The sequence below is a fragment of the Rana temporaria genome, chromosome 11 (genome assembly GCF_905171775.1).
Source record: "Rana temporaria chromosome 11, aRanTem1.1, whole genome shotgun sequence".
NCBI lineage: Eukaryota > Metazoa > Chordata > Amphibia > Anura > Ranidae > Rana > Rana temporaria.
This window is the reverse complement of record NC_053499.1, coordinates 117,115,803-117,259,981: the sequence shown is the minus strand read 5'-3', so window position 1 is coordinate 117,259,981 and position 144,179 is coordinate 117,115,803. Positions and strand designations below refer to the sequence as shown.

Genomic DNA, 144,179 nt, shown 5'->3' with positions numbered 1-144,179 from the left:
GCGCCCATCAAATGCAGCCTCACCAGCGCCCATCAAATGCAGCCTCCTTAACAACCCCTCAAATGCAGCCTCACCAGCGCCCATCAAATGCAGCCTCACCAGCGCCCATCAAATGCAGCCTCACCAGCGTCCATCAAATGCAGCCTCACCAGCGCCCATCAAATGCAGCCTCACCAGCGCCCATCAAATGCAGCCTCACCAGCGCCCATCAAATGCAGCCTCACCAGCGCCCATCAAATGCAGCCTCACCAGCGCCCATCAAATGCAGCCTCACCAGCGCCCATCAAATGCAGCCTCACCAGCGCCCATCAAATGCAGCCTCACCAGCGCCCATCAAATGCAGCCTCACCAGCGTCCATCAAATGCAGCCTCACCAGCGTCCATCAAATGCAGCCTCACCAGCGTCCATCAAATGCAGCCTCACCAGCGTCCATCAATTGCAGCCTCACCAGCGCCCATCAAATGCAGCCTCACCAGTGCCCATCAAATGCAGCCTCACCAGCGCCCATCAAATGCAGCCTCACCAGCGCCCATCAATGAATTTTTCCTTGCTTCCATTTATTCGGGAGTGGAGACACAGACACAGTCCTCCGCCACCGCTGCGCCTCTGACACTATGTGGGAATGGAGCGGCGGCTGCCTGCTCAGACTTTCTTGCTTGCTGCAGAGAGAAGAGAGTAGGAAAACCAATGGCCGGGCACCCTAGGTAGCAGAGCGCCCTAGGCGGCTGCCTAGTTTGCCTAGTGGTAGCACCGGCCCTGGGTCAAGGTACATAAAAACAACTGTCCACATTTTTCCTCACTGCCCGACATGGCCCCACAGAGTGCTGCAGTACAGTGACCTGAATGGAGTTCTACTATGTAACACTTTAAATAAAGGTGAAAAAAAAGCAAGCAGTGTGCTGAAACTGTTGCACAAGCGAGCGCAATGAACCTGGCACAACATTGCAGGATTTTAGGGGTTAAAGCAGGCAGCGAGGAGACGACATAATGCCTCCACACCGCCTGCCAAACTCCCCCTGAAAAGTAATTCACAGTGGATCACTCTTCAGAGGACTAATGTAAATTTAAACCCGCCCATAAAGTTTTTCTAGATCTCAGAATTTGCTCTTTTTGTTTCAAAATAAATCAGAAAGAAGCAAAATGCCACTTCCTTCTGGCCACACAGTCCTTTTTTTTTTTTTAAATTTTTTATTTATACGTAGCAGGAAACTGGTCCACATGAACCACAACACATACATTACAGTAATTGCATCTTCAATATAAAGGACAAGGGTTACATATATACGTACATAGGAGGACGGTATATCGGGGGCATTATCTGGTACCAAAAGAGGTGTAGGCCACGCCATATAAATTCCAAACCCCTGTATCACCCCTGCGGCCTCTGGAGTATGTGCCTCACTCGCCCTCTTTCAAGGGGTCAAGTCTGGTAAAGAGTCGACCGTATGTAAGGAACAGTGGGCTCAGTTCCCCCTTTTTCCGTTTTCTAAGCGGTAGAGAAAAGAGCGTTAAATAGAGAGTAAGTGCCGCCATATTGGCGACTAAAGAGGGATTGAGAGAGGTTGTGTGGGAGGGGGGTAGTGGGATAAAAGAGAAGTAGGATAAGGATGGGGTGGGGGGAGTAAGGGGGGGAAGAATAAAAATAAAAAAGGAGGGGGGGGGAGAGTCGCGAGTACGGAGTAAACCCGTTCCGGGGGTCATCGGGTCTCAGTGGTCCCATCCAGGAGTTCCGCCTGTCCGTTAGTCTCCCGGTCAAGTGAGCAGCGTTCACTTTCCATCACCAGCTCGGACTCCACTCTAAGAGCTTGTCCTTCCTCCGAGTATCTAAAAGCGTTCCACAGCCTCCATGTCTGGGTGTATCGTTCGGTCCTGTCTTGTTTCGTCAGTGTCAGATCCTCCATTGTATTAATGTCGTCCACTTTCCGCAGCCACATGGCCACTGTCGGTGGGTTTGGAGACCGCCAGCATAGCGGTATACATGCTTTTGCCGCGTCTAGGAGGTGTCTGACAACTGACTTCTTGTATATTCGCGTCGGAGTTTCGTTTACGTGGAGGAGAAAGTATGCTGGGTCATTTGGGACTGCACGGTCCGAAAACATCTGCGTTATCCGCCGAATTTCCCCCCAGTACGTCTGCAGTCGTGGACAAGACCAGAAGACATGGAGCATTGTGCCCTTACCTGCCTGACATCTCCAGCAGAGGTCTGGTAATGATGGGAACAGTCTATGTAGCAGGTCCGGTGTTCGGTACCATCTCGTCAGTATCTTAAAATTTGTTTCCTGTATCTTTGTACAGATCGATGATTTGTGTGTAAATCTAAGTATGTGACTGACCTGAGTGGGCGTAAATTGGCAGTCTAGATCCCTCTCCCACTTACCTAGGCTCGGAATCCGGTGTTCTGCCGGCAGTGTGATCAAAATTTCGTGCATTAGTGACAGGGCATGTGGGAGCGGTTCCGGCTCACCGCACACCTCCTCCAAGGCCGTAAGGGCGTGTCCAGTCCCATGGGGCGGGGCCAGCGTGCGCAGAAAATGGCTCAGCTGCCCTGCTCTCAGAAAATCCAGCCGGTAGGAGCCCGACGGATCCATGAGTTCTGCCGTCGTCCTCCAACGGCCAGCGTCGCTAAAGTGTGAGGCCTGGTAAAGACCCGAGTCTCGGAGAGCGCGAAATTTGCCATCTGTAAGGCCCGCCACACAGTCCTTTTATTAATGTTCAAATTTCACCTTGAAAATAATCATCTGATTCAGATTTTTATTTTAGTGTCATATATTTCAAATGAGAAGAGAAAATATCCTGGTTTGTTTTAAGCAAATGTGTCTGATGGTCTCTGAGCTTCCCCAGCCATTGCTGTGTATATACTGAACTTCTGGAAGTTATTTCCTCAAACTTCTGAGTTAATAAAAAAAAAAAAAAAAAGTCTTTCCTTCCTGTCCTGTGAGTCTGCCACACATAAGACTTTCCATGCTGCACAGAGGACTGAGTGAGTAATGTCTACAGATCAGAGGGCACTGCACACAATCAGATGGGCAGGGAAGACCCATACAGGGGAAATCTTCCATTTCCGCTTTGTGTTGGAGGGAGGGGGGCAGAAATCAGAAACGAGGTGGAAGTGGAAGAAAGCAGAGCCAGCCCGGGACAGTCCCATATACTATAACACAGACAAGAGTGACAGCTACACTCAACATAGAAAATTGCAGAGATTAGGAACACTGGCCTGGATTCAAGAAGCAATTGCGCCTGTGTAACCATAAGTTACACAGCGCAATTGCTTACTTGCCCCGGCGTAACGAATGCTCCTGATTCAGGAACCTCGTTACGCCGACTGCAGCCTAAGATATGCGCGGCATAAGGCTCTTATGCCCGCATATCTTAGGCTGCATTCTTGCGATGGCCGCTAGGTGGCGTTCCCGTTGTGCTCAGCGTATAGTATGCAAATTGCATACTAACACCGATTCACAACGTTGCGCGAGCCCTGCGTACGCAATTTACGTTGTTTCCGTACGGCGGTTTTTGCGTAAGGCTGCCCCTGCTATTAGCAGGGGCAGCCAATGTTACGTATACCCGTCGTTCCCGCGTCGCGGAATTAGAAATTTACGTAGTTTGCGTAAGTGAATCGTGAATGGCGCTGGACGCCATTCACGTTCACTTTGAAGCAAATGACGTCCTTACGACGTCATTTGCCGCAATGTTTCCCGACGGAGCATGCGCTCTACGATCGGTGCGGTAACGCGCCTAATTTAAATGATTCCCGCCCCCTACGGGATCATTTAAATTGCGCGCGCTTACGCCGGGCATTTTGCCGGCGCGCCCGCGCAATTTACAAAGCTTCTGCTCCGTGAATCGAGGGCAGCGCAAAAAAATTGCGGGGGCGCAGGGCAAAAACGTTGCCCTGCGCCTCCGTAAAAAAAGCGCAATTCTTACTAAATCCAGGCCACTGTGGTGCTGGAGCAGGTGCCTATAGGACCTATTAGATTTATTCTATCATTCAAAACCCAAAATGTGATTGTTTGTCCATATTATTGAAGGATTATGTGACAGATGCCTGCCTTCTTCCCATTCTTTAACCACTTCAGCCCCAGAAGATGTTACCCCCTTCCTGACCAGCGCACTTTTTCCAATTTGCCACTGCTTTGTTTTACCTGACAATTGCCCAGTCATGCAATGCTGCGCCCAAATGAAATTTGCGTCCTTTTCCCCACACCAATAGAGCTTTCTTTTGGTGATATTTGATCACCTCTGCAGTTTTTTTATTTTTTGTGCTCTAAACAGAAAAATAGAAATAAAACAATATTTTTTACTTTTAAACCAAAAAGACATGGATGATTTATTTTGGGGCACAGAGTACTGACCTTCACTCGATAGAACACCTTTGGGATGAATTAGAGGGGAGACTGCAAGCCAGGCCTTCTTGTCCACATCAGTGCCTGACCTCACAAATGCACTTCTGGGAGAATGGTCAAACATTCCCATAGACACACTCCTAAACCTTGTGGACAGCCTTCCCAGAAGAGTCAAAGCTGTTATAGCTGCAAAGAGTGGACCAACGTAATATTGGACCCTGCGGACTAATGCTGGCCATACACTATATGAAAAATCGGCCGAACCCTTTTTCGAAAACGAACCGTGAGCGCAAACGATGGTGCCATCATGTAATGACCGATAAATCGGACCTAAATAAAAACAATTTGGTTAGTTTTTTTTACATATACCTAGTGCAGACAGTTTGGACAAGAAAGGCATTAAACTGGATGTTACCCAAATTTTTTTTTTTTATGTCATAATGTACAGTATAAGATTTCCTATCATCTGTGCCCAGTCTTGTCACACAGAGTTAATCCAGCTCTGAGCAATCCTCTTTTATTGTTGAGTGAAATAAAACGGACTTGCAGAGAAAAACCTTAGTCAGTTCCTCCCCCTTGCTGTGAGTGACAGGTTATTTACATATCTCATGCACTAGCTCAGTGATGGCGAACCTTGGCACCCCAGATGTTTTGGAACTACAATTCCCATGATGCTCTTGCACTCTGCAGTGTAGTTGAGCATCATGGGAAATTTAGTTCCAAAACATCTGGGGTGTCAAGGTTCGCCATCACTGCACTAGCTTCAGACAGGCATTATTTTTTAATTCCCACCCCCACTCCTTTTCTGAAGTCATGTGGTTACTTTTCTGGATTTTGACTGGATGTTAGTGATCATAGCAGAATTCAGTGTAAGAAATGCATAGGAAAAAATGCATGTTGACAAGGGGAGTGTAGAGGTGGGCGGAGAGTCTACTGACATCACGACTCCACCCACCGAGCTCCAGACAACAGATCCACCCACAGAATCTGCAGTTTTTCAGTTCTTATAACATACAGAGGAGAAACATTTGACAGGTAAGGATACATGCAGGAGGCATCTATATCCTTATAGATCAGCACTATGGCAGCAGTTTAGAAAGGATGAGAGTGGGTTTACATCCACTTTAACCTTTCAATTTATCGTTTGTTCGGCAGAAGTTTTCCAAACTTGCCGTTCATTTTTTCCCCCCACAAAAACGTCACCAACGATTAACGATTTGTGCCCATTAACTTGCCAAAAAACAAACAAAGTGTCTACATGATCGATTTTCTGCCAATTTTCCGTATAGTGTATGGCCAGCATTAGACTGGGATGCCATTAAAGTTCATGTGTGTGTACTCCATAGAGTTTACTCCTCAACTACTGACCGCTGCTGGCGTTGCCAGAAAGTCAGGGGCACCCTTTTCCATATTTATTGGACCTGCCCGGTGATAATTCCATTCTGGACATCGACGCAGAGCCTCCTGGCTCGCCTCTTTGACATACCCATACCCATGACCCCAAAGCTCTTCCTCTTAGGCCTCTCCCAGCCAAAACTAGCCAAACCCTATAAAAAACTAGTCCGCCATATCCTAACAGCGGCACGGTGCCTCCATTGGAAAAAAAACGCGCCCCCATCCCAAGAGGCTCTTTATACTAGAGTCAGACGTAGAATTAATGGAGAAAATGATGGCCAGGATATGGGACAAACTAGAGGATCACAACGAGGTTTGGTAGCGCTGGCATTCTCGGGAAGACCCGCCGTGACCCGATAGCGAAGCCATTGAGGTACCTTGGTATTCTACCCTGTCCAACCTAACCTTTCTCTTTTCCCCCTTCTCTCTTTATTTCTAGTTCATCCTTGGTTATTCTGTATGCACACTGGATGAAGATGTGTATGTCATATTGATGCATGATACAGGGGCTTTTTGATATATTTTTACTGCCGCCGGGCGGCACGGCCCCGGCGACCGGGGGTGGTTGTCACCCCCTACGCCTGCGCCGGGCATGCTTTGGATACGTTCTTTCAATTGATTACATTTAATGTCTTTTTATTACGACTGTACGTCTGTACCACTGCTTTGTTTTAATTGGCGAACAAAATAAAAAATTGTTCATGCGTGTGTAAAGGCAGGTGTCCCAATACTTTTGATAATGTAGTGTATGTTTCCTTTATTGGTCTGATTTCTGGCAGGGCAAGTAGCCTGATCCAGTGTAGAAGTTCTGGCAGTGCAGGTAGGCTTTTTTTTCAGGGGGAACTTGGTGGAACTCGGTTCCACCACCTCTGGCTCAGACCCTTGGGGGGGCCTGCTCACCACAATCACTTGTAAACACAGAAGTCTGGTTTCTGTGTTTACAAGGGGACAGCTCTGCACTGTGTAACCCCCCTGAACTCTGCACTTTGTATGTAATGCAATCCTGGTATTTAATGCCCCTTTAAGACTCTTCTACTGTTCGTGAAATTCGACTGACCACACCCACTATTTGTGGGTGGAGGGTTTTGGGGGGGTCGTGGTTGAGTTCCAGCACCTATTGTTTAAGGAAAAAAAGCCCTGGAAGTACCATACAACAGTTTTTGGAGTGCAGACATGATGCTACAGACAGCACTTTCTCTGACCTCGTCATTATAACAGGGCCCAGCACAGATCAAGGTGAGGTGTTCTCAGGCTTCCCCTTTTGCAAAATTCTGGTCCAAGCACCCCTGAAGTTTGAGACCGGGCAATGGAAAGTGTGCAGGTGCCAGGAAGCTGATACTGCAGATTTGAACTTGGTGCTGAATGGGTAAGCAGAAAGTGATGAGGAGACCCCCGAGTTCACCCTCACCAGTATAGAGAAGACCTGGGTCACAAGCCAAGTTTGGTAACAGCCGGGTAGGAAGACACCAAATCACGAGCAGGATATAGGTCAGAGACTTGAAGAAGTTATCAACATGCAAGCAGCGAGTTTAGGTAGAATCTATTTAAAAGTCCAGGCCGAGGTCAGTAACACAGATATAGGTGGATTCAGGTAGGCGGGCGCATAGTTGCGGCGGCGTAGCGTATGGCATTTACACTACGCCGCCGTAAGTTAGCGAGGCAAGTACATGATTCACAAAGTACTTGCCTGCTAAGTTACGGCGGCGTAGCGTAAATCGGGCGGGCGTAAGCGCGCATAATTCAAATTCGGCTGAGGGGCGTGTTTTATGCTAATGGTGGGTGACCTTACGTGATTGACGTATTTTATGAACGGCACATGCGCCGTCCGCCTACATATCCCAGTGTGCATTGCGGCAAAGTACGCCGCATGGTCCTATTGGTTTCGACGTGGACGTAAATGACGTAAATCCCTATTCACGGACGACTTACGCAAACAACGTAAAATTTTCGAATTTCGACGCAGGAGCAACGGCCATACTTAACATTACTATTCCAGCTATTTGATGGTTTAACTTTTAGGCCTGATAATGCATTACGTAAACGGCGTATCTGTACTGCGTCGGCCGGGCGTACGTTCGTGAATAGGCGTATCTAGTGATTTACGTATTCTAGGCCGACCGCAATGGAAGCGCCACCTAGCGGTCAGCCTAAAAATTACACTTTAGGATAAGACGGTGTAAGACACTTACGCCGCTCGTATCTGAGCCTAATTTAAGCGTATCTGGTTACCAGAATACGCTTAAATTTGCGTCAGCGCAGATTCAGACTTAGGCTGGCGTATCTACTGATACGCCAGCCTAAGTCTTTCTGAATCTAGCTAATAGAGAGCAGACATAACAGGCAGGGGTATTCCAAAGGCAGATCAGATGAAAACGCCTGAATTGGATGGTAAATCACCCTTCTTATAGCCAAATATACAGTATGGCAAATATTTTCTGTCTGAAAGTTCCACCCTATTTTACAACTTCTTTGCATTCGTTTTTACACGGCCCCCTTAAATACATTTGGGATGTTTTTTTTTTGTCTTTTAAAAACTCACATTTTTATCCGTGAGTCTCTTATTCCCCCGCCGCGGCGGAATGCCCCCCCCCCCCCGCCCACCGGGAGGGGAGGAGAGGAGAGGAGAGGAGAGGAGAGGAGAGGAGAGGAGAGGAGGAGAGGTTTGCAAAGATAAGAGGCGGTAACTTTCTCTGACACTCCCGTTGCTATTGAAACCTGATCTGAAACCATTACACTGCTTGTACAGCACTGAGCATGTGCGAGGCTGAAATCCAGGAAGTCATACAGTCTGGCTTCATGATGCCCACACTTAAGATGGCCCCAGTCAATTTCTGTTTTATAAAGTGTCTAAATGCTGTAACAACCTAACAAAACGGACCTTAGTTTACAGACTAACTGTAGTAGAATACATTAAGCTTGTGTATTACAGGGGTTTTCATATTTAAAAAGTTTTTATTTTTAAACTTGTGGCCGGAACTCCGCTTTAAGCTATTGATATTTAAAGCTGTTTAAGAAATATATTGTTTGACTGTTATAATAAATGGGTACCATTTTTTTTTTCTTTTATATTTTCCGAGTCGACTAACAAGATAACGTTACTAAACATGGAAGAAGGTCCCTGGATATTCTCTACCAAATCATTACCTTCAGACTCTCGTCTTATGGCAACTATGACTAATGGATATCTAGGAACAAGGGTCTATGGAGATGTCCTGCATGTGAATGGAGTGTACAATGGGTCAGTAGGTGACTGTCACAGAGCAAACGTCCCCAGCCCTCTCAACATCCAGCTTGCCATAAGTAAAGAAGAAATTATGGATGAGAGCTTTTCTCTAAATATTAGAACTGGTAATGTATGTTTCAGCTTTTCCATGTAGACAAGATGTCTATATCTGTATATGTCCTGTTGGTGGTATTACCAGTTTAGTCTATATCACTGTTTCTTATGTGTGTATATGCCTTATTTATCCTTCTGATGGAATATACAGCATATACACCTTTTCTTTGTATTAAATTTTTTTTTTGCTGAAGCATGACTTAGGCCGGGTTCACACTTGTCCGACAAACGCTCCGACATTGGGAGCTCATGTAGCATGACGTGTGAAAATCAATGTTTCCCTACGAGAGCCATCTTAACTGGTCCGACACATGTCGGTCCGACTTTGAAAATGCTCCCTGTACTACTTTGGTCTGACATTGATCCTACTTCAGCCCATTGAATATCATTGAAGTCGGACCAAAGTAGGAGCCTTGTCCTTACCATCCCACTTTTGACATCCGACATGGTGATTACAGCAGCAGTAAAAGGAATTTATCTCACTCTGGGATTGTTTTGGTTGGTCAAAGAACAAGTTGGACTATTACAAAGTCGGATCAAAGTAGTATCCTGGAAAGTCGGATGGATGTAGGACCGATGTTGCAGAGCAAAGTAGGATAAAAGTAGTACTACTGTCCTGTAGTATAGTGTGAACCCAGCCTGTTACATATATACAGGGATTGTTTTACTAAAACTGGAGAGAGCAAAATCTGGTGCAGCTGTACACAGAAACCAATCAGCTTCCAGTTTTTTTTTTTTTTTTTTTTTGTCAAAGCTTAATTGAACAAGCTGAAGGCTGGGTTCACACTTGTCCGACAAACGGTCCTACATTGGGAGCCTCATGTAGCATGACGTGTGAAAATCAATGTTTCCCTATGCAAGCTGTCTTAACTGGTCCTACACAAGTCGGTCCGACGTTGAAAATGCTCCCTGTACTACTTTTGGTCCTACATTGATCCTACTTCAGCCCATTGAATATCATTGAAGTCGGACCAAAGTAGTATCCTGTTCATGAAAGTAGGATGGATGTAGGACCAATGTAGGATAAATGTAGGACCAATGTCGCAGAGCAAAGTAGGATGAAAGTAGTGTAGTATACTACACTACTTTCATCCTACTTTGCTCTGCAACATTGGTCCTACATTGGTCCTACATTGATCCTACATTGGTCCTACATCCATCTGACTTTCATGAACAGGATACTACTTTGATCCGACTTTGCCCTGCGACTTGATGTCTGACTTTCAATGAGTGGGGATCCGACTTGGATCCCTGTCAATATCAGGCACTGTGTTTGATATGAATCTTGAGGGGAACTCCACGCCAAATTTTAACAAAAAAAACAGCATGGGTTCCCCTCCAAGAGCATACCAGGCCCATGGGTCTGGTGCGGATTTAAAGGGGAACCCCCTATGCCGAAAAAAACGGCGTGGGGGGTACCCCCAAAATCCATACCAGACCCGTATCCGAGCAGTAGTCCGGCCAGTCAGGAAAGGGGGTGGGGACGAGCGAGCGCCCCCCTCCTTAACCGTGCCACGCCGCATGCCCTCAACATGGGGAGGTAGGTGCTCTGGGGCAGGGGGGCGCCTGAGGCACCCTGCCCCCATGTTGATGAGGACCGGCCTCTTCCCGTCAACCCTGGCCGTTTAACAAGGGGGCCCCCAGATACCGGCCCCCCACCCTAGGTGAATGAGTATGGGGTACATCGTACCCCTACCCATTCACCTGGAGGAAAAGTGTAAAAAAAAATACACTACACAGGTTTTTAAAATATTTTATTAGTCAGCTCCAGGGGTCTTCTTCCGACTTCTCCGCTCTCCGGTGGTCTTCTTCTGATTTCAGTGGTCTTCTTCCGTCTTCTCCGCTCTCTTCTTCCGATCTCCGGTGCCTTCTGCTGGGCTGCGCCACCGCTATCTTCTTTGTAGCTCTCTTACTAGCGACGGCCAGTCCATGCTTCCTCCGTCATCTTCTTCCGTCGCCTTCTTCTTCCCTCTTCTTTTCTTCCGGTGTTGACTCGACGCTGCCTCCCGCTGTAATGCCGGGTGCGTGTCGATTTATATAGGCCTCTTATGGCGTCACAGTCCCAGAATGCTCTGGGTGGTGATGTCAGCACCCGGAGCATGCTGGGACTGTGACGTCATAAGAGGCCTATATAAATTGGTGCAAGCCGTGCAACCGCCATTACAGCGGAAAAGAGTGTCAAGTCAACACCGGAAGAAAAGAAGAGGGAGGAAGAAGGCGACAAGGAAGACCGGGCTGGTCTCCGCCGCTAGTAAAAGAGCTACAAAGAAGATAGCGGCGGCGCAGCCCGGCGGAAGGCACCGGAGAGCGGGAGAAAAACCGGGGAGTGTGGAGAGCAGAAGAAGAGAACGGAAGAAGACTCCCAAAGTCAGAAGAAGACCTCGGAGAGCGGAGAAGTCGGAAGAAGACCCCCGGAGCTGACTAATAAAATATTTTAAAAACCTGTGTAGTGTATTTTTTTTTTTTTTACACTTTTCCTCCAGGTGAATGGGTAGGGGTACGATGTACCCCTTACTCATTCACCTAGCGTGGGGGGCCGGTATCTGGGGGCCCCCTTGTTAAAGGGGGCTTCCAGATTCCGATCATACCCCGACAACCCCCGACAACCCCGCATAATCCGCATACCCCGACAACCCCCGACAACCCCGCATAATCCGCATACCCCGACAACCAACAGCCAGGGTTGTTGAGAGGAGGCCCTGTCCTCATCAACAGGGGGGCAGGGTGCCTCCCCTGCCCCAGAGCACCTACCTCCCCATGTTGAGGGCATGCGGCACGGTTAAGGAGTGGGGGGGCCGCTTGCTCATCCTCGCCCCCTTTCCTGACCGGCCGGGCTGCTGCTCGGATATGGGTCTGGGATGGATTTTGGGGGTACCCCCACACCGTTTTTTTGGCGTGGGGGTTCCCCTTTAAATCCGCACCAGACCCATGGGCCTGGTATGCTCTTGGAGGAACCCATGCCGTTTTTGTTTGTTAAAATTTGGCGTGGAGTTCCCCCTCAAGATCAGCAGAGTACAAGTCGCATTCCAAAGTCGGAGCGTGCAAGACTGCATTCCGACTTTGATCCGACTTTAATGATATTCAATGAAGTGAAGTAGGATCAAAGTCGGAACAAAGTAGTACAGGGAGCATTTGCAAAGTCGCTCCGACATGTGTCGGACCAGTTAAGACCGGTCTCATAGGGAAACATTGATTTTCACACGTCATGCGACATGAGCTCCCAATGTCGGAGCGTTTGTCGGACTAGTGTGAACCCGGCCGAAGTTAGAAACTGGCTACCATGCACAGCTGCAACTGATTTTGCACTCTGCAGTTTTAGTAAATCAACCCTACAGTATGCATTTTATTATTTCTGTACCCATTGGTAAATATTTCCCTATGTTACTTTTGTGGTCACAGAAATTAGAAGTGAGCAGAATCTTCAAAGCTGAATTTGTATGGTGTATTGTGTAGCAGAGGTGGCGGAGACACATTTCATGTAATCCTGCATGCCAATTAAAGGCTTTAAAGAAATGTCTGAAACCAGTGTTCATAAGTAGTATCCTGTAATTGTGACCAGTTACCTTTAGCAGCCTACCTATGCACTATTTGACTGGCTACCTACCTAGCCCATGCAGATCTCTGTAGACAGCAGTGACGTTGCTACATAGACACTACCTGCTGTGAACATGCTTCCTTGCTATGTTTGGACATTCATAGTTTTACATCTCCCCCGATTGGTTGGCCTTCAGCATGGCCTGAACTACTCCTAAAAGCCAACTCACATAATATACTCCTGCAGTGGGCTCTATGGAGATGTCATATATAAGGGCTTGAGTACATGTAAAGCAGGGGTGCCCAACCAGTGGCCCTCTGATGTGGCCTGCAACCTCCTGCTCTGGGATGGCAGTTTGGCAAGCCCAGATCGAAGGTTGTCGACCCGCCATCCCAGAGCATCAGTGATGTGAATGAAGCCGGTGGTAAAGAAAGCAAGCAGCTGCAGAGCAAAGCCACATAAGTCGATGCTTCCTGTAAAGCGCCAGCTCCTGTCACACACTCTGCCTGGGACAGCAACAGCCGGGGAAATACTGTTATTAAAGGCAAGTCTATTACTGAAATCAGTGTATATATGGGCATATCTGTTTTGCAGTGGTTACTAGGCTGTAAGGATGAGCTCTGGCGTGTTCGCACAGTACACGTGCAGAGCCCACCAGGAAGTCAGCACCACGCTGCGCTAATCACAGCCAGGGAGACATTTCCCGTTCTCTGCAGCCGAACATCGGGAAAATGTCTCCCTGCCTGTGATTAGCGCAGCGCGGGTGCTGACTTCCTGGCGGGATCTGCATGTGTACTGTGTGAACATGTAGGAGCTCATCCTTATTAGGCTGCTTTCAAACGAATCCGCAGGTGCAGTGCACCTGCAGGTTTACTTGCACTGAGCCATAGACTTATTTTATTACCTGTGGGTTTTATGCGCTTTCAGAAATTCCACCACACCTGCAGGATATAATAGCAGTCTATGGCAAAGTGCAGCTAACCTGCAGGAAAGCCACAGGTGCATGTGGTGCATCAGTGTGAAAGCAGCCTTAGGACCCAATCGGACCCTCCGTTCACCTCTATGTCCATTTACCCCCGCTTACATCCGACCCGCTAAAAAAACAAAAAACAAAACAGAAGGGGATCCGTCCCCTTCCGTCTAGACGGATTGAATTTGAGGGCCCATAGAGTAGCATGGGCTGTGTCTGTTCAGCATATGCAGCGTGGACACAGACCTGTCATCCGCCCATTCCACTCATTTTGGCCTGCGACCATTTACCAAGTCACTTCAGTGGCCCTCGCTCTTTAAAAGGTTAGGCACCCCTGATGTAAAGGAACCCATAGAGGGGACCCTGCAGAAACCTTTGCTTACCAGAGGACTACAACCAACATTTTATAAAAGAAATATGGAGGATGTCATAACTGACCTCCTTCTGAAAATATTAGTTCCCTGTCCTGGAAAAGGTATGCGGTTTAGGAAGGTCAGAAATCGTAATCTCCATACTTATACTAAGTAAACCATTTGTAGCGCTACCCCCGAAGGAGCCGCTAGTTGTTTGTGGGATCGGCGTATTGAGTTATCTTGTAGAGTGTCTAGGGGTGATATTAGTGAGTTAAGGCAATGAGCGAAGGTCCAGTCATCAATTGGGTTTTCTTCAATGCTTTATTCCAAGGCCCAACATGGCCAACATCAACATAAGATAAGATAGGAAAGGTTTATAAAGCATAAGGACAACTTTAGTATCAGGCCTTGGATATGAAGAGAGCAGTCCTGCTCTTAGTAATAATGAGATCAATTTTGTCGCCACTCTAGTCAGAGTGGGTGAAGTGTCCCCGGACAGACTCCTCTCTCAAGCCTGGCAGCCGAGGTGTCACTTTGGATTGCTGGGAGGAACAGGCCTCTCTCACAGACCTCTGTCAGCGTTCCAGTCACCAGATCCCTGATTGGTTTCGTTCAAGCCCTGTTGGACAACCTGCCTCCGGGTTCTCCTCAAGCCGACCCCCCAATCGAACGGCACCCAGCATGGGATCCTCTCAATAGAACTGGGGACCCAGAAAGTCACTGGAGTCCCTTTTTCGCCTCCGGATGAGGCTCTGTGTAGCCTGCAGCTTTGGCCAGGTGGACCACGCCGGCGGGGTCCATGGATGCGCGCACCCTGAAGGTGGATGCTGCACCTGGAACCTCGAAGATTTTTGAGCACATGACACCTGTCACAGATATACTCTCCCCCAGCATGCCCCGCGAGGGAAAAACACCTCTGATTGGCTGCTGGGGAAAACTTGCTCTGCCAGAACCCCTCTGGTGCCAACTGCTGGCCAGGGATGGTAACGCATCCCTGGAGCACAGACTGACCCAGTGGACCATTTCTGGAATGACAGAAGTCCAAATTTAGTAATCTGCGAATGGGAGCAAAATAACTCTCCCATTCCCCACTAACTTTAGCGTAGTGCCCATACTGAAAGTAAGGGGGCGCTACACATTTAAAATAATGGCAGCCTCCAGCTTTCTTTTGAATAGTAAATTTTAGTAGATTGGAAACTAAGAATAAACATGTAAATACTGTATATTGCAGCTTACCAGTTCTTGGATGTGGTGGCTGCATTTGTTGTGATGTCAGGCTTCCTTGAAATTCTCTTTATGACCACTCAGATAATTTAAAGCAGTCCAACATGATGTTTCAGTTAACAAGAGAACTTCTTACAAGGTGTGAGCTATGATTGTGTTGGAAACAAAGACTTGAACACCGATGAGGCCTTCCGTACCCTTCAGTCGAGGAAAAGTAAAGACACTGAAACCAATTATATGTTAAATTTCATTTTTGCTCCAACTTGGATGTCTGTGTTTTTTTTTGCACTAGCTTGTTTAACTGATTCCCAGTGCTTTTAAACGATGCTTAGTGCTTTGATAAGAAGGATGGCTTATCACCATTGCTTTTGCTGTATCTCCACTACTGCTCTGCATTCCATCACACATTATGTTCTTGGTCATTTTTAGGTACATTCAGCCATACCATCCAGTGCTCTTCGTTTACAGCTACCCAGCAGATCTTTGCTCATCGTTCCCACAGACATCTCTTGGTCAATATTATATCATTAAAGATCACAAGGGGTTCCAGTCCTGTTAATGTCATTCTTCAAACACACTTTAAGGCAGTAAGTGAAGATCTAGATCTTCAGAGAGGTCCTGACTACTGCAATGCTCAGTGAGTATAATGAAGTACTTGATCAGGTAACTGTTTAATGCATATATGAGCTTGTCCATCTAACTATTAATTTCATTTAATCATTTGAGATTAGTAGAATATGAAGCCATACGCCAAGAGTTTTAAATGTGCCTAGCTGGCCCTTTGTACAATGTATCCCTTCCACGTCTTTTTTCAGCAATGCCAGCTAAAATCAACCAATAAAATACACATTTTATGAATGGTAATACATTTAAAGTGCGACTAAAGGGCATCTAGAATGCATTGTACCCTAAATGTAGAGGTGTGTGTGTGTGTGTATAGTTTTAGTTAATGCTTCCAGACAGATGTCCAGGTATCCCAATCAACTTGGCCTAGGGAACAGGGCATAACCAGACTGTGCAGGTCAGTGACGTTTTATTAAGTCATGCACTTGTTTAGAGAGAATCACTAATCAACTGATTGATGAGATCAAATTATGAAGGTGACTGGGTGCCGGATAGAGCAGAGGAGGAAAGTGAGGGGTAGAAACAACCCCAACATGGTAGGATGTCCTCCAGAGTCGGCCATCATGGAAGAGTGGAGTGTAGCCACCCTATTCCATCAGATTGTGGAGCTGTTATCTTCCGGCCCACTTCCAGCTCAGTTGTGTGGGCTTTTTTTTAGCACATGTGCAGTCGATTGCACATGTGCACTGTTGCAATGTGCAATCTCTTCTGCAAGCAGGTCAAACGTTGCATAAAAACAGCCATTTGGGTGCCACATGCTTCACAAGGCATTTAACCTCTCACTACATTGGGAAAAGCACCTGAAAGCCACACACTAGGGACACGATTCTTCTCTTCCTCACCATTCATGTGTATCCCCGCTATATCTCATGACCGCTCAGCAGCCTCCACTGTCAGGGATAATGGTATAGCAAAGGGTGTCACAGGTCCTTGCAACACCTCTGCCAGCAGCACACCACCAGCTGTAGATTATAGCAGGCAAAATTCTCTGCCCTAGCTGCAGCATCTAAAAAAAAATACACTCCCTGCCACCCACATGCCCAGCATCTAAATTCCAGCTTGTCCAAATTGCTGGCTTTACAACTCCTGCCTTTCCTTCGGATGTCCCCTTCCATGAATTGTCTTTGCTGTAAAACAATGGCAGGTTCCCAGTTGCAATTTTCTTGCACGTAAGGTCGTTAAAGTGCTGTACCATCACGTGGAAGGCAATGTTTTGGCATCATTGGGCAAGGCAGTCAGCCGCAAGGTCTACATTAATGCTGACACGTGGCCCAGCAAGCATGGTCAGGGACAATATATTTTGTTCACAGCACACTGGGTAACTCTGTTTGCAACTAGGAAGGATGCAGGGGGCTCAGTGCTAGAGCTTATTTTGCTGCCACTTCCATATAGCTGATCGTTATGATGCGAGATCTGTCAGCTCCACCCTCCTCCTCATCCATGCCCTCCTCTGCTGGATTGTTCTATGAACCACCAATTCCTCGAAGTGGTCAAGGGGCCATTCAACAAGTCAGGCTAAAAGATGCCATGCAGTGCTTCAGCTGGTCTGTCTAAAGCAATGTTTCTCAACTCCAGTCCTCAAAAACAGGTCATGTTTTTAGGCTTTCCATTATTTTGCACAGGTGATTTGATCAGTTTCACGGTCTTAGTAATTACCACAGATGTTACATCTGAGGAAAAATCCTGAAAACCTTTTGAGGGTACTTGGGTACTGGAATTAAGAAACATTGGTCTAGGAAACAAGATAACAGTCTAGTAGACAGGAGCCACACCAGAGTAGAGATTCTTTCACCTCTGTAGGGGTAGGCCCAGAGATGGTTCACGCCACAGAAGCTTGAGCCAGGAATGGTGGTATGCAATAATGACACCAACCTCCTATCTGCCCTTCATCAGGGAAAGTTGTCACATGCCTGGCACATGTCCTCAATTTGGTGATGCAGCATTTCTTAAACAGGTACCCAGGGTTTCAAGATCTTCTAAAGCAGGCCAGAAGAGTTTGTAGCCATTTTAAGCGCTCATACACAGCCAGTGTTTGGTTGGCTGAAATTCAGTGGGAATTCCTGGCTGTAAACCACCTGATTTGTGACATGCCCACCAGGTGGAACTCAACTTTGGCAATGCTGTAGCGGCTGCACATGCAGAAGAGGGCCCTCAATGAGTACCTGTGTGAGTATGGCACAAGAACAGGCTCAGGGAACCTCAGCTTTTTTTTCCCCATGCCAATGGCTGCTGATAAAGGATGGTGAGTCCTGACAATGCATGCATTAGTGACACAGGTGTTCTTGTTGGAGCATACTCTGCGTGGCATTATGAACAGGGCACTTGAAGCACAGCAGTGGGAGGACGAGGACCTCCTTTCCTCTCAAGGCCTGCTTTTTGCAGACACCATTCTTGCAATGCCACAGAACACACAAGGAAAGGGAGCAGGAGGATTGTGGCAGTTTTCTAGGCATAGAAGCAGAGGAGGACATACGTCAAACCTTAAGGGATGGTTTTCAGTCCGTCAGAAACCTTGGGAGTAGTACGTGACTGGGAGGAGGCAGTTCCAGATACTGTAATCCTCCGTGCCCCCGAGGACTCTGCTTTTCTTGCCTACATGGGCTTCCTTGTACTTTAAAGCCTGCAAAAGGACCCACGAATTTGTGGCATCAAGGACAAGGCTCATTATTGGTTGGTAACCCTTCTTGACCACCGTTACAAGGGAAAAGTCTCAGAACTAATTTTTCCCTCGCACAGGGAGCACTGGATGAAATATCTTGAGGACACCTTAAAGAGGAGTTTATGTAATGCCTTTCCAGACCCTGGTAGTTACAGGCTCAAGGAAAAGCTAGTTTTGAGGCTTCTGTTGGTCAAAGGAGAAAAGGTGGATAAGAAGACAGTGATGCATTTAAAAAAAAAATTGTCCTCCGCGCCCAGGGCTGTCAGCTTCAAGATGTCATCGGCTGTGTCTGCATCAGATGGTGGAAGATGATCTAGGGGCACAAACAGACATAGAGAGCTTTCCAGTAGACGGGCCACTGGGTTTCTGGTTAATGAGAATAGACCACTGGCCAGAACTTGCCCAGTATGCAATTGAGCTGCATGCATCCAGCATGCTTTCCAAACAGGTATTCAGTCCTGCCTGAGGTTTTATGACCGATTAAAAGAGTGCGTCTCTCCACAGACTCCATTGACTGGCTGCCATTTGTCAAAATTAATCAGCCCTGGATTAGCAACAGCTATCAAGCTCTTGATGTCAATGCCGCTGATTAAGCATTATTGGGATCCCAAATCTCTGCAAGACTGTTTAAGCTGCCTAGATTTGTGGATCTTGATTTTATCTTAAAGTAATTTTTTGGTATAGATTTTATGGGTACAATTAACATCCAAAGACCTATTTATTCTGCACCTGTTTGACTGGTGCATCAAATTTCAATATTTTACATGAAGGCCAATTCTTTCTTTCATCAAGAAGGTTATGAGGTGAAGGCACCACCAACAACCCAAAGACCAATTTTTTCTCAACTGTGTGACAAATGCATCAGATTTCTACATCAAGGCCAATTCTTGCTTTCAACAAGAGTATCTCTACAGTAGAAGGTTACTAGGTGAAGGAACCACCAAAACCCAAAGCCCATTTTTTCTGCACCTGTTACTTCTATCCAAAGTCTGTGAAACCAGACTTTATCTAAAAGTCACATATGGCTTGCACCCTGTGGTGCATTCCCATCCAAAGTCTGCCAGAGACAAATAAGCTTTATGTGACATAATTTTCAATTGGCAAATGATCAGTTCGCCATAATTTGCACACATTTGCTCATTAAATAATTTGTTTTAGTTCTAACGTAAAGTCACTTGATTAAGTCCCAGCTTCAAGTAAAAGACTTGGGTCTCAGTAACATTTGCTGTATAATAAAAATATCCACCTGAGCTGTCTTTTGACCTTTAATGCCATGAGAGAGCCAATTTGTTAATTTAATCTACACATATTCATGGTGGTTTACTGTTTTAGATAAAAAAAATAAGTGTTTCAAAGTAGTTATGTAAAGAAAATCAAATTAATTTAAATTGAAAAGTTCTATATTTTATTTAGGTATGTCTATGGAAGCACAAAAGTCCCAGAGGTTAAATCTTGTCCTTTAAAGTCTGTCCATATGATCTACACTCCGGTCCCAGAGTCTCTAGTCATGCCTTCTGAGCAGGAGAAGTCTTGGGCGTTCCTGACAGCGGTAGCCGAGACAGAAGAGAAGGTGAAGGAGAAATATTCAGAGGGTCTTACTCTGGTTGAAGAGAATTGTCTGTACCCCTCACATGAAGATGCATGGACACAATTATGGGAGGGATGCTGGATAGAAATGGAAGCATCTCTGGCTCACAGACAGGCTGTCTATGGCTGTCTTTATTATCTTCTGAGCGCCTTACCCTCATTGGGCTGTGATGAAAAGTTCAATGGAATTAGCCCTGGAGGTCTTTCTAATGGTCAGAGAGATGAAGATTATTGGGGACATGTTTTCTGGGATCAGGTATGTCTAGTAATGTAGTGACCAGGCATGGTTTACTTCCTTCAAAAAGCTCTGTAATTAGGGAGTTGTGGCAAGCTTTGGAAATAATTTTCCCCTGACTCTTGATCAGATGCTGAACAGCTTTAGGACAGTTAAAAGGTTGACAGCAGACTAATGCCTCGTACACACAGCCGGTTCTCCCGACGGGAAAACTGCGAGGAGAGCTTTTGGCTGGGAATCCCGGCCGTGTGTATGCTCCCTCACAGTTTTTCAGATGGGAGAACTGCCAAAAAACGCCAGACAAAAAGAGAACAAGCTCTCTTTTTTCCGGTAGACTTTTTCCCGGCGTTTTTTGGCAGTTTTCCTGTCAGGAAAACCTCTAGTGTGTAGGGGGAAAGACTGACTGAGCAGGTTCTCGGCTTTCCCCTCTGGATTTTATCAGAATTGCTCGGCTTTTTGGTGCTACGCAAACGGAACCTCTGTAATCTATTTATTTTAGATGTTTTTTTTACCTTTCTAGACCACTTTCATTCATTAAAGTATAAGCCAAAACTTTTTTTTGTTTTTTGTTTTGGATAGCATGGAGAAGGTTTAGAACACCTGTCAATTTGTATTGCTGTCTGTGCCCCCGTTAAGGAAATTCACCCTCTCTATTTGTCCTATTTACCATTGATATTGAAATATCATTGAAAGTGAAAGTTAAAGAAAATCACAAATTTTAGGTTGTCCCCAGAAAAGAGGGGAAATCTTCCAATGGGGACACTGGCTCTGACTTGGGGGTTCCCAAGGAAATCCCTAATTTGCAAGGAATTGTTCTCCCTTTCTGTTTGGTTATGGGACAGAAAGTGAAGAGAAATCTCCTCAATGGGACACAGATGGCAAAAACAAATCTGACAGGGGTTATAATCCTCCCTTGCTCTATCCAAAATAAAAAAGTTTTGCCTATAGTTCCACAATATTATTCATGTAGCACACTCCCCAACCTCCAAAGGCCTTGTTGGTACTCCCAGAGTCTGTGAGGGCTGACATTCCTCCTCGGGGTGCAGGCTGCTAGGCAAGGTGGGTGTAGTGCAAGGTGGAAAGATGGGTGCCAGTCACTTTTAAAAAGATTTAATTTCTCTTAACAGGAATTGTGGGAGGGAGGGTCCAATAGGATTGTCTGTCCTTTCAGGCAATCAAGTGACCGGTGTCAAAACCAGCTTCCTGATTGGCCTGGAGGAGGATCAGTGTTACAACAGAGAATATTGATTTGCTGTTGTAATACACCTGGGTGGGCTCGGAGCAACCCAAGCCCACCCAATATTGAAGCCTACTAGAGCCTCTGGCTCTAATCGGTGCTTAAAAAAAAAATAGTCCCTCTGCATTGGAATCCATGCATCAGTGTCCTGAAAGGGGCCCGGACGCATGGATAGGGAGGCAGCGATGGACAGGGGGAGGAGGCAAACTTGATGAATTAGGGTTAATAGGGTAACAGTTAAACAGGCACGAACAGAAAAAGGTCAAACTTCAGGAGCGCTGCATTGCTTACTCCGCAAATCAATGAGATATGATATAGAGTATATATTCTGAATTGTAATTCAGGACTAGTAAATAAATTACCTTCATAGACTGTATAATTACTTTTAAATTATACATTACACTAATGATGATTATGCCAAGCATTGATCTGTGCTGTTTATTGTTAAAATCCTTGTTTCATTGACACCGGAAAATACAGGCAGTGCTCTTTTTCTGGCACTGTGCTTGAGCTGTGTAGGTACAGTGTAGGTGATAAGGATTGACCCCTGACACAACCTCAGGGCTTAACCCATTCTGCCGTTGACCCAAATCATGAAAGCCTACAGAAAACTGAGAGAGAGAGATCTGGTTCTTTCGGTGTCCCAGCATCAGAGAAAGGTCGAACCCATTTATTGGCTTTTTTAAAGACAACATGACATTATACACATGAGCACAGCTGATAGGTCAGTCCATATATAGTGGCTTCTCTTTGCAAGTCAATTTATGGCATGGAGCCCTCATGGCACATTCTTTCCTTCCACAATCGCCATATTTGTTTTAGTCGATGGAAGGGGCCATGGGAGGAGCTGTTTTGGAGGGGTTTGAAGACATCTGTTTTCTATTATTAGTTCTCTTCAAGCTGAGATATACTGAAACTTTTTATAATCTGTTTCTTCATTTAAAGTGTAAGTAAACCCACCTATCATTTTCAGCCAAGGAAGCTGCCATCTTGGCCTATGTTTAATCTTCAACTGCCATGGTGCTGCACATGTGATCAGTTATGACACCAGCCATTGGATGGTTTGACAGTTTGGTTGAGAGCACAACCAATGTGACAGTTAGCATACCGGCATGCCAGAAATGTAACTGCTTTTTGAAACTGTTAAATCTGTTATTATCCTTCCGCTTTAAGCCCCCATTCACACCTAGGCGTTTTTACGCCTGTAGTGCTACGCCGCTGCCGCCAGAGGGACGAAAACACATGTCCCTCTATGGAGATGGTTCACATCTCCACGCTGAACGCCGGCCGCCTGCCGCCTGAAAAAAGGTCCCGGACCTTTTTTTCAGGCGGCTTTCGGCGTTCGGCTAGGAGATGGGAAGCATCTCCATAGAGGGGGTCAATCTGGGGCACATCTAGGCGGACAATACCGGCGTTTTTTCGCCGCAAATCGCGGTACAAAACGCTGCTATTTGTACCGCGATTTGCGGCGCCAAAACGCCGCGAATTTGTCTGCCTAGGTGTGAATGGAGCCTAAGGATAATAACAGTATTGTAACATATACCCATACATACATATGTATTATAACTCTACACATATAGATAAAGAAATAAAAGAATATAATGAAAGAAAAACAACATTTGAGTAGCTCAGGAGAAAAGTAATCATAACACAAAAATATTCATTTTAGTAACTTCCATCACATAGGGATCCTGCCATTCACCCATCCTTTTCTCTCACTTATCTATTCACAAAATGCCTTGTATTCAGCTCACAGAATACAAGGCACTATGTGAATCAATGAGGGAAGAGGAGGGACGAGCAAACACAAAAAATCTCCCCTTGTCCATTGGTATTTTGTGAAAAAATTAGAGGAGCGGCAAGGGCGGGTGAACGACATAATCCGTTTACTGTATGTAGCACCTGGTTACTTCAAAGTGCTGGTGCTATTTAAATTTAGAAAGAGATCAGAGTGTAGTTAAACTCTGATCTGGTTAAATTGTTCAAATTGGGTCTCTGTCTCAGCTTGCCTGTGGGCTCATTCTGTTGTGCTGGGGTGTTCTTCCCACCCCAGGGCAGTAGGTGGCAGCAGTGGAGTCAAGATTTGGGTGCTCTTCCCCAGCAGCCAATCAGAAGGGTTGAGCCTCGCTATGCATGCTAGGGGAGGGTATTTATGGGGCAGACGCCATTGGCACTGGGTCTTCTTCAAGTGCAGCATCCACCTTTAGGGTGTCTGCACCACGGCGCGCTGGCGTTATGACCTACCGGGGCGTGCCTGCCACGCAGAGTTCCTGGCTCCAGGACCATTTAGTCTCCAGTGAAGGCGTGGGAGATGGAGGATCCTTTCAGCTGACCTGCAGGATAACCTCATCTTATAAGCTTGTTTGACCCCCCTGAGAAGGGTGGTCACAGGCTTTTTGGTAAGCCTTTCATTTGACTACTAGGTGATGGGCTGACTTCACGTTTATCATTTAACCTACACTGGATGCACAGTTTTCCTCTGAATCCTTTTCTTTGGACTTTCATCTGCTGATTCATTGGACTTATTATTGTTTGTTCTTTTCACTGAACATTCACCATTATATTTAATATATGCCCTCAGCATATATCTTACGATCCTCACATTATTGCTTTTGATTGTCGGGACTTTAAATGAGATGCGTTTTTAAACAAACAAAAAAAAGGTATCCAATAGGGATGGAGGCGTGTGTTTTTCATACGCCTCTAAATGTGCTCTTCACCACAATACCAAGCATAGGTGGAGGCGGAGACTTCAAAAGTTTAGTTAGGACTGCAGATCGCAGAGAGCCTTGTCGCTGGATCTGCAGCTTACTCATGTACTTGCAAATGCGTGCAAACAATCCTCTGCTTTTAACATATACAGTTAGACAGTTGAATTTGGTAAGTATGAGCCTGGTTATAATTGTTTACTATTTTACTAATACTACTGTTTGTTTAAAAACGCATCTCATTTAAAGTCCCAAAAACCCCCTTTTTTTTGCTTTTGATTGTCATAATGTATGACTATTGATTTATTCACTTTGATTTATTTCCAGTGCTACACTGTTTGCATATGTATACAGTGGGCCGGATTCAGGTAGAGTGGCGCATAGTTATGCTGGCGTAGCGCATCTCTTATGTGCTACGCCGACGTAAATCAGTGAGGCAAGAACAGTATTCACAAAGCACTCGCTCCCAACGTTGCGCCGGCGTAACGTAAATTGGCTGGCGTAAGCCCGCCTAATTCAAAGTAGGAAGGAAGTGGGCGTGATCCATTTAAATGAACCGTGACCCCATGCAAATAAATGGCCGAACGAACGGCACATGCGCCGTCCCGTGGGCGCTTCCCAGTGCGCATGCTCAGAATAACGTCGGACCTAACGCCTAAGATACGTAGAATCACTGAACGTAACCTACGCCCAGCCCCATTCACGTACGACTTACGTAAACAACGTAAAATACGACGGCTGTTCCCGACGTCCATACCTTTGCATGGAATGCGCCTCCTTATATGTGGAATAACTTTACGTCGGACGTACGCCTTATGTAAACGGCATAGATTACTGCGACGGGCGCAAGTACGTTCATGAATCGGCGTATCTGCGTCATTTACATATTCAACGCGTAAATCAATGGAAGCGCCCCTTGCGGCCAGCGTAAATATGCGCCCAAGATACGAAGGCATAGGAAACTTACGTTGGTCGTATGAAGCCAAAATTCAGGCGTATCTTACTTGCAGAATAAGGCGCATAGATACGACGGCGCATCCGTGCACTTACGCGGCGTATCAGTAGATACGTCGGTGTAAGTCTTTCTGAATCCGGGCCAGTGTGTTTAAAAAGAAAAAAACTCAAAATGCATAAAAACTGCATGCAAAAACGCATAGCATAACATACCTAAAAACCTCATCACCTGCATAGATGTGAACCTAGACTAAGTGTGTTACAAGGAAATTAATGTAAAATATAAGAACTTTCTGATCCTGGCAGTTAGTTTGGGTGTCCTGACATTTTTACACCATGTAATGGAAATCACATATATTGTTCAATTCAGTGGCAGAAAAAAAATGTACGTGTCTGAGTACTGTAAGTCACATTTTGCAATATGTCTATTGTAAAGTGTTTTTCAATTAACAATTATGTCATGTACAAAATAATACTTTTCTACATTTTTTAATAAAATAATGATTTTGTCTTCATTGCAAAAGGACACTTGGATGTATCCGAACATTCTGCTGTTTTACCCAGAGATGGCTCGTCATATACTTAAATACAGGATTCGGACACTGGAGGGAGCAAGGCAGAATGCTGAACAGCAAGGATACAAAGTGAGTACCATATACATTACATGGCATTTTTACATTGTATATATCAGGATAAAATTATCTTGAGCTTGCTCTGCTTTTTCACACAGTACAGCCCTGCCTGGCAGAGCCGCCATCTGATTTTTTGCTAATAGAGTTAAAGTATAACTAAACTCAAGAACAAATATGCCATAAATTATGGCTTGTCAGTCCTTAGCCGTGGTGGCTGCATTAATTTTGTTTATTTTTCAGGCTTAGAACATTTTCAGCAAGTCCAGAAAATATCTGTTGATCATGCCAAACATGCAATGTCCCTTCCCGTAAAATGCATTGGAAGCAAAAATGTGTTATCTTTCTTGTGTAAGCTACTAATACAACGCTCCCATGTAATGCTGGCCATTACACTAGTAGAATGTTTTGTTTAATTTTCTAATAATTAGTGGGGTCAACTCAACATTTGTTTTCCACCACATGCGAAAATTGGAAGGAGCAGGATGGAATTTTATTTTCAAACAAGTTTTAGTGTATGTGGCTTTTGTTCAGGAAATTACATTCATTCCAAAGGCAAGTGGTAAAAGCCAACACAATTTTAAAACCCACTTTTCCTTTTTATCATTGAATGTACAAAGATTTTTTGTGTGAATATTTGTACGAACCTTTGCTTGAAAAAATACTAGTGTATGGCCAGCTTAATAAAGATGGGCAAAGGTAGACATATTGAAAGTGCCAACCATGGCTCTTTCAATAAATACCTTGGAGAGGTAAGTGTAGCCACAAAGGGATGAGAAGAGTGTTATTTGCAGCATTAACAGGTAAGAATAAAGGGGGAAAAAAGACCACCAATGCGGCCCCCACATTTAAGGACTGGTAAGCTGCAATATATAATGTTTTTGTTTTGATAGACTTTAGGTAACAGTTCTTTTCCTTCTCCCATCCTAACTGTACAGTGAACAGAGAAGCATCAGACTGATGAGCTTACTTATGTCACTCTGCTGAGTACCCCTATCACAACTAATGAAAAAGGCAGAAGGTTTTTTATATTAATGCATTCTATGCATTAAAGTAGATGTAAACCCGATTCATGAAATTTGAGCTGGGCACATATATCTGCACTATTTTCTTATCTCTCTTCAATGAGTGAAGTCCCTTAGCTCTCTCCTGAACCGTTCCTCTTTTATCGGCCTGATAACTCCTGACAAATTCTCTGACACGTTAGACAGAAGCAGCCTGAATCATCTGTCAAGGGAGGTTGCTAAAATAGATTAGCAGGGAGCGGGCCCTATTACAAAACACCTCTGAGAGTCTCTGCCTATGATGAGAAGGGATGTGTGCCTTTCCTCCAATCAGCAATTTTGGTTATCTTGGCTGTATGCACAGACATCACACTATGTGTTAAACAGGAAGAGAAAATCTTCTAACACGATCTGAACTTTCTAAACAGTATATAAATGTTAAGACAACAGATATACATATAAAACCTATGTAGGAAGATTTGGTTCATCCATGTGTATCTACTGAGGCTGTTCACTTCACTGGGTGTATGGGGGGTTTTCCATCCACTTTAAGATAAAAAACCCTATGTGTGTAGGAGTCTCTCCAGCACCCCCCAACTACCTACCTGAGCTCCTTCTCTCTCCAGCGATGTCCACGATCCCCTCATCCATCTAGTACATGCCTCCTAAATGGCTGAGACAGAGCAGCGGCGCCGTTGGCTCCCAATCAAAGTCAGTGAGCCAATCAGGGGAGAGAGGGGGTGGGGCCAGGTCGGGGCCCAGTATCTGAATGGATACACAGAGCTCTGACTCGTCTTGGATGCCCCCTGTAGCAAGCTGCTGGCTGAGGGGCACTCAAAGGAGGGAGCAGCAAAGAGGCACCCCGAGAAGAAGAGGATCCGAGCTGCTCTGTGCAAAAACAACTGCAAGGGGAGATACGTATAACATGTTTGTTATTTAAAAGAAAACTAAAAACTAGCCCTTACAATCACTTTAAAAGGGAAGTATCCTTTTTTTTTTTTTTTGCTAAACAGACTTAGTTCGGTGGATGGAGCATCAGACCGATGCTGCAGCTGTCCCCTGGCATCTCTGCACTGAGAACCGAGCCACCGAACACCGCCGATGGCTCGGTTCTCTCTCCTCCCCAAGCAAAGCGATGCTGACTGCTCCTTCTCTGCATCTCCATGCTTATTGGAGCGATGAGCTGTGGAGGGTTGGTGAAAGGCTGCCTCAGCGGCTCGCTCTCCGCTGAAAACGGGTCACAGGAGTGTAAAACGAATTGCACTCCTGTGACCCTTAGGAGAAGCTAAGGCTGGACTTCTCCTTTAAGTGTGAGCCTTGCGCTATGATAAATTAAAGGGGCTGTAAAGGTTCATGTTTTTTCCCCTTAATGCAGTCTATGCATTTAGGTAAAAAAACATCTGATGTTTGCCGGCCCCCCAGCCCCCCGGTTTACTTACCTGAGCCCTTGAATGTCCCACATCTAAAAACAAACGCGCTTGATCTCGGCCCGGTCTTCTCAGCTCCTTCATTGGATAGATTGATGGCAGCGCAGCCATTGGCTCGCGCTGCTGTCAATCCACTCCAATGACACGAGGGCCGGGGCCAAGTCCTGTAGTTTGTGGCTATGGACACCGAATACAGGACTCGGGAACATGCTCGCAAGGTAACCCCCTTGGGAGAGTGCTTTCCAGGGGGGTTACCAGAAGCGAGGAGGAGCCGAGACAGCCGCTGAGGGACCCCAGAAGACGTGGATCGGGGCCACTCTGTGCAAAACGAGCTGCACAGTGGAGGCAAGTATAACATGTTTGTTATTTTAAAAAAAATTGTGTTTGGACCCTTGATATTTCACCAAAGCTCCTAAAAAAATAAATAATAAAAAAGTAAAAATAAAAAACTATTGTAAAAAATAATAAAATAATAAAATTGTAAAATATTTACAAATTATAAACTACTGACACCAACCTCTGCCCTACTTGCACCATCCAGTGCTCTACTGACACAAACCTCTGCCCTACCTACACCATTCAGTGCTCTACTGACACCAACCTCTGCCCTACTGACACTGTCCATTGCCCTACTGCTATTTATTTATATGTGTAGCGCCTGTGTACTTTTCAGTACAGGTGCTATGTCAAATTTAGTGGGGATTAGAGAGTTACCTTGCTCTCATCCGTGCTGTTTACTAAATTGGGTTTCTGTCGGTTCTGGACTGTCCGGTGGGTCATTCTGTGCTCCAGAGATGTAGTTCCAAACTGTCAGTCGGTGACCCCAAACTATCAAGTCTACCTGGGGAAGATTCAGGCAAGATTGTGTTACTGGGAGGATTCGCTCTACTATCCATGCTTTCAAGTACTAGGCCTGTGGCCGAGGTCTCATCACTAAATCCTGATCCTATTAGAGCCAAGTCTGTGGCAGAGACTTGTTCCTTCCCAGAAGGACTAGTGACGCTCTGGCTGCCAGGCCTGTGAGAGGGACCTGTCCGGAGGCACTATACCCACTTCGGCTGAAGTGGCGACGAAGTAAAAGCTGCTACTAGAAGCAGGACTGCTTCAATCTATCCATGGGCCTGAATCTGCATGTTTCTTCTTTCACCAACCTACTTCTATCTACATCAGTTGGATTGTTGGTCATGTTGGACCAGTAATAAAGCATTGAAAACGTCACTCTACTATCTGGACATTCCGTCATTGCTTCACACCACCTTCATCATCCCTAGACACATCGTAGAGGTAACATAATTACGCCGATCCAAAATCTAACCAGCGGCTCCTGAGGGGGTAGCGCTACATATATATACATATATATACTGTACACACGCGCATTCAAGTTTGATTCTTTGGGGTGCACACCCTAATAGGCTACGCACACATATGACAATAACCAAACTATGATTCATCTGCACTGTTCATTGCCCTACTGCTATTTATTTATATATATATACATATATATACTGTACACACGCGCATTCAAGTTTGATTCTTTGGGGTGCACACCCTAATAGGCTATGCACACCTATGACAATAACCAAACTATGATTCATCTGAATAGATCTATAAGAAGGCAGGTGAAATAATTTTAATAGATAGTGGGGCAGATCCACAGAGATCTGCACCCGCGCAGCGTATCGGAGATACGCTACGCCGCCGTACCTTACCTGGCTTTAAATCGAATCCTTAAAGATTTTGCGCTGTAAGTTACGGCGGCGTAGTCCATCTCTGGCGGCGTAAGGGCGCGGAATTCAAATCAGCGATTAGGGGGCGGGTTTCCTTTAAATGAAGCGCGTCCCCGCGCCGAATGAACTGCGCATGCGCCGTCCCTAAATTTCCCGCCGTGCATTGCGCTAAATGACGTCGCAAGGATGTCATTTTTTTTAACATAGACGTGAATTACGTCCATCCCGATTCATGAACGACTTGCGCAAAAAAAATAAAAAAATTCAAAATAAATGCGGGAACGACAGCCATACTTAACATGGCAAGTCTAACTATACGCAACGAAATACCAGCTTTAACTATACGCCGGAAAAAGCCGACTAGAAACGCCGTAAAAAAATGCGACGGCCGCTCGTACGTTCGTGGATCGTCGGAAATAGCTAATTTGCATACCCGACACGGAAAACTACGTGAACGCCACCCAGCGGACGCCGAAGAATTGCATCTTAGATCCGAAGGCGTACGAAGACGTACACCTGTCGGATCTAACCCAGATTCCGTCGTATCTTGGTTTGAGGATTCAAAACAACGATACGACGCGGGTAATTTGAAAGTACGCCGGCGTATCAGTAGATACACCGATGTACTCGCTCTGTGGATCTGCCCCAGTATATTTATCCTGTATTCTTGTGTTCCTCTAGATTGCTATTCACCAATCCCTGCACCTTCAGTTATTTGCTGCACTAGCTTGTCTATGCTTTGGTGCCAGAGAATTTCCATACACCTCTCTGTGCCCAACAGGCAGAATTGATGTAGGGGGATAAGGAATATTATTGTCCAGAGCAGGAAATAAGTTTGCATAAAGGTGGCACAGTGTTGATATACATTTACATACATGGGTCATATAAATGGAAAGCGCTCATTTAGCCAAAAGTAAAGGTATAGCTGCATACTGTCAAAATCAAACCATGGTGCTTTACTCTGTTTTGCTGGCTTCAAAAACACAGTCCCTGCCAAGGCCAGGCCCTCTGATGCATTTCACTCCGATTGGGCTTAATCGTACAGCTTAAAAGCTGGCTCCTGATGCAACAGTGCAGAGCTTTGAGTGGTGTATCTTTACAGAATTTTTACTGAAAGTTCTCACTTGGTCAATGCTCACATGTTAAAAAAATTTATGTAGTTATTTTTTTCTTTAAAATGTAGGGTGCTAAGTTCCCTTGGGAAAGTGCTGTAACGGGATGTGAAGTTTGTCCTGAGGAAATCTATGGTGACCAAGAAATTCACATCAATGGAGATGTCATGATGGCGTTTAAGCAATACTATGAAATGACAAAGGTATTTGATTAGAAATCTCAATTTAGATATTCATGAAACTTTAAAAGTTAAATGGCATGTTGATAAAACACATTGCAAAATAGTGTGAATCAAGGCTTGACAAGCATCTCAATCGTATTTTATTGCAAGAGGGATACAGGAGGCATTATTAAATTTTAGAAAGATCAAAGATCTCCCTGTGTCTAATATATTCACTACATGTTCAAACCATATAAATATTTTCCGCTGATATGAGCAACTTTTTCTTGGCAGGTTATACATTACTACTTTTTTCCCCCAGTATTCCCGTAACCTGCTCTAGCTGGAGTCTTTTATGCAACATGATCTTTATTGGTTCAAATTTTGTAAATTTTACACTGCTCAACCATTGGTAATGATGCTAATATGCTGTATTTTTCAGTCAGCATTACTGGGTTGTAGTTAAAGAGAACCTATACTGGGGAAGTCGTGTCCACAAAAGGCAGGTGAACGGTAAAGGACTAGTCGTCGGTTTTACCTGTGGACTTTCTGCAGCTAATGTAACCCCTTTACTCACTTACCATGCCTTGTTCTGCACAGTGTCTCCAACTAGAGGTTGCACAGACAACGTTGACAGGGGCATCCCTTCGGCCAAGCCATTGTGATCTCTACTGTCGGGGGGGGGGGGGCCAGGGGAAGTCGTCCCCGATGGAATAACACAGTGATTATTGCTAGCAGCCACTAGCGACAATCGCATGTAAAACCCAACGGGTTGGTTGTACCCAAGTTAATCGGTAGATCAACTTGGGTAAATTCAACCTGCCCACACATGGTTTGAATCTTTTTTTCAATACTTTTTTTTATTATTTCCATACAGACTTACAGAAAAATTTTACAAATCCAATTTTTTATATACTTAGTGCATTTTATGTGCATACAAAGGATTAATTGCAAAAAATTAAGAATGTCTTTTCATCCCCTTCCCGCCCCTCCCTCTTATCTTACTTTTAAAGTGCATACACGTTTTTTAGTTCTATTCTTTCCCTTAGGTTGTTTTTTTTCCCATCTTTACTTAATTTAAAGTGAGCGGCCTATTTTACATAACCAGTGCTCCCATATTACCTTAAATTTTTTGAGGTTTCCCCTTCTGATCCATGTTCCCCTTTCCTTCCCAATTGTGCTATTCATTACATTTAACCATTCCTCTACTGTGGGTGGATTTTGTGCTTGCCATTTTAGTGCTATTAATTTCCTCGCCTGGAACAGGCATCTTATAACTGCTTCTACTGTGTCCCTCTGTCCCATTCCCTCCTCAATGCATCCTAATAGACAAACTCTGGCTTCAAGTTCCAGAGTTGTACTAAAAGTTGCATTTATAATGTCCACAATTTTAACCCAATATCTATGCAGTTTTGGACATTTCCACATCATGTGGATGAGGTCCCCTGTATTTTGACATCTGGGACATTTATCATCCTGCTTCCATCCAAATCCATATAGTTTCTTTGGGGTATAATAGACCCGGTGTAGGAGGAATAAGTGGGAGACCTGTTGTGACGGGGCTAATGAGACCCTTGTCCATAGTTCCAATATCCTGTCCCATTGGTCATTCGTTAACAGTCCAATATCCTCCTCCCATCTCTGCTTGTTTCTGCTCAATTTCTCTTTTCCTATTAATTGATCACTGATCTGTTCATATAGTTCAGAAATAAGACCTTTCAGGACCCCCCCCTTAATTAGAGTTGCGTGAGCTTTTGCCATCTTATCGGCTGTAATTTAAATTGGGCTTGTAGTGCATGTCTAACCTGTAAATAAGTAAAAAACATGGAGTTTGGGATGCTATATTCCCTGCTTAACTCTGAAAAGGGTTTTAATACGCAGCCTGTATACAATTGTACCACTCTGGTTATCCCCCGTTTATCCTATTCCTTTAGTTTCCCCATGGCCAAAATTTCTTTCAGATTATTATTATCCCATAATGGGGAATATTCTGTTAATCCTTTATAGCCCAAAGCTAATTTTGCTGCTTGCCATATTCTTACCACCATCTTCACTGTTGGGTTTTTCACCGAGAAGGAGTTGGCCTCTAAGGTCTCTATTACCGATCTGTGGGGAGATCCTCTTAGTATCATTTTCCCACTTGCGTTTCCTCCCCCCTCTTCACTACACCCCCCCAAATGCTGCAGCTGTGCCGCCAAATAGTAACTATAAGGGTGTGGGACCGCTAGCCCTCCTCTATTTGTTGGTAATTGCAGCAATCGGAGACTGATCCTTGATTTTCCCTTTTTCCAAATTAGGGTCCTAAAGAGGGTCTCTATCTTTTTAAACCATCGATTATCAATCCACACTGGGGAGTTGTGGAGTATATAGAGCAATTGTGGCATCCATATCATTTTAATTAAATTACTACGGCCGGCCACTGATAGTGGCAAATGTCCCCATATCTCCGCTTTGCGTTTAAATTTACCCAGGAGTGGCACTAGGTTGTTATTTATAAATTGTTCTGGGTTACATGTTACCACAATACCTAGATACTCCATCTTCTCCCTAGTTTTTAATTGAGGAATTCCTATTCCATCCATATTGCTTACTGGGTCTACTAATAAGAGTGTTGACTTTTCCCGGTTTATTACAAGGCCCGAAAATCTACCGAACGCTTCTACTATTTGGACTGCCATTTTAAGGGAGGTTGTAGAATTGCCCAAAAAAAGAAGGATATCGTCCGCATAAAGTGCGACTTTTTCCTCCTCTGATCCTCTCTGAAACCCCTGTATTTCCTGTCTTGTTCTAATAGCAATCGCCAAAGGCTCGATTGCAAGAGCAAAGAGAAGGGGGGACAATGGACATCCCTGTCTCGTTCCCCTTTCCAATTCAAACGCCTGTGAAACTTCATTATTTATTCTTATTTTGGCCCTTGGGGAATTATACAATAGCTTTATCCATTTAATAAAAGATGGGCCAAACCCAAACTTCTCCAGAGCCTGCCAGAGATAGTCCCACTCCAGACTATCAAAGGCCTTGGTAGCATCCAATGATAGGATAGATCTATCTCCCATATTCTCCGTTGGAGTCTGTAAGTTTAGGTACAGCCTTCTTATGTTTATACTCGTTGACCGATTTGGAATAAATCCAGATTGGTCTGGATGTATTAATTTCTGAATATATTTGTTTATTCTCGTTGCCAGTACCTTAGACAGTATTTTTACATCTGAACAAAGCAGAGATATGGGTCTGTAAGATGATACATCTAGTTGATCCTTCCCTTCCTTCTGGAGCACTATAATAATTGCTTCCATCATTGAGGGGGGTAGCCTTCCTCCTTCTATCGCCCAATTCAGCGTTTTTAGTAATTCCGGGAGCAGCACCTCACCATATTGCTTGTAAATCTCCGCTGGCAGGCCATCTGGCCCTGGGGATTTTTGATTGGAGAGTCCTTTGACTGCCTGTTGTAGTTCCACTAATGTAATTGAGGATTCCATAGCATTTCTGTCTTCCTCTGACAGAACTGGGGTTCCTATTCCTCTAAAGAATTCTTCCATCTGCACTTTAGCTTCCCCCTTTTTTGATCTATATAAGTCTTTATAGTAAGCCGCAAACGTGTCCACAATTACAGGTGTTTCAAATGAAATCCCACCCCCTACCGTCCTAACTGCTGGTACTTTAGAGGGTGCCATATTAGTTTTTGCTAGGAGGGCCAAAGTATGGCCCACACTTTCCCCCTCCGAGTAAGCGCTCTGCTCCTGGAATAGACGCTTATTTTCAACTTTCTTATTAACCACTAACTTGTATTCCTGTTGCTTCTCCAGCCATAGTTGTTGTTTAGACGGTGTTGGATTTTCCACATATTGCTTTTCAGCCTCTAGGACCTCCTCCCTTATTTTCTCCTCCCATTCCCTCGAGTTTCTCTTAATCTTAGCTACCTGCTGTATCAATATACCCCTAAGGAATGCCTTTAGGGCGTCCCAGACCACTCCCTCTGGCGCCGTCCCTGTATTAAAGTCCAGGAATTCCCTTAATTTGATACTAATTTCTTCTGGCTTCCCCATTACTTCTAGCCAGAAGGGACTTATTTTCCAATTACTTTGGGGACATTTTTTCCCTGTATTCAGTGACGGCACCAGAGGGGAATGATCAGAGACCCCTCTTGGGTAGTAAGATATTTTACTAACTGCTTGTAAACATACCCCGTTTCCCAGGGCCCATATCTATTCTTGATAATGTAGAATGTGTGCCTGAGAAACAAGAGTACTGCCGTAGGTCTGGATATTTCACCCTCCAAATGTCCCACCACCCAACCTCTTTCAGAAATTGACTTAGATGCCCCTCTCCTTCCCCTAGGCTCCGTGTTCCCGGTGGAAATCTATCCATCGTTTTGTTTAGCACATTATTTAGGTCTCCAACCACTAATACCGGAATATTTACCTTATTTACCACAAATTCCATCAATTTATATAAAACCTCCATCTTAAAGGGAGGGGGTATATAAATATTCGCTAATATATATGGTGCATTTTCTATCAAACAGTGCAAAAAGATATAGCGGCCCAATTCATCTATTCTTGACTCCATACATACAAATGATACACCAGTTTTTACCACTATGCTCACTCCTCTAGAGTAGGAAGAGTGGACAGAATGATACTGGTTTTGATATTTTCTTTTATTAACCAGTTTTAACTTTGTTTCTTTAGTCAAATGGGTCTCTTGAATACAAATCACCTCCACCCCATACCACTCCAAGGTAGTAAAAACTGCCGCTTTTTTCACTGGGTCCCCCATCCCCCGGACATTCCAGGAGCCTATATTTATCATTTTAGGTCTCATACCCAACCAGAGATATCAAACCAAAACAGACCCTTAACATCAAAAGTTAAAAAAAAAATAAAAAAAATTGTATACCATTTTTAAATCTACCCAGGAAGAAGAGAAAAAAACATTTAAATGTATATACAAATCTAATCCCTTCCCTTGTACTTAATAGGTAAAACGTGATACTTGTGCTATGATATAATTTTACCCTCCCTCCCCCCCCCTCCCACCTCCCCCCTTCCACCCCCCCTCCCACCTTGCCTATCCAGGCCTACCCTTAGGGCTATACATGTGACCTCTCCCTTCCATCCTTCCCTTACATTACCATCCATATCTATCGTGATCCCGTTTAGATCTTCCCTTATCCTCGCCCCAAAAAAAAAAGAAAAAAAAGAAAAAAGGAAGGGGCCAAGAGAAGGGGGAGGAAAAAATCCCCCCTCCACCCCCCAAAGGGGGAGTGGTGGGTTTCTAACGTGTGTGTATAAATGTGTACTCCTTTCTTCCCTCCCCTCCCCCCCCATGTCTATCTATTTATTTACATTTTCTCTCTCTTTCTTTTTCCTCTTTCCTTTTCCTCCCCTTTTTCTTCTTTCCCCCCTCTTTCCCCTCCCCCTCCCCTCTCCCCTTTAATGTGTGTTCAAAGTGAATTGATTCTTCTATTTTTTTTTTCTTTTTTCCCTCTTTCCCCCTTTCCCCCCTTCCTTGGGTTTTCAAAAAAAAAAAAAAATACTTCCCAATTATTCAAAAAAAAAAAAAAAAAAAAAAAGGGAAAGGAAACCCCCCCCCCCTCCCCCAGTATGTAACCCTTATTCGGTCTTCTCGATATTATCCAACCAATCGGCTCATAGTTTATTCCTGTGCTTTGTTCTGTTCCAGCCACTGTGCTGCTTTTCCTGGTGTATCAAAAAACTGAGGGCCTTCTGCTGTCATTATTCTTAGACGTGCTGGGTATAGCAATGCATATTTCATTTTACTCTTTAATAGGTTACGTTTTATAGGTGTAAACTCCGCCCTACGTTTACTGAGTTCTGGAGAAAAATCTGGAAATAATGAGATCCTTGAACCATTATGAAAAATGTCCCCTTTCTCTCTTGCTCTTTGCAGCGCTGCTGCCTTATCAGTGAAATTGAGAAACTTCAGAAGTAGGGGCCGGGGGTATCCATCCTTGAGATGCGCTCTATACGGAATTCTATGGGCCCTTTCTATTGCAAAGAGCGGTGAAAAGGCATCTTCCCCGAGAGTGTCTCTGAACCACTTTTCACAGAACTTTATGGGGTCAGTACCCTCACTATGTTCCGGGAGGCCCACCACACGAATGTTATTTCTACGTAGCCTATTTTCAATTTCATCAAGTTTAGATGCCTGCCATCCATTTTGTTCCTTTAATTCTTGCATCTGTTGTTTTAAAATATACACCTCATCCTCTACTTGACTCACTCTCTCTTCTGCTGATGTTAACCTTTGTACAGTCTTTTGTAGTTCCTGGCCCATTATCGCTAATTCTTCCTTTATTTCTTTTATCTGGTTAGTCAGATTATTCAGTGACCCCCTGCATGCATTTATGGCGCTTAGTATCTCCTTCAATGTTGGCTCTTCCTCTCGCCTGGGTTCATCGGCTATATTTGCAGAGGGAACTTCTACAGTAGCTTTTGCTAATGCTATTGCACCCCCTCCTTGGGGCTCCACCACAGGGTTTTTTTTTGCTTTGGGAGCTGATGAACCTTGTCCACCACTTTTCCTGTCCATTGCTGCCCCTGTTTGATTTTTAACCTGTGTTTGCGAGTGCTGTGCCACTTTTCCAGGTGATTTTGCTAAAGTGTGTGAAAACTGTTCCAGTTTAGCTGCTGCTGCCGCTGCTGCTGCTGCCTGAGCGGTCTTCTCTTTATCTTTTGCAGCTCGTGTTATTTGGGGACACCCGCTCTCCTGATTGGACTGTCCTTTTTTAATAGCTGCTGCCATTTTTCAAAAAGGATAAGACAAAAACAAAAACAAACAACAAAAAAAAAAGGGGAGTGTTTTTTAATAGTGTGCCTGCCGTTTCTACTACTACTCCTGTATTTGCGCACATTCCCTCAAATCCTGTGTTGCTGTTACCTGCTACTTCATGTAGCCTTACGAGCCATCAACGGGAGAGCAGGAGAGAGAAGAGGGAGAGAAAAAAAAGGTAGCACCAGAGAAGCAAAAAAAAAAAAAAAACCAACAGTTCAGCAATGGCATTAGCACTTCCATTCATTCCATTAATCTTCCAATTCCAATTAACCTTTATTTACAGTCCGTTACTCACGTGACCTGTCCAGAGGGAGGTACGGGTCTTTAGGTCCTGGGATATTTGTTGGTCACGGGCGCACAGCAATGCGGTAATCCACTCAAAATCCGTGTGCACCCTGCTTCTGCTGCTGTATTTCACTGGCCCAGCTCCTCAGTTACTCTGCAAGCCTCCATATCTCACTCGTGAATTGACCCCTTGCCGTCTTTCAATATTTCTGAGGATCTGGCGCGGTGCAGCAACCCACTCCTCCTCCTGTAACCAGGTAGTGTGAAACTGATAGTAACAGAGCGGGGCGAAGAAGAGGTCTAAACCTTGACTGCCTTTAACTGTCTTTATGGGCTGTGGCTAGCGGACATCAGAGCGTCAGGCCCATTTAAATATAGCCGCAGCAGCTGTTTTTTTTCCCCTTTTTTTTCTTTTTCCCCCTTTCCCCTTCCTTCTCCGTCAGGGGGACCCAAAACACCCGACCAGCACAGTAAACCAATAATGGAGGACCAGGGCACAGAGAGGGGACATATTCAGCTGCTCACCAGTGCTTCACTCACTCCTCTGACATGCCATGCTGAGCCGTGCAGCAAACGAGCGCTGCTTCCGTCTGTATGCGAGAGAGAATCCCTGTCCCTGTGTAGAGGGGGAAAGGCTGGAGCAAAACAGCTGGAGGTCACCTGATCTCCCTGCCAGCGACACGATCCAATCCCCTCACGCGTCCACACGAGAGGGGGGAGGGAACCCGGCCGGGTCCCGGCGGCTCGACGATGACAGCTGCGGTGAGGTAAGGTAAGCCTCTCACTTTGCCGTCCTGCACGGCGTTGAGGAGAAAATTCCCCGGCAGGGAGGAGGGGGGTTGGAGCGAGGCAGCTCCACGATGTCAGCTGCCGCTGCGGTGAGGTAGGGTAAGCCGCTCACTGTGTCATCCTGCGCGGCGTTGAGGAGAGGATTCCCCGGCAGGGAGGAGGGGGGTTGGAGCGAGGCAGCTCGAGATCACACCGGCATCTCGCTCCTCACACGCTCACACGCTCACACCTTCCACATCCGGTCACGCCCCGGTTCACAGTCCACATGGTTTGAATCTTGATTGGGTTCCTGCTGTTTGAACCATCTATGTCTGGCTTTATTGGAAGAGCAGGGTTTTTCTTTCTCATCTCAGAGCTGTTTCTCTAATGACTTGATCTGATGACTAACTAGGGAATATCCAAAAAGCAGCATGAAAAGTGGATAAAGCACAGATCCAGAGAATAAATAAGCAGAAGCAGGATCTTTGGGTGCAGCTTATTCTCCAGTAGGCCCTAAGAAACCCACTGAACAGCACAGTAGTGATATCCTCAGATCTCACTCCAAAGCATATGAGACCGGCGGTCAGAGGCAGCTGTGCCTTAGATTTCACACTGCAGATATAAGGCTACAGAACAGGAATGCCTGGACACAATCACATGTGAGGAAGTGCAGAGAAATCCAATTTTTTAAGAAGGGTACTGCTTAGAGATAATTACCATTTTTACATGTATAAAATGGAAAGTCTCCACTTTTTGAGTTCAGGTCCACTGTAACAGCTCTCTTTTTTGTCTATTTCAGGATTTTGACTTTTTTGTTTCAAGTGGAGGCTGGGATGTGGTGAGTTCAATTGCAGACTATTGGTGCAGTAGAGTGGTATGGAGCAAAGAGGAACAAAACTACCATATAAAAGGTAGGTCCTTAAAAACAAGCATGCATGTCTACATAAGTCACTGGGTGCTAATACTACATTAACTGTAAATGCAAAAAAGACAAAGTGACATTCTCTTCAATGAAAGTATTGTAAACTTGTCTGAGCTTACAAATGAACAGATTGCTCTGTGATCCAACAGTCTGCACCGAGGGTTAATGAAAAACTGTAAAGCAAGCCAGTTTAAATAATGTGCTGCCACCCACTTCATTTTTGAGTTCAGTTTATCTGAACTTCGAACATGCTTGCTATTTTGGTAAATATGCTGTATGATGATTATTAACTACACACAAATAATACTGGTCCCAACTACGGATCACTGAGCTTGTACTGAGAGAAATATAAAGACTGTTCTGCTGACCTCTCCTTTTGAAAATTTAGTTCACTGACAGCCATGTTCTTCCAAACTTTCTGTACCATGGACTAAAACAAAATATGCAGATCAGGAATTTTTAGTTCTCTCTGACTTTGTGCTGTATGTTTGTTACTGGTCTGTGATTTCGATTATTAACCACTTGCTTACTGGGCACTTAAACCCCCCTCCTGCCCAGACCAATTTTCAGCGCTGATGCACTTTGAATGACAATTGCGCGGTCATACAACACTGTACTTAAATGACATTTTAATAATTTTTTCCCCACAAATAGAGCTTTCTGTGGTTTTTATTTTTTGTTACAGTTTTTTAAAAAGACCAATTTTTTTTTTTTTTTATATTTTGTTATAAAATTTTGCAAACAGGTAATCTTTCTCCTTAATTGATGTAAGCTGATGGGCTGCACTGGTGGGCACTGATGGGCTGCACTGGTGGGCACTGATGGGCTGCACTGATGGGCGGCACTGAGAAGTGGCACTGAAGAGCATTGATAGGTGGCACTGGTGTGCACTGAGAAGTTGCATTGATGGGTGGAATTGATAGGTGGCACTTATGGGTGGCAATAATGGGCACTGATCGGCACTGGTAGGTTACACTAATAGGCCGTATTGCTAGGTGGCACTGATGAGACACTGATTGGCACCACTTGTGGGCATTGATAGGTGGCACTTGTGGACATTGAAAGGTGGCACTGGTGGGCACTGACAGGTGGCAATGGCAGGTGGCACTGGCAGGGGGTACGTATTGCAGAGATGAGGCAGATGTGCCTCCTTCCTCCTTCCTCTTTGGGACTGATGTCCCTTGCACACAAAACCATCAACAAGCTTTTGTTTACATCACGTGATCAGAGAGAGTTATTTGCTCTCATCTATGTTGATTTGTTTAAATTTGGCTGTCGCCAGCCCTGGACTGTCTTGTGGGTCATTCTGTGCTCCAGAGATGAAGTTCCATCTCTGGATGGCAGGTGGCGCCAGAGGGGTCCAGGCGGAGGCGCCCTTTCTCCAGCAGCCAATCAGAGGAGTGTTTCCCTCGCGGGGCATGCTGGGTGAGGGTATTTCTGGGGCGGACGCCATTCTGTGGGGTTCTTCGCGGGTTCCTGGTTCCAGGTGCGGCACCCACCTTTAGGGTGTGCGCACATCATGGGCCCCGGCGATATGGCCTACCAGGCTGGGGCGTACGTGCTACGTGGAGTTCCTGACTCTGGGACCTCATGGCCCAGAGCAACCAAAGCTGAAAGGGGGGCCCCAGTGACTTACTGGGTCCCCACACTTCAAAAGGAAGATCCCAAGCTGATTGTGCTGTTCGGTGGGGAGTCGGTCTGAGGTGAGCCCGGAGGCAGGTGATCCGATAGGACTCAGAAAAAAACATCAGGGATCTGGGTGACCGAACACTGGCAGGTTGTATGCTGCAAACTGTCAGTCGGTGGCCCCAACTGTAGGTAATCTACCTGAGGGAGATTCAGGCAAACTATTGACTGAGAGGATTCGCTCTACTATCCATGTTCCTGAGTACTGGGCCGGTGGCAGAGGCTCTTTACTAATCTTAATTCTAATAGAGCCAAGTCGGTGGCAGAGACTTGTTCCTTCTCAGTGGTTTCCGAGTGACACCCTGGCTGCCAGGCCTGTGAGAGGGACCTGTCCGGGGGCACTATACCCACTCCGGCTGGAGTGGCGACGAAGCAAGAATAATCATTGGAGGCAGGACTGCTTCTTTTATCCATAGCCTGAATCTGCAAAGTTTCTCCTTTTCACCAACCTTTCTCTATCTACCTCACATTGACTGTTGGTCATGTTGGACCCAAAATAAAGGCACAGAAAACGTCAACTAACTGTCTGGACATTCTGTCAATCCTCTCAACGTCGTCATCACCTCTAGACACATCACAGAGGTAACATAATTATGCCGTCCCAATCTAACCAGCGGCTCCTCCGGCTTGTTCTTGTAACAAAATAGTGGAAATAGAAGTGCTGCAACTCCCACCAGTTAGCAACAGGGAGGCATGCACATGGGTACCGCCCTCTGTAGGTGTAAGTGTAAGTGACTAGTCATCAGCTTTACAGTGACATTTATCTCCTTCTTGACACAGGTGTGATGCCTCCAGATGAATATCATGCGGGTGTTGATAACTCTGCCTATACAAACGCTATTGCTCAGATCAGGTACTTCTTTCTAAAGGCATTGCCTTGACATTCGTTCAGTATTATGCCTTATTAAATAAACCTTTTATTCTAGAAACTCTTTAAATTATTCTCTAATTAAGTAATTATTTTATAATTTAACTAGGGATGAGAAAATGTGCCTTTGGTTTGGTTCAAAGAAAGTTCATTGAATCCTGAATCCAAACATTTTGAACCATGATAATCCATTCTGGTCATTTAAAAAGGCTAGTAGTCAAGGGATGTGTAATATTTCAAAAAACAATAGCCACACATTGTATAGTGGCTGGACAGTATGTAAGCACCTTGTTCAGATCCAGATTACAATGTAAGAGGGAGAGTGAGGTAAGTGAAGGAGGACTGCACGAAGGTAAAGGAAGTTATTTAGGGGAAAAAATAAATTCCTTTACAACCCCTTTAAGTTTAGATGAGCAGAAGTTTGCTTTATCTCATTAATTTATTTTGTTGGATGCTTGTCTGTATTTTGTAATGCTGAAAAAAAACAGCCTGTTTTAATTGTAGAAAATGCCTCTACTATGAGTCTAATCCCCACACCAAAAATGTAAATTAGAGTGTATTATTTCAGAGACAATAGCCACACAAATTGTACAGTGGCTGGGCAACATGGAAGCAGCTTATTTAGGCTTCATGGTAAGAAGGAAAGATGAGGCAGATTGTATCTTGAAATAGAGCAGACAATAGCCATACATAGGCCCCATACACACGAGAGGATTTATCCGCAGATACGGTCCAGCGGACCGTATCCGCGGATAAATCCTCTCGAGGATTTCAGAAGATTTCTATGCGATGGCGTGTACACACCATCGTATTGAAATCCGTGCTGAAATCCTCTGGCGATGACGTGTCGCGCCGTCGCCGCTATTATGACGCGGCGACGGGCGCGACGCTGTCATATAAGGAATTCCACGCATGCGTCAAATCATTACGACGCGTGGACGGATGGATCCGGTAAGTCTGTACAGACGAGCGGATCCATCCGTTGGAATGGATTCCAGCAGATGGATTTGTTGTGCATGTCAGCAAATATCCGATCTGCTGGAATCCATCCCAGAGGAGATTTCTCCGCGGAAACAGATACACATGGTATCACATGTACACACCATAGGATCTATCCGCAGAAACCCATTTGCTGGGATTTATCTGCGGATGGATTCTATCGTGTGTATGGGGCCATACAGTATTTTACAATGGTTGGACAGTAGGTAAGCACCTTGGTTGGCCCACAATGTAAGATGGAGAGACAAGGCAGGTGTTATTCTAAAATAAGAGACAGTAAACCCAACGCTGGTTGTATCCTCAATAAAAAATTAGAGTATATTATTTTACAATAGCCACACATCTTGTACAGTCACTGGACAGTATGTAAACACCTTGGTTAGGCAGCAATATATTAGTGAGATTGGAGGTAGGTTTTTTTTTCCCTAAAATAAACTTAAAGTGTAATATCTGAAAGACATTATCCACAAATTTTTTTGAGCATTGAAATCCGATACAAACTTGGAGACAAAAAGCAGGATTTGCTCCCAGCAGCCAACATTAGTTATTTGACAGCTGCTATTCAGCTGTGGAAACCTTTTGTGGCCATTTTACTGCACTGGAACACCAGAATAGGCCATGACTTTGAGGCACAATACAGGATTTCCTGTGCAGGGAAGAACACATGAATGGCAGCTGAAGCCCAGCTGCAGAAACAGTGTGTGCACCTTTACAGTGGAATGTGTAACCTTTGCAATTGAATAGACTGCAAACTTTGAAGCACATTGCACAATTTACCCAGAAGTAAACAACAAAAATGTTGATGGGCTGAAGCCCATCTGCAGAGATGTATAACACATTTCCGGTACCTGAGCACAACCAGAGACCAAGAGAGGAGTCAGGATTTGGTAATTGTGATAAACATTAACTGGAAGAGATGTCAGGCTACATGGCAGGAGCTGGTATTGGTAGTGGGCCTGTTGAAAGTGATAGAAGCTGGTAGTGGTGGCAGGCCAGAAGAGATGACAAGAGCTTGTGATGGTTGCAAGCCAAGAGATGTGGTATTAGCAGATAATGGTGGCAGGGCAAGAGAGGTTGCAGGGACTGGTAATGGTGGCGGTCCAGAAAATGTGGCAAATGCTGGTAATGATGCAAAGTACCGAATGCCAATGAAAAATTCAGTTGGTAACATCAGCAGCAGAGCAGGGGTTATATGCAAATAAGTCCACAGAATCAGAGGACAGATGGATTTAACTCTCAGTAACAAAACCTCCTACTTTGCTGAAGTCCATGGCACAGCAGGCCAGAAGCTCCACTGTGCCCACGCAAGTTCTGTTCACTGGTCAAGCCTTGATAGACACCCAATAGTCCATGGGGATCTCACTTTGAAGAGTATCAACATCAGTACTACATCCCAAGTGCTCTGCAATCATGTGATTGAGGCACTACCTGTAAGTGTAGTCTGCAGTTGGCCTTGTCCCCTATGGTTAGAAAAAGTCTTATAAGCATTGCTTAGCAGCCATTGTTTAGTAGCCACTGCTACTACACCTTTTACAAATGCGAGGGTTGAAGGCACATTGGGAATGAGAGGGGATCCTGTCACTATCAGAAAATGCAGCCAACAGGTTTCTCCACAGCACTTCCACTAAGTGATGCATTTTGTTCAATTTATGGGAATTCAAACGTGGCCACCTAAAAATGTCCTTTCTCCTTCATGTGGTCCATGTACAGGCATTTTAGCCTGAAAGAGCCCATTCACAACCTTGATTGTATAGGGGACACAGTATCCTCAGTGATCTTTCTACACTTACATACATTCTGGGGATTAGAAGAGGCACAACGACCCCCACTGCTAGCACCACAGACCACCTCCTTTATGCTCCTTCTCTGCCTCCTGCCACACAGGAAAGGAGGAGTAGACAAAAGGTGCCGGTAAGTCTGAGACAGCTGAAAGTCCTCTTCTTCCTAGTGCTGGGCCTCCAGTGCTTGGTCTCTAACACCATGCATTCTGTTCCAGGAGAAACATTAGAGGGATCTTGTAGTTAATCCCTCACTTGCAAGGTAAGTGGATGCTCACTCTTTTGGCCTAATGCAGGACCTCCTGGAATACAGAATGATAAATAGGAACCACTGCACCACTAGTTTGAGAACATGCTCCAGGCATGGTATGTGTGTGAAATTTCCCTGCTGAAGAGTGGCCAGCAGGTTGGTGCTGTTGTTGCACATATTCTTACCTGGCATAAGATGGCAAGTGGGTCAGCCAGCTCTTGTCCTGGCCCCAGAGAGCTTCCATAATCTCTGACCCAATGTGGCTTCTGCCCCCCAGGCATACCAGCTGCTAAACAGTATGGTGTTTTGCCTGGGTCATTGCATGGGGGAAAATGGCGGTCAGAGGATAAGACCAACGAGGGGGAGGAAGTGGAGGGTTTAGTGCAGTCACCAACACCATGTTTTTTGAAGGATATATTGCGCCCATGATCATGTTAACACTGCCTAGAAACACAGACACATTACCTTCCCCATGCCAATGGAGTGCAGTAATGGCAGCCAGGGCAAAATAATGTTTGCTGTACACTGTTGTGTAGCACAGGCCATAAACTCTTGGAAGGGGACCAACTCCATGGGAGCAGCTGCAAAGTCAGAAGTTTTGGCAAGCTGGCATTGAGATGCTAAGTATAGGAGTGATTAGGGGACATTTGATTTTCTTCCGCTTCAGCAGTTGAGACACCTTCCTGCTCAAGGATGCTTCTGAAGATGATGTGGGTGGGTGTTGAAAGACTTATGGAGAGGTTCAAGTCTTCACTTGACCCTAATCAGCATGGTCCAATGCTGACCCTCTTCCTCCCTTAATGTGGTATAAGGTAAGCCTCTAAAAACCACTTGTGAGAATTCACTCCCTATCGCTAGAGGCTGTAGATTTTGGAGCGGATGCATATAGCGAATCTTGTGGAGGTGGGAGAGGTGGGAGGTGAGGAACAGGTGGGAGGAGTGTGGGCCTTCTGTTGCCTATCAATATCATTTGGATATTGCGCCCACTGAAATTTGTGGTGCATATTTATGTGCCTCCTCCACATGTGCTTCTCAAGTGGCTGGTGATTTTTCCATGGATGATAAACTGCAGGCAGGGCTGCATAATGCAACAGAGCTGTCAGCAGCAGATATGTTAAAAAGGTCAAGGTTGCAGAGTCTATGGACTGGCCCTGGAATTAGCAGTGGCCTGTACCTGGAGACAGTGTCATCCAGTTGAATTGGAAGGCTGCTCCCTCCAATCCTCTGCAAGCTTCCCCTAATGTCCCGAAGGACAAACCCCCCACCTCCCCATCATTGCTGTCAGCCCTGGAGCCAACTTGGCAGTAAGCTGCAGCTGCAGAAACATCACTGCATCTTACAGATTTCTGCCTGATGGCTCCTTTCTCTATAGTCCTGGTGCTCTCTTCCTCATTCTCATCATCTGAAATGATGAATTTTTACCTGACTATGATCCACCTCCTGCACCATGCACCTGGGAGGAGGAAGGCTTTGTCAACAACTTAGCTGCCTCCTGTGCGCGCTGTGGCTGTAAAGCATGCAATTGTCAGAAGAAGCCTTTCAATATTGTAGTCCGACCACTACTTTTTTCCTGCAGAACCTGATCACCGCCCTAATACTTCCACATGTATAACATTTGCCTTTCCCTTTAGAGGATTGGATTGCCTAACTTTTAATGGCAATAGAGAGAATAAGGTTGTGGTGCGTTGCTGCACAAAGTATGCCGTAACAGGCTGCTAAGGGCGGGTTTGCCTGAGCCTGAAAAAAAAATTGCGTGGGGGCCCCCCGAAAAAAATTATACCAGACCGTTATCCGAGCACTCAACCTGGCAGCCCCCCTCCTGATCCATAACAGGCCTCATGCCCTCAACATAGAGAGGGTGCTTTGGTGTCCCCCCAAAGCATCTTGTCCCCATGTTGATGGGGACAAGAGCCTCATCCCCACAACCCTTGCCCGGTGGTTGTGGGGGTCTGTGGGTGGGGGGCTTATTAGAATCTGGCCCCCAGATACCAGCCGTGATGTAATCAGGTGGCCCAGCCCCTTTGCCTATATAAGAGCTGTCAGCGCGAAAAGGCTGCAGTCGCAGGGACACCTCCCATTGAGGCAGAGTTTTTCATTTTTTTTTTTTGGTCTGTCAGCATTGTAATTGACGATGGATTTACATAATCTTTTTAATAAAGGAATTGTCAAAAACTGTCTCCTTTTTTGGTAAATGAGTAGGGGTATGAATCTGGGGGCACTTGTTAAAGGGGCTTGGAGATTCCGATAAGCCCCCTGCTCGCAGACCCCCACAACCACTGGACAAAGGGTTGTTGGGATGAGGACCTTGTCCCCATCAACATGGGGACAAGGTGCTTTGGGATGGGAGCCAAAAGCACCCTCCCAATGTTGAGGTCATGTGGCCTGGTACGGTTTTGCGGCCTGCCATGTTGCGTACTTGGATAAGGGTCTGGTATGGATTTTGGAGGGACCCCCACGACATTTTTATTTTATTTTGGCACGGGGTTCCCCTTAAAATTCATACCAGACCTAAAGGGCCTGGTATGGATTTTGAGGGGGAACCTCACACCATTTTTTTTTATTATTTTGGTGTGGGATTCCCCTTAATATTAATACCAGACCCAAAGGGCCTGGTAATGGACTGGGGGGGGGACCCACTCCTTCTTTTTTTTTCAATGATTTTTATCTATATTGCCGGGATCCGACAATACATTACAGCCGCGATCAGTTTTAAATTACATTTTTTCCTTTTAGAAATGCCATTTTACTGTGGTACTGTTATGAACACGGGAAAGATGTGCTACTTTACAGGCAGAATAAGGAGACCCCCCCCCGGCACAATATTTAAAGGAATATTTCATTTTTATTGTTTCACTTTATCCATTATTAAAATCACTGTTCCTGAAAAAAACATTTGCATTGATACATATCCCCTGGGGCAGTACCGGGTCCCATATAAGCCTTTAAAATGAGCACTTTTGGTTTTTCATGTTCATGTCCCATAGACTTTAACGATGTTTGCGTTTCTGCCTGTTCGCATGTTCTGCTGCGAACCGAACCGGGGGGGGGGAGTGTTTGGCTCATCCCTAGTCATTAAAGCGGGGGTTCCGCAGGAAAACGTTTTTTTTTTAATAGGTTTATGTAACGCTGATAGTACAAAGAAACTTGTACTCACCAGTCCCATAGTCGCAGCCGCTAGGATGACGATTTCCCCAAAAAGGATATTTTATAAAAATGTATGATGGACATTGCCATCTTTATTGCGGGCACTCTGAAGCCCTCCTGTATATACACCGCTCTATCCCGCGCATGCGCAGTGTGACGGCGAGCCGCGCCGTCAACACTGCATAGTTGCTAAGACAACGGCCGGCAGCGTCCTGAAAAGGACACTCCCCGCTGTGACCAGCAGACAAGTCATGAGGACTAGACCCTCGTGATCAATCCCACAAGACATTGCGGCGATGGTGACACACCCAGTCCCGCACACCTAGAACCAGGAAGTGCCTGCTTCAGGACAGGAAAACAAGGTATCTAGATTTTTTATAATTTTTTCAACTGCGGACTAGTAGTAGACATCCAGGCCACTATTATTTAAGGCAAAGTTGTAGTTGTCCTAGTTAGGCCCCATGCACATTTGAGGTATAAAATGCTGCTTTTACAGGCGTTTGAGCTTTTTTTCATATTTGCCTATGTGTCCATGCACACTATAGGCATTTTCAGGAGTTTAGAGGCAGAAAAAACCCCCATTAAAGTCCCATTCAGGAGAAGAGCTTTTGATCATTAAAACCGCTTGATGCACCTAAACATGGACAAATGCACGTAAACACATCTAAAGATGCTCTAGGCATCTTTTATTTTCTGGCCAATGAAATAAATAAATGCCCAAGCGCTTTCTGTGTTTAAATGCGTTTGCAAAAACATGGCCTAGGTGTATTTTTGAAGCTACATTTCTCTTGCCACGAGCAAAGTGGTTTAAAATCCCCAGTGTGCTTTAAGCATTAGATTGATGTCTTTCTATTGCTCTAGTTTACCTTGTTAATCAGTTTGGACTATTTTCATAAAAATGCAGTAGATTTTGCACACATCTACTTAATTCTTTGTAACTTTGATAACGAATCTGTATTGCTCAAACCTTCCTGTAGTGACACACAAATGAAAAATGAAAGCAACACAGGAATACTGGAGGTTTGAGCTTTTCTGCATCTTAGATCTCCGTTGGCAAGTGTTTCCAAAGATGGGTTTTTCCAGCAAAAGGTTATGGTAGAGGATACAAATTATATATATATATATATATATATATAATATAATTTTATGTAAAATTATAACCAATTTAAATGTTTTTTTTTTGTTTGTTTTTTTAACAGTTTGAACTTTTCCATAGACCTTGCTACTGATTTACAATATCAGATCCCAGAAATGTGGAAGGATGTGGCAAGTAAACTCAAACTGCCTTTTGATACCGAAATCAACTATCACCCTGAATATGACAAATATTTTGTAGGTAATTGATGCCGTATCACATAGACTGTTCCAAAGCATGTGCAGTCATGTGAATGTGGTTTGTGTAACTGCATAAAGCTTGCAGAGAATTTTAAAGGGGATGACGTTTTTACAAATAAGACTATTGTTGTTAATCTCCTTAAGCCTAGTACACACGATCAGAAAATTGGATGAAAAATACCACTTTTGAAGCAATTGTATGATAAGCTGACAGTTCACCTGAAATTATCCGAAAGCCTCGTACACACGCACGGTTTTCTCGGCAAGAAAACTGCTGGCAGAGCTTTTTGCTGAGAAAACCGTTCATGTATATGGTTTCTTGTCAAGAAAACTGTCATGAATCTCGACGAGAAAAATAGAGAACCTGCTTTTATGGATAACAAAAATAGGATTCTTCAGGAATAAAACTGGAGCTGTCTCTAAAATAAATTAAAACTTACATAAATTATACATATGATTAATTATGTTGTATTGTCTGGTTCATTACAAAAACATCTAGTCGTGAACTCAATTAGATAGGTGGGGGCTTTAAGGGAATATTATTCTAACATATTATTTATAATGAATAAGTGAATGATGAGCGCAAAGATAAATGGAATATTGCATATAACACATCAATTATGTGAACGATTAAAGAATAATATATCAGATCCTCTAAATGAGGAAATAACGCAAAAAACCCCAATCACCACTAATAACTTGTGGCAACTGAGGGGGTATTGAATACAATAAAGTGTCCCAAATGTGATAAATAAACAAAGTGTCCCAAGTGGCAACAATAAAATAATCCGTGTATGGGAGCTGGCAGCGATGAAATATATCCAGTTATATGTGCTGTAAAAATTTCACACGACAGCTGGGCTCACAGAGCGCTTACCTCCCTCACGTGGGAAAACAGCATAGAAATCCTCAGATGGAATGTATACAAACTTCTCCCTTCTCGGATGGGCGACTGCAGTCCAGTGGACTCTCTCCAGAAGCGTGTCCTTCTCTCTGTGTGCAGTTCCAGGCTTCACCAAAATGGCCGCTCCGTATCCAAACAATCACAGGTGGTTGAAAGAAAAGAAGGGCTCCAATAGTGAAGTATTTCCAAACGGAGTTTTAATAGACTTCCAAAATGAATAAAAATGCTAAGCATGAAAACTTAAAAATAAAATAAAACAACACAAAGTGGCAAACAGCGGTGGTGCGGACGGGATGCCGCGTCACTTTCGGTTACGTCTAGATGCGCCTTACGCGTTACGTCACGACACGTGACTTCATCAGAGGCAGAACCGGAAGTGACGCGGCATCCCGTCCGCACCACCGCTGTTTGCCACTTTGTGTTGTTTTATTTTATTTTTAAGTTTTCATGCTTAGCATTTTTATTCATTTTGGAAGTCTATTAAAACTCCGTTTGGAAATACTTCACTATTGGAGCCCTTCTTTTCTTTCAACCACCTGTAATTGTTTGGATACGGAGCGGCCATTTTGGTGAAGCCTGGAACTGAACAGCTGTCGTGTGAAATTTTTACAGCACATATAACTGGATATATTTCATCGCTGCCAGCTCCCATACACGGATTATTTTATTGTTGCCACTTGGGACACTTTGTTTATTTATCACATTTGGGACACTTTATTGTATTCAATACCCCTGATTGCACACCTCAGTTGCCACAAGTTATTAGTGGTGATTGTTTTTTTTTGCGTTATTTCCTCATTTAGAGGATCTGATATATTATTCTTTAATCGTTCACATAATTGATGTGTTATATGCAATATTCCATTTATCTTTGCGCTCATCATTCACTTTATTCATCCATTTTTTTTGTTGTTAGCACAATTTAGATTTGAGCTGCATTGATTTTTTCATTTATATTTTGTCAGCACATTTTTCACCCTCACTTTGTTAGTATTGGCTAGCGCTTTAGTCACCCCCCTTTTTTTATATTATTTATAATGCAGTATTTTTATATCCTGTGCATATGTTTTTGCAGGTGAGAAAGTGAAACAGGCCGATGTGGTCCTGCTTGGTTACCCTCTGATGTTTCAAATGACTCCTGAACAACGCAGAAATGACCTTTTAATCTATGAGTTAGTAACAGACCCTAATGGCCCTGCTATGACATGGGTAATAATAGTTTGCTTTACATTGGTGATTTGTGCTTTTCTACACTGATCTCTGCTTTAATAATTGTAGGTAAAAGATAACCATCATAAAAAAAATGATATTCTCATAACTGTATGAGATTATTACAAAGTCATAGGGGTTGATTACTAAAACTGGAGAGTGCAACATCTGGTAGAGCTGTGCATGGTAGCCAATCAGCTTCTAACTTCAGCTTGTTCAATTAAGCGTTGACAAAAAAACTACAAGCTGGGGGCTTTCTATGCAGAGTTGCACCAGATATGGCACTCTTCACTTTTAATACATCAACCCCATAGTATTTGAAACACAAATACATTTTTTATTATTTTTTTTATATCTACATTTAAAGTGGTTGTAAAGGCACAAGTTTTTTTTACCTTCATGCATTCTATATTTGAAGGTAAAAAAACCTTCTGCAGCCCCCCCCCCCTCCAATACTTACGTGAGCCCCCTCTTGATCTAGTGATGTCCACGAAAACATTACCTGATTGGCAGCAGCAGGAGCAATTGGCTCCCACTGCTGTCAATCACAGCCAGTGAGCCAACCATGAGATGTAGGGGGTGGGGAGGGGCTAAGCCGTGGCTCTGTGTAGTTTGGGTGCCCCCATAGCAAGCTGCTTGCTGTGGGGGTAGAAGGGAGGAGCCATGAGTGCCGAGGGACCCAAGAAGAGGAGGATCTGGGCTGCTCTGTTCAAAACCACTGCACAGAGCAGATGAGTATAAGTTGCCCCCCTAATATAATCAGAGTTTTTGTTTGTTTTTCTTAGAAGCACTTGATTAGAGCCTGGGGCTCTATTTGGCTTAAAAAAATGTATGTTCTACGCCCTGAACCCACCCAGTTGCGTGACAATAGTGAATTAATATTTTCTATTGCCTTCCTGATTCTCCTCCTGGCAAATTCCAGCTCAGAAAGCGGGTCCTGAGACCCGATTTTCCGAGAGGAGAAGCAATCCTAATGGCCGCCAAGGAGGAGGAGGCGGCACAGAGGCCTGCTGCCCGGAGGAAGTCCGCTACCTAAATGGGGTAAGTGCAGGAGCAGATCGACTGCCAGGGGGGTAGCGGCATTGCACCCAAAAAAATATAACACCAGCTGCCACTGGTCTGTGCCATGAAGTTTTTGATAATATTATGTTGGCAGGATCTCAGACTAATTGGATACCCCTCAGACACAAATGCATTCAATCTCCTGCCAGACTGCCCAATCAGGCATTCAATGACTTTACCTATTGATATTGGGCACACAAACATCCACCGTGGCTCTGTTTTAATGCAGGAGTCAGTGGGATCCTGGAACAGCTGATAGATGAGTATCTGAATATTTCTGCTCAGAAACAAGACAACAGGAACAGTGGGAGCTTAGAAAGAGTCCAGATCTGCTTTCAGTGTGCGTCAGTAAAAATGTATATTTAATGACTAATTTTAGGGGTATTGCATTTCATTTCCTTTTTTGTCGGAACCCATATAAGCGATACTGTGTTTTATATACCACATGCTTACTCTACATAGTGATTGGCCTAATTTAAAGCCACCCTGACCAAACTTTCTCTTTTGCATTTCAAATAATAACATATTTTCTTTTTCAGAGTATGTTTTCAATTGGTTTGATGGAATTAAAGCAGATTGAAGCTGCTCAAACACAATTAAAGAAATGCTTTGCAAACATAACGGAACCTTTTAAGGTGAGATATTGTTGGGTGAATGTCATGCTGCAACATACTGTAATAGTAGCTTTGGGTCATTGAAGTCATATCATTACTGCAAGTGACATTACTGACCCAGGTCTAGATTTCCGCCTGCCTGACCTCTCTTTAACAAACGAAAATCTGAATGCTTACCCAATGCTTGACTTTGTATCACATTTATTGTTTTTAGATTTGGACAGAATGTTCTGATGGGTCTGGAGCTGTTAATTTCCTCACAGGAATGGGAGGATTTCTGCAAGCTATACTTTTTGGTTATGCAGGTTTCAGGTTTGTGATAACAAATGCTAATATGAGGCTCTGTTTTGGTGTTTTTTAAATTTTTTAATGCTTAAGTGCCGGTTCACATAGGGGCAACCCGACTTACAGCGTGACTTTGCAAGGCAACTTCAGCACGACTTCAGCATGAATTGGAGCAACTTACAACACAACTTAAAGTTGCCTCCAGGACAGGCGACTTTGGCTGTGGCCAATCACAGAATAATCAGCTCTGTGGGAGGGAGGTGAAGTTGCTTCAGTTAAGACAGTGATCCGACTTTGGAGGCAACTTCCATTGAAATCAGTGGGTAAAAGTTGCCTACAAGTTGCCTAGAAGTCGGCTTGAAGTAGTACAGGAACTTTTTCTGAAGTCAGAGCAAATTCAGTAGTGTGCATTAAGACGGCTCTTATTCACTTCAATGGAATTACTCATGTCGCGCAACTTGGGGCGACACAAGTCGGGCCCAAGTCGCAGTAGTGTGAAACGGCACTTATGGTTTAAATAAGATGACAAATTACACAACTCACATGTTTATGTGTAGAGCAAAATCATTACAAGCAATCATTTTTCCTTTGCAACAAGTCAGATAGTATATTGTAGCATGTCCACTCACAGAAGAATCAGAAATAACATCTCATATTCAATAACATGTTGTGTGTGTGTTTTTTTTTTTTTTACTAATGATGCCCTGTTCCATTCAGAATCAACAAACAAAGCCTGGACCTGGACCCGGTTGTCACTGATGAAATCAAAAATTTGCAGATTACTGGGGTTTCTTATCTTGGGAATAAACTTAATTTTACTTTCACAAAATCTGTTACAACTGTGGAGTTGACATCGGCACACGGAAATCCAAAGGACTCACTGGTTATCTCATTTGACCAATTAACACCAGATTTACCACTATATATTGGTACGTTAGTACACCTATCCTGTTGTTGTCATATACTGTGATTTTTGTTATTTAGTTGGCAATTTAAAAAAAAATTATGGCGGAAACACACTCTTAAAAATACTTGTTTTGCTAATAATTCTTTATTACCAATTATATTATTATTGTACTTTATTTCTTTTTTGCAGGGCAACCAGTTTCCTTTCCAACGAAAGCAGCCCATGTTCAACCAAAGAGTACCTGTATTTGACTCAACGTTGCCCGGATAAAGTAACCTGGATCCTGGATGTTTTGCTGTTGAGACTGACTGATTTTTGGTTAAAGTTTAATAGAAGGTCTTCCTGGGTGTGTCAGAGACAAATCAGTCTATAAATACAGACGTGAACACAAATATAGATGCAGATATTGAAATTTATGCATTCCATTAACTTAAAGCCGGGGTTGACCTAAAAATAAATTTTTAACATTACATTCAGCCGAGTTGTCCTACTGACAATCGGCTGTTTTTTTTTTTTTTTCCGTACATGCCGACTTTCACCGCCGCTTCCGGGTATGTCTTGTGCGGGACTGGGCGTTCCTATCTGATTGACAGGCTTCCGACCGTCGCATTCTACGCGTCACGAGTTGCCGAAAGAAGCTGAACGGCGGTGCGGCTCTATACGGCGCCTGCGCACCGACGTTCGGCTTCTTTCGGCAACTCGTGACGCGTAGTATGCGACGGTCGGAAGCCTGTCAATCAGATAGGAACGCCCAGTCCCGCACAAGACATACCCGGAAGCGGCGGTGAAAATAAGGTATGTACGGAAAAAAAAATAAAAAAAAACAGCCGATTGTCATTAGGACAACTCGGCTGAATGTAATGTTAAAAATAGATTTTTTGGGTGAACCTCCACTTTAACTCTTGTAATGTTTTAATGTTATTTGTGTAAGGTCTTTACAAAACAGAAACAGATATATTTCTGTATACCCATCGCAGCTAGGACACTGCAGACTCATAAAAATGTTATTATAATATCAGTTCACATTTCTGTCTTTAGTCCTTTTTTTTTTTTGCAGAAAGGCTGTCATGAGTTATGGTACATCCGCATCCCTGACTAGCCTTATTTTTTGCAGCATAGTAAAAAAAATTATACTTTAATGCTACATCTTTTGTTGAAAAAACTACCATGTTTATACGGTACACTAGTGCTGTGCTTTGATTATTAAACTCCTGTTTATCACATTTTTCTTGTCTCCAATGTTTTCATTGCTAGTTCCAGAGGCAAATATATTTTCATACGGCAGTTTAACAGCAAAGGGTTGACAGTTAAGTGCTAAAGCTAAATGGCCACTACTGTTATTAAAGAGCATGAAAAACTCAACATAAGCTCTACGCCCAGGGAAGGGCTGCCAGAGTTAGTCCTGGGGGGCAAGTCCAGTCCAGTGGCCCAATAAACCACCGAATCAGCTCACCATCACCAGTGTGTGTCTATCATAGGAGCTGGTCCATAAGGCAGGACTTCGTATGACAGCGGCCACCAGGTAAGCGCGAGATCCCTGCTGTGTAATCGGGTGGTGCTTGCCCCTCTGAGGCAGCCCAATGGGCCCAGTGGGACACATTGTAGAGCCGGCCCTAGGCTCTCTCCCTCTGCCCCAGCTTACATTTCACCCACCCAGGATTGGCCCTGAAAAGTGGGGACAAAATCGGGCACAGACTTGGTCCAAAGACAGTTTCCTCAGTCTGGGGACTGTCCCTGGGGACGTCTGGTCACTCTAAGCTAGTGGCCAGCAGGCCCAACAGGCCATGGTCAGCTCCCAGGGGCCAGCAGGACCTACAGGCCAGTGACCAGCAGGACCCACAGGTCTGCGGGCAGCTTCCAGCATGACCCATAGCCTGTGTGTCCTGCTGGGAGCTGGGTGCTGGCCACTGACCCGAGGGTCCCGCTGGCCGCTGACCTGTGAGTTCTGCTGGGAGCTCCCAGCAGGACCTACAGGCCAGCAGGACCCATAGGCTATTGCCATTTCCCAGCAGCACCCAAAGTGATGAGAGCTATTTTGAGATTACTGGGTGGACACTGAGGCAGGGTAAATAGTGTATGGGGGGTGAATATATGGGATGTGGGGTTCAGCTGGGAGTGTCGGGGTCGCTCACCTCAGCAGGTCCTTGCACAGCCTACTCCAGTCCTGGGGAGGGGGGATGATGCTGCTGTCCTGGGGTCAAGTAAATTTGCAGCCCGAGCTAGTCAGACGTCCTGACTCCCTGACGCACCTTGCTGCAGCCACTGTGTCCATAAAAAGGCAGTCTCTTTGCCCATCATATCCAGCCTCTCTGCCCATCATATGCAGCCTCTGTGACCCCCCCCCGCCCGCTGTCTGACCGCCACTTGCCAAATCCTGGTGGCAGGTCAGGCAGCGGGTGAGGCCGACGAGCTGTGGGACATGCAGCGGGTCAGACGATGGCTCCTGCGTCATCCATGGTTCCTGTGTGTCTCTTCTTTTGATCCGCTAGGCGTCCAATAGAAATGCCTGTGCCTTCAGCCAATCAGGTGATGGGTATTAGATCCGCACTTCCTGATTGGTGGAGAGGAGGTTCAGTGTTAGAAAAGCAAATATTAATTTGCTTGTCTAACACACGTGGGTTAACTTTTTAAGCCTGTTAGAGCTTCTGGCTCTAATTGGGTGCTTCAAAAATACCCCCGCAGTTGTAATTCAGGCGCCCGGCATCCAAAAGGGGTCTGGATGCCTTAATAGGGGAATCTATCCATTCTACACAGAGAGGGGTGGCTGGAGAGAGAGGAGGGGTGCCTGTGCGCCCTTAATGGACGCACCGCCACTGAGTTTAGGCATGAAAGGGTTAGGGGTTAATATCAGCTCCCAGCATGAAACAATGAGGAAGACAAACAAGAAGTAAACAAGAAGGAAGAGGGAAATCCTTAGTGTAAGACCTTTCTTTTCAATAAAAAACAAACACATTAACCAAAAAACTTGCATTATCTCTGCCCTGTCCTCTCACCTTAATGGAGTGACAGTGCGCTCCCCCTGCTGCCTCTCGTCCGTCCTCCTCCTGTGGGCTAAGGAGTTTCTCCACCCGAGTATTGCTAATGAGACTGCTGGTGTTAGTGACTATATGTCCCACGATGCTTTGCAGCTACTAGAGGCCTGGCTGATGGGCTCCTCCCCCTACCAATGAGGAAGCAGGGGAGGGAACAGAGTGGGCGTCTGGGCTCTGAGAGCGGAGCTCACACATGCTGCATTTTCCAGAGGAAGGGGGAATCCCCCGCAGGAGTAGACGGAATGGCTCTTTCACTCCACTGTCAGTGGATTTGTGTGTGAGCGTGACCAGCGGGGCCGCGGGTGACAGAGCGGCCCCCGCTACATAAGTTATTGGCACTGGAGCCTCACCTCTGCCCTGACATGTGTGGACAGCCACCGGCTGTTATGCACATAGGTTAGAGCAGCCTAGGGGGAAATTTCCACCCTGCCCCCCGGCCCAGCCTGCCCCTGTCTACACCTTCCACACTCTGTACAAAACTAAGAAAATATTTTGCCCTTTAGATACACTTAAGGGCTCGTTCACACCATATGTGCATGAAAACTGATGGGAAAACCGACATAACTTTCACATGGGTTTCTATCAGTTTTTATACACGTCAGTTATGTGCTCTATTCGCACCACTATTCCCCCTTTTTCCCTCCCCGCCTTCCTTTCCCTCCCCCCCCCCTTTTCCTCCACACACATTCCCCTCACTTCTCTCCTGATATCATGGTCCTTCATATCCATTCCTCACGTAATGGTTTGCTGATATCACACTGGCACCGATCACTGGCACTGCCCTTTTATTCCTTTATTTATCTTTCAGCCCAGTTTACCTATATATTTAGTTGAACAGGTCCATCTCCACATCCGTCCCCCTCGGCCGCCACAGGAGACCCTCCCTATGGTGGCCTTGGCGCCTGAGCTGATGGGATTTCTGCTTTTAGGTAAGCCACACAGTGCTTGTTCCCCAATCTCTACACTGTATGTAATTGTTCATAATCGTAATTTGTATTTAATAACTGTCTTTTGTATTTGGCTGATTTGTATATGTGCTTGCATATTCTATTCAACCTTTTTTACTGCTAATGACTGTATATTAATTTTGGAACTCTCCTGACGAAGCGACTTAGTCGCAAAACTAGTTAATCTCTGTGATCTGCATGGCTGGTCACGTGAAATGTTTACTGTGATGTATTGTTTATGTTTTGATGTTTTTTATCATCGCTTTTTTTGATATTATGTTAATAAATTTATACTTTTTTATATAATTGCTCCTTTGAGTCTACCTGCTCACCTTGTACCGCTATAGTCCTATTGCCCCCCTCTTTCTAGCTTTTGCTACTGGACTTTTGGGTCTTTGGGGTCACTTAAGCCCTATTTCTATTCCAATTGATCTTTAGGATGATGGTACTACTAACTTTATATGTTGTTAATTAAGAGGTTAATATTTAAATCCTATTCACACCAATGTTGATATTATGTCAGTTTTTTCCCATGCAGAAATAAACCGCACGTGATACCAGTGTTGTAATCAGAGACACTGATGGGTTTTACTTCCTCTTTGTTCCCTGCAAAGAAAAAAATAATGGGCTAGTATGCATCGCGGCGTCCATCTTCACCCTGTTCCTTCCGGGGCCGTGGATTCTGGCTCTGTTACTGGCCGGAGTCGCGTGATGTCACTCCCACGCATGCACGCGGGACAAGACGCTCATGGCATGGGCACTATAGAAACGGCATGATCGTGCCCTTTCTTCATTGCGCATGCACCAACGAGGTCAGCGCTAGCGTATATGGCAAATATCTCCTAAACTATACACGTTTAGGAGATATTTCCAGTACCTACAGGTAAGCCTTATTATAGGCTTACCTGTAGGGAAAAGTGGTTGTACAGTGTTTACCGCCACTTTGAGCTGACAACACAGCCTCCTGTGCATGCCCCCCCCCCCTCCAGCACATAGCAGGTGACTCAAACCCTCTGCTCTATGTTATTCAGAGCCTCTGGAGGGGTGAGGGTGGGGGATCACTTTCCTTCAATCAGCTCTCAGATTACACTTTTCTGTGCTGTAGCATGTGTGACCTCAGATCTCTTCCCTATGCTTTCTGCTACAGAGAAACATCTTTTCATCTGTAAATTGTAGACAGCTGTACATGGGAAATGGCTGTAGATAAACAGATATAAATTATGTAGGAGGATTTGTTTCATCTCTGTCTATCATCAGAGGCTAGTCACATCTCTGGGTATATATAAGGGGTTACAACCACTTAAAATCAATGGGCTTAGTTCTGCTTAACTTTATCATTTTAAGAAGCTCTTGGTCCTCACACAGATATAGTAGAGAAGCCATAAAAGAGATTTGTGGCCAATCAAATCCTGCTTAAAGGTAGACCCTCTTTTAAACACCAGGCACCATACCATATAAAACCCTTTTTATTAGCTTACTTTATTTTTGCCTTATATTTTGCCCTATATTGACATGTTTTTTACTGCAACAAAAGTAGTTATGTAAAAAAAATATATATATAGGAATAAAGCGCCTAGTTCCTATGTGAACAAGCGCTCATGGATAAGGTGAAAACCACACAGAAGAATAAATATATTCTATATATTTTAGCCAATTAATGCAAACAGCTGCTAACCTTATAGCCTACCAAGGCTCTAACAGGTAGTAAAAAGACACATACAAAATGTAGGAAGCGCTATTATGAACACCTTGGATGGTGTAAGATAATTGACTCTATATATTCAGCATAAATATTCATGCAATATAAAGGTACAATATAAAACAATCAATAAAGTGCATGAGTGATAAAGTTCATAATAAGCTGATGAACAGTCCACAGGATAATCCGAAGTAAAGTGTCTTAACGTAGAAGATGAATAAACTTTCACCATCACCACCACACATGCAAGATAAGGGGCGTACTCACATCCCCCTCTGGATAAAACTCTTACCAGAACTTGTAAGGTAGTAAGCAGATAAATTAACATTCACTCGTGAAATAATAAATTTCCATGCATCAACTTTATCATGGGGACTTAATCAACCATAAGATATCCACGTCCAATCATATGAGGAAAAACAGAAATAGGACCATAGTGTTATTCTATATAAAAAGTTTTATTTCCTCATAAAAGTTCCCCCTTTTAGGAAATGCACTTACAGCAGATAAACATGCAATGAGCATTGAACAAAAGCAGTTATAACAGCCGAGTACGTATCGAGAATGTCAGGATTAGGGTTGAGCGAACCTGAACTGTAAAGTTCGGGTTCGTACCGGACTTTTGGATTTTTGGTACCCGAACCCGAACAATTTGCTGTAAGTTCGGGTTCGGTGTTCGGTAATGGCGCGCTGCAGGGCAGCCAATCAACATTTGTTTAACTTGTTGTGTGACCTAGAAGCCATCACAGCCATGCCTACTAATGACATGGCTGTGATTGGCCAGTGCAGCATGTGACCCGCCTCTATATAAGCTAGAGGCACACAGCACAGCACGTCACTCTACTTTAGATAGGGTATGGAAAGGCTGGCGCTGCTGCTGCTCTGAGGGAATGATTTAGATAGGAGTCAGACTGTCCTGCTTCAGAAATCAAATTACTCAGCGATCTACATATGTGCAAGTCACTCTGCTTTAGATACTTTAGGGAAAGGTTCCTGCCTGGTTTTGCTTTTAGGGAGAGAAATATATAGGAGTCAGTCCTGCTTCAGAAATCAAATTAGACCAGCACTGCATATGTTACTGTGTGATACACCCTTTAGATACTTTTCTTTTATTGCGCTATTGAAAAAACATCCATTTAGGGGAAAAAATATATTTTGCTGTGTTTTCTCCAGTGTTTGCAGTGTTTCCTCCATATCTGTACGTGTGAGATAAACACTTTAGCTACTGTTCTTCTATTTTGCTATTCAAAAAACACCCATTTAGGGCAAAAAAATATATATTTTGCAGTGTTTCCTCCAGTGTTTGCAGTGTTTCCTTCAGTGTTTCCTCCATATCTGTACGTGTGAGATATACCGGCCTTACCCAGACATTCTTTTATTTCTGCACCTCTATGCCGACGACACCCAGATCTATGTCTCCACTCCTCAACTCACCCCTCGATCTCCTCACTGATCTCAAACTTACTAAATGACATATCGGTATGGATGTCGCACCACTTCCTCAAACTCAATCTTTCTAAAACTGAGCTTGTTATATTTTCTTCTTCCCGGTCCCCCCCCTGTGACTTCACCATTAATATAAACAAGTGAGAGATGATACCGCTCTAAAAACTGCTGATCCCTTGGCTTTGCTTCCGTCCCACTAAACCAAAAGGGTGCTGGCTATGCACAGGTGCATTGGATAGAAGAAGATCATGGACTGCCGCACTCTTTAAAACAATGTCTTTATTGTACAAATTAAATCCAAAAAACATCCAAAATGATGCATAGCTATGAGTAAGCATCACATGTGAAACATGTCAGCCACCTTTTTCCTGTTGTTCACTTCATTTTGACTGCATCGTTTTGATTGTTTTTTGGATTTCATTTGTACAATAAAGACATCGTTTTAAGGAGTGCTGCAATCCAGGATCTTCTTCTATCCAATTAATATAAACAACACAACCATTGGTCCCTCCACACATGCCAAGGTCCTGGGTGTAATCCTTGACTCCGACCTTTCCTTCAGCCCCCATATTAAATCACTGGCTAAATCCTGCTACCTTAACCTCCGCAACATCTCCAGAATTCGACCCTTCCTGACTAATGACACCACAAAGCAACTTTTTTACTCCTTGATTATTTCCCGCCTTGACTACTGCAACTCTCTCCTTAATGGCCTACCCTTAAGCAGGCTATCCCCCCTTCAGTCTATTATGAATTCTGCTGCTAGACTAATACACCTCACTAACCGATCTGTGACTGCTGCTCTTCTCTTCCAATCCCTTCACTGGCTTCCCCTACCCCACCGTGTAAAATTCAAAATGCTTACTATAACATACAAGGCCATTCACAACATCGCCCCCATCTACACCACCAACCTCATCTTCAGATATCGGCCAAATCATCCCCTCCACTCCTCCCAAGACCTCCTACACTCTAGGTCCCTAGTTACCTCCTCCCATGCTCGCCTTCAGGACTTCTCCAGAGCCTCTCCCATCCTCTGGAACTCCCTGCCCCAGTATGCCTGATCGGCCCCTACCCTGTCCACCTTTAGGAGATCCCTGAAAACTCATTTATTCAGGGAAGCCTATCCCACACCCACCTAATAACTATCCCAGAGCCACCCCCATCAAATTCTCTGCAGCTAATTACCTTTTGTACCACCACCCCTCCCTTTAGAATGTAAGCTCTATGTACCTCCTGTACCTTTTGTATTGAACTGTACTGTAATTGTGTTGTCCCCCCCCAGGGGCGTAACTAGAAATCACAGGGCCCCATAGCAAAATGTTGTATGGGGCCCCCCCTCCAAAAAAAAAATGAACTAATGCCATTGAACAACACATTACTACACTCATGTGGCACAGTACCCAAGCAACAGCTTATATTAATCTTGAACAGCAAAACAAAAATTTAAAAAACCATATAATAAATAAAATGCAAAATTCAAAGTATTGTGTGCACTACTTTTACTCATTTATACTCACGATTTGTAAAGGGCAAACAAGGCAAACAGGGGGGGGGGGATTCTTCTGGGGCTGAAGTGGTTAAAATGACTAGGCTAGCATACTTCAGTAAATCCTGACAAATACCGTACATATGATTCACATAGTGGGAATGACACAGTATTTGAAATCTTCAATACGTTTGTAGAGAGATAAATGTATGACGTTTACCATTGCCACTATTGCTATTACTGCTGATTTTTTATTTTTTTTTGCCATTTTTTCTACAAGGACAAAAATAAAAATTCTCACTCGAATACAGGGTTTTTCTCCCCCGACAGGACACCTTACGGATAAATCAAACTGGCAATGTTAGCAATCTAATCACAAACCTGTAATTCTGTGAACAACAATTTTATTGTGAACAGTATTGCAGCTTTTATGTTCATTTAGGTCAACTGAAGATCAGTAAGGGCTCCACAGCACACTGAGTCACCTATCTTAGCAGCCTCAGCCTTAAGTTGGTGTGCGGTCACAGCAGGGCAGGCACTGGCAGTCAGAGGAGCCAAGGAGAGCCGTGCGGCGGCCGAATTGTAATTCCCGCCGTGGAGCCTGCAGTGCCTATGATGGACGTCCCGCCATTGGCACTGCAGACTCCAGAAGGCAGGGCAGCATCCGAGCACATTTTTAGCCCCGAGCGTCTGGGAGTCAGGACCATCTGATGCCGAAAGTGGCCGAGTGCCGCCAGAGCCGAGTACGGCACTCGGCCGTACTTGGCAACCTTCGGCATCAGATGGTCCTGACTCGGATGCGGCGGCAAACACTCGGGGCCGGCTTACATTCTTCACTCTCACCGGGCCCCACTCGGCTGCGGGCCCCATAGCGCCTGCGTGGGTCGCTATGGCGGTAGTTCCGCCACTGGTCCCCCCTATACATTGTAAAGCGCTGCGTAAACTGTTGGCGCTAAATAAATCATGTATAATATAATATTTATCAGACAACATGGTTTCCAGCTGGTTATCATAGAAACTCTTATCTAAAATTACCATCCCACACCCCTTATCTGCTGGGCGGACTATGATATTCTTTCTTTCCTCAAGATTATTTTTAGGGACAACTTGTTCTAGGTCTTTTAAGACTAGATTTTTGAACACGTCAATACATTGATTAGCAGTGTTTGCAGGGTTGAAGAGCGATTTATTCTTCAATCTATACCAATTTCCTTACAGTTTCTAAAATTCACAGTCCTGGGTCCTGCATTTAAAAAGTTTTTTTTTAAGATCAATTTTTCTTATGTATTTGTGTATATCTGTATACACTTCGAACTTATTAATAGCCTTTTTTGGGGCACATTTAAGTTCCAAATTAAGGATATTAGGGCCAAATCCACAGCCAGCGGCGCAAATTAAGTTACTCAAAACTTATGTCATTTAAGTTACGGCGCCCTAAGTTGGTGTCGTAAGTGCCGTATCCACAGCGCATTTGCGCACAAAATTGCGCCAGCGTAACTTAAATTCCGAGGCGTAAGGCGGGGTTATTGCAAGTGGGAAGGAAGTGGGCGTGCTTCATTGTAATGAGCCGTGACCCCATGCAAATGAAGGGCCGGCCGTACTGCGCATGCGCGCACGAATCTGCTGCTCACTGCGCATGTGCAGAACTTTGCTCGGCGCAATCAGTGAGATAGGTAAAAGGCCAAGTGTTTCCCTTCCATGAGCAATTTGCTTCTGCTCTTAACGTTTGTTGGTGTGTTGTTAAGTTGTGTTTGTGAGAAAAGTGTTTGAGGAGTTGGAGAGTCTAGTTGGTGTTTGTTTTTGATAAGTGTATTTTGTTAATTTGTTTGTTATTTTTTTTGCTGATTGTTTTTTTGTGCTTGTATTTTGTTCGTGTTTTATTTTGAATTTATAGTAGCTGTCTGCTTGTGTGTTTAGATTTTTGTTTGTTTTTTGGGTGTATTTTTTTGTCTGTTTTTTGGGTGTGTATTTTTGTCTGTTTGTTGGGTGTGTATTGGTGATTGTTTTTTGGGTGAGTTTCTTGGTGCTGGGTGGTGTCTGTGATGGCCCCCAAGAGCAGGAAGCTTAATTTCACCCTGGGAGAGAAGCGAATTCTTGCTCGGGGCATCGTGCGATATGGGCGATATCTGCATGGCCCTGAGAGCCGGAACACCACCCCGGCCAGGAGGAAGGAGCTCCTTAAACGGATAACGGATCAGGTCAATGCGGCGGGGGGGGGACCAGGACCCCCGCTGGCATACAGAAAAAGATTAACGACCTTAGGAGCATCGTCCGCAATTAGATGGCAAAGATGGACGCCCATACCAGGGGCACTGGAGGAGGGGGACCCTGCCCAGTCAGACTGACAGAGGAGGAATGGGCAGTGGCCCAGTGTTTCCACCCACAGTAGGTGGTGGGCCTGCCTGGCTATCAGTCAGATGTTCCTGTGAGGACAGGTAAGTTTTTGTTTTTTCTCTCTGGTGATTAGCATGTGTGGGTGGGGAAAGGGAAGATGTGCCAAGTGTGTGGATCCTCAAACCTGTGATTTTTTTGTGTCCTCCACAGATGGCCAGGAGGTTGCAGGCCCATCAGGCCAGGCTGCTGCACCACCCCCAAGACAGGCTGCTGATGACTCCCAAGAAGGGCAGGATTCCCCAGGGGAGGGGAGTGGCCAAACCTCCCCTCATGAGGAGGTTGAGTGGGAGGAGGTTGAGGGGGAGGAGGATGAGGGGGAGGAGGAAGAAAATATTCAGATTGGCCGGGAAGTCCTGTTGGCCTCTGATATGATGACCTTTGAGTCTTCCCCTGAGGCTACCCCAGAGGCTGGCACCAGTCAGGCCACCATCAGGGGTAGCCCCTCCCACTTCTCCCCCAAAAGGCCTCCACCCACAAGGGTCACTCTATCCCCTCCTCCCAGGCCACAAGCCTCAGGGGCAGGCAGGATGGCGACCCAGGACACCATGGGGGTGGCCGAGCATCTGCCGGTCAGTCTGCTGAGGGACAATGCCCGGCAGACCCGCACTCTGGCTAAAATGCTACAAAAAATGACCCAGATGGAGCACAGCCTGGGTGTAATGATGGAGGCAGTCGGTGATGTGGCCACCAACTCAGTGGCGGTCATTACATGCATGAACGACCTACAGACTGCCACAACAGGCGTGGCCCAGGAGGTGACTGCCCTGACCCAGGCTGTGCAGGACAATACTAGGTCTGGCCAGGCCAATGCGGCTGCCCTCACTGCCTGTCTCAGTAGAATTGCAGTGGCCTTGGAGGGCAGGCCAGCAGGGGAGGCTCCTCCTTCCCCTGCTCACCCCCCCAGGAGGCTCCTCCTTCCCCTGCTCACCCCCCCAGGAGGCTCCTCCTTCCCCTCCCCCCCAGGAGGATCCTCCTTCCCCAGCTCACACCCCCCCCAATGGACATCCTCCGCGAGGGCGTGGCCATGCCCGTGGCCAGCCAAGGCGTAGCAATCGCCGCCGATAATTAATTAGCAGGGATACTTTTTGTTTTTTTAGTTTTATGGGTTTTTTTTTGTTTTTTTTTATTATTTCATTTGGTATTCTGTACTTATGATTTGATTTATGTGTGTGAATGATGTGTGAATGTGGGGGGGGTGGCATTCCTGATAAAATAAGGGTGTCACCCTCAGTTTTGGTGGAGTAGGGATCCCCAGGACCAGGGAGAAGTGATCCCAGGTTCCTGAATGGTGTATGAATGCACAGTGACATAATTGGAGCCGTGGCGTGGCGTTGCTGCTCCCAAGTACCAAAGGGGGGGGGGACTTGGATCTAATCCAATTCGATGTGCATGTGATGTGTCTGTGCTAGGGACCACAGTGGCGTGCATTCATGCATTCTCATTGTGACATCATTAATGTGCGTTTACTGTGCAAATATGCATTCTGCGAGGCGTCTCCTGACTGCTGTTCCCTCAGAAGAGGGGGTACCCTGGGGTACTAAAGTCACTATTATAGATAGGGGCATGGATGCCCCTGGCATGGTGGCATACAGATTGTAGTCCAGCAAGTGTGTGTGGTCAGCTCTTCCTTCATGGTATTGCTTTAGCTGACCTTTACACGGCATGTGTAAAATTAGGGCTGCTTTTATAAAGTGTAAAATTGCTCCGGGAAACTAACAGAAGCGCACAGGTCGTAATCTACGCCGCACACACTTAATTTTGTGGATCGCCCTATCTCCCTCATTTGCATCTTTGCCTATCAAATACAGCGGCGTGTCTAGCGTAATTTGCGCACAAAGAAGCGCCGGTGTAATTATTTTAGGTAGGACGGAAATACCGGAATTTCATGCGTATCTCGTTTTGAGGATCAGGCGCAAAGATACGCGCCGTGTAAAATGAGAAATCTCGAGTTAAGTCGGCGCATCTGCTTAGTGGATTTGGCCCTTAGTTTCCTTATGGGTCAGTACAATATTACTCAAGTTGTATATGCCTTCTACTCCATTTCCCTCCTTCTTTTTTTATTTATGTTTGTATCTCTGACCTGCCCTACACCCTCTTCTTCCTTTCCTGTGTTGTTGTTTGGGTGCTGATATTCCATTCCATCGTGTGGGGGTTTCCACCATCCCTGTTGACTGGGAGGGGGGTCTGGGTGACCTTGAGGTCTCCTTTCTGAATGGTCTGCCACCTCTGTGGCCCTGATTGCCCCTCCTCCCCTGCCCTAAAAAAGGCCTGGGTGATCTTGTATTACCCCATTCAACATATTGCACCAGGGAATCATATCTATTGTGAGTGGGCACCGGATACTGTTGTTCATTATAATTATAATTATAGTTATAATTAGGTGGTCCTCTAGATTGTTGTCCTCCCCTCTGACCATTTGCACCCAAAGGTCTTCTTCCTCTGTGGCTTCTACCTCTATTAGGAGGTTGTGGTTCCTTCTCCCCCCTTCCTTCTCCCCCTCCCCTTCCTTCTCCACCTTCTTCCTTTTCTTCCCTCCTTCTCCCCCCTCCCCTTCCTTCTCCCCCCTCCCCTTCCTTCTCCCCCCCTTCCTTCTCCCTCGCCTTCCTTCTCCCTCGCCTTCCTTCTCCCTCGCCTTCCTTCTTTCCCCCACCTCCCCCCCTTCTCTCCCCCCTTCCTTCTCCCCCTTCCTTCTCCCCCTTCCTTCTCCCCCCTTCCTTCTCCCTCACCTCCCTTCTCTCTTCCCCTTTCTTCTCCCTCCCTTCCTTCTCTCCCCTCTTCCTTCTCCCTCGCCTTCCTTCTCCCCCTTCCCCCCCCTCCTCCTCTCTCTCCTCCCTCCTCCTCGCTCCTCCTTTTTTTTCCCGCTTTCCTTCTCTTCCCCTCCTCCCCCTTCCTTCTACCTCCCCCTTTCTTCTTCCTCCCCCCATCCTTCTTCCTCCCCCCTCCTTCTCCCCCCCTTCCAGACAGACTAAATCTGGTGGCAAGGGGCGGGTTGCAAGTGACACTCTGAATCTGTTGACAGGTGACTATGGCAAGTAACACACTGAATCTGGTGACAGTGGCAAGTGACACGCTAAATTTTGTGGCAGGTGACAGTGGCAAGTGACACACCGAATCTGGTGGCAGGTGAAAATGGCAAGTGACATGCTGAATTTGGTGGCAAGTGACACGCTGAATCTGGTGGCAGGGGATGGGTGGCAATTGACATGCTGAATCTGGTGACAGGTGACGGTAGCGAGTGACACACTGAATTTGGTGGCAAGTGACACGCTGAATCTAGTGACAGGTGGCGGTGGCAAGTGACATGCTGAATTTGGTGGCAAGTGACACGCTGAATTTGTTGACATGGGACGGTGGCAAGTGACGCACTGAATTTGGTGGCAAGTGACACGCTGAATTTGGTGACAGGGGACGGTGGCAAGTGACACACTGTAAAGTAGAAATATTGCACTTCCATTCTTGAGTAGGTGCGTAAATTGGGGCAACCTTGTAGGGGCCCCATAGCATTACTTTGCCCAGGGGTCCATGATGCTAGATGGCCCTGATGCTATGCATACTAGCTCATTATGTCTTTGTCTTGCAGGGTATTTTTTTTTTTCAATTCACTACAGAGGGTTTATATCCTCTTTAAATGTTCAGGTTTGTTTTAGTAAATATTTTATACTGTTCAATATTAGTTTAAAGCATTTAAACATGTAATGGAAACGTTGCTTCATATAGATTTGTTTTTGCAACGATCTACATCACATCCCAGTACGCTGTCCGGAGATACGGCTCTCACTACCACTGCTGATTGAACTGATTGCGGTAGGAGATATCCTGACATTCTCCATACGTACTTTTGTTCAATGCTCATTGCATGTTTATCTGCTGTAAGTACATTTCCTAAAAGGGGGACCTTTTATGAGGAAATAAAACTTTTTAGATAGAATTACACTATGGTCCTATTTCTGTTTTTCCTCATATGATTGGACGCGGATATCTTGTGGTTGATTAAGTCCCCATGATAAAGTTGATCCATGGAAATTGATTATTTCACGAGTGTCAATAAGTGTATGTTAATTTACCTGCTCACTACCTTACAAGTTCTGGTAAGGCTTCTTTCACACTATGGATTGTATGTCCGTTTTATAATATCCGTATTACACCTATTAACGGACGTTTATTAACGGATTTAATAACGGATACATACGGATAAATATTTTACCATTCCTCCTTTATTGAAAACGGATAATGTTTATCCGTATATATCCGTATACATCCGTTATATCATTCCTTTCTAACGTCCGTTAATAAAAAGCATTTTACGAAGGAAGTAAAAAAAGTAAAAAAACAAACTCCAGCGCTGAAAAATCCACTCGTTCCCGGCTTCCTGCTTTGTCCTGATCCAGCGACGGGTGCGGGTGATCTCCCGCGATGAGAAGATCCAGCGTCGGGTGATCTCCGCTCCGGCGATGAGAAGATCCATCCATCCGTCGCAGCAGCATCCCGGACCTCCTCTCACCGCTGGGCACAGCCCAGCGAATGAGCGGCTGAAGCTGTGACATTTCTTATATAGAGGAGGCAGAGCCACCCGTCACGTGACCCCGCCCCCTCTGACATACCTCTGCTACGTCACTGGGGAAGCCCGAGAAGAGGAAAGACCTTTCCTCTTCTCGGGCTTACCCAGTGACGTAGCAGAGGTAGCAGGGTCACGTGACGGTGGCTCTGCCTCCTCTATATAAGAAATGTCACAGCTTCAGCCGCTCATTCGCTGGGCTGTGCCCAGCGGTGAGAGGAGGTCCGGGATGCTGCTGCGCCGGATGGATGGATCTTCTCATCGCCGGAGCGGAGATCACCCGACGCTGGATCTTCTCATTGCGGGAGATCACCCGCACCCGTCGCTGGATCAGGACAACGCAGGAAGCCGGGAACGAGTGGATTTTTCAGCGCTGGAGTTTTTTTTTTTTAATAAAGGACTTTATTCTTTGGTGTCAGTGTGTTTTTTTTACAATACTTTTTACTTCCTTCGTGAAATGGTAGAGGTACAGTGTACCCCATTACCATTTCACACAGGGGGGGGGGGTCAGGATCTGGGGGTCCCCTTTGTTAAAGGGGTCTTCCAGATTCTGATAAACCTCCCGCCCGCAGACCCCCACAACCACCGGGCAAGGGTTGTGGGGATGAGACCCTTGTCCCCATCAACATGGGGACATCCTCCCCATGTTGAGGGCATGTCGCCTGGTGCGGTTCAGGAGAGAGGGGGGGCCGCACTCTGTCCCCCCCTCTTTTCTGCGGCCGGCCAGGTCAACGTGCTCGGATAATGGGTCTGGTTATGGATATTTAGGGGGAACCGCACGTCATTTTTGTTTTAAATTGACGGCGGGGTTCCCCTGAATATCCATACCAGACCTGAAGGGTCTGGTTATGGATATTTAGGGGGAACCGCACGTCATTTTTGTTTTGACGGCGGGGTTCTCCTAAATATCCAAACGACTTCTGGAGCTGGACTTCAAGAAAGGGTGAAATGGTTTTTATTAACGGACGTTAGAAAGGAATGATATAACGGATGTATACGGATATATACGGATAAACATTATCCGTTTTCAATAAAGGAAGAATGGTAAAATATTTATCCGTATGTATCCGTTATTAAATCCGTTAATAAACGTCCGTTAATAGGTGTAATACGGATATTATAAAACGGACATACAATCCATAGTGTGAAAGAAGCCTATGCTAAGACACTTTACTCCGGATTATCCTGTGGACTGTTCAGCTTATTATAGACTTCATCACTCATGCACTTTATTGATTGTTTTATATTGTACCTTTATATCGCATTAATATTTATGCTGAATATATAGAGTCAATTAGCTTACACCATCCCAGGTGTTCTTAATAGCGCTGCCTACATTTTGTATGTGTCTTTTTACTAATAGTAGAGTTATACAAAGAAAATGGTGCTTTTTTTTTTATGGAATACGTTTAATCTATTTAAAAAATAGTACAAAATATTCACTGACACGTCACAATTAGTAGTTTATTTATAATGCAAGAAATGGAATAAATGCTTTTTAAGAACCAAAACAATTATATAAAATACAGTTACCAAGCTAAAAAATATTGCGAGCAATAAGAGAGTAGAGCATTTTCCAGTTCATACACTGGTGACACATTCAGCAACACAAACCCCACAGCCAGTGATATCACATTATTGAAGAGAAAGCATGTAAAACCCTATTGTACATTGGCTTATACAGTATTCTTATGTTTTGGGGGTAAAGTAAATTGAGATTTGGGGTCCAAAATGACATGCTTGCACTATGAGCCTTAACATGAAAAGGAAAACATGTCTAATCTAGACTAATAAGAAGTGCTGTGGGCTGCTATGAACTGGGGCAAAATACTGACCACTATGGCCCGGATTCACGTAGCACTTACGCCGACGTATCTCGAGATACGCCGCGTAAGTCTATCTATGCGCCGTCGTATCTGTGCGCCGTGCCCACAGAACTAGATACGCCTGAAAATAGGCTTCCTACGACCGACGTAACTTTCCTACGCCGTCGTATCGTAGGCGCATATTTACGCTGGCCACAAGGAGCGCTCCCATTGATTTACGATTTGAATATGCAAATGAGTGAGATACGCCGATTCACGAACGTACTTGCGCCTGGCGCATTAAGATACGCGGTTTACGTAAGGCTTACGTCCGGCGTATAGTTATTCCCCATCTATGAGGCGCAACTCATGCAAAGGTATGGACCAGGGAACAGCCGTCGTATTTTACGCCGTTTACGTAGTAGTACGTGAATAGGGATGGGCGTAGGTTACGTTCACGTCGTAGGCAGTGATTCGACGTATCTTAGGGAGTATTTCCGACGTGATTCTGAGCATGCACACTGGGATGCGTCCACGGGACGGCGCATGCGCCGTTCGTTCGGCCCATTATTTGCATGGGGTCACGCTTCATTTAAATGGATCACGCCCACTTCCACCTACTTTGAATTAGGCCGGCTTACGCCTACGAATTTATGTTACGCCGGCGCAACGTTGGGAGCATTTGCTTTGTGAATTCCATGCTTGCCTCTCTGCGTTGCGTCGGCGTAAAAGAGATATGCTACGGCAGCATATATATGCGCCAGCGGCTGTGAATCCGGGCCTATGTATTTATTTTAGTACACTTGCTATAGTGTGTACTTACAGAGCAAAAGCAAAATATATAGAAGCAATACTACAGTCAAAAAGTATATAGAGCATACAAAAGACTTAGTGGTATTAAACCCCAAATTAAACATTATTTTGCAGCCTACTAATTCTTAAATGTGGTGGCTGCATTAGTTTTCTATTTTCTTTACCTTATTTTTACCTGTTGATCTGCCCAGTATGTCTGTTATTTTTTAAAAGAACGAGCTCTCTTGTAGGTGTTGCAGTTACGACGAACCATTTATCACTGACAGAGGTGCTTACAATGATCAGCGTTTATCTGATGTAAAACCTTGATCTTGAATAGAAAAAAACTGTTGCTGTAACTGCTTATAGGGTGTGAGCTGGAATTCCGCTTCAGTTTGTTAGTGTATCTAAATCTGCTAGTCAAAATAACACAATCCCCCGCCAGACTGAAACAGCTGCTGTCCAAAGGCACCCCTATGCTCCTTCATCCAAAGTGGAAGCACTCTAACACAGGAGGTGCGTTACTGACCAGGTCACCAGGTGAAAACAGAAGGAAAAAAGCCCCAAAAAATAAAACAAATGCAGCCACCATATCTAATGACTCATAAGAAGCAATATATCACGTTTTTGGTTTAACCATTTGCAGTAATTATACTGTAGCAGGGCGGCATGTGCAGGCACAATCATGTACATGTGCATGATTGTGTCTGTGGGTGTGCAGCGCGCAAACCCCCCCACACGACCTCTCTGTTCACCGGACACATTATACATTAATCTCATTATGACAGCTCTGCTTCCTATACTAATGAGCTGTGATTGGCCAACCGGTATCACATGGTACCTTGATCAGTCACAGCACCCTGCACCATGTGATTAGCTGTAGTGAATCACGGGTTGCTAGTAGCTGTCAAGAATTTATCCCATTTATAGCTGTCTCGAATGTAACCCATTCATAACAGTTGAACACATTACTGTTATGCCGCGTACACACGATCATTTTTCGGGTTGTAAAAAATTACGTTTTTTTTAATGTCATTAAAAACGATCATGTGTGGGCTTCAGAGCATTTTTCGGGTTCTGAAAACGGGAAAAAAAATCGAACATGCTCTATTTTTTCATGACGTTTTTCGGGTTGTAAAAAATGGTCGTGTGTGGGCTTTAACGACGTGAAAAATCCGCGCATGCTCAGAAGCAAGTTATGAGACGGGAGCGCTCGTTCTGGTAAAACTACCGTTCGTAATGGAGTAAGCACATTCATCACGCTGTAACAGACAGAAAAGCGCAAATTATCTTTTACTAACACAAAATCAGCTAAGGGTGGCGTCATCTGAATGGAACTTCCCCTTTATAGTGCCGTCGTACGTGTTGTACGTCACCGCGCTTTGCTAGAGCATTTTTTTTTTCACGATCGTGTGTAGGCAAGGCCGTTTTAATGATCAAGTTGAAAAAAAACGTAGTTCTTTCTATAGCCTGAAAAACTTTGTTTTTTACAACCCGAAAAATGATCGTGTGTACGTGGCATCACAATTATCATCATAGTAACAACAAGAAAGGTGTAAAAAAAAAATCCCTAATCACCTCTCCAGAGTGGTACAGTGTTACTATGGTATGTAAAAAAATATGTTTTTTATATACTGTCACCAGTCATTGTCCTTGATCGTTGCCACACCAGTCATATGATGATGCTGTACTGAGCTGGTAAAAGTATGTAAGATAACAAATTAATTTCTTACATTTTCCAAAAAATTGTGACAAAAAATTACAACTTCAAAAAAATTGCCATGCCCATGCCTCTTACTAAATGCCTTATGCCTAGTACACACGAGAGGATTTATCCGCGGATACGGTCCTCCGGACCGTTTCCGCGGATAAATCCTCTGAGGATTTTGATCCGATGGAGTGTACATACCATCGGATCGAAATCCGCGCCGAATTACCATCGCGATGACGTGTCGCGCCGTCGCCGCGATGATGACGCGGCGACGTGCGCGACGCTGTAATATAAGGAATTCCACGCATGCGTCGAATCATTACGACGCATGCGAGGGATGGGTTCGGACGGATCGATCCGGTGAGTCTGTACAGACCACCGGATCGATCTGCTGGAGCCGATTCCAGCGGATAGATTTCTTAGCATGCTAAGAAATTTTTATCCGCTGGAAAGCGGTCGGCCCGTACACACCAGCGGATCTATCCGCTGAAACCGATCCGCGGATCAATTTCAGCAGATCGCTCCTCTCGTGTGTACGGGGCCTTAGACTGTGTACTTTTCAAAAGGGGTCATTTGGGGGGGGGGGGGGGTTGGGGTATCTTTTTGTGTTTCTATCACCATATCGGTTATGGATTACAGATTACAGTATGTTTTTTCTAAAGCCACTTTCACACTGAGGTGCTTTACAGGCGTTTTAGCGCTAAAAATAGCGCCTGCAAAGTGCCTGTCACTCCAGTGTGAAAGCCCGAGAGCTTTTACATTGGAGCTGTGCGCTTGCAGGACGGGAAAAAAAGTCCTGCAAGCAGCATCTTTGGGGTGGAATACACCGCTCCCAAAACGCCCCTGTCATTGAAATCAATGGCCAGCGCTGCCAAAACACCTGTAAAGCGATTTGGCAGCGGCGCTTTGCGGGCGCTTATAACCCTTTTCGGCCACTAGCAGGGGTTAAAAGTGTCCTGCTAGTGGCCGAAAAGTGCCGCTAAGACGCGGCCGCTGCTTCAGTGTGAAAGTGGCCTAAATGTTTTGATTGTTATAATGTAATGAAATATTTTAGTGTGTATTCCCAATCACATTATTCATTTTAAAATAACAATTTTTTTTTGAAAAGTAAATCCATAGTGTGACTGTTATTGCAGGTTTTGTATGTTCGGGTTTCCTTCAAATACGAAGTATTAGCTACCACAAGATCATGGAGGACAAGGAATTTTTCTTCTGTTCGGATCGGTAATGACAGCGCTTACTGGATATTTTGCGATACCACAGACATTTTTACCACGGTAAATTCTGAAAAAGCCCTGAGGAATTGAAAACACAATTATTATTACTGCTGTGCCCTAAATGCAGAAAGAAGAGATTTATTCACCCTATTGACCTATAGGATTCCGATCACTGGCAAGAGAACAGACAGTTTTCCTACAGATGTTTCTGTGGCAGTCTTTCATTAGTACTTTTATAACTATTACCTTAACAGCCCATGTAACTACTATGCTTGAGACAAGAAGGGGGTGGGAGAAAGCTTCTAAACACATTTACCCCAAAAAATACAAAAATCAGACAACCTCTGTTTATCTGTCAGACTTGCTGCCTCTAGGCCTAGGGTTGCAAAATGTTCCACATATTGATTAAACCCCCCAAAACAACTTCTGACTGTCTAACAGGCTCTGCCTGATCCATTGTCTCCTCAGCTATACTGAACTGCACTAATTGGTCTACCCATTATCCTTGCAATGACTCTAACATTAACCTAACGTGAGTCTAAAGCCTCGTACATACGGTGGTATTTTGTCCGAAGAGCGTTGGCCATGAACTTGTCTTGCATAGAAACAGCAAAGAAGTGTCGGCCAACAAACACAAAACTATGTTGTTTTTCAGCTCTTCAGCGCCACCCTTTGGGCAACTTCTGCTAATGTTGTGTTATGGTTAGCATTGCTTCTGAGTTTTTCCGAAGGACTTCTGTACACACGATCGGATAAATGTTGTCGGAAAAATTTAAAGCATGCTACCCAAAATTTGTTGGCGGAAAATCCGACAACAATTGTTCGATGGAGCGTACAAACGGACGTATTTTCCGACAACAGCCTGCCATCACACAATTCCGATTGGAGAATCCGATCTTGTGTACGGGCCTCTGAAATACTGAACTTTGGTCAACTTTATTAAAACCCCTTTTTAGATTTTAGATTTTTTTTTTTTTAAACGGTTTTATTGCTTTTGTTGTTTTATCTATTTTTTAACCATATGTTAACAGTGTTTGCTTAAATTGATGACATTTTGTAAAGAAAAGGATTTTTTTTCATCAAAGAGGCTAAGGGAGCCAGTAAATATGTTGACTAAAAAATACAACATGTTAAAATGCATAAATTTCATATTTACCTTACTAAAGATATTTTAACATTTTTTATTTTACAGTTCTGACCACTTTACTGGAAAAATATGTACAGAACTACTTCACATTCCCTTTAACCCTTAACCCCTATCAAATGAATTAACATGATCACTTAACCCTTATCTTAATCCCTAAGGTCAGTTTTCACTCATCTGCTTGCCCAGCGGGGATTGCTCAGTTGATCCTCCGCTGAGCCGGCAGATGACAAGTTCGTCTCCGCTCACTGTGCAGAGACGGACCTGTCAGATCTCCGCTTTCCTCTATGGGGATTGGATGAAAACGGACCACTTGTCTGTTTTCATCTGATCCGATCCGCCAGATGGACATGACAGACATAGAAAAAGAAAAAATTGCGCAAATTAAAGTCCAAAAGTATAAATTAAAAATTAAACTAAAAAAATGTGTTGATATGGAGTCCCAAAAATGTGCGTAGATGGAATTGATGCAATACATCACAAATATTGGTTATGGAAGTTGGGTTAAAACCTGATGAAAGGCATGCTTACCAGATTACATGCCACTAAGGCAGGTGGCTATAACCCAGCCCAGGCCTTTGGTTAGTAAGATAACACTAACTAATCCAATGGTGATAAATTCTCCAGATGGGTAGAAAGTAAGCTCCACACATGTTATTCAGTGATTAACCCAAAAGAGAAAAGAATATACCATAGCATAATCCTGTCTAGTCTATTAACTTTAAATACCGTAGGTCTAATACACTTACAATGCGCAATGATACCCAGTGATCGTATCTTACACCACACGAAAAGCCTCCTTACCAGACGGCAGATATTAAGTGCAGACTGATCCTGATAAATGATCACCAGAAAGCACCCAGTATTCCACCGCAGTGTATACCACCACCGTAAAAGATGTCTCCTTACCAGACAGCAAGCATTGAGAGCAAAACAAACGCTTGTAAGTAACTTCTAATTGAACACAGGTTAAGGGCTGAGAAAGAACGATAAAAAGTTGCATGTAGTATCAAAAAAGCTGTCCGGCTGCAATGCAAAGCTCCCGTCCTCAACGAGATGGCGTGGTGACGTCAACACATACCTCCTCAGACATGTCCGCTGACATCCAATCCACTAAATCCAGACGGATGAAAACCCGTCGGATCCGATCAGATGAAAACAGACAAGCGGTCCGTTTTCATCCGATCCCCCATTGAGGAAAGCGGAGATCTGACAGGTCCGTCTCTGCACAGTGAGCAGAGACGGACTTGTAGCAAGAAGAAAACTCACCCGAGCTCTACCGCTATATAGTATAGTTGGTGTGTAGAGTAGTCGGTGCGCTGGCTAATTAAGCTCACAAGTGATCCATAGAAAGTACAGACCGGCAAATCAACAGCTTCTCCATAGAAAATATTTATTGAAGCATTATAGCAGTAACGTCATCCAAACCAACTGATGCGTTTCGGCCATAGGCCTTCATCAAATGATTTAGATGAACGCCTAAGGCCAAAACGCGTCAGTTGGTTTGGATGATGTTACTGCTGTAATGCTTTAATAAATATTTTCCATGCACACATAGGCTGTTATCAGCAGTTTTTGGCAGGGGCGTTTTGTGCTGGAAAAAAAAAACTAGAATTAGTGGGTTTTTTAGAGGAGTTTTTCAGCTGTAAAACCACTCTAACTCTGAGAAAAGCTTAAAAACTTTTTTGCGCCATAGGCTTTTGTGGGAGTATAGTTTTGCTAAAAAACGAAAAGAAAAAAAAAATGCTACAGCTGAAAAACGCTAAAAAACGCTACTGCAAAAATGCTGAAAAACTCATTCTACAGCTACAGCTTTCTCAGCATTTTATCACGCTCCTGGAAATTCTAAAGTTCATGGTCTTGTGAACATAACATGTCCTCTGCTCAATAAACAGAGCAGGAGGGTTGGAGCATTATGTGATGAGCGTGGGAGAGATTATAAGCAACAGTGCAGCAGAGTTACAATTTGCCTACTATAACCACACTTTTAACTTTGAACAAAATACAGTGCTTTCTAATATTCTGTATTTTAGTTCACTTTCAGGTGTGCTTTTTACCAAAGTATGCTGTGGTGACAGGCTCAGACCCCCAACTTCAGGGGATTAAAAAAAACCACCACTATATTTGTGTGTCATTGAAAAACATTGTATGCGGTTTTTTTAAAGCAATGGATAAAAATTCATAAGTAATGTCAATATCCATCTCCTGTAAAATTAAGGATGTCACATGATGAGACAGGGCCCTCCCATAATGCACTGCCCCATGACTGAGCTATTTACCAGCAGCCTGGGCATTGCAATGTGGGAGACTTAAAGTGGATGTAAACCCAAACATTTTTTTTTTTATGTCATAATGTAGAGTATAAGATTCCCTATCATCTGTGCCCAGTCTTGCCACACAGAGTTAATCCAGCGCTGAGAAATCCTCTTTTAATGTTCAGTGAAAATTAACAGAATTCCAGATAAAAACTTGCCAAATTATAAAGTCCGTTTCTCTGTTCTTGCTTTGTGTTACAGGTTATTTACATATCCTGGTAATATACAATGAACTTTGGATCACCTCATATTATGATAAACATAACATAGCATATAATAAACATGTCCAAGCTAGATATGTAAATAACCTGTAACACAAAGCAAGAACAGAGAAACTGACTTTATAATTTTGGCAAGTTTTTATCTGGAATTCTGTTAATTTTCACTGAACATTAAAAGAGGATTGCTCAGCGCTGGATTAACTCTGTGTGGCAAGACTGGGCACAGATGATAGGAAATCTTATACTCTACATTGTGACATAAAAAAAAAAAAATTGGGGTTTACATCCACTTTAAAGTGACTCCTCAAGCCTTATGCAAATAGCACATCTTCTAAGTCACTATTTTCATGATGTCCTGGTATTGCTAAGATTAGAATCTGCAGCAATAGTTATGTGTTGACAATTCATACTGTCACTTACCTTCTGCTGCTAGTTTTGTTATTTTGTTTCAGCCATAGGTGCAATTAGTGTTCAGTTTAATGAGTCTCAAGCAAGATTTGTATGATTAATGGGCACCATACATTACAGTTTTTAGAGAATGTGTTCATGCACACTATCACATAAAAAGGTGAAAAGTGAAAATAATTAAAGGGTCACTAAAGGAAAACATTTTTTTTGCTGAAATGACTGTTTACAGGGTATAGAGACATAAAAGTTAACTGATTCCTTTTAAAAATGATTAAAAATAGATTAAGTTCAATCGTATAATGTGCCTACAGTTTCACTTTAGTTTTTAAACTGGTTTCATGTTTCTGTGAAGTAAAGAGACCCACAGAACAAAAACAAACAAATCCAGGGCAGTGTTTTGTTTTTAAAATGAATCTGATTGGTTCTGTTAAGTTTTAGACACACAGTAATGACAGCTTAGACCATCGTGAAAAGCTCCCAGTATGATGGTTATGAGGAAACCGACAACCAGGAAGTGTGGAGATCACAGCAGAATTACAGAAACATCAAAGCAAAAATGAACAATGAGGACATGAAACCAGTACTGCAGTAAGGTAAAGGAAGCTATTTAGCTAAAAAAAAAAATCTTTAGTGATCCTTTAAGCTACTAATGCAATAACAGTACTTACATTTTCTCCCCAGTTCTTTCCCCAGCTGTTTTTTGCAATCCAGTATGGGTTATTGTTACCTGGTCAATAAAGAAACAAATTAAGACGTGCAGAAATTTATTTTACATAATATATTGTAAAACACCTACCAAAGTTAGTGACTACTACAGAATAGTATCAAAATGAGTTAAAGCGGGGGTTCCGCGGGAAAACGTTATTTTTTTTCATATGCTTCTGGCGCTCTTATGCCACGTACACACGATCGTTCCATCCGATGAGAACGGAACGATTTCATCGGTTAACCGATGAAGGTGACTGATGGTCTGTCGCGCCTACACACCATCCCTTAAAAAAACGATTGTGTCAGAACGCAGTGACGTAAAACACAACGACGTGCTGAAAAAAAACGAAGTTCAATGCTTCCAAGCATGCGTTGACTTGATTCTGAGCATGCGTGGATTTTTAACCAATGATTGTGCCTACTAACGATCGTTTTTTTCCCATCGGTTAGGAATCCATCGGTTAAATTTAAAGCAAGTTGGCTTTTTTTTAACCGATGGTTAAATAACCTATGGGGCCCACACGATGGGTTTTGACTAGGGATGCACCGATATATCGGTGCCGAAACATATCGGCCAAAAACAGCTGTTTTGGGCACATGCCGAAACAGCTTTAAAACTGCCGATATGACTAGTGGCTGCAGAGCGGTAAAACACACTGTACCTGTCTTCACACACTGCTCGCACACAGCCCCGCCTGCTCCTTACCCCACGCTATGATAAACAGAAAGCCGTTCTAATGCTGAGATGTGCTCTGTCTATCATAGCGTGGGGTTAGGAGGAGGCGGGGCTGTATGCTAGAAGCGTGTGTGGAAACAGTTTCAGCATACAGGCGACGGTGAGCTGCTTTTCCTTCTAGCAGCCTTCCGTCCCCCCCCCCCCCCCCCCACATACCTCCGTCCTGCTGGATATATCTTCGGGACTCTGTCCCCCCTCCTCCTCCTCCCTCCGGTTGGCTATATGTTCGGGACTCTGTCCCCCCTCCTCCCCCCCCCTCGCTGTCTAGCCTGGCTTCTGTGTCCTGTCCCTGATGCCAATCCACTCCTGAGGTGACAGGGTTAATAAAGAGAACCTGTCACCTCCAATTGTGTAAAATAAAAAGTTTCAGCATACAGCCTGAATGGCTTTGGCAGTTTGAGGAGGGGGAAGATGTCCACAATGATGCAAGGAGTGAGCAACTAAAAAGCAAAGAATGGATGCAAATGTTCACTATGAGTCCATATAACATGATACAAGGGCCAGCCAACATTGTTACTTGGAAATCCTGAAGAAATTACAGTAATCTGTTTGGAGGAACCTGAATAATAATTCAATGAATAAAATAAGTAATTAAAGAATAAGAAAAATAATATTAAAAATAAGAATTATACAAAAAAAAAAAAAGGAAAATGACAAGCTTACAAAAAAAGTGATAAAGTAATAATAAAAAAAAAAAAAAGAAACAAAAGGCAGGCAATTGGGGGCACAGTGAGTGTATTATAAAAAAAAAAAAAAAGAAAAGTCATTTTCGGTTTCGGTTTCGGCCTGACATTTTTTTTTATTTCGGTTTCGTTTCGGTTCTGAAATTTCCATTTCGGTGCACCTCTAGTTTTGACTGATGAAAACGGTCCATCAGACCGTTGTCCTCTGTTTAACCTATCGTGTGTACAAGGCCTTACCTTATATAATAGGGTACTCGCCTGTCCTAATATTATAGCCGCCACCATTCTGATTCAGCCGCAAAAGATGAGTTTTAAAAATCTTGGATGGACGCTTCCATCTTGCTTGTGGGCACTCTGAAGCCCACAAGCAAATCCTTCCGGGATGCGGTATATGCTGATGTCCTGCAAGAGTCATGTGACATAGGAAATCACGCAAGACTTCCTCTCTTCATCTAAGGAATCGTCTCCTGGGCAGCGTCACACTGTGCTCCCAGGAGACATTGCAAACTCGCCCCAGAAATAAATGGGCCGATCACAGCTAAAGCGACACGCCCACTCCCGCGGGAGCCGAACCAGGAAGTGCCTTGTTCACAAAGGAGAAAACAAGGTATGGACTTCATTTAAAACATTTTGGACAGCGAACTGGAAATGTACACACTGATCCCCTGTGATTAAGGTGGACTTTAATTTAGGGTGAACCTCCGCTTTAAGTAAACACAAGTTAAAAATTTAAGGTGGCATTTCCAAACATACTGTATATCTATTACGCCATGTACAAATGCACCACAATGCTAATATACAATAATGAAGGGAGAGCTAAGCATTCTTGTCAATATTTACATGAATTTTAAATGAACAGACCATTGACTAAAACAAGTCAACCTATTTTGTTGTAAATAAGTATCAAGTACTACTGTGAAATCCATATGAAACTTGTATTTTATTAACAGATAGTATGTAGCTCCCAAATGTCACAATAGCATGGCAGAGAATCTGCCAATTCCCATACATGGAATGACAAACATTCTTGCAACTACAGAGAACAATTGCTAAGAAAACTGTACATGCATGACCATCCAGCATATTGAGCCTGTCAAAAGTAACGATATAGCATCATCTGAAATATTTTAAAAATATATCCACTAGCTATCTGCTCACCCGAAATCCCCCCAGTTTCGGTTTTCTATGAGAGTAGAATGACATAAGTCAGGGGTATGGTTGAGCTTGGCTTTAAGGCTTGGCTGCTCTGTCTTCTCCCACCTGGGAACCTGCATTGTTATTACTTTTGATGTATGTACTTTTCATGTGTAACTGGAAAATCTGTCTTTCTCTGTGTTATAAAATTTGGAAAATTCTAAACAAAATAATAAAAAAAGATATCAAAATACATATTGTAACCTTTTTTAAGAAGGTTCCGTTTGTTCATAGGGCTAAAAAGGCTCTGATGATGCTTCCTGGGTGGAGCGAAATGCATAACGTTTTAACGTTAGATCTCATATAATTAGAGACTTATTAAGTGATTAATGAGGGTGGGCTGGCTCCCCCTTATCATTTTTTTTGGCCAAAAATCATTCAGGCTAATAGATATTCGTTAGATCCGGTAAGATCAAGTGGTTTTAACGTTAGATCTCACATAATTTCCAAGATATTCCACATAAAAAAATTGATTTTACATGGTACATATGGATGGACATATGGATGGGTTGGCCCCCCCTTATCAAATTTTCTGGGCAAAAATCATTCAGGCTAATAGATATTCGTTAGATCCGGTAAGATCAAGTAGTTTTAACGTTAGATCTCTCATAATTTCCGAGATATTCCACATACAAATACAGATATTGGGTGTACATATGGACGGGTTAGCCCCCCCTTATCAATTTTTTTGGCCAAAAATCATTCAGGTTAATAGATATTTGTTAGATCCGGTAAGATCAAGTGGTTTTAACGTTAGATCTCATATAATTTCTGAGATATTCCACATACAAATAGAGATTTTAGGTGGTACATATGGACGGGTTGGCCCCCCCTTATCAATTTTTTTGGCCAAAAATCATTCAGGCTAATAGATATTCGTTAGATCCGGTAAGATCAAGTGGTTTTAACGTTAGATCTCACATAATTTCCAAGACATTCCACATAAAAAAAAAATTGATTTTAGGTGGTACATATGGACGGGTTGGCCCCCCCTTATCAAATTTTCTGGCCAAAAATCATTCAGGCTAATAGATATTCGGCTAGAATTAGGCTTACCTATAGGTAGTGGAAATATCTCCTAAATGTGCGCCGTTTAGGAGTTATTTCACTTGTAGTCAAATGTTAACGGTGCATGCGTGGGGAAGAAACTAAACTTAAGCCTCGTACACACGCATGGTTTTCTCAGCAAGAACCAGCAAGAAAACTGCTGGTAGAGCTTTTTTGCCGAGTAAACCTTTGCGTGTGTACGAGGCTTTGAGGTTTCTCGTCAAGAAAACTGCCCAGAATCTAGACGAGAAAAATAGAGAACCTGCTCTCTCGTCGTGAGATTCTCTGCAGTGTTTTCCTGCTGAGAAACCCAAGCGTGTCTATACTTACCTCTCCATGGAAACCCGCCCATGCTCGAAATGACTTTGACGCATTTGCGCTAGCTTCCAAGGCATAGGCAGGGTGAAGCAAGATGGTGGCGACGGCATCGAATGTGACGAGCGCATGCTCGTCGTAGTCGATGACGTCACCGCGTTCGTGCCATTTTAAAAGAACGGCGGTTCTTTTGAATGATGTCTGTACACTCGGCCGGCAAGAGATTCTTGCCAGGAATCTCTTTAGGAAAAACAATGTTTTTTTCCTGGCGAGAATCTGGGCCATGTGTACAGGACTTAAGTGCCGTTTCTTCCCCAGCCTGTGCTGTGAATTGCAGCTCTCGTGCGAATGTGTGGGAGTGACATCATGCAGCTCCGGCGAATCACAGCGCCGGAGTCCGCAGCCCGGAAGTAAGAGGAGACAGAAGATGGACACTTCCTGCAGTGGGGACATCGCTGGATTCTTTTGCAAGTAAGTGTCACATAATGGGCTAATATGCTTTACATTTGCAGGCTGTTCATGCAGCAAAAGAGGAAGTAAAACCCATCAGGGTTTACTTCCTCTTTAAGTGACCCTTCTCTACAGAGACTTCTATGACAGGCACCTCAAGCACCTGCCATTGCAGAAGTTGCAAGAGCTGGAGATATGGAGCATTGTGACTCAGAACTCCCCCTATGATGGCTATCTACTGGACAAGCTGACCTTCGATCCCTCCTTGGCTGGGAAAGCCAAGACTTTTGACACTCTGGCAGTGGTCTGTCCTCGCCCACCAGGGGCCAGTAAGAGTTCTCTTGTCATAGGGACCAATACTGATCTTCTCAGAAGGCTGTTGACACCTCTTTGTCTGGAGCCGAGCACTTCAACTACAAGTGTGCACCTCATGCTGAGACAAGCCTACCAGCGCCTGGTACAAGAACAGAAGGCCCCAGCTAAAGGAGTGGGAAAGATCTGGCGCTTGGATCGGTGTGAGAAAGTGTTACAGCCTGGTAAAGTGGCCTGTTTACTAACATCTGTCAAGCTAAATTGGAAACAACCAGGCCCTTTCATTGTCCTTGAAGTGGACAGACAGAGAGAAAACATGGGAGTGGAGATAATTCCGAGGTGGTTTCAACCAAAGGGTTGCAAAGAAGTCTCTCCAGTGAAGATGCCGGCTCAGATGTTGCTGGGACAAGTGAATTCGGACACCCCAGCCCTGCCGTCTGATTTGGTGGGGGGAGCAAAGGATGGGATCTCTGTGGAAGAGTTCTATCCAAAGAATGCTCCTCTTTTGCCTGAATGGAAAGAAAGACCCAAGACTCAGCTCCTGAGATGGCAGGCTGCATTCTCCAAGAGTGAATTTGATGTGGGGTGTGCAAAAAGTGCCCAATACCGGATCCATCTCTTCAAGTGCAATTAGCTGTTCAGAGAAAGAGTTTGATGTATTCCTTTAGGGGACTTGGAGGATCTGCGTGAACAACTGTCAGAGTTGCAGGTATCGTCCGAGAGTCCCAGAGTCCATACGCTTCCCCAATAGTGGTGGTACGGAGGAAGAATGGGTCACTGAGGCTGTGTATTGACTACCGGACGCTAAACTAAAGGCCCATTCATGACCAATATACCACCCCAAGGATAGAAGATGCCTTGCAGAGCCTGTCAGGAGCGATATGGTTCAGCATGCTGGATTTAAAGAGTCGGTATTACCAAATTCCCATGCACCCTGAGGAGACCATTTTCATTACCCCAGAGGGAATCTTTAAATTCTACCGTATGCATCAAGGCCTGTTTGGTGCCCCAGCCACCTTCCAAAGGCTAATGGAGAAGACCGTGGGTGACATGAAACTGATCAAGGTGTTGGTGTACTTAGACGACATCATCGTTTTCGGCAAGACCCTGGAAGAGCACGAAGAGCATCTGGAGAAGGTCCTGAAGAGACTGCATGATGAGGGGGTTGAAGCTGTCTCTGGAAAAGTCCCAGTTTTATCTTCACACCAACATATGTGGAATATCTTGGAAATTATGTGAGATCTAACGTTAAAACCACTTGATCTAACAAATATCTATTAGCCTGAATGATTTTTGGCCAAACATTTTGATAAGGGGGGGCCAGCCCGTCCATATGTACAGCCAATATCTGTATTTGTATGTGGAATATCTCAGAAATTATGTGAGATCAAACGTTAAAACCACTTGATCTTACCGGATCTAACGAATATCTATTAGCCTGAATGATTTTTGCCCAGACAATTTGATAAGGGGGGGGCAACCCATCCATATGTCCATCCATATGTACCACCTAAAATCAATTTTTTTATGAGGAATATCTCGGAAATGATGTGAGATCTAACGTTAAAACCACTTGATCTTGCAGGATCTAACGAATATCTATTAGCCTGAATGATTTTTGGCCAAAAATGTTGATAAGGGGGGGCAGCCCGTCCATATGTACACCCAATATCTGTATTTGTATGTGGAATATCTCGGCAATTATGTGAGATCTAACGTTAAAACCACTTGATCTAACGAATATCTATTAGCCTGAATGATTTTTGGCCAAAAATGTTGATAAGGGGGGGCCAGCCCGTCCATATGTACACCCAATATCTGTATTTGTATGTGGAATATCTCAGAAATTATGTTAAAACCACTTGATCTTACCGGATCTAACGAATATCTATTAGCCTGAAAGATTTTTGCCCAGAAAATTTGATAAGGGGGGGCCAACCCATCCATATGTCCATCCATATGTACCACCTAAAATCTATTTTTTTATGTGGAATATCTTGGAAATTATGTGAGATCTAATGTTAAAACCACTTGATCTTAGCGGATCTAACGAATATCTATTAGCCTGAATGATTTTTGGACACAACAATTGATAAGGGGGGGCCAGCCCCCCCTCATTAATCACTTAATAAGTCTCTAATTTTGTGAGATCTTGCCGGATCTAACGAATATCTATTAGCCTGAATGATTTTTGGCCAAAAATGTTGATAAGGGGGGGGCCAGCCTGTCCATATGTACACCCAATATCTGTATTTGTATGTGGAATATCTCAGAAATAACGTTAAAACCACTTGATCAACCACGGATCTAACGAATATCTATTAGCCTGAATGATTTTTGGACACAACAATTGATAAGGGGGGGCCAGCCCCCCCTCATTAATCACTTAATAAGTCTCTAATTATGTGAGATCTAACGTTAAAACCACTTGATCTTACCGGATCTAACGAATATCTATTAGCCTGAATGATTTTTGGCCAACAAAATGATAAGGGGGGGCAGCCCCCCTCATTAATCACTTAATAAGTCTCTAATTATGTGAGATCTAACGTTAAAACCACTTGATCTTACCGGATCTAATGAATATCTATTAGCCTGAATGATTTTTGGCCAAAAAAATTGATAAGGGGGGGCCAACCCGTCCATATGTACACCCAATATCTGTATTTGTATGTGGAATATCTCGGAAATTATGTGAGATCTAATGTTAAAATCACTTGATCTTACCGGATCTAACGAATATCTATTAGCCTGAATGATTTTTGGCCAAAAAAATTGATAAGGGGGGGCTGATGACGGGTTAGCCCCCCCAGCAAATAACTGTTAATATTGCTTCTTCTGTGTGAGATCTAACGCAAACAATGATTGATCTAACCTGATCTAACAAAGATCTAACAAACTGCATAAAAAAAGTCAATTTTTTTTATATGGGGGGGGGCTAACCCGGCAGAGGTCTTTATTCTCACTATTGGCACCAACATATAAAGACAAGAACAGCGCTTTGAAGGACTTATTTATTGATTCACTTATTAGCATTGCATATAAGTTGCACTTTAAAAAATGTCAAACAGTTTTTTTTACAAGATTGATTTTGTTTTACTTATTTATATTGCATTTGCGGAAAAGGTCACAACCCCAAGGTATTAGGACTTTATACGTTTTTTTAGTTTTTGACAGTGCTGGATTTACACATCACAATAAAGAATGGTGTCTGCATAAAGTGGGCCTCAAGAGGAAATTAAGTTCTCCTCTTACTCCCGCTGCTCTGCCTCAAGTGCCCTGTTCATAATGCCACGCAGAGTATGCTTCAGCAGGAATACAACAGGGATTGTGTCAATGATGCATGCATTGTCAAGGCTGATCATCCTTGTCGCCTTCTCAAATGGTGACAGTACACTGCATGCATCCTTTATCAGCAGCTATTGGCGTGGGGGGGAAAAGCAGAGCCACCCTGAGCCTTCGTTGTGCCATACTCACAAAGTTGCAGCATTGCCAATGTTGAGTTCCACCTGGTGGGCATGTCACAAATCAGGCGGTTCACGGGCAGGTGTAATTCCTGTTAAATGTGTATGACCATCTGAAATGACTACAGACTCATCTGGCCTTATTTAGAAGATTCTGCAACCCTTGGTACCTGTTAAAGAAATGCTGCACCACAAAATTGAGGACATGTGCCAGGCATGGCACATGTGTCAACTTTCCCTGTCGAAGGGCTGATAGAAGGTTAGTGCCATTGTCGCACACCACCATTCCTGGCTCAAACTGGGGTGGCGTGAACCACCTCTGGGCCTGCCTCTGCAGAGCTGAAAGAATCTCTGCTCCAGTGTGGCTCATGTCCCCTAGACAGGTCAGCTGAAACACTGCATGGTATCTTTTAGCCTGACTCGTTGAATAGCCCTTGAACGCTTAGGGGGTACTGGTGGCTTATAGGTCAATTCAGCAGAGGAGGGTGAGGAGGAGGAGGAGGAGGAGGAGGCGGTGGAGCTGACAAATCTTGCACCATCACCACCAGCTGTATGGAGACATGGCGGAAAAATAGGATTTTATGCTCACCGTAAAATCTCTTTCTCTGAGTTCATGGACGGACACAGCCGTAATCTTGACATAGTGGGATTAGCCTATCTATCTTTAGGAGTGACTAGGCAGAAGTCTTAACTTCAAAGCAGAACCGCCCCGCCCAGGGTGCAGTACCACTGACTATATCCCCTCAGCCTGAACCAAGCAATTCAGTTCGTAGCAAGCAGTACAGACAAAGAGGGGTGGGTGCTGTGTACATCCATGAACACAGAGAAAGAGATTTTACGGTGAGCATAAAATCCTATTTTCTCTTTCGTTCATGGATGGACACAGCCTTAATCTTGACATATTGGGACATCCCAAAGCAGTGTCAAAATGAGGGGTGGGAAGCATAAAAATAAATAAACTTCACCCCAAAACAGAGCTCCTCAACTGAGGAGCTGTAACTCTAAACAGCCTCCTGCAAAACTTTGCAGCCGAAGAAGCATTCGAAGATGCACTCACATCAACTTGTCAAGTTTAGTGAAAGTGTGACTGGGTGACCAGGTCGCCGCCTTACACACCTGGGAAACAGACACTTGATGTCAGAAATCCCAAGAGGCACCATTGCCCTGGTCGAATGCATCGTGATAGGGAGGCGCCTGACCCTTTATGGTGTAAGCCTGATCAGGATCTGTCGGGTCCATCTCGAAATGGTGGCCGATGAGACCACTGGGCCCTTCTTGGGACCAGCCACCGAAACAAACAGTGAGTCTGAACTCTGGAACGGAGCAGTAACAGACAAGTATCTTCTCGGAACTCGGACAGCGTCCGAGAAATGCCACGTCGTCTCCTTAGGATTCGACGGATGAGGACACAAGTATGGCAGTACAATGTCTTCCTTGAGATGGAAGGTCGAAATGACCTTAGGAAGAAAAAAGGCTGCGGATGCAGCACCACCTTATTCTTGTGGAAGATCAATAGGAAGCCTTTCATGACAAGGCTGCCAGCTCAGAACCCATCTTAACTGACATAACAGCCACCAAAGGGACCACTTTCTGAGAAAGTGTCAACAAGGGAACCTCCCTAATGTTCTCAAACAGTGGTTCTGAGGCACCTAAAGGTCATGGCGTTAAAGCCATTGACTGTAAAGCAGGATGACCTATGGGACCTTGCGACAGCAGGTCCTCTCGTATTGGTAGACGCCAAGGGACGCAAGCTCTTTGGTCCACCCAAGTGCGATAATAAATCCTCCTAGAGGATAACTTCCTAGCCTTCCTCAAGGTAGGAATCACAGAATCCGACAGGCCCCGGTCTCTTAGTACCTGGCTTTCAATAGCCATGCCGTTAAGCCAGCGACTGTAAAGCAGGATGCAGTATGGGACCTTGTGACAGCAGGTCCTCTCTCAGTGGTAAACGCCAAGGGACGTCTGCTACTAGCCGCACTAGATCAGCGTACCAAGGACGCCAAGGCCAATCCGGAGCAATTAGGATCATAGGAATCCCCTCTGCCTCCACTCTGCGAAGCAGAAGAGGCAGGAGCTTTAGAGGAGGGAAGGCATAGATTAGCCAGTACTGACTCCACGGCGCCACTAATGCATTTGTCGCGTCCGCCCATGGGTCTCTTGACCTGGCCACAAACCTCAATACTTTCCGATTGAGTCGAGACGCCAGGAGATCTACGTCTGGTGTGCCCCATCTTGGGCAAAGGAGCTGAAACACCTCTGGGTACAGAGACCATTCTCCTTGGTCCACCATCTGGCGACACAGGTAGTCCGCCTGCCAGTTTTCCACACCCGGAATGTATATGGCCGACAGTGCCGGTATGCTCCTTTCTGCCCACCTTAGAATGTGAGCGACTTCTGACGCTGCAGCCGAGCTACTTGTTCCTCCTTGATGGTTGACATAGGCTACTGCCGTGGCGTTGTCCGACTGGATCCTAACTGGATGCCCTTGTAGCCTCTGAGACCATGTGGAGAGGCACAGCCTAATCACCCGAAGTTCCAGGACCTTGATCGGCAAATGGGAATCCTCTGGAGACCAGCGACCCTGGGTCGACTGAACCCCCCAGACTCCCCCACCGGTAAGGCTGGCGTCCGTTGTGATGACTATCCAGTGAAAGGAAGGAACGACTTCCTGGACAGAAGTGCCGGTGAGGTCAGCTACCAACAAGGAAGGACCTGAGCAAGTGGCTCACCCTGATTAGATAATCCAGGGATGATGGGCGCTTGTCCCATCTGGACATAATTTCCTTCTGTAGCACTCGCGTGTGAGATTGCGCCTATGGTACTGCCTCGAAGGAGGCCACCATGAGGCCCGGGACTCACATGCAAAGCGGAGTGACGACCCTTCTGGGATGTCAACTACCGCACCGCAGCCTGAAGGGTCTGCAACTTTTCCACAGGGAAGCAAACCTTTACCTCTGAGGAGTCCAGAATCAATCCCAGATATACTAGGCATTGAGTCGTTACCATTACTGACTTATGAATGTTCAGTAGCCACCCAAGTGTCTGAGGGTCTGATGTTATAGACACGCTCACCTCTAATTCTGAGGCTGAAGCGGCCCTCAGAAGCAGGTCGTCCAAGTAGCCCACGACAGCGATGCCACGTTGTCTTAGAAGGGCGAGAATTGGGGCAATCACCTTGGTGAACACCCTTGGTGCCGATGCCAGGCCAAAAGAGAGAGCCACAACTTTATAGTGGTCTTCCCCGACCGCAAAGCGCAGAGTCTCTGATGCTTTGTGCATATGGGGACATGTAAATAGGCATCCCTGATGTCCAAGGATGCCAGAAAGTCCCCCGGCTGGAGGGCAGTGACGACAGAGCGAACCAATTCTATCCAGAATCTTGTACCTACATGAAGCATTTGAGGGCCCTGAGGTCCAGAATTGGGAGAACGCCCTCCTTCTTTGGTACTATGCACAGATTGGAGTAAAACCCCTGAAACTGATCCTGTACTGGGACAGGAATAACCACCCCGCGTTTCAGCAGGTCTTGAACTGCCCCAAATAGGGCTTCCTGACGAGTCGGTTGTAGCTGGTGGTTGGAGGGAAAATACAATCTGTTTTGTGGGCAGGATAGAAGCTCTATCTTGTACCATGAAGACACTACTTTGCAAACCCACCGGTCGGTGGTCTGCAGGTTTGTTGAGTTTACGAAACCAGGGACGTCTCAGTCCCTGAGCAGACGCTTTATCTGCCTGTGGTCTTTTACTCGCCGTACTGGGTGGACGAAAAAAAACGCTTGCGTGTGGTAAAAAAAAAAAAAAGTCTGTCGCACTTAAAGGGCAAGTCCATCAGGCATTTTTGGAAGATTGGTTGGCGGACCAAATCTTAACCAAAGTAGACGGCGTAACGGCACCGCCTGACCTGAGCTCTGGCCAGCAGAGAAATAGTGACCAAGGCTGATTCAGAAATGAATTTTTGGCCTTGTACTAGTAGGTCAGCTAGGGCTACCTCTTTCGAGGAAGCCTGATGCTTGTAACCCATTGAGCAGCATCTTTGCCCCTTCCGTGCGTGTCTGAGACACCAGGGCCCCAACTATGGTTGGGCATACCGTCAACACACTACCGTGTACAGGTTGCGGGTGAATGCCTCAGCCTTCTCGTCCGCAGGGTCTTTGAAGGTGGGAGCCCCCTCCACTGGTATGGTGGAGCTTGTTTAATCTGGACACAGGAGGGTCCACTATCAGGGGTGAGGTCCATCTTTTCAAGAAACTCTCTTCAAGAGGGTTCTTGGTCCGCATCTTCAGATACCTCAGGGCCAGGGTCATGAGTGCTAGCTGGACCCGGCAACGCATCTGAGTTGTCCCCAGCAGATGGTGGATGGAGGGGGCACTTTATAGCCCCTATTCTCCCACGCGCTGCTTCCACATTGGCTACAAAGGCATCTAGGATTGCCGCCTAGCGTCCACCGATAAATCGGGTGCAGGGGCATCAATTGCCAGCTCAGGTGTCTCGGGGGGAAAAACCGTCTGCTTCTGACACCATGCTGTCCACACACCTGACACAGGGACCCCCAAACAAGTAACCCACCACTCCTGGCTGCAGCAGAGACGAGGGGTTCCCCCCCCAGAGGACTCACCACCCAGGAACCGTAATAGATGGTTTAGCTAGCATAACTGCTGCCTGCAGAGTGTGTCTGTCGATCTGTGCTCTCCAAAGCTGGGATCGAAGGCTGTTTGTGGGGCTGCGAATTTTTGTCAGTCTTTCAGACCTTTACCTCTGAGGAGTCCAGAATCAATCCCAGATATACTAGGCATTGAGTCGTTACCATTACTGACTTATGAATGTTCAGTAGCCACCCAAGTGTCTGAGGGTCTGATGTTATAGACACGCTCACCTCTAATTCTGAGGCTGAAGCGGCCCTCAGAAGCAGGTCGTCCAAGTAGCCCACGACAGCGATGCCACGTTGTCTTAGAAGGGCGAGAATTGGGGCAATCACCTTGGTGAACACCCTTGGTGCCGATGCCAGGCCAAAAGAGAGAGCCACAACTTTATAGTGGTCTTCCCCGACCGCAAAGCGCAGAGTCTCTGATGCTTTGTGCATATGGGGACATGTAAATAGGCATCCCTGATGTCCAAGGATGCCAGAAAGTCCCCCGGCTGGAGGGCAGTGACGACAGAGCGAACCAATTCTATCCAGAATCTTGTACCTACATGAAGCATTTGAGGGCCCTGAGGTCCAGAATTGGGAGAACGCCCTCCTTCTTTGGTACTATGCACAGATTGGAGTAAAACCCCTGAAACTGATCCTGTACTGGGACAGGAATAACCACCCCGCGTTTCAGCAGGTCTTGAACTGCCCCAAATAGGGCTTCCTGACGAGTCGGTTGTAGCTGGTGGTTGGAGGGAAAATACAATCTGTTTTGTGGGCAGGATAGAAGCTCTATCTTGTACCCTGAAGACACTACTTTGCAAACCCACCGGTCGGTGGTCTGCAGGTTTGTTGAGTTTACGAAACCAGGGACGTCTCAGTCCCTGAGCAGACGCTTTATCTGCCTGTGGTCTTTTACCCGCCGTACTGGGTGGACGAAAAAAAACGCTTGCGTGTGGTAAAAAAAAAAAAAGTCTGTCGCACTTAAAGGGCAAGTCCATCAGGCATTTTTGGAAGATTGGTTGGCGGACCAAATCTTAACCAAAGTAGATGGCGCCGCCTGACCTGAGCTCTGGCCAGCAGAGAAATAGTGACCAAGGCTGATTCAGAAATGAATTTTTGGCCTTGTACTAGTAGGTCAGCTAGGGCTACCTCTTTCGAGGAAGCCTGACGCTTGTAACCCATTGAGCAGCATCTTTGCCCCTTCCGTGCGTGTCTGAGACACCAGGGCCCCAACTATGGTTGGGCATACCGTCAACACACTACCGTGTACAGGTTGCGGGTGAATGCCTCAGCCTTCTCGTCCGCAGGGTCTTTGAAGGCGGGAGCCCCCTCCACTGGTATGGTGGAGCTTGTTTAATCTGGACACAGGAGGGTCCACTATCAGGGGTGAGGTCCATCTTTTCAAGAAACTCTCTTCAAGAGGGTTCTTGGTCCGCATCTTCAGATACCTCAGGGCCAGGGTCATGAGTGCTAGCTGGACCCGGCAACGCATCTGAGTTGTCCCCAGCAGATGGTGGATGGAGGGGGCACTTTATAGCCCCTATTCTCCCACGCGCTGCTTCCACATTGGCTACAAAGGCATCTAGGATTGCCGCCTAGCGTCCACCGATAAATCGGGTGCAGGGGCATCAATTGCCAGCTCAGGTGTCTCGGGGGGAAAAACCGTCTGCTTCTGACACCATGCTGTCCACACACCTGACACAGGGACCCCCAAACAAATAACCCACCACTCCTGGCTGCAGCAGAGACGAGGGGTTCCCCCCCCAGAGGACTCACCACCCAGGAACCGTAATAGATGGTTTAGCTAGCATAACTGCTGCCTGCAGAGTGTGTCTGTCGATCTGTGCTCTCCAAAGCTGGGATCGAAGGCTGTTTGTGGGGCTGCGAATTTTTGTCAGTCTTTCAGACTGCTCAGTCGCAGCGTGTATCTGTTCATCTGCCATTTTTTTTTTGTTTAAATGGTCTGATCCATGGTACAAAGGCCGCTGATCTGACACAAGAGGCCAACAGGGCAGAAAACCACGGTGCAGCAGAGTAATGCAGCAATCAGTACACCTCAGCAGAAATCACCAGAAAAATGCGGTTTACAGAAGATGGCCGCCAGTGAGAAAAGAAATACAGCATGGACACATCAAACATGGCCGCCGACAGCATGGAGCAAGACACACAGAAAAACAGAATCTCTTATGCGGCTTTATACATCGTGCAAGTAAAGAAATACAGCATGGATACACCAAACATGGCCGCCGACAGCATGGAGCAGGACACACAGGTAAACAGAATCTCTTATGAAGGTAAACACTGATTTTGTGACTTCTGGTTCCCCAAGTGAAGCTCCCCAGAGGAACCCCTGCTGACCAGCAGCTAGCTCAGAGAGCCTAGGAGGAGGAGGGGGAGGGGAAAAGGGGGATAAGGCCCTTTACTCACCTCTCCAAGGATGCCCAGCTGTCTTCTTGCTAAAGCAATGTAGTAGCTACTTACCCTTCCTGTGGGTTTATGCTGGAAGCATCCTGGACAGTGCATCTTCCGCATGGTAACGGAGATAACTGTCGGCCAGGCTACTGCGACTCGGCCCTGGAGCGTAAAGCTCACCGGACACCCGTAGAGCATGTCATGGACGACCCAGTGCGCAGCTATGGTCGGCACACGCTCGATGGCCGAAACTGGGAAGAATACAAGGATCTGGGATCCAGCCTGTCGCCCAGTCAGCAGTTGATCGAAGCACATCTACCGCATGTTAACGGAGGTGGCTGTCGGCCAGGCTACTGCAACTCGGCCCTGTAGACCGGTCCGATGCAAGCCCTGGAGCGTATAGCTCCCCTGGCCACCCGTAGAGCGACGGGTATGTCGTGGAAGACCTAGCGCGCAGCTAAGGTCGGCACACGCTCGATGGCCGAAACTGGGAAGAATACAAGGATCTGGGATCCAGCCTGTCGCCCAGTCGGCAGTTGATTGAAGATCGCAGGAAAAACTTAAATAAATAAATGAATACAAAATCCAAAAAATGAATCCAAACTAAAAGCCTCCAAGCCATGGGCCTGAAGGGAGCCATGTCTTCTCCTTAGACTAGGCAGACAAAATTGAATTGCTTGGTGCAGGCTGAGGGGATACAGTCAGTGGGACCGCACCCTGGGCTAAGCTACCACCTCCTTTGTATGCTGTGGCTGGAGAGCAAGGGCAACATTGCTTAACAAAGAAAATAGAGCCCTGCCTGAGGACGGACCATGTAATAGAGACGGGGAAATTAGTAATTGGATGCGCTTTATTCCATGGAAATTGGTGCTTGGTACTTTAACTTGAGGACTGCCACTGACAGATAACACACAGCAACCAAAAAAAGGGGGTGTACAGCACGGTATACAGCACTAAATGTTATGTAATGCTGTGCACTACACAGACACACTCCACTGACACACTACAATATACTGCAGTAAAACTGCAATGACGCACTACAATATACTGCAGTAAAACTGCGCTGACACACTACAATATAATATAGTAAAAGTCCACTGACGCACTACAATATACTGCAGTAAAAGTGCATTGAAGCACTAAAATATACTGCTGTAAAATGGCACTGACGCACTGCAATATAATCCGGTAAAAGTGCACTGATGCACTACAATAAAACGCAGGAGAAAAGTGCACTGATGCACTACAATATACTGCAGTAAAAGTGCACTGAAGCACTAAAATATACTGCTGTAAAATTGCACTGGCGCACTGCAATATAATCCGGTAAAAGTGCACTGATGCACTACAATATAACGCAGGATAAAAGTGCACTGATGCACTACAATATACTACAGTAAAAGTGCACTGACGCACTACAATATAATATGGTAAAAGTGCACTGACGCGCTACAATATAATGCAGTAAAGTGCACTGATGCACTACAATATTCTGCAGTAAAAGTGCACTGATGCATTACAATATAATGCAGTAAAAGTTAACTGACACACTACAATATAATGCAGTATAAATGCCCTGACACACTACCATATACTGCAGTAAAAGGGCACTGACGCACTATAATATAATGCTGTAAAAGTGCACTGACGCACTACAATATACTGCTTTAAAGTGCACTGACGCACTACAATATACTGCTGTGAAAGTGCACTGACACACTACAATATACTGCTGTAAAATTGCAACGATGTACTACAATATACTGCTGTAAAAGTGCACTGACGCACTACAATATTCTGCAGTAAAAGGGCATTGATGCATTACAATATAATGCAGTAAAAGTTAACTGACGCACTACAATATAATGCTGTAAAACTGCACTGACGCACTATAATATACTGCAGTAAATGTGCACTGACGCCCTACTATATATTGCTGTAAAACTGCCCAAACACACTTCAATATACTGCAGTAAAACTGCCCTGACTCACTCCACTGACACTAAAGTAAAAAAGGAAGGTCGCACTACACTATCGCTATATTCACACTACATTAACACTCACAGTAGAATCACAATAACACACTAACTTGCTTGTAGCAATAAACAGAGCTCTGTTATATCTTACTCCACTCCAACATCACACTGCAAATGGCTTTTCTGGGAAGGAACCTTTTATAGTTGAGTGGTGGTTCTATGAGCAATGAGCCATGATTGGGCACAGTCATCATTATTTTCTCCATTCATGGCTCCAACAGTGCGTTATGTCCTGATTGGGTAAAGCCTTCATTGCTTCAGCAAATCAGGGCTTAGAATGCACTTTGCGGTGTGCAGTTCATTGTGGGGTGTTCGGCGGGCTGAACAGACGGTCGAACGCCCTGACAATTCAGGGGTTCACCGAATAAGCGAACAGCCAGTGTTTGGGCGAAATTTTGCTAGACTCAAACTGTTCTCCCAACGCTATTCGCCATGTATGCATGAATAATAGGTCCATATAGTGAACTTGGTGTAGAGTTATTCACTTTTAGGTCATTACAGAGGACTAGGGGTACTCTTTATGTCTGAAGGAAAACAGACTTAACCTTCACATACGGAAAGGCTTCCTCACAGTGAGAGCTGTAAAAATGTGGAATAGACTCACTCAAGAAACTATTTCTCACCAGCTCTGTAGAATGTTAAAAAAAAGAGCTGGATGCCCAACCAGTGGCCCCGGGGCCACATGTGGCCCGCGGAACCCTCCTATGTGGCCCGCGACCTCCTGCTCTGGGATGGTGGGCTGGCAAGCCCAGATTGCAGTTTGCCTACACACCATTGTGGTTAAACCTTTGGGTTTGGTGCACTTTCAGAAAGTGCACCACACCTGCAGGATATAATAGAATTCTATGGCAAAGTACAGCTAACCTGCAGGAAAGCCACAGGTGCACTGTGCTGCACCCACGGTGTGGGTAGACTGCAGACCATCAGTGTAAAAAGTAGCCTTAGGCCCCTTTAACCACTTAAGGACCCTTTCACGCCGATATACGTCGGCAGAATGGCACGGCTGGGCACAATCACGTACCTGTACGTGTCTCTTTAAGCCCAGCTGTGGGGTCGCGAGCGGTCTGAAGCTCCATGACCGCGCCCGCAGGACCCGCGGACCCGATCGCCGCTGGTGTCCCGCAATCGGTCACACCTTCCCCGTTCTTCACTGTGGCAGTGACACTGATCGTCTGTTCCCTGTTATAGGGAAAGACGATCACTGACGTCACACGTCCAGCACCGCCCCCCTACAGTTAGAAACACAGATGAGGTCACACTTAACCCCTACAGCGCCCCCTAGTGGTTAACTCCTAAACTGCAATTGTCTGTGAAAATGACAATGGTCCCAAAAATGTGTCAAAATTGTTCGATGTGTCCGCCATAATGTTGCAGTCACGAAAAAAATCTCTGATCGCCGCCATTACTAGTAAAAAAAAAAATATTAATAAAAATGCAATAAAACTATGCCATATTTTGTAAATGCTATAAACCAATCGATAAACGTTTATTGCGATTTTTTTTTACCAAAAACATGTAGAACAATATGTATCGGCCTAAACTGAGGAAAAATTATGTTTTTTTATATATTTTTGGGGGATATTTATTATAGCAAAAAGTAACAAATATTGAATTTTTTTCAAAGTTGTCGCTCTATTTTTGTTTATAACGCAAAAAATAAAACCGCAGAGGTGATCAAATGCCAACAAAAGAAAGCTCTATTTGTGGGGAAAAAGGACGTCAATTTTGTTTGGGAGCCACGTTGCACGACCGCGCAATTGTCAATTAAAGCGACGCAGTTGCGAACCGCAAAAAGGGGCAAGGTCCTTAATCTACATAATGGTCCGGGGCTTAAGTGGTTAACATAATCTGTCAGACCCTCCATTCACCTCTATACCCGCCTACCTCCAATTCGATCTGCTAAAAAAACTGAATCCATCCCTTTCCATTTGATCGGATCAGAGGGCCCATAGAGTAGAGCGGGCTGTGTCTGTGTCGGCTTTGCATATGCAGAGTGGACGCGGACCTGTCATCTGCCCGCTCTGCTCATTGTGGCCCGTGATTGTTTACCAAGTCGCTTAAGTGGCCCTCGCTCTTCAAAAGGTTGGGCACCCCTGATTTAGAGGTAATAACACCAGGGGTAGTTGATCTAGGGAATATCCAATTGCCTCCTGGGGATCAGGAACATTTTTTCCCCACACTGGAGTAAATTAGATCATGCTTTATTGTTTTTGTTTTTTTGCCTCTGGAATAACTGGATATAGGATTGAGTATATGGAGATTTTCTATTAGTAATTTTTTTTTCTATTGGTTGAACTAGATGGACTAGTGTATTTTTTCAACTGAATGATGTAACTATGTAACCGTGAGAAATTATTGACTGTAGATAAGATACTTAATTTGGCTTAACTTGCCACATGTTTAGTTATTATATACAGTATTATTGAGCCATTGAAATACACTATTACATTATCATATCACACATTTAGAGGGGGTTTTAATGAGCAATTAAAATGTGTGCAATATTATTAAAGCAAATGCAAAATCAGACGATCAGGCAGAGGTTATATTGAAAAGTAGAAGATGACCTTTCAATACATCTTTTCTATTTTGTTTTTTACAAATAAATTACAATATACAAATTTAAGAAAAAAGCAGGACATATTTTAAGATTTACCTGTACATTTTGCATATCCAACTAGTAAAACCATATGGTCAATTGATGGCCGGCAGTTTGCAGGATGAATTATTCCATTTTGGTAATGCTATAAAGACCCAGAAAATATTTTGTTGAATACAGTATCTGCATAAATATTTTTTTAGAAACATACAGTATTGCATTTTTTTTTTAATTCTTCCTTTAAATGTTTCACAAGTATATAACACAGAAAAAGACAGGGATGTCAGTTACACGGAGAAAAAATATATGGAACCACAGTATAGAACATAGTGCAAATTTCTAGAAGGGAGACATGATACTATGCAATGGGAGAAAATCGCTGAGTCTTGAGAAAACAGGCTCTACCTCACCCCTGGCTAAAATCATGCTGCTCTCAGCAAATACTCAAAGAAAGGGGCGTATCCAGTGGGTGGGAACTGCAAATCCTCAGGGAGCATTATTGTGCAACCTGACATCAAAAAGGATTCATAGGAAGCTCAACAGATCAGTAAAGAAAGAAGGAAGTGCAGAAGAGTATAGGGGGAGGAGAAAAAAAAAAGGGCGGATGGTGTTAAAGAGGAGTTTCAGCCTGTATTAAAAAAATTACAAAATACTACAAATACTGTAGCTGCTGACTTTTAATATAAGGACACTTAGCCCTTATACACACGATCAGTCCAAACTGATGAAAACGGACTGATGGTCTTATGGTCTGATGTGCGTACACACCATCATTTAAAAAAACGATCGTGTCAGAACGCGGTGTCGTAAAACACAACGACGTGCTGAAAAACCGAAGTTCAATGCTTCCAAGCATGCGTCGACTTGATTCTGAGCATGCGCGGGTTTTGAACCAATGCTTTTGTGTACTAACCATCGGTCTTGACCGATCGGTCAGGCGTCTATCAGTCCGATTTTAAAGCAAGTTCTGAGGCCCTGTACACACGATCAGTCCAAACTGATGAAAACGGACTGAAGTTCAGTTTCATCAGTCCAAACCTACCGTGTGTATGGCCCATCAGACTTTTGTCCTTCAGACCAAAGTTTTAAAACTTGCTTTAAAATTGGACTGATGGACTGATGACCGATCAGTCAAAACCGATGATTAGTACGCAAAAGCATCGGTTCAAAACCCGCACATGCTCAGAATCAAGTCGACGCATGCTTGGAAGCATTGAGCTTCGTTTTTTTAGCATGTCGTTGTGTTTTTTACGTCACCGCGTTGGACTCGATCGGATTTTGAACTGATGATGTGTAGGCACATCAGACCATCAGACCATCAGACTTCAGTCTGTTTTCATCAGTTTGGACTGATCGTGTGTACAAGGCCTAAAACTTTGGACTGAAGGACAACAGTCCGATGGGCCATACACACGGTCGGTTTGGACTGATGAAACTGAACTTCAGTCCGTTTTCATCAGTTTGGACTGATCGTGTGTACAAGGCCTTACCTGTCCAGGTAACCCGCGATGTCAGCACCCAAAGCCGAGGGTGCAGGAGCCAACATCCTTACTAAGGGAAACAGGAAGTGAAGCGAGTCATGCTGCGCTTTCTGAATGGTCCCGCTGTCTCCTGGGACCTGCAAGTGTCTCCCAGAAGGCAGCAGGGGGAAGGAGGAGGGGCGTAAATTATGTAGGTTCCTGCGGCACCCTTACACGGAAGTGGGATTGGGTACCTGTGTTTGACAGGTATCTGCTCCCCCTTCCGAAAGGTGCCAAATGTCCTCCCACCTCGCCATCAAATTTGGAACATCTCTCTTCCATTTTTCACTTAATTTACTCATATCTGACGATGTAGACCCCAATAAGTGCACATAGAAAATTGAGGCTGTCTTTTTTCCACTTTTTACCATTTGCTCCAAATCTGATTCCGTTAATCGCGCTGTCCCCTCCTGAAACTGAGCTAATAAGGCATGGATAAACTGCCTATACCTAAACGCATAACTCTCGGGGATATTCCAAAGCTGCCTCATTTCTACATATGAGAGAAACTTTTCCCCCCTGTAATACTTGCGACAGTTTGTTTACCCCGTATCTAGTCCATGCACCTGGATCCTGAATCGAATTCAGATGTGGTAGTTCAGGATTTCTCCACAGTGGGGAATTTGGGGATAGGTTGGTTTTGGAGTATCCTTCTCTTTCCATATTTTAACTGTTGTTCTCATTGCAGGGGTTAAATCTTGCCTTGTTTTTATCCCTCTATACAGCAATCCCTGCAGTGCCTCCACTGATTGGACCGCTGCTGCTTCCAACATGGTAGCCGAATCATACCCATCCGGGTTTAACCATCTCCCTGCTGTCACTAATTGTGTAGCTATGTAATGTAGCGCCTGTGTACTTTCAGTCCAGGTGCTATGTTAAATTTAGAAGGGGGATGAGAGAGTTACTTTGCTCTCATCCGGTTAATCTGTGTAAATTGGGTCTCTGCCAGTTCTGGGCCGCCCTGTGGTTTTGTTCTGTGTTCCAGAGATGCCTTTCCATCTCTGAGTGATAGGTGGCGCCAGAGGGGTCCAGGTGGAGGCGCCTTTCTGCCAGCAGCCAATCAGAGGAGTTTCTCCCTTGCAGGGCATGCTGGGGGAGGATAATTCTAGGGCAGACGCCATTTTTGAAGGGAGTTCCTGCTTGGTTCGTGGTGCGGCACCCACCTTCAGGGTGTGCGCACATCACGGGCCCCGGCGATATGGCCTACCAGGCCGGGGCGCACATGCTGCGAGATGTCTTAGGTTCCGGGGTCATGATGGCCCGGAACAACTGAAGCTATGGCAGGACCCCAGTGACTTACTGGGTTCCCAAATTTCTGAGGAAGATCCCAAGCGAGTTATGCTGTTCGGTGGGGAGTCAGTCTGAGGAGAGCCCGGAGGCAGGCAATCCAATAGGGACTGGACAATCCATCGGGATCAAGGTGACCGGACATTGGGAGTTTGTCTTTTGGCAACCTGTCAGTTGGTGACCTGAAAACTATAAGCTACCTCTGGGAGATTCAGGCACCATTATCATTGAGAAGGACTCCATTATCTATGGTCTAGAGCAGTGGTCTCCAAACTGCGGCCCGGGGGCCAGATGTGGCCCTTTGCTTGCTTTTATCTGGCCCTTGGAGCACTATTTCATCCACTGATATTTAACAGTGGGGCATAATTCCCCCCACTGACACCAATGAAGGGGCACAAACTCTCCCAATGATGGCAACGATGGGGCACAATTCCTTCCCAACAACACCAACGATGGGGCACAATTCTTTTCACTTACACCAAAGATGGGCCGTTGTTTTTTTCCACTGACATCGAGACCTTTTCTACACCCAATGACCAAAGTCCGGCCCACCTTATGTCTGAAGGACCATAAACTGGCCCTTTGTTTCGAAAGTTTGGAGACCCCTGGTCTAGAGTAAGGGCCAGTGGCAGGGGTTCCACTCCTATATTCATTTCGGCCAAGTCTGTGGCAGAGACTTGTTCCTTCTCAAGGTTCCGAGTGATACCCTGGCTGCCCGGTCGGTGTGAGAGGCCTGTCCAGGTACACTATAATCACTCCAGCTGGGGTGGCGACGAAGCAAAAGGGTCACTAGAAGCAGGACTGCTCCTGTTCGTTCAAGGCCTGAATCTGCAATCTTCCTTTTCACACATCTTTCTCTATTTACCTCAAGTTCACTGTTTGCCGTGTTGGGCAAGAATAAAAGCACAGAAAACGACACCCTGCTGTTTGGACATTCCGTTATTGCTCTCATCGTCTCATCATCATCACCACCTCTAGACGCTCACAGAGGTAACACGCCATTCCTGTTCTATCCAGCGGCTCCTGCGGGGGTAGTGCTACAGTAATATTTGTGAAAATCTGGAAAGGCCAACCCTCCTTGCGCCTCTGGTCTCTTAAATGTACTTAATTTAATTCTGGCTGGTTTATTTGCCCATATAAATGTAGAGAGCATTACATGTAGCTGTGTAAAGAAACTTTTTGGCACCCACTGTGGAGAATTTCTGAATATATACAAGAACTTAGGAAGAATCTTCATCTTTACCAGATTTACATGTCCCAATAGTGACAAAGGCAGCGTCACCCATATCTTTAGTCTCTTCCCAAACTCCTGTATCACTAGATCTAAATTCAGCTTTCGAAAATCCTCAACCTGTCTAGATATTATTATACCCAGGTATTTAAATTCCGTTACCCATTTCAATGGTGAATTCGGAGCGGCTGTTTCCTGTGCTCCTTGATCGATAAGAAACAATATGGACCTACCGCAGTTTACTTTAAGCCCTGTCAGTGGCGGCTGGTGAAGTTTTAGGATGGGGGGGCGCAATACCCCGCCCTTCCACATTTGGTCCCTCCCACTTCTCATAAGCCACACCCCTTATAGAATCCACCACTCCGTCCCCTGTATTACACTTGCTTCCACTCAATGTCAGGAGTATACAGCTCAGCGTCACAGCACAGAGTATATAGCCCCAGCATCACAAATCATGGTATATAGCGCAGCCTTACAGATCGGTGCAAACAAACTAAAATATGACACTGTTAGTAATGAAGGACTCGAAATGGGCAGGAGATTACCAGAGACTGCGGACATACTGCACAAGATTACCAGAGACTGCGGACATACTGCACAAGATTACCAGAGACTGCGGACATACTGCAGGAGATTATCAGAAACTGCGGACATACTGCACAGGATTACCAGAGACTGCGGACATACTGCACAAGATTACCAGAGACTGGGGACATACTGCAGAAGATTACCAGAGACTGCGGACATACTGCAGGAGATTACCAGAGACTGCAGACATACTGCAAAAGATTACCAGAGACTGCGGACATACTACACAAGATTACCAGAGACTGCGGACATACTACACAAGATTACCAGAGACTGCGGACATACTACACAAGATTACCAGAGACTGCGGACATACTGCACAAGATTACCAGAGACTGCAGGAATTACTTGTCCTGCGACTTGGGACTTAAATGTTGCATGACAAGTCATACCCCATGATTTCCAATGAGAACCGTTCATATCTGTGCGACTTCAAAGTAGTCCCTGCATTACTTTGGTCCCACATTGATGCAACTTGAGGTCCATAGACCTCCAGAATACACAGGCATTGCTTTAAGTCACATCAAAATTGCAGTAGAATTGTGCAACTTTCAGACTGCATTAGCCTGAAAGTCGCAAGATTCTGCCACAATTTTTTGGTGCGATTTTGCAGCGACTTGAAGCAATGCCTATGTATTCTGGAGGTCTATGGACCTCAAGTCACATCAAAGTGGGACAAAAGTAATGCAGGGACTACTTTAAAGTTGCACAGATATGAACAGTTCTCATTGGAAATCATCGGGTCCAACTTATCCTGCAACTTTCCAGTCCCAAGTCGCAGGACAATTTGCAAGCATGGGGTGGTGTGGTGTTGACGGCCGATATTTTCCCTGCACATTAAGTATAAAAAAAGTTTTTTTTTTAATAACTGGGGGGGTGGTCTGGTGGGGTAGTGTTACCGGACGCTATTTGTGCTGTAATGAATTTTTACATAGAAAAGAAATGTTGTTAATAAGTGGGTAAATGAATTATAAAAAAAAGTTTTTATTGAAAAAAACTTTTTTTATAATTCATTTACACACTTATTAACAACATTTCTTTTCTATGTAAAAATTCATTACAGCACAAATAGCGGCCGGTAACACTACCCCACCAGACCACCCCCCCAGTTATTAAAAAAAAAACTTTTTTTATACTTATTGCTAAATTGAATCAAATATAAAAAATAAACTGTTAATAAGCTTAATATATTTAACTAATATTAAATCTAAAAAAAAACATTGATTTGGGGGGGGGTAGTTGCCTGGCATTATTTTCGCTGAATATTAAATATTAAATATAAAAAAATATTTAAAAAAATATATAAAAAAAAAATTGGATTAAGCAGGGGGGTGTGGATGGTGGATGCCAGCCGCCTGATATATTTTTTTAAATAAGCGGGGGGTGGGGGGGATGCCGGCCGAATATAAAAAAATAAAACGATTTTGAATAAGCGGGGGGGGGGGGGGGAGGGAGGCGGCCGCCGAATAAGAAAAAAACTGACGTCGGAACGAGCACAGAGACGGGCGGGTGCACACAGAAAGTGTATGCACCCGCCCGGCCATAACAATACACTCCATCGCGCCGGAAGCAAGTGGCGCGATGGAGAACGCCACAAAGGCATATTTTTGGTGACAATGATTGCACAGACGTGGCGCTACTCCTACAGCACTGTGCCTGGCGTCCGGCGTGCGGACACAGTGCACATAAGGCCCTTTTTTTGTTTTTTTTTTCTTAAAGGGACAGATTTAAAAAAACATTTTTTTTTTTTTTTTTTTTTTTCCAATAACAGTTTTTTATTTTTGAAAAAAGGGCAGTACAAAATATGGCAACATATCTGGTGTAAGAGAAGAGAAGAGGTACACAATTCCAGCTTAATGTGCTTACACAGTGGTTTCATAGTTATTTGTACTTATGTTATCAGTAGCTTATAAAATAACAGGATTCAAACAAAAGAGAGAAAGGAAAGAGGAGGTGGGGCGGGAAGGGGGGGATGGGTGAGTGGGAGAGGCAAGTGGAGAGGGAGAGAAAAGGAAGAGAGAAAAAGAAAAAGGAGAGGATAGAAAAAGGGAGAGAGGAGAGGGGAAAGCAGGCAAGAGGGGTGGGTGTTGTAGCATACCTCGGTGGTCTGTCGTCGGCTCACGGCGGGTCCTCCCTCACATGCCACCTCTCCCAGACAAGGTCATGATCCTCTAGTCTGTCCCGGATCCTAGCCGTCATTTTTTCCATGAGTTCTACATCCTTGACCCTAACGTAGAGGGCCTCTTGGGTTGGGGGCATCGGTTTCTTCCAGTTTAGTGCTATCAAGCACTTTGCCGCCGTGATAATGTGTCTTAACAGCTTTTTATAAGGTTTGGCTATGCGAGGTTGGGACAGGCCCAAAAGGAATAGCTTCGGGGAGAGGGGTATGGGCACCTCCAGGAGGCGGGTCAGGAGCTCTCGTGTCTGAGTCCAAAACGGGACAATCAAGGGGCAGGCCCAATATATGTGAAACAATGTGCCCCTCGCTTGGTTACATCGCCAGCACCGGTCAGAGGTGGAAGGGTAGATCTTGTGGAGAACGTCCGGGGTCAGGTACCAAAAAAACAGCACTTTGTATGCATTCTCCTTATAAAGGGTACAGATAGAGCTTTTGGCCGCCTGTCTCCAAACCGCTCCCCACTCCTCCTCCGAGAGCACCTCCCCAAGCTCCCTCTCCCATCGAAGCATATAGGCGTGTTTACCGTTTTGTTGGAAGGAGTGTTCATTTAAGATTTGGTATATGTCTGATATAAGGCCCCTTCGAGCTGTGCCCTCTAGTATAATGCGCTCAAATGGGGTTGGCTTCGAGAAGAGGAGCCGAGGGGCTACTGTGTGGGCGTAGTGGCGGATCTGTAGGTAGCTGAAGAAAGCTTGTCGTGGAATGTCATGTTTGGCTTGAAGATCAGCGAAGGAGTGTAGGGTGCGGGACCTGGGATCTACTAAATGGCCAAAATGAAATAGGTTTCGCGAGGCCCAGGGCCATGACATCGGGTGGGTGAGGCTTGTCGGTACTTTAGGGTTATAGAGAAAGGAAGTCAGCAGGGAGCTATCAGATTTCAGTCGGCAGCCTTGGGCTAGCCTCCTCCATATGCTTTGAAGCTGCCGCATGGAGCCTAGCAAACGTCCTGGCTCCACTGACGCGTTCGCGTTCCAGAGGAGGTTATTGGGGTGAATTGGTGCCAGCCAAATCATTTCCACCTCCGTCCACCTATTGTAGGACTTCTGGGGAAACCATGATGCCACCGCTCGTAGCTGGGAGGCCTGGTAGTATTTCACCAGGTCTGGGAAGGCCAGGCCTCCCTCGGTTCGCGCCGCCGTCATGACCGAACGTGGGATCCTGTGGCGCTTGTAGTTCCACACATATCGGAGGAGGTCTGCTTGTAGGGCTCGCAAATGGGCGCATGGGACTGGGATGGGAAGGGTCTGGAACAGATACAGCAGTTTTGGAAGGATCACCATTTTTATGGCCGCTATCCGGCCCAGAAGGGATATCTGATGGGGCTTCCATTTATGGATCTGCGCCCTGATCGAGCTATAAAGGGGGGGGAAATTGGCCTGGTACAGGGATGCAAAGTCCGGGGTCAGATGGACCCCCAGGTATTTCAGGGAGGTTCGCTCCCAGTGATATGGGAAGACTGACTGCATGTGTAGGGTCTCTGGTTCGGGCATGTTTATCGGCATGGCCATCGACTTAGAGGTGTTGGTTTTGTATCCCGAGAGGGCCCCGTATCGTTCAAGTTCAACGTGAAGATTGGGCAGGGAGATTCGGGGGCGCGTCAATGTTAGAATAATATCGTCAGCAAAGAGGGAGATATTAAATTCCCTCCCCCTTACTGGAATACCCCGAATGTCCGGGTTACCGCGGATCGTCGCTGCTAGGGGCTCGACGCACAGAGCGAAGAGCAGGGGGGAGAGTGGGCACCCTTGGCGGGTTCCATTGGTGACAGGGAAGGTGGACGAAGTGGCAAAGGGAGTTTTTACCTGTGATAACGGGTTGGTATAGAGGTGTCGGACCGCCTGAAGAAAAGGTCCCCTAAACCCCATGTGTTTCAACGTGGCGAGCATGAAGGGCCAGCCAAGGCGGTCGAACGCCTTTTCTGCGTCTAGGCTTAGGAGCAAAGATTCCGAGCCCTCCCTGCCCGCCACGTCAATTAGGTCAATCACCTTTCTCGTATTGTCCCCCGCTTGGCGGAGGGGGACAAAGCCCACCTGGTCTTTATGGACCAGGGAGGGCAAGACTACATTTAAACGGAGGGAGAGGACCTTCGTAAATATTTTGAGGTCTGAGTTTAATAGGGCTATTGGCCTGTAGCTTGCGCATAATGAAGGGTCCTTGTCAGGTTTAGGAATGAGGGTGATAAATGATCGCTGCATATCCTGCGGGATGGGGGTCTGTTGTAGAAAGGCGTTGAAGAGTTTAGTCATGTGGGGGAGAAGTGTGGGGAGAAAGGTCTTATAATATTCGTATGGAAACCCGTCTGGACCTGGGGACTTGTGGGCGGGCAGGGCCTTAATGGCCCGGGTTAGCTCCTCATCCGTGATGGGAGCATTAAGGGGGATCAGGTCCTCCGGTTGTAGCCGAGGGATGCCCGCCTGTGTCAGGTATTGTGTCATCCTATCAAGTAGGTCGGGGGTGGGTGGGTTATGGGGAATTTCAGGCCTGTTGTACAGATCCGCGTAAAATGCTGCGAATGCGTCCGCAATACTTTGCGGGTGGGATATGGTGTTGCCCGATCTGTCCTGGACCTGGTGCGGGGTGGAAGCGAGGGAGCGATCGGCTAGCTTCCTTGCTAATAGAGCTTGCGCCTTATTGCCCTTATCATAGTATACCTGACGGAGGCGGACAAGGGCCTTCTCGACTCGACCCAGCGCGAGGTCCCGGAGTGTCGACCGCACTAGGGTAATGCGTTTAAGAAGCGTCAGGGAGGGTGAGGTCTGGAGACGGGATTCTAGGGCTTGAAGCTGCGCTTCCGCCTGTTTTTTAGCTGACTCAGCGTTCCTCTTAAGGGCCGATGAGATGGCCATACAGCGTCCCCTGATTACCGCTTTATGAGCGGCCCACAGTGTGGTGGTGGATATGTCCTGCGTATCGTTTTCGCTAAAATACAATTGTAGGGCAGTTTCTATCTCCATTTTGGAGGGGATGTGCTTCAGGAGGAAATCATTCAGTCGCCAGTTACAAGGCCTGCGGTTGGGAGCGGTCAGGTCGAGGGTCAACGTAATGGGAGCGTGGTCAGACCAGGAGATGGGTAGTATCTGTGCGGAGCTAGTAGCGCGTAGCGTGGTATTATTAACTAGAAAGTAATCTATGCGTGAGTGTGTGTGATGGGGGGATGAGTAAAAGGTAAACTGGCGATCCCCTGGGTGAAGCGCCCGCCATGCGTCAAATAGAGCATGTTTCCTCGTAAGCTGGCGGAAGAGCTTGGAGTCCCGCAGGGCCCTAGTCTGAGAGGCCCGGGGGTTCACTACCAGGCGATCCCAGGTTGCTGAGTGGGGTAGGTTGAAGTCCCCTCCCACCACCAATAAACCGTGGGGGGAGCGGGCCAGGCGGGCGAGAACCTGGCCCAAAAATCTGTGCTGATGGGCGTTGGGGGCGTATAAGGTACACAGGGTTATGTCTCTCGAATGCCACGTTCCCCTCAGGATGATAAAGTGGCCCAGGGGATCAATGTAGGTGTCGGTGCAGGTAAAGGGGGTGCCCCGTTTGACCAGGATTGCAACTCCTGCCCGTTTGCGCGAACTAAAGGCCTGGTATATTAAGGGGAAATATCTAGCTGCGAACGTAAAGGAGTCGCCCTTGGAGAAGTGCGACTCCTGTACCATTATGATCTCCGCCCCCGACTGCCTGAATTCCCTTAGTGCTAAATGTCGTTTCTTATTAGAGTTGAGCCCGTGTACGTTCAGGGATAGCAACTTAGCCATGTTGTGGGTGGTGTGGTCGTGAGTCATACTTAGCTGGAGTCAGGTGCGCTACGTCTGGTTCTGGGAGGGTGGGTGGAGGGGCCGCCGGGCCGGCAGCCACCGAGGCGTGCCTTCGGGTCTTGCCTGCTCGAAAGAGGAGAGAGAGAGATCTGGAAAGAAAAGGAGAGGTGTAAGCAAATAAACCGAGGAAGAACACAACATTATTCAACAATAGGGGTCCAGGTGGCCCGAGGGCCCCCGGGACCCAACAGTTCCTTGAGGACCTCCCGACCAAAGAGTCCAAAAATGTGGGTCGGGGGGGCAGGGGGGTGGTGTGGATAAATTCCACCGTGGGGGTTGGGGAAGAAGGAACTTTCAGGCTATTAGCCATGGGGGGGTCCGTAATCAGAAGGGTAGCCTCTACGGGGTCTCGTCCGAGACTGGCCCGATATGTAGCTCAGGGGTAAGGCTTGGGCAACCGGGGGTAAAACCAAAAAAATGTAAACAATGGGCAAGAACAAAACTTGAAAGCTTCATGTAGTGCTCAGGGCGGCTCTTGTGGCCAGGATGACCATCTCATGTAGGCCTGTGCCTGGGGGAGTTGCGGCCAGGGTCGCGGCCTCTGGGGCGCCTAAGCGGCGGGACTTTCTGCCAGACCACCGGTGGTGGGGGTGGTGTAGCCACAAGGTCCCAATCTGGCAGCTGGGGGACAGGGATGTCCAGTGTGTTGCAGAAGGTGTCCAGGTCCTCTGGGTAGCGTAAGGTGGCAGAAGTTCCCTGGTGGCTGGCGGAGAGGCTAAAGGGGAAGCCCCATCGGTACACAATGTCTTTGTCCTGTAAGGTGCGGAGCAGGGGTTGAAGAAGACGCCGTTTCTGGAGGATAATCCAGGAAAGGTCCGGGTAGAGCTGTAGTGGATTATTGTTGAAGACTAGGTTACGAATGGGGCGGGCTTTGCGCATTATGGCTTCCTTCAGCGGGTAGGAGTTTACACGGCATATGACGTCCCGCGGTTTGGAGGCAGGGCCCTTTGGCTTGAGGGCTCGGTGAGCCCTATCCATCTCGATGGTCTTGTCTGCTGGTTCGCCCAGAATGCCATTGAATAGTTTCTGGAGGGTGAGCTGCAGGTCCTCGGCCCCCTCCGCTTCGGGGAGGCCGCGTATGCGGACATTGTTGCGGCGCCCCCTGTTGTCCAGGTCTTCGATGTGCCGCTGCATGTCTCTGAGCATAAGATGATGATCTGATGCCTGGATTTGTGTGCGGTGCACTGCCATTTTAGTCTCTTGGATCTCCTCCTCTGCCATCTCCACTCTGTCAGCTAAGTGTTTGAGACCCGTATGGAGAACTTGAATTTCAGCGCGGCAGGTCGCCTTGACGTCTTCAATTAACTGTTTAAAGTCGTCTTTCGTGGGAAAGGCCTGCATATAGGACTGCCATGGCGGAGGGGGATAATGAGAGGGTCCCCCGGTGTCATGCGTGGGATGGAGTGGGTTGATGGGGGATGGCTGGTGGCTGGGACCTAAGTCTCCATGTTTTCTGGCCTCGGGGGGGGATTGCTGAGATGCGTCCCATGATGCGGACCAGGCCCGAGCCTGTACCTCCATAGAAGTGGGGGCCCCTCCGTGCCATGGGGCACAAGTGCTTGCCATTGAGGCATATGAGGGGGGAGAGATCCCTCTCCTATCCCCGGCCCCGAGATGGATGGCCGGGTGAATAAGCCCCTGTGCTGCGGGAGAGGTGGATTGCGGCCTAGCACTGGCCGGGGAGCTGCCTTGCTGTGGAGAGCCTATGGAGGCCTGGGAGGTGCTGGTGGCTTGCAGGGCCGGGAAATCCTCCCGATTAAATGTGGGTGAGGAGAGCTGGTCCCCGCTTTGCAGCTCAGGGTCTGGGGCAGAGCGGAGCAGGCGGGGGAAGGCCCCCGTACATTGAGTGTCCTGGGGGCCATAGAAAGCCGCGGCCTGTGCCGCGTGGTCTGCGGCAGGGAGATGCGGATGCGGGGATCCACTCACCGGCTGCTGGGAGCCATCCGGGCTCGACGGCGAATCGGATGTCCTCGATCGGGTCGGGGATGGCTCCGGATGGTGAGGTGAGTGAGGGGGAGACGTCCCTGTGCTGAAGGCGGCAGCGTCCGGCGCCATCTTGTCTCCTCCGCCCGGCGGCATGTCGGATGGCCGAAAATAGTGCTTCAGGGTCGAGGATGAGCCTGGCGGGGGTTGGGATGTTCCCCGAGCCTTAGTGGACCTGGTGGTCCGCGATCCGCCCATGGATGGCAGGAATTACCCCCGTTTTGTTGCCTAATTGCTGCGGGCTGGAGAGGAGCTCTCAGGGGATGCTTCCTTCCAGGCTGGCTTCCGGTCACGCCCCATTTTTTTTTTTTTTTACTGACTGGGGGATGGGCCGCCACTGAGCCCTGTAAATAACTAAAAAACATCTAACAGTTTTAGAGCTCCCTTTCCTCCAGTGGGGGACTCGAAGTCCCTGAATATTTGATGTCGTCCTAAGAGCCTCTGCCACTGGCTCTATTGCTATTGCAAAGAGCGCTGGAGAGAGGGGGCAGCCCTGCCTCGTACCTCTATAATTGGAAAAAAGATGATAATTTTCCTCCCAACTTAACTGCTGACATGGGTCTCCCATAGATTATTTGAATCCACTTAATAAATACCAATGGGAATCCCATCCTTCTGAGTATTTCCCACAGAAAAGGCCATTCGATTGTATCAAAGGCCTTCTCTATATCTAAAGAGGCCACTGTCCTAGATCCCTCCTGCATATGATGAGTATGTATATTTGTATAAAGCCTACGTAGATTAATATCTGTTGTTCTCTGTGGCATAAATCCTGTCTGATCTGAATCTATTATATTTCTGAGCAGGGGTTGTACTAGCATACTTACCTGCAAAAGAATCCAGCGATGTCCCCTGTGTAGGCAGCGTCTATCTTCTGGCCCCTCTTCCTTCCCGGCCGCGGTCTCTGGCTCTGTGATTCGCTGGAGCCGTGTGACATCACTCCCATGCATGCACACGGGAGCCGCCATTAACGGCACAGGCTAGGGAAGAAACGGCACTTAGTTTCGTTTCTTCCCCGCGCATGCACAGTTAACATTTTTGGCAGACTTTTTTGGCGGATTTTTGGTGCACGTTTAGGAGATATTTCCACTACCTACAGGTAAGCCTTATTTTAGGCTTACCTATAGGTAAAAGTCCATACAAATAGGTAGATTCAGAAAGAGTTAGGCCGGCTTATCTACAGATAAGCCGACCTAACTCTGAATCTAAGCCGACCTATGTTTAAGTCTATTCTCTAACAGAGATACACTTAAACATATCTAAGATAGGACGGCTTGCGCCGTCCTATCTTAGATTGCAATGTTTTGGCTGACCGCTAGGTGGCGCTTCCATTGCGGCCGGCGTAGATTATGTAAATGAGCTTGTACGCCGATTCACGAACGTACGCGCGGCCGCCGCAGTCGAATTACGTTGTTTCCGTAAGAGATAGGCCGCCTAAAGTTAGAGCTATGCTCTAGTGGCCTAGCCAATGTTAAGTATGGCCGCCGTTCCCGCCACGAAATTAGAAATTTTAACGTCGTTTGCGTAAGTCGTCCGCGAATCGGGATTTACATCGTTTACGTCCACGTCGAAATCAATAGGCCCGTACGGCGTACTTAGCCGCAATGCGCCCTGGGAAATGTAGGCGCCCGGCGCATGCGCAGTGTAAAAAACGTCAAAAAACGTGAGGTCAAGCCTCATTTCCATACAACACGCCCCCCTCCAACCAATTTGAATTAGGCGCCCTTACGCCCGCTCGTTTTAGGCTACGCCACCGAAAATTAGCAGGTAAGTTGATTTAGAATCACTACTAGCCTAACTAATTTACGGCGGTGTAGCCTAAACAGGCTAGGCTACGCCGCCCTAAAGTAAGGCCAATGTACCTGAATCTACCTAAAAGGGTTTACAACAAACTTTAAGCCATGTACACATGGGCTGAATATCGGGTGGTATCGAAAGGTTCAATAGAAACCGGCTGACATTCGGCCCGTGTATATGGCAGGCAGTCTGACAGAAGCCGACCGAATGTCTATCGTCTGTTAAAGGGACATGACCGCAAAAGGTCTGCCGATCAGCATCCGATCGGCACTCTCAATTAATGGCTGAGAGCGCTGACCAGTGTGTTCTGGTGGGGGGACCGTCCCCCTGTCAGAACACGATAGCTCAGCAGGGAGATTGCTGTACTAAAATTGCATAGTTAATACAGAGACTTTCTTGCGCGCTCCTCATTTTTTTTTCAAGCCTGCTGGGTTGAACGGAAAAATAAAACGGATTGTGTGTACCAGTCTTTACAGTATAAAGAACTGGCTTACATTCACAATACCTATGCTTTTTGGAAAGACCCACCCACGAATCACAGGAAATTAATCAGTTTAGCTACCACGCTTGTAATTGGTGCTCAGTTAAAATGCTCAAAAGTGGCAAAGGGATTTATTGTGTTGTGAACGGACGAAAAACGGATGACATCCGATCTGCTGAGATCCGTTTTTAAACCCTTTCCCCTCTTCAAACACACTGTATATAGCTGGTTGACAAGGAGGGAGTGGACATGTAAACGAATATAAAAATTTACATCGGTATCCATTTTTGATCCGTTTTTGTACAACAAAAAAAGTGACTGAACTGAACTAAAAAACTGAACGCTCATGTGAAAGGACCCTACCTCTTTCTTGTCAACTGTTTATATGTATCTAGATCTATTCTGTGTCTTCACTCCCTTCTCATCTGCGTCTATTCTGCTTTGTACTTGAGGTTACTTAGGAACTCTGCCCTCATCAGTCTGTACTAATAAGTATTCGTTCTGAGCTTAGTGTGACAAATTATAGACATGTGCAGAATGGAAAAATATATTTTGTTTCTTTTTGGATAGATTCGTTATTTTGTTTATTAATTTTCTAACGAATCCCAAATTTTCGTAAAGATTCGAATTCAGATCAGTAGAAAAATGATTTACCAATTCAAATTCTGTGTGAAGAATAGCTAGCTGTTAAGGAGCCTGCCGTCACTTAACTGACTCATCAGCTGTCATCAGGCTTCCCTACTGAGAGCTGAAATGTAAACGAAAGAATGCCGGCAATAGAAAATTCAGGAAAAAACAGCGTGGGGACCCCCAATCCATACCAGGCCCCCTGGGCCTGGTATAGATTTTAAGGAGAACCCCACGCCCCAAAATCTAAACCAGACCCTTATCCGAGCATGCAGCCTGGCAGGTCAGGAAAGAGGGGGGATGAGCGAGTACACCCGCTGAACCATACCAGGCCACATGCCCTCAATGTGGGGGGTGCTTTTGGACAGAGGGGCTCTGCCACCCCACAGCCCCTTGTCCTCATGTCCCAACCCTGGGCTGTAGTTGTGGGGGTCTGTGGGTGGGGGGCTTTTCCGAATCTAAAAAAAACTTTTTTTAACAAGGGGACACCAGATCCTGGCTCCCCCTATGTGAATGAGTATGGTACCTATTCACCAAAATAGTGTAAAAAGTTAATAAAGACACTACACAAGTTTGTATTTGGATCCTGTACCCCCAAAACCTTTTTTTGCTCTGCCATGAATATCCACTATGTTCTATTCAATTGATTCCTGTTTTCCAGAAACCCCTAATAACCCCAAATACAACCAGTTGTCATCTACTGCTCATGACACAGATGATTGACTGCCAGTTGAGAACTACAACTTAAAAAGACAAATAAAAAGGATGTTAGAAGGATGTAAGAAGGATAACTGAGGAGGATGGAGAACAACTTTTAGAAGACTATTAAGTAGGGTGACTAAATAAACTACCGGTACTTACATTTGGCGTAGGAATGAAGGAGACATGTTAGAAAGATGACTAGCAAATGATCAAGGCTTGGAGCAAGAGTGACTGAAGCTGGGAGGGAAAGACAACTGATGACATTTTGGAGAAAGACTGATTGAGTTTTGGAAGAGGGAGTGCAAAATATGCAGAACTGTGTCTGCTCAGAAGAATTGAATGTAAAATAAAAAAAAAAAACACTGTTACTATATTATATTATATTATATATAGTATACTATATATATTAAAGTGGAACCCTGCTATCATTTAGAAATAAAATGTCTATATTTTGTTAAAAAAAGCAAGTTTCCCAATAAAAAAAATGGCATTGCACCATCATTTACCCCAATGCTGCTTAATTTATATTATTTGACAAACCTTGGGTCAATACCGACTCACCTGGAGCACAGAAGCATTGAGGCAGACAGTGAGGGTTCCGTACTTGCCAACAAAAGAAGCCATTGCTGTTAAATAAAATTGACAAATTGACAAAGAAAAATCACTTTCAAACTCCAAGTAAATCCTTCATTATCTTTTAGTTGTAAAATCAGCCATGTGAATTTGTACATCAAGGGGTTAAATGTGTTCCCTAGTATGTGTTCTAACTGTATGGGGGATAGGAGTGACTGGAGGAAATGACACATAGTTGTTCCTAGCTTATAGGCACTCACAATCTGCCTTTCCTCTCCTCACAGAACAGGGACGTGTGTGTCTACACACACGTCCCTGTTCTGCCTCTCGTGTCCGCGATCCCACTTAAAGGGACCAACGTACAGCTATGACGGTTCGTGGGATCGGGCCGACGGTCGGCAAGTGGTTAAGTAAAAGGAAATAGACAGCTCATTCTTCAGGCTGGGTTCACACTATCTTCGCATGTGGCTCACAGCAGGAGTTCGGTGTGTCCCTGTTCACTGTTTCAGGTCCGATTTCAGTCCGAATTTTTGTCTGAATTTGGACCTGAAATGGACCAAAAGACGCACAGGGCTCCTGTGCAAATTCACACTGGAGCTCCTGCGGAGATGTGTGAACGGGATTCATAGAGAGCCGGTCACAATCTCCTGCTATGCAAATTGGGTGTGGGGAACCCGCATCCAATTCACAATAGTGTAACTTGAACCCAGCCTTATATGTGACTTCACCCATATTAACTACAGGCATACCCCACTTTTAAGTACACTATGGGACCAGAGCATGTATGTAAAACGAAAATGTACTTAAAGTGAAACAATACCTTTTTTCACTTCTAGGGTGTAGTGGGGTATCAGGAGCTGTAGTTGAGGTCTCAGGGGCTGTAGTGGGGGCAGGGCCGGATTAACAATGGGGCTGATGGAGCTGCAGCTCCAGGCCCCTTTCTCAAGATAGGCCCATTTGCCCAAAAAAAAAAAAAAAAAAAAAATTTTTTTTTTTTTTTTTTTTAAGATTTTTTTTTTCTAAGATCGAATTTGGGGGGTTGTAGCTCGATGACCAGAGGTCACAGAAACCCCACATTTGGGGGTAGGCATGGGAAGAGCTACCCCACAACTGGTTAAAATATGGGACGGCTATCATTTATGGTTCCGGAGATACGGGCCTGCTTGCGCAGCCTGTCAGAAGCTACATTCAGAGCGGCCAATATAAATACAAGCTGACACACTACAGCAGACTGATAGGATCACAGTGCTTATAATAATTACTTGTATATTACTCATGGTAATGAACCCCTTGCCACCCAGGCCAATTCTGACACTTCTCTACTATATGTAAAAATCATCATTTGTTTTTTGCTAGAAAATTACTCTGGTGGTCTTTGCACTTTTTATGTTGCAGGGTACAGAGCTGCACGATTCTGGCTAAAATGAGAATTGCAATTTTTTTGCTTAGAAGATAGATGACGATTCTCTCACGATTGTTGCGGCGTAACATCATCTTTCACATTAAAAAAAATGGGCTAACTTTACTGTTTTGTTTTTATGGTTTTTATTATTCATTGAAGTGGGAAAATGCAGTGTGACATAAAATATTGCAGCAATAGCCATTGTATTCCCTAGAGTCTCTGCTAAAATATATATAATGTTTGGCAGTTCCAAGTAATTTTCTAGCAAATAATATTGCTTTCTAACTTAAGAAACAAGTGTTGGACTTTAAGTGGTTAAATTTAGTTACAATGTTAGTTACAATGTTTCATTTTGTTTACAAACTTCGCAGACTTCCCAGATTTGTTCTTTACACACAGAAGTGTATCCCTTTGATCTAAGAAGGAAGTGTCAGTTACAATGTTTCCTGTTAAATACTTGGCAGACTGCCCGGATATTTTCTTTTGACAGTTGAAAGTCTCTCCACTTGTTATATGAAAGAATCAGCAAACTCTGCATTGAAGATCGTCAGGGGGGTTGAATCGAGATCACAATTTTTTTAACGATTAATTGTGCAGCTCTAGCACGGTATTTGCGCAGCAATTTTTCAAACATGTTTTTTTGGAAAAAAATGTTTCATTCATTAAAAAAACAGTTAGTTAGTTAAGTTAGCACAATTTTTTTTGGTATCCTAAGCGATGCTTTACATTTTTTTAGGTTACATGTTTAGAGTTACAGAGGAGGTCTAGTACTAGAATTATTGTTCTCGCTCTAACGATCGTGGCGTATGTAACCTGTGTGTATCTGGCTCTGATACTACCAGTGCCTACCCAGCCACTGACTAGTATCTCTCCCCAGCCTGTCCCCACACACCCTCTCACCTGCTGACCTGTGGATGGGGGAATCACTCCTGCAGTGTTATTGTGTTCTGCCAGTGCGTACAATGATCAGTGTTGCTAACTATAGCTGGCAGCACTGATTGTTATGGGAAAAAAAAAACAGGCTGGTTGTACTCAAGTTGATTAATAGATTGACTTGTGTAAAACCAGCTAGCCCATACATAGATTGACTATGGCTGGTCTCTGCATAATTGGCGTAATTTCAATCTATGTATGACCCGCTTAACCACTACTCAGTCCCTAAATATCCTTCCACTCCTGTACATAGTGCTCACTGTCATACTCTCCACACTCCTCTCCTGTACATAGTGCCCACTGTCATACTCTCCACACTTCTCTCCTGTACATAGTGCCCACTGTCATACTCTCCACACTCCTCTCCTGTACATAGTGCCCACTGTCATACTCTCCACACTTCTCTCCTATACATAGTACCCACTGTCATACCCTACACACTCCTCTCCTGTACATAGTGCCCACTGTCATACCCTCCACACTCCTCTCCTATACATAGCGCCCACTGTCATACCCTTCACACTCCTCTCCTGTACATAGTGCCTGCTGTCATACACTTCTCTCCTGTACTTAGTGCCCACTGTCGCACCCTCCACACTCCTCTCCTGTACATACTGCTCACTCATACCCTCCACACTCCTCTCCTATACATAGTGCCCACTGTCATACCCTCCACACTCCTCTCCTATACATAGTGTTCACTGTCATACCCTCCACACTCCTCTCCTATACATAGAGCCCACTATCATACCGTCTACATTCCTCTCCTGTACATACTGCCCACTGTCATACCCTCCACACTTCTCTCCTGTACATACTGCCCCATCATACCCTCCACACTTCTCTCTGGTACGTACTACCCTCTGTCATACGCCCTCAATCTTCCTGTACATACTGCCCATTGTCATACCCTTCACACTCCTCTCCTGTACATAGTGCTTTTTTCCGTACCCTTTGTACTCCTCTCCTGTACATAGTGCCCACTGTTAGACCCTCCACATTCCTCTCCCTCACCTGCATATACTTCCCACTTATATACCGTCCATACTCCTCCCCTATGTCGCTTACCCACAAAAACAGTTCTTTAAAATTATACTGAATATCCTCAATGTTACCAGCTCTAGAATGGACACACTTTTGTTAGTTCAACTAAAGGAAATCTCAGTTCTCATATTTGTTCTGCCCCATTATTAGTACTCCTTTAATTTTGTGATTACTACTATGATGTATAGAGGAACATCGGGGATCTCAGCTACTCTAAATATAGCACTTATATAAAAAAGTGGCCCTGAAAATATTTTTTAAATGTTGGCAGCTGTGCACTTAGGCACTGCCCAAGGGCCACCGTCCACCGGGTCAGTAGGGGGCCCCATGAGAGGCTCCTGGGATCCTGTGATAATAAAGCGGTAGTAAACTTTCCTGACATTACTACTTTTTAGAGGCCCTGGGGTAGGTTATGCCACAACGTACAAGTATGCACAGCATATTAGCACATTAGTGTACACTTCAATTTTCAGACTGAGCCCTCCAGTGCTGCGCTGCGATGAATCAGGCGGGGCCCGGGCGCTTCCATCTTCACCCGGTCTTCCTTCTGGGTTCTGTGCCTTTGGTCACTTGCCTTGGCTGGGCTGTGTTCATGTCATTCTCACGCATTTATTTATTATTTATTACACCCCATTCACACCTCCGCGACAAAACGCCCGACGCCGGCCACTCGTGCCGCTGGAGGGGAGAATTCCCATTGCTGTCTATGAGATGGTTCACATCTCATAGACGCCGTACACCTGCGGCATGAAAAAAAGTCCCGGACCCTTTTTTTCAGGCGGCATTGGCGTTCGGCCATACAAAGCAATAGGAAGGATTTGTAAAAAAAAAGTTACACTATTCGCGGCAAAATACGCCGCGTACGCGGCGTTACTTGTCGCGGAGGTGTGAATGCAGCCTAAAAGGCCCCACCAAAATCCTCAGCACCAGGCCCATGATGTTCTTAATCTGGCCCTGAGTGGGGGTGTCAGGGGCACACTGGAACAGGGTGGGCTATGCTCTCTGAGCTTCAGCTCCTTCTATCGCGGTTGCAAAATGTCTGTACAGTACTTGTAAGGCACTTAGGGGTATGTCCTTACTCGTGAGTGTATGTAAAGTGAGTGTACTTAAAGCGGGGTATGCCTGTATAGGAGTGAACAATCTGTGTTTGCCATTCAAACAAACAACTTTATGAAATATGATGGTCTTGGCAAATTCGTTTTTCTAAAATGGATCCCTTTATGGCCCGGTTCACACTAGGGCCACAGGGTCTCTTTAAAGCGGATGTGCCACAAAAAAAAATATTAAAAGCCAGCAGCTACAAATACTGCAGCTGCTGACTTTTAATATTAGGACACTTACCTGTCCTGGAGTCCAGCGCTGTCCGCAGCAGAGGACAAGCGATCGCTCGTCACTCTGCTGCTCCCCCCGCCATCCTCAGTGAGGGAACCAGGAAGTGAAGCGCTCCGGCTTCACTACCCGGTTACCTACGGCGCATGCGCGAGTTGCGCTGCGCCGCTGATTGGATCCCGCTGTGCTCTGGGAGCCGAGTGTTCCCAGAGCACAACGGGGGGAGGACAGGAGGTGACGTTCTGCCCGCAGTTTACTCTAAACTGTGTGGCCGGAAGTGGGTGCAAATACCTGTCTTTAGACAGGTATCTGCACCCCCCTCCCCTGAAAGGTGTCAAATGTGACACCGGAGGGGGGAGGGTTCCGATCAGCGTGAGTTCCACTTTAGGGTGGAGCTCCGCTTTAAGTATAAATTAAAAATGTTATTTAAATCACATTTATATTAAAGTAAAATTAAAATTTTATATTTCACTTTATTATTACTACTGAGGGGTTGAAAAGCTCACTGTGAACAGTATATAGAAGTGATGATGGGTCCCTTTTTAATAAAATATGAGGGGTCTAAATTGACCTCTGGGGCTGCATTCACACCTCGGCGTATATACGCCTGAAGCGCGACGCTCGTGCCGCTGGAGGGGCGAATTTCCATTGCTGTCTATGAGATAGTTCACATCTCACGCCGAAACGCCGTACGCCTGCCGCCTGAAAACAAGTCCCGGACCCTTTTTTTCAGGCGGCTTTCGGCGTTCGGCATAGACAGCAATGGAAATAATTTGTAAAAAAAAAAAAAAGTTAAACAAATCGCAGTGTGAATGCAGCCTAATACCTCATCTGTATGCAGTAGAAGGAGATCTGAGTTTGGTATTTTTTATAATTGTGTTTATTGTTTGTTTAGGTGTTTTTCGTAACCTTACAAAAAGCAAAAAAATTTATAAATTGTAATAAATAAAGTGGATTACATTCCTATATTCTCTATGGAAGACATGTGTGCTCTTGCATAGGTATTATCCTTACCTTGTTCATCTGCAGGCAGTTTTACAAAATAATCAATCCGTCCAACTTTCTCAAAATGACTTTTACAGTGCTGCCTTGGTCCCCAATATGGGTAATCCTTTTCGGTTACCAATCCCTCTTTACATAAAAAAAAACAGAGAGATAATAAATATAGGTATAATGTAAAAGATGTAAACCGCGCTAACCCAAATAATAATAATGAAATGCAGCTAAATACAGAGATCCAGCGCACACATCACAGGTGTGATGAATCAAACCCACAATCTAATGAGAAGCCTGAAAATAGTGATAATAAAATGAGTAAATGGTGCTGCAATTAAATGATAGTTCGAATAAAGAACTAAATATGATGTGAAAGAGAAATGTGTATAATGCGCAACCTAAAGTCGCATAACTATGCGACTATTAATGATTGGTGTAATATAATTAAAAAATTAACCACAGTGTTTACTATAAGTGAAATAGTTAACCACCAACACCTTGCATGTGAAATAATCCTGAATGATCACATAAATCAATACAAAAAAAAAAAAAAAGGGAAAAATAGTCCAAATGAATGAATGTGACAAAAAAAGTGCAAAAAAGCTAGGAGATAAAGTCCGTGATGGATGCACCGCTCTGTCAGCTGGATTGGAGATATTCCATTACAAATCTTCAAAATACTTGACACTTTTCCTATATATGTATAAGGTGGCCGCTTACCGCAACTCAGATGAAAATGGGCTCATCACAAAGCAAATGGATCCTCTGGCTCCAACCTCTCCACCAAGATTTCACCCTTAAGGATTGATCACCGGGATCCTGCAGCCCTGGATGTCCACTCACCTCTCTTTTTTTTTTATTTTATTTTTTATTTTATTTTTTTTGTATTGATTTATGTGATCATTCAGGATTATTTCACATGCAAGGTGTTGGTGGTTAACTATTTCACTTATAGTAAACACTGTGGTTAATTTTTTAATTATATTACACCAATCATTAATAGTCGCATAGTTATGCGACTTTAGATTGCGCATTATACACATTTCTCTTTCACAATAAATATAGGTAAGCAGTAAGGTAAGAAGCTTGGTCGCGGTTACTAAAGTGTAGTTATATCTGCCAGACCACTCCTGGCCATTAATTGCTAATCCATGTTAAGAAGGTGACTCTGTTGCAAGTACCAAACATGTGGCCTGCAAAATCTACAAACTGCAAACTTTAATATGAACCCCATTGAAATCAAAGAGAGTTGAATTATGAAATTCAATTCTCTTTATTTTCAAGGCCAATAATAAAAGATTATTGAACAAAGGGCTTGGGGAGTTGGACACTGCCAGGGAGGACCACTTTCAGACCGCTCACGGTGGATATACTGTACATAGCTATATGCTACCATAACCATGGTATTTTTTAAAACGGCGGGTGATCTGCTTTAACATAAAAGTGGTCTCAGCAGCAGATTCGCTGCAAGATCACCCCTCCTGCCGCAATCAGTAGTCTCCCCCTGCTTACTGGAGCCGCTGGTAGCGGTGGAAACGATCTGATCCCTGGGATGGATGGGCAAGAAGTCGATTGAGTGCAAGATGGCCCCCACTTGACTCTATGCCCTTGGAGGACCAGAGCGATGTCAAATGTCACTTACGCCCTCCGGCCTTAAAGGGCTAATTTTTTTTTATTGCTTTTAAATGTAAATGTAGTATTGAGGTATTTTTTACCCCAGATCTTACATTAAAGAGGCCCTGTCATTCTTTTTTCAAAAGTGATCCAACATTTTTTTTAAAGGGACAGTGTCAAAATAAAAAATAAAAACTTTTTTTTTAAGTGCCCCATCCCTCTTAGCACACGCGCAGAAGCGAATGCATATGCGTTCTCCTGCGCCCGCGAGCACGGACGGACGGGGCACTTTAAAAATTGTATTTTTTACACTGACACTTTAAAAACAATGTTTTAAGTAATCTGTGTTTAAACCACACATGTGAGGTATCGCAATGATCGTTAGAGCAAGAGCAATAATTCTAGCAAAGGGGCCAGCCTGAAGTGATCTATCAGAACTTAATTTTCTGACTATAGTTCCAATTTAAATATCTTTCGCCAGGGAGAAGTACTTTTATTAATGCTTAAAATAAAACAAATGTAGCGCCTATGTACTTTCAGTCCAGGTGCTATCTTAAATTTAGAGGGGGATGAGAGAGTTAGTTTACTCTCATCCAATCTAATTCTTGTAAATTAGGCCTCTACTCTAGCTGGGCTGTACTGCCCGTTCATTTTGTGTTCCAGAGATACCTTTCCATCTCTGGGCGACAGGTGGCAGCAGTGGAGTTCAGTCTGAACGCCTCTTGCCAGCAGCCAATCAGAGGAGTTTCTCCCTCGCGGGGCATGCTGGGGGAGGGTACTTCTAGGGGAGACGCCATTTTTGGAGGGGCGTCTTCTGCTGGTTCCGGGTGCGGCACCCACCTTCAAGGTGTGCGCACATCACGGGCCCCGGCGATATGGCCTACCAAGCTCGGGCGCACGTGCTACGCGGTGTCCTTAGCTCCGGGACCATGATGGTTCGGAGCAACTGAAGCTGTGGTGGGGCCCCAGTCATCCACTGGGTCCCCCAAATTTCTGAAGAAGATCCCAAGCGAGTTGTGCTGTTCAGTGGGGAGCCAGTCTGAGGAGAGCCCGGAGGCAGGCAATCCAATAGGGCCTAGACAATCCATTGGGGATCAAGGTGACCGGACATTGACAGTTTGTCTGCATGGCAACCTGTCAGTCGGTGACCATTTGCGAAGACTACCTGGGGGAGATTCAGGCAAATTACAGTACTGAGAAGGATTCGCTGTACTATCTATGTTCCAGAGAAAAGGGCTTGTGGCAGAGGTTCCACTTCTATCCTCATTGCAGCCAAGTCTGTGGCAGAGACTTGTTCCTTCTCAAGGTTCCGAGTGATACCCTGGCTGCCAGGTCGGTGTGAGAGGCCTGTCCAGGTACACTATATCCCCTCGGCTGAGGGGCGACGAAAGTGAGAGTTTTATGCGAAGCAGGATTGCTTCTGTTCTATCCAGGCCTGAATCTGCAATTTCTCTTCTTCACCAACCTTTCTCTATCTACCGAAAAGTTCACTGTTTGCCGTGTTGGGCAAGAATAAAAGCACAGAAAACGACACCCTGCTGTTTGGACATTCCGTCATTTGCTTTCATCACCATCATCATCGCTACCCCTAGACACATCACAGAAGGTAACACGCCGACCCAAATCTAACCAGCGGCTCCTGCGGGGGTAGCGCTACACAAAAAAATCCGCAATTCCATGAAATAAGCTTTGGGGGGTGCTCTAATTCTGTCTGTGAAGTGGTACACTTGTATGATGTACTAAAGCAAAAGTAACATATATACGGTGGAAAAAGTACCATTTAAAAAAACACCATTTGAATTGCTGCTAAATAAATGATATTTCCCGACTGCTTGTTCTGTTTTTGAACAAAATGGCCAAGGTTCCCTTCAACAGCCATACCAGACCCTATCCTAGATAAGTGTAGCGCTACCCCCTCAGGAGCCGCTGATTGATTTGGGATCGGCATATTAAGTTACCTCTATGTGATGTTTAGGGGTGAAGGTAGTGAGCAGAGCAATAACCGAATGTCCAATCTGTAGTTGAAGTTTTCTGAATGCTTTATTTTCTTGGCCCAACACGACCAACATCAACTTGAGGTAGATAGGAAAGGTTGATGAAATAAAGTAACTTTGCAGTATCAGACCTTGGATAAGGAAAAGCAGTCCTGCTTTTCTACAGCTGTAACGATACGTCGCCACTCTAGCCAGAGTGGGCGAAGTGCCCCTGGACAGACCTCTGCCACAGGCCTGGCAGCCAAGGTGTCACTTTAGGTTGCTGGGAGGAACAAGTCTCTGCCACCGACTTGGCTCTGATTAAATTAAGATGCCAGATGAAACCTCTGCCACAGGCTCAATGCTGACAATGTGAACAGCAGAGCGAATCCTCCCAATCGGTCACGTTGAGGTCACCGGTTAACAGTGCAAATGTACCTGTCAATGTCCGGTCATCAGATCCCAATGCTGACAATGTGAACAGCAGAGCGAATCCTCCCAATCGGTCACGTTGAGGTCACCGGTTGACAGTGCAAATGTACCTGTCAATGTCCGGTCATCAGATCCCCGATGGTTCGTTCAAGCCCTTTTGGATAACATGCCTCCGGGTTTTCCTCAAGCCGATCCCCCACCGAACGGCATACAGCCTGGGATCTCCTCAGTAGAAGTGGGGACCCAGTAAGTCACTGGGGCCCCTTTGTGGCATCATTCGCTTCCAGGCCAGGAGGGCCCAGAGTCAGGAACTCCTCGTATCGCGCGACCCCAGGCCAGGTAGGCCATAGTGGTGGGGCCCGCGATTGTGCGCACACCCGGAACCAGGAACCCACGAAGAACCCAGAACAACGGCCTCCGCCACAGAAATACTCCCTCCCAGCATGCACAGTGAGGCCCAAACTCCTCTGATTGGCTGCTGGGAAGAAGCGGCTCCGCCTGGATCCCTCTGTCACCATCTACTGCCCAGGGATGGTACCGCATCCCTGGAACGCAGACTAACCCACAGAACAATCCAGAATTTGGCGACAGCCAAATTTAACAAAATTAAGAATGAGAGCAACTTATCTCTCTCATTCTCCCACTAACTTTAGCGTAGTGCCCTTTTGAAAATAAAGGGGGCGCTGCATAAGAAAAAAAAAATTAAGCAGGGTTCCCTCTAAAAGTCTATACCAAACCCTTATTCTTGATCAGGGTCATGTATGGATTTTAAGGGGAGACTCAGCGCAAAAAAACAAGAAAAAATAAGCGTGGAGTCCATATTTGGTTAATGACATCACAAGGGATTCCCCACTTTTTTGTTTACATCCTGATGCCAAGGTGAGAAATTTAATTTCTGGTGTTTTGTCAGCAGTTGTCATTCATCATGATTGACATGTCTGACATGACATTGACATGACATTGCTGAACAACATGATTGGTGATGGATTTACACTGTGGGACATTGTCAAATGTGTGGTCTTTCTTTTTTCTTCTACTGTCTTCCCCTTACTTATTCATGTAAGGGGGCTAAATAACGGTGGGCCCCTTATTTTTATTGGCTTCCAGATTCCGATTAGTCCTCCATGCAGACTTCCACGTTCACTGGACCGGGATGTGGAAAACAGGCCCTTGTCCCCCTGGCAGCATCCCCAGGTTGAGGGATGTGACACGGTATTGTTCAGAAAGGGGTGCCGTACACTTACTGCCCCTCCCTTTCCTGGACAACCAGCTTGCCTGCTCAGACAAGGGTCTGCTATATATTTTAAAAGGGGGGGGGGGGGGGGGGTCTCATGCTTTTTTTCTTTATTTACACAATTATTATGAAAAAAACACAGTGTGGGGTTACATGAAAAACCATAATCCACCCTTATCCTCGATACGGGTATGGTATGGATTTTAAGAGAAAGCTAATTTTTGTGGGTTTTTTTTTGCATGGTTTTTGGGGGAACCTAATTTTTTTTATTGCACAGTGTACTACACCATAAAAAACGAATGACTGTGTGGCCATCAGTGTCCTAGCAACCCATGATTTCATCAGTTGCTAGGACACAGGCAGGCTGGTCGGCCTACACAGTACCGTCAGTTGCTAGGACACAGGCAGCACAGCAGAAAGATGTCATTTAGTAGTGGTAGTACTACTGCCTCAAAATGAATGACTTTCTGCAGGAGCAAAAGCCAAGATTTGCATGGGTAAAAAGGTCAATTATAGCTATTTAGTTTGCCTGTTAGCAAATTCTGAGCATGCAGAGTTCAGTGAGAATTCTGTATGGCCGCAAACCCCGAACCTCATCCCTAATTACTAGTAAGATTTTTTTTTTATAAAAGCAGAAAACATAATTATGTCTCACCTTCATGTAATACAACTGTAAATGCATCCCAGGCATACCCTCCAGTACATCCAGCATCACATGGACCACAATCTATAATTTCTGGAAGTAGAAAATGAACAGAATTTAAACATGTGAAAAAAATGTGTCCAAGGAATTTATGCCAGAGTGCAAGAGCATGGATAAGACCACTACAAAGAGAAACTTACATCCTCTATTACATAATATTCCAATTGTCATAAATACACACAATGACGTATTAGTAAATTCTATGTAAATCTCATCTTTTTGTTTAGATTGGTCCTCATTTAAACATATTGTTGGCTTGATATCGCACTGGGAAACTCCAAAACAGAGATTTCTCCCACAAGGAAGGAAGGTAGCACACTTTCACAGATTGACACAATATTTCTGACTGTCTGACAACCACAGCCCATGACAACCAGTGATGCAACTCACTAGAAGTTAGTGAAAAGAAAAGGCAGCTTTGGTAGAAGTGGCTTTTCATTGTTACCCTGTGTAAACCAAACTCTACCCTAGTGGACCTTATTAAGAAACAGTGGTGATTCAAATATTATGGATAATGAATGATACTTTAGTCACGGACATTACTTGTGTTATAAATTCTACCAAGAGAAGCAACCCTACATTTTCCCTACATTTAGCAATAAATTGTTAAATGACAATTGTTAAATGGCAATTGATGGGCACAGTGGCGACAATTGATGGCATGGCACAGTGGCGACAATTGATGGGCGCAGTGGTAACAATTAATGGCACAGTGGCTGCATTTGGTGGCATGGCACAGTGGCGACAATTGATGGGCACAGGGGCTGCGTTTGATGGCATGGCACAGTGGAGACAATTGATGAGCACAGTGGCTGCAATTGATGGACACAGTGGCAAAATTGATAGCACAGTGGAAACAATTGATGGCACAGTGGCTGCGTTTGATGGCATGACACAGTGGCTGCGTTTGATGGCATGGTACAGTGGCAACAATTGATGGCACAGTGGCGACAATTGATTGCATGACACAGTGGCGTCAATTGATGGCACAGTGGCGACAATTGATGGCACGGCACAGTGGTGACAATTGATGGCACGGCACAGTGGCGACAATTGATGGCACGGCACAGTGGCGACAATTGATGGCATGGCACAGTGGCGACAATTGATGGCATGGCACAGTGACGACAATTGATGGGCACAGTGGCTGAGTTTGATGGGCACAGTGGCTGCGTTTGATGGGCACTGTGGCAGCAATTGATGGGCACAATGAGGCTGCAATTGTATTATTTTTTTCGTTTGTTTGCGCCCCCCAAAAATTTTGAGCACCAGCCGCCACTGCCCAAATACCTTTGCAAACCTAGATACTAAGTAGCAGTGACATCATCACTGTGCTGCATATTGCTTGTACAGACAGCAGAACTGTGGTAGGGACCCAGCAGGCCCTTAGGGAGTGACTACAGGACCAATCACCCTGCACAACAATGTCAATTTCTTGCAAGCACCAGGAACTCTAAACATTATTTTTTTTTTTTTTTTTACAGACAGATTAAAGATAGTATAATATTTAACTTAAAACTCTTCACTATCAGACTTACGTTGAACTGACAAATTCATTGGATATCCACGAATTCCCCACAGTGCCTCAATGTTTCCAACAGAAGCAAAAGCCCAACATGAACCACATTTGCCCTGCAGACATATATTAAAAAAAGAAACCTAGATTTAATTGAGAAATGATGTGAAATACCAAGCCAATCCATATTCAGGAAGTAGTAAGATGTTGTTTAAAACGGACAAATTAGCAAAAAGTGTGAATATAAAGTATATACTATATTACCAAAAGTATCGGGACTCCAGTCTTTACCTGCACATGAACTTTAATGGCACCCCAGTCTTAGTCCATAGGGTTCAATATTGAGTTGGCCCACCCTTTGCAGCTATAAGAGCTTCAACTGTTCTGGGAAGGCTTCCCACAAGGTTTAGGAGTGTGTCTATGGGAATGTTTGACCATTCTTCCAGAAGCACATTTGTGAGGTCAGGCACTGATGTTGCATGAGAAGGCCTGGCTCGCAGTCTCTGTACTAATTCATCCCAAAGGTGTTTTATCGGGTTAAGGTTAGGACTCTGTGCAGGCCAGTCAAGTTCCTCCACCCCAAACTCGCTCATCCATGTCTTTATGGACCTTGTTTGTGCACTGGTCCTTTGGGGATTATGGTGTGGGATTGTTTTTTAGGGGTTGGGCTTGGCCCCCTAGTTCCAGTGAAGGGAACTTTTAAGGCATCAGCATACCAAGACATTTTGGACAATTTCATGCTCCCAACTTTGTGGGAACAGTTTGGGAATGGCCCCTTTCTGTTACAACATAACCGGGCACCATTGCACAAACAAGGACCATTAAAACATGGATGAGCGAGTTTGGGGTTGAGGAACTTGACTGGCCTGCACAGAGTCCTGACCTCAACCCGATACAACACCTTTGGGATAAATTAGTATGGAGACTGCAAGCCAGGCTTTCTTGTCCACATCAGTGCCTGACCTCACAAATGCGCTTCTGGAAGAATGGTCAAATATTCCCAAAGACACTCCTAAACCTTGTGGTCAACCTTCCCAGAAGAGTTGAAGCTGTTATAGCTGCAAAGGGTGGGCCATTCAATAGTAGTATAATGAAAACAGAAAAATATGCATGTATGAGAAAAATATATTACACACAATAGTTTATGTGAAAGTATTAATTCTTACTCCTGTACTTTTGCTGTTCAGAGGAAAGCTGGCCATTTGTGTCCTAGCAGCAATCTTTGAGTGGCACATGGTATGGATAGGGGTTAATGAATGAACTATGGGTTTAACAAAAGCAGAGAGACCAAACTGAGGTTGTGGCCTGCTCCACCCTAACAGATATATGATGGTTTTTGTTACCAACATTGCTGTTCTGTATTGTGGGGCTTGTCCCAAATGTTTTTAACAATGTATAGTTTTTTATGTTAATAAATATATTTTTTATATTATTATATGGTTGTGTTATCAGTGCCTATAAAATCCTAGTCAACACCCCTTGACCTGTTACTGTTATTGATGGGTCAGTAGGCATCAAGCAGCCTTCCTATATTCACTTGGTCCCATTTTTTCGATTGAAGTATTCTGGATGATGGCACTTTGATATATACCACTTATTAGTCTTAATTGAGGCCATACTCTGAGTTTTTGTCTATAGAGACCAAACTAATACAATTTAGCATCAATAGGGAGCAGTGCTTAAAAAAAAAAAGTGGGTTGCGCTGCCAACAATAGTAAATTAGAGTGATAACAAGATTTAACCCTCCTGGCGGTGTTCCCGAGTCTGAGGCCCCATACACACGAGAGGATTTATCCGCAGATACGGTCCAGCGGACCGTATCCGCGGATAAATCCTCTCGAGGATTTCAGAAGATTTCTATGCGATGGCGTGTACACACCATCGCATTGAAATCCCCGCTGAAATCCTCTGCCGATGACGTGTCGCGCCGTCGCCGCTATTATGACGCGGCGACGGGCGCGACGCTGTCATATAAGGAATTCCACTCATGCGTCAAATCATTACGACGCGTGCGGGGAATCCCTTTGGACGGATGGATCCGGTAAGTCTGTACAGACGAGCGGATCCATCCGTTGGAATGGATTCCAGCAGATGGATTTGTTGAGCATGTCAGCAAATATCCATCTGCTGGAAATCCATCCCAGGGGAGATTTATCTGCGGATAAATATCCCACGGAGTGTACACACCATAGAATCTATCCGCTGAAACCCGTTTGCACGGATTTATCTGCGGATAGATTCTATCGTGTGTATGGGGCCTGACTCGGGGTTAGATTTCTGTGCTGCGATCGGTAACCCCGAGTCAGACTCGGGCTCGCCTCGCAGCATCCACAGACATTGTTTACTTACCTTGTCCCTGGATTCAGCGATGCCACCGCGCTGTGTGAGCGAGCGGGTGCTCGCTCGATTCACACAGCGTCCTCCTGTGCCGCCGATCTCCGTTCCCTGCGACGTTACGACGCACGGGAGCGGAGAACGGCACCAAATTCAAAAACGTAAACAAACACATTACATACAGTATACTGTAATCTTATAGATTACAGTACTGTATGTAAAAAATACACCCCCCCCCCCCTTGTCCCTAGTGGTCTGCCCTGTGTCCTGCATGTACTTTTGTATAATAAAAACCTTTCTTTCTCCCTGCAAACTGTAGATTGTCCATAGCAACAAAAAGTGTCTTTTTATGTCAAAAATGGTTTTAGAGCAGCTAGAAAACAGCGATAATAAATTATAATCACTTGCAGAATTGTGCGATAGCGATTTGTGGGGAAATCCGTCATAAAAAAATAAAAGAAATGACAGCGACAATTCTGCAACTGAGCAAATTTCAGTGATTTTGAGTTGATTACATTATTGAATAATTTTTATTATAATTATATTATTATTTGTTATAATTATTTATAATTATTTATTATATTATAATTTATAATTTTGTGTTTAAAAAAAATGTCATACCCGGGATGCCTACAAGACTCTGGTTTGGTCAGATTTAAGTGAGTTATTCCTAAAAATTACAGGCCTACAGTATAAAACGCCAAATTTCCTTGCAAATAATGGTACCGCTTTCAGCACCTTTTTTCTGAAATAATCATACCGCCAGGGAGGTTAAACCCTGGGATGTGGGATCTATACCCAACGGAGGTCAAACATATATTAGGTGCAGGTAAAACAGAAAAAGTTTTGTTCTGGAAACAAGATTGGCCTACTTGGGTGCAGGTATGAAAAGTACAATAGCCCTAAAAAGATAATGGGCTAGATTCACATAGATCAGCGGATCTTTAGATCTGCTTGATCTATGTGATTTAAGATCCGCTGGCGCAAGTTTGAGAGGCAAGTGGCTAATTCACTAAACACCTCCAAAATTGCGGCGGCGGATCGTAAATCCCCCAGCGGAATTCAAATTCCGCGGCTAGGGGGAGTGTACTATTTAAATAAGGCGCGTTCCCGCGCCGATTTAAATGCGCATGCGCCATCCGCGAATTTTCCCGGCGTGCAGTGCTCCCAATGACGTCGCTAGGACGTCAGTGGTTTCGACGCTTACATAAATAACGTCCATCCGTATTCGAGAACGACTTACGCAAACGACGTAAAAAAAAATCTATGCGGGAACGACGGCTATACTTAACATTGGCTGTGCCTCATAGAAGCAGGGGTAAGTATACGCCGGGAAACCGCTACGGAAACATCGTAACAACACTGCGTCGGGCCCGCGTACGTTCGTGAATTGGCGTATCTCGCTGATTTACATATTTCTCAATGTAAATCAGCGAGAACGCCCCCCGCGGCCATTTTTAAATTGCAGTTAAGATCCGACGGTGTAACAAAGTTACACCTGTCGGATCTTAGGCATATCTATGCGTAACTGATTCTATGAATTAGGCGCATAGATACGACCAGCCTAAGTCAGAGATACGACGGCGTATCAGGAGATACACCGTCGTATCTCTCTGTGAATCTGGCCCAATGTATTGAGATGAAAGAAATAGTCAGGATAGCCTTTGATTTAACATACAATATATGTTGTTACAGTTTCAAGCATTAGTAAAGTAGGTGTAAAACTTTTTCACGGAAGGGAGTTTAACAAGACACGTGGCCACTCATTAAAATTAGAAGAAAAGAGGTTTAAAATTAAACTACGTAGAGGGTTCTTTACTGTAAGAGCGGCACGGATGTGGAATTTCCTTCCACAGGCGGTGGTGTCAGCAGGGGGCATCGATGGTTTCAAGAAACTATTAGATAAGTACCTGAACGACCACAAAATACAGGGATATACAAGGTAATACTGACACATAATCACACACAGAGGTTGGACTTTTTTTCAACCTCACCTACTATGTAACTATATAAAGATTCAAAAGATATTAAAAGTATAAAAGTTACACGAGGATCAGATGACAGAGACTTCATGATAGGGGGTATCTAGTGAACATCAGAAAAATATTTTATATTGGATTAAACATTTGCTGACTTCAACCTCGAATAATCTTTCTCAATATTTTATTGCTGAGCCCTCATATGCACCATGATGGATTAGCATTTCCTCTAGAAAGCTGAGTTGGCAATCTAATATAATGTAAACATATGTTTCATGGGTATTTTACATTCCAAAAAAATGGTACAGATGACCATGGTACATTACCACAACAAAGATTATTATTCAGTATATACAGTAGGTGAATGACGTTGCTGAAATAATTGCTTACTAATAGTGATGGGCTTGGGCATGTTCGGATTAGGGTGACCACATGTCCCGCATTTTGCAGGTCTGTCCCGGGCACATTCATTCCAGGACAATACAGTGTCCTGGAATGAAACTGACACATCCGACCCCCCCCCCCCCCCACCCCTGGGCCAATCCGATGCCCCCAAAAAAGGCCGTCACTGACAGTACTTGTCCTAACCAAGAATGCCTGGAGGAGCACAATCCCCGCCCCCTGCTTGTGATTGGAGAGATCATAAATCCCGCCTCTTGTGTCCAATCACTGTGCTGTGATTCGTTACAGCACAAGCTGATTTTTGGGAAGGGAGGGTGTCCCTGAATGGTAGTTTGGTTCAAAATGTGGTCACCCTAGTTCGGATCGAGCCCGCCAGGAAGCCGGCACTGCACACCACCAATCATAAGCAGCGTGTGTGTGTGCAGCTTCCAGTCAGGAAATGCCTCACTGCCTATGACTGGCAGTGTGTAGTGACGGCTTCCTGGCGGGCTCGATCCGAACACGCCCGAGCCCATCACTACTTACTAAGTATTCTGACAAAGCATTACTTTTGATATGGTTTGTATATTTCTCACCTGGTGTTTGGCTTCTGAAATGACACCTGCTTTGCGCCAGTCACATGATGTTTGTTTTGGTGGGGCCTCTATTTTGTACTCTGTCAAATTGTCTGGAGGCAGTGCATCAACTAGATTTAAATTGAATCTTGCAAATTCTTCATCTATAAGTACATAACAAATAAAAAAAAAAAAAAAAAGAGGTTCAATGAAGAGATGATGATTTAGCAGAAAAAAATGTTAAAGAGCAATGGCTATAAAAAAAATATCACCTGTGAGGTCACTAAATTTTGTGACACCATACTTTGCTGTCCCCAGTTCCTCCTTCTGTAAACGTTTTGCCACTTCTAGGTTTTTGGAGAATATTGATAGTCGATGTTGAAACTCTGTAACAAAGGTAGGTCAACGCTGCTGCCTAATATACAGTACTAGAAATTCAGTCTATAAAGAAAAAAACTAAACCTAAATAAAGTCCCTTAGCTATTATAACTAGGGTTGCACCGATAACATTTTTTTAATCAGCAAGTTCGAGTACTGATACTTTCGGTCAGGTACTCGACCATACCAAATACAGCGAGTATGAGTACTGATACTTTTGGTCAGGTACTCGACGATACCAAATACAGCGAGTACGAGTACTGATACTTTCGGTCAGGTACTCGACAATACCAAATGCAATTTGTGGCAAAACAAAAAAAATTGGCGCAAATCACACTGCAAAGAAGTGTGTGTGTGTGTGTATGTGAATGGGGAGTAAATGAGCTCCCTACATCCAGATGAACTGGGGTTCCTAGGCTGCAGGCCCGGTGGGCCACGGGTCACGTCTCTGTAATGTAGGGGGGGTCTGTATGGGCTGTAATGTAGGGGGTTCTGTATTGTAGAGGGGGTCTGTATTGTAGGTGGGCGTGTATTGTAGAGGGGGTTTGTACTGTGGGGAAGTTCTGTACTGTAGGGGGGTCTGTACTGTAGGAAGGGAGTCTGCACTGTAGGGAGGGGGTCTGCACTGTAGGGAGGGGGTCTGCACTGTAGGGAGGGGGTCTGCACTGTAGGGAGGTCTGTGTAACATACAGGGGATCCAGAACTGTTAGGGGGTGTCTGTGTAACAGACTGTGGGGTGCTGTGCATTGTAAAGGCGTCCAGAGGTGCGGTGCTGTGTAATGTAAAAGGGTCCAGAGGTGCAGGGTGCTGTGTAATGTAAAGGGGTCCAGAGGTGCAGGGTGCTGTGTAATATAAAGGGGCCCAGAGGTGCTAGGTGCTGTATAATGTAAAGGGGTCCAGAGGTGCTAGGTGCTGTATAATGTAAAGGGGTCCAGAGGTGCAGGGTGCTGTGTAATATAAAGGGGCCCAGAGGTGCTAGGTGCTGTATAATGTAAAGGGGTCCAGAGGTGCAGGGTGCTGTGTAATGTAAAAGGGTCCAGAGGTGCAGGGTGCTGGAACCCACATCCCATCATTAACTGAAGCGCATAAGGTTTATATTGCTGTCTTTGTCCTTGCTGGAGAAATTCACCTTCATTATTGCTTTTGGTGACCATGGTTTCCAGTACAGAAAGTGATGGGTAATCCAAATGTTAGAATTTTGTTGTTACAGGAACAATGGGGTCTCCTGTTCTGGTGACAACTGATGTGACTGATGGGATTTTCTCCACGTACACCTTAAGTTTTACGAGTGTTAGCAATTCATTTTCAGAGATAAGTTAAAGGTTAATGTTAGGGTGGTGGTTTAGGTTATAGCAGTGGCGGCTGGTGGGATTTTTTTTGGGGGGGCGGCAAACAAACCCCCCCTGGACAGCCGGCACTAACACCTTATGGTGGATGCAGGCAGTGAGAGCAGCGGTCGGAGCTGCTGTGGCCATCTCCCAGCGTGGTAGACTCCGGTGTCCTCTCCTCTCTGCACCTCCCAGCGCTAGGGGTCCAACAGGATCGCCTGATGTTTTGGCCAATTGGAAAACCTGACTGGCTGGGAGAAGGATCAGTGTTGCAACCGCAAATGTTTATTCGCCGTTGCAACACACCTGGGTTGGGCTCAGGACGCATGCTCTGCAACCCGAGCCCATGCTATTTTGAAGCCTATTAGAGCTATGGCTCTAATCAGGTACTTAAAAAGAAAAAAAAAAAAACTGGCTGCTGTAATTTATGTGCACAGTGACCAGAGGTAGATTCATGCTATGCATGGGGTGGCGAGGAGAGAGGGAGCGGTGCCCTGGCGCCCCTAATGGATGGGCCCCACTGGTTAACCACTTCAGCCCCGGACCATATTGCTGGTCAATAACCGGGCCCCTTTTTGCGATTCAGCACTGCGTCGCTTTAACTGACAATTGTGCGGTCATGCGACGTGGCTACCAAACAAAAATTTTTTCCCACAAATAGAGCTTCTTTTGGTGGTATTTGATCACCTCTGCAGTTTTTATTTTTTGCGCTATAAACAAAAATAGAGCGTCAATTTTGAAAAAAAAAAGAATATTCTCAGTTTAGACCGATACGTATTCTTCTACATATTTTTCGCAAAAAAAATCCCAATAAGCGTTTATTGATTGGTTTGCGCAAAAGTTATAGCGTCTACAAAATAGGGGATAGTTTTATGGCATTTTTATTAATATTTTTTTTTTTACTAGTAATGGAGGCGATCAGCGATTTTTATCGGTACTGCGACCTTATGGCGGACACATCGGACACTTTTGACACATTTTTGGGACCATTGGCATTTTCATAGCGATCAGTGCTATAAAAATGCATTGATTACTATAAAAATGACACTGGCAGGGAAGGGGTTAACACTAGGGGGCGAGGAAGGGGTTAATTAAGTTCCTTGTGTGTGTGTGTGTGTGTGTGTTCTAACTGAAGGGGGGATGGGACTGACTAGGGGAAATGACTGATCGCTGTTTATACATTGTATGAACAGAAGATCCGTCATTTCTCCCCCTGACAGGACCGAGTTTACACACACAGTACCCGGTTCTCGCTCTGTAACGAGTGATCGCGGGTGCCCGGCGGTGATTGCGCCCGCCGATCACGCGTGTCGGCACCAGGGGCGAGCGCACGCGCCCCTATTGGCTGAAATGCGAGATGAGGTAATATTACGTTGTTTCGCGCAGCCGAGCCGAGCTGCCGTTGTATAACTGCATTGGCTGGTCGGCTAGTGGTTAAAGTAAGATTAAGTGTTAGGGGACAATTAAAACAGAACTTTGCCAGTTTTTAAGCTGAGATTCAATAGCTCACAGAGGATGTTACATTCTCCCCTCCAGACAGAAGGACTGCTATGTGCGGGCTGTCTGCACTCTCTCCTGGGACATATGGCTCACAACCCCACCACTGCCACTTCAAAACTCTGCAAGAGCTGCTCCAGGGCCATAAGAGAAGAGTGTGAGCTCTGGGCCAAGATGCAGAATGCTGGCTCACCTGGTAGGGTTTCCCCATAGCTGTAGGTGCGGCGGCGAGAGACACTGAGCCCTGTCTGGGCCACTAGACAGGCGCTGCCATTTAATCCTTCTCTATCATAATAGATGCTGTGCCGGTCCCCTGGTCTATTGGCTCCTCCACCGGCCACCTCCTTGCAAAGCTACAGCAGGAGCTGGGTGATTACATCTCCAGCCACAGCCGCTCCATCACCGAGGGGTGTTGGGCCACACTGACAGCCAAGACACGCTCCTGCAGCCTCTGTTGAGAGCTGTGGAGGGGGGCTGTGGATGCTGCAGCACAAAAGTTTTTTTACCTTAAAGTGGAGGTTCACCCAAAAACTACATTTTTAACATTAGATTGATGCTCATTTTGGGCAGCAGAATCGGGTGTTTTTTTTTTTTAAACGAAGCAGTACTTACCGTTTTAGAGAGCGATGTTCTCCGCCGCTTCCGGGTATGGGCTGCGGGACTGGGCGTTCCTATTTGATTGACAGGCTTCCGACGGTCACATACAGCGCGTCACGATTTTCTGAAAGTAGCCAAACGTTGGTGCGCAGGCGCCGTATAGAGCCGCACAGACGTTCGGCTTCTTTCGGCTACTCGTGACGCGCTGTATGCGACCGTCGGAAGCCTGTCAATCAAATAGGAACGCCCAATCCCGAAGACCATACCCAGAAGCGGCGGAGAAGATCGCTCTCTAAAACGGTAAGTACTGCTTCGTTTTTTAAAAAAAACACCTGATTCTGCTGCCCAAAATGAGCCTCAATCTAATGTTAAATTTTTTTTTTCGGGTGAACTCCCGCTTTAATGCATTAAATGCATTAAGGTGAAAACCCTGAGGGTTTACAGCCCCTTTAACAGTGGGAAGTGGAGTCTCAAGTCGGTCTGTCATCTTGGAGAAAGTAGGGGGAAAAGAAAGGAGCGGGGAAGGGCCTTGCCATGTCAGGCTATTGAATGGTGAGAGCTGAGAGTGCATGCAAAGGTGGCTCCATATGTTGCTGTAAAAAGAAGCCACACTGGAAAGGAAACCTGGGGCAGCAATCATGGCATTGGCATAAACTTGAAGACAGACAAAGATTAAGATTGGGTTCACACTATTTTTTTCGCATCCAATTCGCATAGCAGGAGATTGTGACCGGCTCTTTATGGAGCAAAACACAAGATAGTACAGCGCTCTGAAATAAAAATGACCACCAAAATATACAATATTGATCATACAATGTGAACTACTAAGTGACAACAAAAAAGGTTTGAAAAAATTGAAGAGTAAAACGTGAAGAAAAAAAAGAAGATTCACTTCACATATGAACTGTTTCATTGAATTGGATGGTTCTCCCCTTTTTTTCTTCACGTTTTACTCTTCAATTTTTTCAAACCTTTTTTGTTGTCACTTAGTAGCTCACCTTGTATGATCAATATTGTATATTTTGGTGGTCATTTTTATTTCAGAGCGCTGTACTATCTTGTGTTTTGTAGTTTTTGTTTACTATGGTATTTAGTAATTAGTACTGGCTGGTTATTTACATTTTCACGTGTTTTGTTAAATTTTCACATATACGTTAGCGCAGTGTTTTTTTCTGTTTAGACAGAAAAAACCTTTCTTATCTTTATGGAGCAAGTTCACACATCTCCGCAGCGAATTGCACAGGAGCCCTGTGTCCATTTCAGGTCCAAATTCAGCCCAAACTTTGGGCTGAAATGGTAAATGAAGATGCACTGGAATCCTGCTGTGAGCTACTGCGTTCTCAAGTGTGAATCCTGCCTCAAAGATAAGCTGCATACTCAGTAAGTGATTATATTAGCTGCTGAAAGTAGCTTTTTTGACCCTGCCTCCCCTATGGAGCGCAGGAGTGCAGTTTGTTCTGAAAAGATCCTGACCATATGATCGGTATCTGCCCAGAAGCCTGGACCAGGACCTGGCTCAGCCTCTCAGCAATCCACTGAGAACCTGAGCTAGCCCCCCCTGCCACAGCCCAGTGCTTCAGTGACTGTTGACTGACAGTCACTCTCTGCTCAGAGTGGAGGGGGAGAGGTGAGCAATAAAAAAGGAGCCAAAATTTAAAAAAATTTGGGCATGGAGCTTTGTGCATTTTTTCAATGCACATTTTGGAAAGTTGCTAGAGTATTTGTCAAATGACAAAATGTGTGGCAAAATGCATGTTTGCTAACTGCATTTGAGGTGCCATTAACAATGAATGGCACCCAAAATTTGACAGAATTTTAAAGCAATTTGGAATCGTGGAAAGAATTGTACAATTCTGCAAACAATTCTGCATTGCTCAGATGTGAATGGGTCCTAAAAGAAAATACATTATAACTATACTGTGTATGTGTGTGTGTAATACACATTATTAGGTAGATTTAGGTAGATTGGAATATCTTTAGGGCGGCGTAGCCTAGCCTGTTTAGGCTACACCGCCGTAAATTAACTAGGCTAGTAGTGATTTTCATTCTACTTACCTGCTAATCTACGGTGGCGTAGCCTCAAACGAGCGGGCGTAAGGGCGCCTAATTCAAATTACTTGGAGGGGGGCGTGTATCATGGTAATGAGGCTTGACCTCACGTTTTTGACGTTTTTTTACACTGCGCATGCGCCGGGCGACTACATTTCCCAGTGCGCATTGCGGCTAAGTACGCCGTACGGGCCTATTGATTTCGACGTGGACGTAAACTACGTAAATCCCGATTCGCGGACGACTTATGCAAACGACGTAAAAATTTCGAATTTCGCGGCGGGAACGGCAGCCATACTTAACATTACTATTCCACTAGAGCATAGCTCTAACTTTAGGCGGCCTATCTCTTACACAAATGGCGTAAAAGTACTGCATCGGCCTGGTGTTCGTTCGTGAATCGGCGTATCCCCTCATTTACATAATCTACGCCGGCCGCAATGGAAGCGCCATCTAGCGGCCATCAACAACATTGCAATCTAAGATAGGACGGCGCAAGCCGTCGTATCTTAGATATGTTTAAGTGTATCTCTGTTAGAGAATACACTTAAACATAGGTCGGTGCAGATTCAGAGTTAGGTCGGCTTATCTGTAGATAAGCCGGCCTAACTCTTTCTGAATCTACACATATATATATATATATATATATATATATATATATATATATATATATATATATATATATATATATATATATATATATATATATATATACATACATACATATATATTTAAAATCACCTATATACCGTATTTATCGGGGTATTGAGCGCTCCGGCGTATAGCGGGCACCCCTAAAGTGGACCCGCATTCCTGTAAAAAAAAACAATTTAGTACTTACAGTTTTGGTGTCTTGCGCAGCGTCCATCGGCGGCCTCGTCTGGTCCGGTGTCCGTCTGCAGCTTCGGTGGTGTCCTCCTCGTCGGGTCCGGCGTCCTTCTGCGGTGTCCTCCCCGTTCGATCCCCGCTTCCCGCGCTGAGTTTGAACCACTGCGCCGGCATATACTGAGCGCAGTACACTTAGGTATAGTCAGGCAGGCTCGGCTCCTCTCGCGCTCACGTCCTGTGCGTCCAGGACGTGACCGCAAGAGGAGCCGAGCCTGCCCGACTATACCCGAGTGTACTGCGCTCAGTGTATGCCGGCGCAGTGGTTCAAACTCGGCGCGGGAAGCGGGTATCGGCGTATATCGTAAAATCAGGGCAAAAAAGTGCGCGGTATACGCCGATAAATACGGTACATACATAAACATATATAGTTTGTATTTATATCAATTTTTAAGCTTGTTTTTGCTGATATTAGGAGGAAAGAAACCTCCTTCTTCACATCACAGCAGCTTCTCACCCATATTCTCCACCTCTGAGCTGGAGAATCTGGGATGGAGATATTTTACAGAGATAGCCAGTGAGATCCTCAGATCTCACCTTCATAAACTGGTCATCCGTGTATAAGTTAATGACAGAAGGGTGTGTCTTGTGATGAGAAGTGAAAAACATGTTCTCCACTCCTCATCTCACCTTCATAAACTGGCACACCTGAGAGATCAGCTGTGATCATCAGGATCTCAGCTCTTCTCTGTTTGATAAACGTACACCTAAGCATCTCTTTTAATATCACTTTTATTTTGACTGGAGATGGGATTTAATGTAACATCAGCAATCTGAAATAAAGTGATGGTCATTTTCTAAAAATATACATGAACATATTGACAAAGTGCTCACCTTCTTTGCTCTGATAGTTCTTACTGAATTTCAGGAGGAAGTTCTCAAACTGTGCCTAGAAAGCAAGAGATCAAACCAATAGGACAGCCAATTAAATTGCTATACTATATCTATATAGGCACGCCTATGCAAACAACATTTTAGGGAATTAAAATAATAAAGGGGAACAACAGAAAACGCAGAAAGAAAAGACCAATGGAATAAATTACCTGATAGGACCCTGAGACAATGTGTAGAGAAAGCACTACGACAAAAGATAGATAACACAAGAGTGCCATCTTAACTAATTGGTAGATACCACTAATAGCTAATAGAACTGTGATTACTTATTTTATAGGCAATAAAATAGGGAAGTAAGAGAGAACAGGAAATATCGTGCATATACAGTGTGTATATATATATATAGCCAAAAGAAGGAAGTATGATTACCATCTTTTCTGAAGAATTATCTAAAAAAAAATTCTGACACTTTTCATCAAAATGTAACAGATGTTCTCCATAAAATTGGTAAAACTATCCTATTAGTGTTATATACTTTGTATGAGGTGCACCCCCTAAGGAGCCACAGATGAACTTGAACCCCCACTCCTGCACATCCAGGC

The 144,179-nt window shown here is 45.1% G+C and overlaps 2 protein-coding genes across 2 annotated transcripts; one reads left to right on the top strand and one right to left on the bottom strand.

The window, feature by feature from the left end:
- Positions 1-2,913: 2,913 nt before the first annotated feature.
- On the top strand, positions 2,914-55,535 carry PGGHG (protein-glucosylgalactosylhydroxylysine glucosidase). Its single transcript, XM_040328913.1, has 14 exons — positions 2,914-2,981; positions 8,814-9,084; positions 15,585-15,792; positions 19,852-20,281; positions 25,684-25,803; positions 31,130-31,261; positions 39,870-39,981; positions 42,459-42,531; positions 49,917-50,053; positions 52,032-52,165; positions 53,767-53,862; positions 54,056-54,153; positions 54,844-55,055; positions 55,223-55,535. Exons 2-14 carry the CDS (start codon positions 8,841-8,843, stop codon positions 55,282-55,284), a joined length of 2,058 nt encoding a protein of 685 aa, XP_040184847.1. The 5' UTR covers positions 2,914-2,981; positions 8,814-8,840; the 3' UTR covers positions 55,285-55,535.
- A 20,327-nt stretch (positions 55,536-75,862) lies between these two features.
- On the bottom strand, positions 75,863-143,893 carry LOC120917543 (cathepsin W-like). The gene is made up of 11 exons (XM_040328912.1): positions 143,787-143,893; positions 143,578-143,632; positions 136,282-136,395; positions 136,031-136,173; positions 130,763-130,856; positions 129,177-129,257; positions 123,287-123,403; positions 117,553-117,617; positions 100,851-100,938; positions 80,877-80,935; positions 75,863-76,198 (listed from the first exon to the last, which is right to left on the bottom strand). Exons 1-11 carry the CDS (start codon positions 143,853-143,855, stop codon positions 76,091-76,093), a joined length of 993 nt encoding a protein of 330 aa, XP_040184846.1. The 5' UTR covers positions 143,856-143,893; the 3' UTR covers positions 75,863-76,090.
- Positions 143,894-144,179: the final 286 nt, after the last annotated feature.

Excerpts from the sequence above, each read along its gene's own strand:
- PGGHG (XM_040328913.1), top strand. The coding sequence starts at position 8,841 with ATGGAAGAAGGTCCCTGGATATTCTCTACCAAATCATTACCTTCAGAC. Across the intron at positions 31,262-39,869 it reads AATACTATGAAATGACAAAG|GATTTTGACTTTTTTGTTTC; the intron begins GTATTTGATTAG and ends TGTCTATTTCAG. Across the intron at positions 42,532-49,916 it reads AACGCTATTGCTCAGATCAG|TTTGAACTTTTCCATAGACC; the intron begins GTACTTCTTTCT and ends TTTTTTTAACAG.
- LOC120917543 (XM_040328912.1), bottom strand. The coding sequence starts at position 143,855 with ATGGCACTCTTGTGTTATCTATCTTTTGTCGTAGTGCTTTCTCTACAC. Across the intron at positions 117,618-123,286 it reads ACTGCCTGCAGATGAACAAG|CAATGGCTTCTTTTGTTGGC; the intron begins GTAAGGATAATA and ends TTTATTTAACAG. Across the intron at positions 80,936-100,850 it reads TGGATATGCAAAATGTACAG|GTAACAATAACCCATACTGG; the intron begins GTAAATCTTAAA and ends TTTATTGACCAG.